The 132,728-nt window shown below is 39.8% G+C and overlaps 2 protein-coding genes across 2 annotated transcripts; both read right to left on the bottom strand.

The window, feature by feature from the left end:
• Nucleotides 1–19,564: 19,564 nt before the first annotated feature.
• On the bottom strand, nt 19,565–31,110 carry LOC128528142 (extracellular calcium-sensing receptor-like). Its single transcript, XM_053500896.1, has 6 exons — nt 30,863–31,110; nt 29,552–29,828; nt 26,904–27,737; nt 25,901–26,110; nt 25,174–25,297; nt 19,565–20,469 (listed from the first exon to the last, which is right to left on the bottom strand). Exons 1-6 carry the CDS (start codon nt 31,108–31,110, stop codon nt 19,565–19,567), a joined length of 2,598 nt encoding a protein of 865 aa, XP_053356871.1.
• A 1,417-nt stretch (nt 31,111–32,527) lies between these two features.
• plch1 (phospholipase C, eta 1) lies at nt 32,528–119,343 on the bottom strand. Its single transcript, XM_053499702.1, is given in 23 exon segments — nt 32,528–35,872; nt 43,014–43,377; nt 44,175–44,234; nt 45,617–45,696; nt 46,867–47,013; nt 47,670–47,754; nt 47,848–47,972; nt 48,774–48,881; nt 51,378–51,557; nt 51,723–51,820; nt 54,954–55,033; nt 57,216–57,278; nt 58,690–58,851; nt 63,933–64,040; nt 66,048–66,219; nt 70,922–71,042; nt 72,306–72,509; nt 74,746–74,839; nt 76,608–76,778; nt 78,806–78,934; nt 83,922–84,190; nt 87,665–87,811; nt 119,280–119,343. Coding segments are annotated over 23 exon segments (5,343 nt in total). The 3' UTR covers nt 32,528–33,560.
• Between the last annotated feature and the right edge of the window lie 13,385 nt (nt 119,344–132,728).

Below are 132,728 nucleotides of genomic sequence, written 5' to 3'. Positions count from 1 at the left end.
TAGGAATTAAACTATATTAAAAAAACAAAAAATTAAAACTGCCTGGTTTTTACACAGGGACTTTCTTTGTTAATAATATAGACCGTAATTCTGCTAAATCTCTTAAAATTTCTCTAGCAGGGACCGGACACTAACCTGCCATACAACTCATGGAAAGAATGGGATGTGATCTGGATGTTAAAAGCAATTTTATTGCCTCGCTCAGAGGAAAATCTAATGACACGTCACCTACAATAAATGCTAATGGTTCAAAGAAACCTGTTAAATGCCACATTATTATTTGCAGAAATTGCAATGGACAAGGACACTGGGAACGTCACTGTAAAGAAACAATCTGCAGATACTGTAATAAATCAGGACATTGGGAACGGGAGTGTAGGAAGAAAAAGAGAGATATAGAAAATGGTTATGTTTCTTCTGCTCACCAGATGCCTCAGGCCATCCCATTACATAATATGTGGCTCTTTATGCTTATGATGTCACACATGATTTTGGAAAGATGTCACATGCTAATCTTGTCTTTAATCTTTTACAGGCTAGTTTACTCCCATTGCAATTGGCTATAGTGAAGGTCAGAGGTCATGCATCTGGTGACTCTGAAGAGGTTTTGGGTAACTGTTTAGCTGATGAAGTTGCCAAATGGGCCGCTAAAGAAGCACCTTTATCCCCACAGGTTTGTAGGGATACAGTATTCTCTCTGACGTCCCATGTCTCCGTCCCAAGTTTGTCACCTGACATTGACATAGCCTTCTTGCAAACCCATTCATCACCAGAAGATCTACATTTTTGGTCCTCCCGTAAGTGTTCACCTGGCAGCGATATGCTAATTCGGGATGAGACTGGCCGTATAGCTCTTCCAGCATCTGTCCTCCCGTTATTAGTGCGACATTTTCATGGTATTTCACATGTTGCAAAACGGGGGGTAATCCGTATGATCGAGGACAGATTCTGCATTCGCAATATCAAACAGGCTACACTTGCTTTCTGTTTGATCTGTGCTCGCGCAAATACACAAGGACAACAGGTTAAACATGATGCCTTGCCAATGCCTATTGCACCATTTCAATGTTTACAAATTGACTTTACACACATGCCACCTGTCAGAAATCTTAAATACCTGCTTGTAATTGTGGACAGATTTTCCAAATGGGTAGAAGCATTTCCATGCTCAAAAGAAAATGCAACAATAGTAGTTAAAATTTTGGCTAAAGAAATCATTCCTAGATATGGTATTCCAACATCTATTGACAGTGATAATGGCACGCCCTTCGTCTCCAAAGTGACACAAAAAATTGTGTAAATTTTTAAGCATTGATTGGAAATTTTACACCCCCTACCATCCCCAAAGTTCTGGTGTGGTAGAAAGGATGAACAGAACAATCAAAGATAGGTTGACCAAAGCCATGATGGATACAGGTAAGAACTGGGTTGACCTGTTACCGTCTGTGCTTTGTGAAATTAGAATGACACCCAACTCTACAACCAAACTTTCACCATTTGAGATTATAATGGGACGACCATTCCCCACCCCCTGGGTAAAAGGTAACCCTGGTGTTTCCCTTACAGGTGATCTGGACGTGATTGTCGGCGATTACACGCAAGCACTCATTGAAAAACTGAACAGTGTTCATGGTAATGTCTGTGCTTCTCTCCCTCTGCCTACAGACAAGCCTACTCATTCTTTCATCCCAGGTGATACAGTGCTGGTGAAAAGTTTGAATCCCAGGAAGGTGGGGGACGCTGCCTACAGTACACCTACAACTGTAATTGCAGAGTCGCACAGCTGTTCTCACAGATTCACAGCCACAGTGGATTCACGCCAGCCGTGTGAAAAAGGCACCGCAGACGACTCTGACTGCTTGAGATAATTGACCACTACTTCACAAGATCTCCTAGCTACGTAACTTTAGAAAGACTTTACAGGGAGGGAGTCCTGGACCTCCGTTGGCTCTCCGGAGGAGCGGTTTTGAAGGGGGGTACTGTAAGGTTTAACCCCTAGAGGGCGCCAAAGCGCCCAAAGACAAAGTTTTTTGTGAAACTTTGGAGCGCCAAAGTTTTAAAAAGGGAAAAAAACACAACAAAAACCACTCTGCCATTTCAAAAACTGAGAGAGAAGGGGGAAAAGAAAGATGAAACAAAACAAAACCAGAGAATACTGGCTTGGAGCCAAAATGAGGAACAGCATGTAACGAACTGGACAGGACACGAAACAGGCAGACTGCTGGCGACATGGAACAACGATCTGACACAGGACAACAGACAGGAGGGAATAAATAGGGTAAATGATTACAACGGAAACGAGGGGAAACAGGTGAATGAAATCATCTTGATAGAATAATAAAGAGGAAGTGGGGGGGATGGTGGTGATGTCAGAGACACGGGCACATGGCGAAGGATCAAAACAAATGCCATGTGCTTAAATAGACATGTAGAGGGGAGAGAGAAAATTAAATGAAAATGAAAATCTTAAAGATCAGACCAGGGGTTTGACACTACCCCCCATGGGGGCTTACTTCGTTGTCGACGGAGGTTCGCGACCAGCGCCTGATCCAGAACGTCCCGGGCCAGAATCCAACTACTCTCTTCTGGACCATAGCCCTCCCAGTCCACTATGTACTGAAAACCCTGACCTCTGCGACGGACATCTGCGACGTTTATGGGCCGATAAACTTGGGAGCCAATTTGCGTGAGGCTACCCTGAGAGGCAAGTCCTTGGTAGAAAGCCATACCCTTTGACCACAAACATATTTAGGGGCAGGAGTCCGGTGGCGATCGGCCGCAGCTTTGGTTCATCTATTAGCCCAGGCCAAGGCCTCCTTAGCTTTTCTTCAGGTGCGCCGGCAGCGTTGAACAAAAGCCAAGGCAGACGGAACCGCCGCTTCGGGTTCCTGTGAAGGGAACAGAGGGGGTTGATAGCCGACAGAGCACTGAAATGGCGACATACCTGTGGCAGAAACTGGTAGAGTATTGAGGGCATACTCTACCCAGGACAGCTGGTGACACTAGGAGGTCGGATTGTGAGATGCCAGGCAGCGGAGAGCCTGTTCCAAATCCTGGTTAGCCCGCTCAGACTGCCCCTTGGTCTGGGGATGGAATCCAGATGACAGACTCGTTGAGGCCCCGATCTGTCTGCAAAATTCCTTCCAAAATCGAGAGACAAACTGTGGGCCCCTATCTGAGACCACGTCAACCGGAAGACCATGAATCCGGAATACTTGGTCAACCACCACCTGAGCAGTCTCTTTGGCCGAGGGGAGCTTGGGAAGAGGGATGAAGTGGGCTGCTTTGGAGAAGCGGTCCACCACCGTGAGAATGACGGTGTTGCCCCTTGACTCGGGGAGGCCAGTGACAAAATCGAGAGCTAGATGTGACCACGGGCGGGCGGGGATGGGTAATGGGCGAAGCAGACCAATGGGAGGCGAAGATGAACCCTTGTTCTGGGCGCACACTGAGCAAGCTGCCACGAACTGCCTGACATCCTTGGTCATGGCGGGCCACCAAAATCGCTGACGGATGGAGGCCAGCGATCTCCGAACTCCTGGGTGACACACTAGTTTGGATGAGTGACCCCACTGGATGACTTTGGAGCGCAGTGTCACCGGGACATACAACTTGCCCGCTGGAACTTCTCTGGGTATACGGCACCTGTGCAGGGCCTCCTGAACCTCTCTCTCGACATCCCATGAAAGAGCAGCCACCACCACGCCTTTGGGCAGGATGGTGTCAATAGAGGCCTCCCTCTTGGGGGTCTCAAACTGGCGAGAAAGGGAATCCGGCTTTGTGTTTTTAGACCCAGGCCTGTAGGAGAGGGTGAAATTAAAGCGGCTAAAGAAAAGGGACCAGCGGGCCTGTCTAGAATTTAGTCTCCTGGCCGAATTGATGTATTCTAAATTCTTGTGGTCAGTCCAGACCACGAACGGTTGGACTGCGCCCTCCAGCCAGTGACGCCACTCACCCAAAGCCAGTCTGACTGCCAACAACTCCCGGTTACCTATGTCATAGTTCCGTTCCGTGGAGTTCAGGCGGTGGGAGAAAAAGGCGCACGGATGCACTTTCCCATCCCGAGAGCGTTGTGACAGAACTGCACCAACTCCGACATCAGAAGCATCCACCTCAACAATAAACTGTCATTCAGGATCTGGAGTAGACAAGACAGGAGCAGAGACAAACCGGGACTTTAATTTATCAAAGGCCTCCTGGGCCTCATTACTCCATTTGTACAGTACCTTTGGAGAGGTGAGCGCTGTTAAGGGTGCAGCCATCTGACTGAAGTTCCGGATGAAGCGCCGATAAAAGTTGGCGAACCCCAAGAACCGCTGCAGAGCCTTCCGAGAGTCAGGAGTTGGCCAATCAGCTACCGCCCTTATTTTAGCAGGGTCGGCTCTGATCTCACCCGCCGAAATCACGAACCCCAAGAACGAAACCGACCTTGCATGGAAGACGCACTTCTCCGCTTTCACGAATAGTTGGTTTTCCAAAAGCCGTTGCAACACCTGGCGGACATGCTGAGTGTGTACCTGTAAAGAGGGAGAGAATATTAGGATGTCATCTAGGTACACAAAGACGAATTGGTTTACCATGTCTCTCAGCACATCATTGACCAGGGCCTGGAAGACAGCAGGAGCATTAGTCAGACCAAACGGAAGGACTCGGTATTCAAAGTGTCCCGTCGGTGTGTTGAAAGCTGTCTTCCACTCATCTCCCTCCCGAATACGGATAAGGTGGTAAGCGTTGCGCAGGTCAAGCTTGGTGAAGACCTTTGCTCCCTGCAGGAGTTCGAAAGCTGAAGACATAAGAGGGAGGGGGTACCTGTTCTTAATGGTAATGTCATTCAACCCACGATAATCAATACATGGACGCAGGGAGCCATCCCTCTTTTTGACAAAGAAGAACCCCGCACCCGCAGGAGAGGAGGAGGGACGGATGAGGCCGGCTCTGAGGGACTCGTTGATATATGTATCCATGGCCTCTCTTTCTGGACCTGAAAGGGAATATAAGTGACCCTTGGGCGGAGAAGTGCCTGGGAGGAGCTCAATGGCACAGTCGTAAGGGCGGTGAGGAGGCAGGGACATGGCTCGGGACTTGCTGAATACCAGTCGCAGGTCGTGGTACTCCGCCGGGACCCCAGACAGATCAGCAACCTCCACCTGCAACACAGGACAAACAGAACCAGAAAAAGGGGCAGGACCAAGACAAGAAGCAAGACAATTTTGGCTCCAAGACAAGACAGAATTTCCGGACCAATCAACGTGAGGGCCATGTTGTACCAACCAGGGGTGCCCCAGCACTATAGGAGCACTAGGGGAGTCCAGAAGGTACAGCGTGGTCTCCTCACGGTGATTGCCTGAGACCACTAGGTTAACCTTGGGTGTCTGATGCGAGACAGTAGTAATTAAAGTCCCATTTAGGGATCAGGCAGGGATAGATTCAGACAAGGGAATGGCTGGAATACCCAATCATGCAGCTATCGAGCAGTCCATGAAATTACCCCCAGCCCCCGAATCGACCAAGGCCGAGCACAATTCTGAAATCTCCCCATACTGGACCAATACAGATAAACGTGTGCGAGAGGAGGGGGATTGTGAAAAAGGAATAAGGCTCACCAGGATCCCCCGCTTTACTGGTGAGCCTTGGCTTTTGCTGGGCAGGCTGCGGCAAAGTGGCCTGGCTTTCCACAATAGAGGCACAGACCCCTGGTCAAACGCAGTAGTTTCTCCTAGGGCGTCAGACGGAGGCGCCCCACCTGCATGGGTTCAGGTTCTGGCAGGTCAACGGTCACCGAGGGGAACTGAGAACCCTCTGCCCTGCTAGAGGGGCGGACCATCTGGCGCTGGTGCCGACAACAGAGACAAGCCTCAATGCAGAGTGCCAGGTCGATGAGGTCTTCAAGGTCGCGGGGCAAGTCATGAGTGGTGGCCAGTTTATCCTGTATATCCTCTTCGAGCCCGGCTCGGAACATTGCCCGACAGGCTGCCTCATTCCAGTCATAGGAGGCCGCTAAGGTCTTAAATTGAATGGCAAACTCAGCGACTGAACGACCTGCTTGACGAAGCTATGCGAACTTGTTTGCTGCCTCCTGTCCTCTGACAGACCGGTCAAAAAGCCTCATCATCTCCTGACGAAGCTCGTTAAATGACTCACAACATAGGGCTCGGGACTCCCAGACCGAAGTTCCCCATTCACTAGCTTTGCCCGTAAGGAGACTCAGGACAAATGCCACCCTTGTCTCTTCTGCCGCGAACGTGCGTGGCTGGAGGGCAAACACTACGGAACATTGTGTCAGGAAGGCTCGACAGGAGTTGGGGTCCCCGTCATAGGGAGGTTGACTGTTGCAGCGGGGTTCATGATCGTGATTGGAGGAGAGGTGGGTAGAACTTGCTTGGGCGCCTTCCCGCTGGAGTTCCTGGATGCGCGCAGTGAGGTCTGCCACTTGGTTGGCGAGGAACTCAACCTCTCTCGTGGTGCTGGTCAGCCGGGTCTCATGCTGGCCTAAGAGCACCCCCTGTTGGGCAACTGCTGATCTGATGGGGTCTGGACCTGCTGCGTCCATGCTGGTCAGATCGTTCTGTCAAGGAATCAGAACGGACACAAATGCAGGTCTACTTCAATGTTCTTTCTTTTATTGCTTCTCGTTAAAGCGGTGTTTTGAATCAGGCAAAAACAGAATAAACAAAAGACCAGAACAAAACAAAAACAAACAAACTGAACTGTTCTCTTTAGGCGAAGACACCGGAGCGCCAAAGTCTCAAAAAGGGAAAAAAACACAACAAAAACCACTCCGAAGAGGAAAAAGGCCTTCAGTGTGAGACGTGGCTGCAATTCCCTCGGCGAACAGCAGAGGGCGGTGGGACCGAAATCCGCTAAACTGCACAGCCGCGAAGAAGAGCGGGACAGGCCGGCCTCGGGACGGGAAACTGCAGAACAGCGCGAACTAAGAAATAACAGGATCCAGTCTGGATGCAAAAAGGAGAAAAAAAATACTGAAAGAGAAGGGGGAAAAGAAAGGTGAAACAAAACAAAACCGGAGAATACTGGCTTGGAGCCAAAACAAGGAACAGGATGTAACGAACTGGACAGGACACGAAACTGGCAGACTGCTGGCGACATGGAACAACGATCTGACACAGGACAACAGACAGGAGGGAATAAATAGGGTGAATGATTACAACGGAAACGAGGGGGAACAGGTGAGTGAAATCATCTTGATAGAATAATAAAGAGGAAGTGGGAGGGATGGTGGTGATGTCAGAGACACGGGCACATGGCGAAGGATCAAAACAAATGCCATGTGCTTAAATAGACATGTAAACAACACAGAATACGAGGGAAGAGAGGAAGTAAATGAAAATCTTAAAGATCAGACCAGGGGTTTGACAGAGGTGGCTCATTAGGCTCATTATTATAAATAGCCTGTTTAAGTTGAGGTTGGTGTGTAGCATTTGTTGTCAAAGTTAAGGTTTTTCCTGTTATGGTTGTTTATGGAGAAGATATATTAAAGTTTCTTGGTGCTCTAAGAAAAGAGGTTTTGTTTTTTGGTGCTGCTTTAAAATATCAATAAAAATAAGATATTGAAGTCCTCGTCTCAGCCTCTGCAGTTATGCCACACCGCAAGGCCCAGCAGCGTCTCTACCGCCTCAGGAGCTTAAGAGACTTCAGACTGCCCTCCAAGGTGCTCAGAAATTTCTACTTCTGCACCATAGAGAGCATCCTGATGGGAAACATCACGACCTGGTTTGGAAACAGCACCATGCAGGACAGACGAGCTCTGCAGAGGGGAGTGGGTTCAGCGGAGCGCATCATTCCCAACAATGCGGACCTTAGCCATCCCAACAATGGACTGTTCTCTCTGTTGCAGTCTGGGAAGCGATTCCGCTCCCTAAAGGCCAACACAGAGAGACTAAGAAGGAGCTTCTTCCCGCAGGCGATAAGGTCTCTCAACCACAACACAACATAGGACTAATACAATCTTTTTAACATCCAACACTGACTGGGCATTCATGGACACTTTGGACACATTCATGCACACTTGCACTACATATTAAAATTTTCATCTATGGACTACTGCACAAATCACTTTAATAAGATACTTTACAAAGTCACTTTATGCATATTTGCACACCCCAGCCATTTCTAAAATCCTAATTTTCTGGTTTTGACAAATTTCTATTTACTTTTCTATATTTGCTATATTGATATTTTGTTCTCATTTGTAAAGTATATTTTACTTTGTACAGTACATTTCACTAGTTAATCTTATTTTCTAATGTATTGTCACGTTCGGGGTGTAAAGGCAGGTGTTGATCGCCATGTGCAGTGAGAGCAGGCACAGAGGCAGAGGGGTTGTGTAATCAAAAAAGTGTCTTTAATGAACAATAAACACAAAAGTATAAATAAAACTCAACAAACAAAAGAAACAATCAAACTCAATAACATTGTGCTAACAGGGGCTCTCTGGCAAGACACAGACTGGAGGACGAACACACATCCTGTGGCGAGACACAGGCAGAGGGACACATAACACGCCCTGTGGCGAGACACAGGCAGAAGGAGGACAAACGCATAACAGGACACCCAAACTATGTGTGGAGCTGAAACTGGACACTAGATGGAGACACTAGGGGAGACGCGTAGAGACTAGGGCTTAAGACATGGCAGTCAGCTAGGCATGGCTTTTAGCTAAACATGGTTAAAATTGCTCTTAACCATGGCAGTCAGCTACACATACACCTAGCTAAACATGTCTTCAGCCCCAACATGCACTAAGCTACACTTACCTAATAGCTCAACACACACTAGGGACTTGGGGCACAGAAACACAGAGACAAGGGATACCCAGTGGCTAGGCTAGGAGACATTCCAAGACCAAGCTCACTGGGACACTAGGGAGACAGGAAACACAGGATAGCTAGAGACACAAAGGGGCTATGACTAGAAGCATGCTAGTTAACTCAATATAGATTTTAGCTAAACACACTCCTAGCCAAACACACACCTGACTCTAGCTAAACACACAAGAACACAGGAGGACAACAACCACAGTACTTACATACATTTAGGACAGGACTGAATCAGCTCCACTAACACAGACACACAAAACATACATAGAAACATTGCCAATAAGAGAGCCAAGTCAACACAACTAAAATAAAAAAAATAAACTAAACAAAGAACAAAAACAAACTAAAACAAAATGCCCACACAAGTGACAGTGGTGATACCAAAAATGCTCGACCCAGTTTCCCAGACTAAACAGCTATTTATAGATGGCTTAATGGCTACCTCGGCTCAGGGTGCCAGTTTCCCAGGAGGCACCCTGAGCCAGCCACCAAAAAACTACAAATAAAAAACAGTGACCTCTGGTATTTCAAATTCAGATCAAATTCAAATTTTATTTGTCACATACACAGTCATACACAGTATGATATGCAGTGAAATGCTTAGACAACTGCTCGTGACCTAAAATAGATGACTATGAATAGTAATAGGAAATAAATATTAAAGAATAAAATAAAATATAAAAACTAAAGTAAAAAAAAAAAAAAAAAACTGCCTCCGAGTGGCGCAGTGGTAAAGTGCTCGCCCTATCATCCAGAGATCGCTGGTTCAAACCCCGGGTGATGCTGTTTTCCTCTCACAGCCGGAGGCACAGAGAGAGCTGATTGGCCGAGCTCTCTCAGGGGGGAGGGATGAGAGGTACTTGCGCTCCCACATTAATCACGGCTCTACAGCCAATCAGGGGCGTCTGTGAGCTCGCGCTTTCCTCCGAGTGTGTTACTCCGCCCCTAACGGTGCGTGAGCAAGCAGTTCGAAAAGATGCGGTCGGCTGACGTCACACGGTTCGGAAATAACACAGGATAGTCTTCGCCCTCCCGGCTGAATGGTAGTAGTAGCCTTAATGTAGGAGCCCCCTAGTGACGGGGATGAATTGGCCACGACTAAATTAGGGGAGAAAATTGGAAAAAAAAAAAAAAAATATAAAAAGAAAAAAATAAATAACTGTACGACAAAAATACACAATATAAAAAATATTTGAAGAATGTATAAAGAAATATAAAACAATAAGAGCAGCTGAATGGGTAGGTATATATTTATGTAATTTTTGTGTGGAATGGTGTTAGAATAAATAATAATGAAAGAATGGTAATGTCCGTTTGTGCAATCCACATATTTAAAGTGCCTAGTGCAGTGCAAGATATGCTTAAAGGTCCTACACATCATATTTTTCATTAAATGTTAATATGATCTTTAGGGTCCTAATGAAAAGTTTGTATTATACGTTAATTAAAAATTCGAAATTATTGTGTAAAAAAAAACACTAATTTTACCTGGTAAAAACGAGCTCTGTTCTCAGCAACCTGTTTCAGTACATGCTAATTTAAATGCTCATGACCTCTGCTGAGCCCCCCCCCCCCCCAGTTCTGTGGGGCGTGTCTTCACAACACGCGTGTAGTCCAGTGCGGGCAATGCTTTGGACTGCATTACCCACAAAGCATTGCCCACAACGCAGTGCTTTGTGGGTAATGCAGTCCAAACTGGAAAACGCTGGATTATAGAGCCCGAGCCTGTTTTCTTCAGTCGTTTTTGGTTTGATTTAAGTACGGAACCTACGCGGAAGTTTGTAATATCGCTTGACAACGCAGAAATTAAAAGAATGGACATGCATCGACTTGATTTGTCCTTCTCATCACTGCATGGGCATGAATTAACGGGCTGTTACGCTGCCGCGAGCAACAACAACAAAAACCGGAGAAGCTTACCAAGAGAGATACGGACGCGATGTGTTTACTGATGTGTTTACATGACTTCTTATTCATCGTTATAAACCATCTAACGTAACAAAGGTAAGCATAATATAGTTTTCCGACTACGTACACAGTTTGCAACTAGGCAATCACCTTAATGCATTGTTTATTATAAACGGGCGATTAGGAATTATATAGAGACGGATGTACATAGAGAAGAAGCCATAACCATGTTCTATGAGAGTATAAGTTAACTTACACTCCGCTCATTCATTGTGATTATTAGAAAAGGCGATCTGCAAAGAGTCATAGTAAAATAAATTACACTCACCGAGCCTGGTGAAGATGTAGCAGGAACACGAAGCGTTAGTACAGATCCATTTTTAGGAGCAGCTTCCTAGTAAAACCAGCTTTATATTGACATGAACAATCAAACATGAACGCATTTAGGTGAATCGGCGGGGACGTTAGCTTTAAAAACTAAATTCAGCCACTGCGTCCTCAGTGGCTCAGATACCTAACACAAGGTAGGTACCCTAGGTCACTAACCCTAGGTAGTGAATGACGACTGCTGTGTTCGCTATTAGACCCAACAACTGTACACAACACTCGCTTAGGCGCCATTTTGCTTCAGCGGCGAAAAACAATGGCCGACAGCTTCTTCTCACTCGGGGCGGGTCTTTGCTAAAACACCAGTGTCAATCAACTTGTGTAGGAACGACCTCTTGTGGTGTGGCGTCCCACGGCAAGGCATTTGAGATTGGCCTGATTTCAGAAGGGGCGTGTTATTGTAATAAATGAAAAGAAAACCACTGAGCGGCTCTTTATCATCGTAGAGTGGTTGTGTACGCATTTTCCTAACACACAGTTCAGTCCAAACAGCTTAAAAAAGTGCATGTAGGCCTGTATGACCCCTTTAAAAAGTGATTTATTTAAAGTGACTTGTGACAGAGTGATATGATGACCACCAGGTGTAGTTGTGCAGTGGCCAGTAGTGTAAATGAATGTCCAGAATGTCCAGTGTGTGTGTAAAAACCATATGTGTGGGTCAGTACTGTGTGGTGGTGTGATTGAGAGACCGTATCGCCTGTGGGAAGAAGCTCCTCCTCAGTCTCTCTGTGTTGGCCTTCAGGGAGCGGAATCGCTTTCCTGACCTCAACAGAGAGAACAGTCCATTGTTGGGATGGCTGAGGTCCTTCACAATCTTCCTGGCCTTGGTCCAGCACTGCCTGCTGTAGATTGAGTGCAGGTCAGGGAGCTCGGTGCGGATGATGCGCTCAGCTGATCGCACCACCCTCTGTAGAGCTCATCTGTCCTGCATGGTGCTGTTCCCGAACCAGGTTAAGATGTTTTCCTGTCAGAATGCTCTCTATGCTGCAGGAGTAAGTTCCTGAGCACCTTCGAGGGCAGTCGAAAGTCTCTCTGTAGTCTGAGGTGGTAGAGACGCTGTCGGGCCTTTTTCACCACGGTGTTGATGTGACAGGACCATGACAGGCCCTGCGTGATGTGAACACCGCACGTCACCACAGCAGCACGTCTCGTTTTTAACCTTCCCAAGTTCTCCCACACCACACCACTGCTCCGCTCCCTGCACTGGCTTCCTGTGGCTGCCCGCATTAAATTAAAAATGCTGATGCTTGCCTACAAAGCTAAAAATCTTTAAACGACAACTCAAGACGCATCTGTTTCTCCAGTACTTGAACCTCTTTCCAGTTATGTTGGACTTATGGCACTTAGTTGTTAACCTAGTTAACCCAGTGTAAGTATGTATCCAATGATGTAAACTTTAAAGCACTTTTTGTAAGTGCTCTGGATAAGAGCGTCTGCCAAATGCCTAAATGTAAATGTAAATGTAAACACTGAGGTATTTGAAGCTGTCCACTCTCTCCACTGGGCTCTCGTTGATGACAGGGGTCTGGTAGTTCCTCTCCTGCTTAGTGCTGAAGTCCACAATCAACTCCTTTGTCTTACTGACGTTTAGAAGGAGGTTGTTCTCCAGATTCCTAATCTCCTGTTTCTAGGCCATCTCATTGTTACCAGAGATCAGGCCCACCACGACGGTGTCATCAGCAAACTTAATGATGGTGGTGGAGCTGGTAGTGGCCACACAGTCATATGTGTACAAAGAGTACAGCAGGGGGCTCAGAACACTATGGGGGCTCCGGTGCTAAGAGTGATGGAGGCTGAGACATGTCCGCCCATCCTTACTGCCTGTGGTCTGCCAGTTAGGAAGTTAGAGATCCACTGACACATAGATGAGCTGAGTCCCAGGTGCTCCAGCTTGGTGGTGAGTGTGGAGGGAATTATGTTATTGAATGCAGAGCTGTAGTCGATGAAGAGCATTTTAACATAATTCCCCCTTCTAGTGTCCACATGAGTAAGTGATGTGTGGAGTAGATGAGAGATGGCATCGTCTATGGAATGATTTGGACGGTAAGCGAACTGTAGTGGGTCCAGTGGGTCCGGTAGTGAAGAAATGATGAAGTTTCTGGCCAGGCATTCAAAGCACTCCATCACTACTGAGGTGAGGGCTACAGGGCGATAGTCAATGAGTGAAGCAGGGTGAGGTTTCTTCGGGACAGGAACAATGATGGACTCTTTGAAGCATGTGGGGATCATTGACTGAAATGAAGAGATGTTGAATATCTCAGTGAACACAGGTGCTAGCTGGTCTGTGCAGGCTCTGAGGATACGACCTGAGATGCCTGATGTCTGGTCCTGCTGCTTTCCTGGTGTTCACTGTCTTGAAGGCTCTCCTTACGTCATGCTCAGTGATGATGAACGTGTTTCCGGTGCTGGCGGTGTCTTCCTGTCTGTAGCCGTTAGTGCCGCTAGCATAAGCATCGCTAGCGTCTTTAGCTGCAGCCTCGAAGCGAGCATAGAAAGTGTTCAGCTCATCTGCCAGAGTCGCGTCCGCGTTCGTCATACCGGATGTTGGTGTTTTATAATCCGTAATTGTCCTTAGTCCCTGCCACAGGCTCCTAGAGTCACTCTGTTGGAGTTGTGACTCTAGTTTTCTCCCGTAGCGCTGCTTCACCTCTTTTACTGCCTTCGGGACATTGTATGATGCAGCCTTGTATGGTTTCATGTCCCCCGACGCGAGTCCTGTGTTGTAGGCAGCGGTGCAAGATCTCAGAGCGTCGCATTTTTTTTTTTTTATCCATACACACTTATACTGCTGTTACTAGATTTAAAACATTAAAATGATTGTAAAAATTACAGCACAAAAATTTTAATGAAAAATGAAATGGAATTAACTGTCTAAAATTGCAAATTAAATTTCGCATTGATTTTAAAATACTACTCTTGACATATAAAGCATTAAATGGTCCCGCGCCGCAGTACCTGAGAGTACTGCTAGTGTCTTACGAACTTCGATCAAAGAATGCAGGCTGCTTGTCAGTACCGCGTATTATGAAAAATACAGCTGGGGGCAGAGCTTTTTCTTACAAAGCCCCAAAATTATGGAATAGTCTTCCAAATAGTGTTCTGGACTCCGGGAAGTCCAGGCTAAAAACCTATTTATTTAGCCAAGCATTTTTATAAATAGATTTGCCTTAGGTAAAGGAGCAGATCTGGGGGACTCATGGACGTAGAGTATTATGGTGAACTGGTATGTTTAGATGCTGTCTTCCTCACTCTCATTGATCACTCAGGTTTGCTGACGGTGAGGTGATTGTTTGCTTTACATCTCAGGAAGCCCTCATGTTTGTGTTTTCTTCTGGCTCTCCCTTTTAGTTATGCTGTCATAGTTAGTCCTGCCGGAGTCTCTGCTTGCAGTCTACAGTTAATATACATTCACATTATACATTTAGTGACTGTGACCATACCTAACTGCCATCTCTCCTCTTCTTCTCTTTCTCCCCCTGTTTCTTTTTCCTCTCTCCCCCTGTCTCCCCCTTTCCCTCTTTCTCTCTCTCTGTTGAGCTACACATGTTGTTCCCGAGCTGCCAGTGATCCAGACTCCCTCTGCCCTCCGGACCTGTCTGACCCATCCTGGTGCCCCACTTCTGGTTGAAGATCTCGTCACATGGATGCGTCTGGTGTCTGGGGATGATTCTCTCTACCTAGAAGATGGTTCTGGCCTTGACTGGTGTTGGCAACTGTTTCTCTGGGGACTTGACAGTTCGATAGTTCAGGACTGGAACTTCCTACAAGTCTACCTGGGTCTTGAATAACTACCTGGACTCCATATTTTTCCTTGCCACTGTCGCCCTCGGCTTACTCACCAGGGACAAACTGACCATTTTGATTCATACAAATTCACATTTCATACAAACTTAAATAATTCTTTTGATTGTGTAAAGCTGCTTTGCGGCAATGAAAATTGCTAAAAGCGCTATACAAATAAAATTGAATTAAGTTAAAGTCATTTATACTAGTAAAGCAGGTATGATGTTCACTGCATACAATGGACAGTGCTCTGTAAAAGCAACTTTCATGCACATTCGCTCCGCGACCGGCACTAGGACCCGGAAGTAGTACAGTCGCGACCCAGGAGACATAAAAGGAGACATGGTGGCACTTCACATCACTCAGTCATTGAGTCTGCCTTTGCGGATTACGCTTACCTCTGTTATGTGGTAAACAGGCATGCCAAGTTGATTGAGCAGCTAAACGGTGAAGTGGCGGCTCTCCGCACTAGCGTCCAAATCGTCGTGGTCTTGCGTCGCGAGGTGGCGGAGCTTCGGCGGGAAAATGAGGCTCTCTTCAGGCTAGCCTGCCCCCTGTTGCAGTGTCTGCCGCACCGCAACCTCCCCTCCTTCTGATATTTTCATAGCATTACTGAATATATAGGATGGCATGAACGGAAAGTGTAGTGTTTTTTGAACCGCACTAAATCGCACTAAAATGGAAGTTTAATTCCACCAAATACTCCACTGATCGTTTGCGATTGCCCTTCTTGTCTTGTTGTTGTCCGGGCAGGCAGCAAAGTGGGCCACGGCGGTTCTCCGTTCTGATTCAGACACAGCACACTCCTATAATAGATTCTCCCGCCAACTAAAACTCACCTTCGAACATCCTGCTTGTGAGGTGGAGACCGACACCAAGCTGTACCACCTGCAGCAGGGAGGGTCATCCATGAGCCGCTATACAGCTGACTTTTGGACCCTCGCTGTTCAGACCACCTGGGAAGACTCTGCCCTCCAGGCAACCTGCTATGAGGGACTGGTCTCTCTCATTAAGGACGAGCTCGCCGGACGAAAGCTTCCTGCTATGCTGGAGGGTTTGATCCAGTTCCCCCCTCGGATAGATCAGCACCTCCTCTCTCATTCAAGGCCAGCCCCACGAACCCTGCTGGCAGCCACGCCATCACCTGTCCCACACCAGGAAAGAAAAAACAACTCACCGGGTCACCTTCAACTCTCCTCCACCAAGACCAACATCTCCCGTCTTACAGTTCAAGTACACCTCCAGTTTGGCCAGAAACGGGTCAGAAGTACTGCGTTCACCAACTCCGGTGCCGCAGGTACCTTCATTGACTCTTCTTATGCCAAAGAACTGGGAGTGGAGATTGAGGTGTTATCCCAGCCAGTTCGGATCACCTCTGTCGACGGTTGGCCCCTTTTCTCCAGCCCCATCACCACTTAGACTCAACTTATCACCCTAAGCATTGACCAACCCAAAGAGCAGATACGATTCCACCTCACCTCCATATTATCTCCACCTCCGGGCACTCCTGGCTTCTTCAACATAACCCTCTCATCTCCTGGACCCAAAATCGGATTTTGCAATGTCCAACCTGCACCAAACTCTGCCTGCGGGCTCCGGCTGGGACATGTTCTAGGAAGTCCAAGGCCCCCGGCGTCGACAGCAACGCCATCCTCGCCGTCTATCGGGACCTGGCTGAAGTGTTCTGCAAGAGACGTGCCACCCATCTTCCTCCTCATTGCCCCTACGACCTAGCGATAGACCTTCAGCCAGGTTCTGTTCCCCCCATGGCCATCTTTACTCAGTATCTGCCACCGAGACGCAGGCGATGGAGGAGTATATATCCAGCGCTCTCCGCCAAGGCACCATTCGGCCCTCCTCCTCACCTGCTGCCGCGGGGTTCTTCTTTGTTAAGAAAAAGGGCAGTGACCTTTGCCCGTGTGTCGACTATCGGGGGCTCAACAATATCACCATTAAAAACCAACATCCACTGCCTCTTACCAACTCAGCCCTGGACGCCCTCTCTGGTGCCACCATTTTCACTAAGTTGGACCTCCGGAGTGCCTACAGCTTGGTGCGTATCAGAGAGGGCGATGAGTGGAAGATGGCCTTCATCACCCCACTGGACATTATAAAAGGCTGGTTATTCCCTTTGGACTGTGCAATGCCCTCGCAGCCTTAAAAACAATTCATCAATGACGTCCTTAGAGACATGTTAGGCCGTTGAGCATTTGTTTATCTCAACGACATCCTCATCTACTCACACATCTGAAGAACACATCCAACATGTCAGGGCGGTCCTCAAGAGATTGCTCGCCCACCAGCTGTATTGTAAGTTGGAGAAATGCACTTTTGACGAGCGCTCCACCATGTTCCTGGGTTTTGTCATCTCATCTCAGGGTGTGGCCATGGACCCGCAGAAGCTGGAAGTTGTGCGTCATTGGCCCCTACCCAAGACCCTCTATCAGCTTTAACGGTTTCTTGGGTTTGGAAACTTCTATTGTTGCTTTATCCAGGACCACAGTACAGTGCAGCACCTCTAACCGCCCTTACACGACCGTTCTTTCACCCCATACAGGCGCGGTGGGCCCTATTTTTCGAACATTACAGTTTCCATCTCTCTTACTGTCCGGGGTGCAAGAACGCCAAGGCAGACTCCGCGCTTGTTCTTCCGTCATTCAAGATTATTGCACCACTCCGCTGGGATTTGGAAACGAGAGTTCACCAACCGCAGAGACCGAGCCGGCAGGTGTGCCGCCTGCACGACTCTACATACCCAACGCCATAAGAGCAGAGATCCTTAAGTGGGGCCACTCATCTCCCCTGTCAGGACAGCCCGGCACTCGCCATACCCTCCTGTTCATCCAGCATGCCTTTTGATGGCCATCCATGGTGAAGGATGTTGACGAGTTCGTCCAGGCGTGCCCAGTGTGCGCCAGGGCCAAGGATACCAACCTGCCGACGCCAGGGGAACTTCAACCACTTCCTATCCCCCGTCGGCCCTGGAAGCGTTGATCGGTTCCTTAAGGCTGTGCACCTGGTGGCTCTCACCAGACTCCCGTCAGCTAAGGAGTTAGCCAAGCTGAGATAGGAACACGTAGTCCAACTGCATTCCCAAAAGACATTGTCTCAGACAGGGGGCCCCAGTTCACCGCCCAGTTCTGAAAAGACTTCTGTGTCCCCATCACAACCATAAACACTACCCATGATAATAAGATATTGCCAGGTGGAACAGGCATGATGAAAGGACTTCTGCAGCCATGGCATCTAGTGTAGCTTCACTGGGCTGCCTTTCTCTGGTTGCATACGGTTTCTGGAGCTATTTCTTATGCCTACAAATTCCTAAGAGATAAAAAAGAAACAATCAAAAAACAACCAAAAAAAACATAAACATAAGTGTTCTGTGGTATTCCAAATCACTCCTCCCTCATCTGAGTGTGATCATGCAGTAAGTGGGATAATGTCATGAGTTGGCAATAAAACAGTTTGGTTTTTAGTAGAAATGTTCAGTATTAAAAGGCTATTTTTCCAAAATATCAAACACTGACCCTTGAGGTGCAAGGCGACTGTGCTTACCACTAAGCCACCGTGCCGCCTTTGATAAAACTAAACATTTATAATTTTTTACAAAGAGCATTCAATTTAAACTGGGACTTTTAAATGTTCAGAATAACAGAACACACTTATCAGAGTAAAAGCTCTTTTTATTTCTCTATTTAATCGCCTGCTACACTAATGCACTTATCTCAGAGTTTGAATACTATCAACGTAGAAAGTTTCTGAGTATACCAGAGCCATAATGGCACTGCCTGTTTTGTGGCACTGAGTTATTGAGTTATTTAGAATAAGATTTATTCCACATTCAGAACTTTATTCAAGATAAGGTCTGTGATTTATTATTATTATCTTTTTTTAGAGTGGGGGCGCTGTAGATCTGGCAGCTCTATACCTGACTTGCTAGCTAAGAAGCTATCGATTCCCGTATTAAATGAGACAGCATACTGTACATGAAAAAGAAGAGCAAAAGAAAAGAACGCTTTAAATAAAATAAAATGTTTTGAACAAAGGAAGCGTTTGTTGCAACAAACAATTATTAAAACATAATAATCACATTTGAAGTAAATCTCACATTACAATAATTATATTATAATAATTATATTATAATAATTCCCACATTATATCTGTTATTATTGGCAGTACAGTGCAGGTTAGGTGTTTGTGCATGTGTGTGTGTGTGTGTGTGTGTGTGTGTGTCTTGCAATGCAAGTCCGAGTCCCTGAATACAGGATATAGCAGTACAGATGAGTGAGTTATTATTATTATTATTATTATTATTATTATTATTATCTTCACCATTTTATTTGACTTTATAAAAGTACTCTGTGCCAAAATTTGAATATCTTTATTAAACAAACAGCAATTATGAACAGTTTACATAGTAGAAATGAAAACACTTTTCATAGAAGTAAATATTAAATTATTTTAAAATTCACCACCATCAATTTAAAATTTGACACTCTGTGGGTATATCTAAAAGTTTTATTAATGATCTTAATTCCACTTAATTGTTGAAAAAAAAACATGTACATGTACTATGACTGTTAAACTGTGTTCCATTATTCATGAAAAAGCATGTAGCGCAGAAACACAGTCGATGCTAAACCTTTTCTCTATTGTGGTTTTCCCATGAGAAATTTCTTGCTGTTGTTTTCTGGTTTTAATAAAATAATGTAACATTTTGGAGCAAATATACAGATAAGGAGACCAAAACTGGAAGCCAGGATGGCAAATATCTCTATAGCGACACTGTATTTTCCTGGTGAGCTGATGTATGCTGGAACGAAGGTGATCCACACAGCACAGAAGATCAGCATGCTGAAAGTGATGAATTTTGCTTCATTAAAATTATCTGGAAGTTTTCGGGCAAAGAATGCTAGTAGGAAGCAAACAGCAGCTAAAAGACCAATGTAGCCTAAAACCAGTGAGAAGCCTGTTACTGACCCCACCATGCACTCTAAGATGATCTTCGACCCTTGAATCCTTAAGTTGCGGTGAGGAAAGGGGGGACTGAGGGACAACCATACAGCACAAATAATCACCTGAATACAGGTAAAGAACAGAACACTTCCTCTTTGTTGCCCTGGGCCAAACCACTTTATAAGGGCTGCAGATCCAGGTCTAGCTGAACGGAATGCCACCAGAACCACAATGGTTTTCACCAGGATGCACGAGATGCAGAGAACAAAACTGATCCCAAACGCTGCTTGCTGTAGTCTGCATGACCATAATGAGGGCTGACCCACAAACACCAGTGAACACAGAAAGCAGAGTTTGAGTGACACCAGGAGCAGGAAGCTCAGCTCTGAGTTATTGGCTTTGACGATAGGAGTCTGCCTGTGGTACACAAAAACCACAACCACAGCTGCTGTCATCATGGCACCGCACACAGCAACAGTCGTCAAGGTGATCCCCATTGTCTCATTAAAGGAGAGGTACTCGACCTCACGCGGTATACATGCAGTCCTGTGACTGTTGGACCAGAATTCTGGAGGGCAATGATGACATTCTAGTGAGCCTGTGAAAGAGATTAGAATTTTTTTTTTTAATCAACAAATTACATTTCCTAGGTATTTTCCAGCATTGAGGTATTCACTGAATATTGTTACATTTTTTTCTGTTTATAGTTCTGTTTATTGTTGTAGATTGTCTGCAAAATAGTTGCAAAATAGGATCTCTTTTTAATAGGACAACCATTACATTGAAAAAACACACATCCTTAATACTGGAGGATACTGGTTAAACAGCTCTTTATGGAAATCTTTACTATATTAATGCATAGTTATATTTGGAAAGTCCTACCTACAAGTCCTTTTTTATTATATAAGGGTGTTAATATATTAACATATTACATTAAGCACATTAATATAAATCAATGATTTGCCCTGCAGCTCAAGCTATTGTCCAAACTACTGTTGTAGAAAAATATGAAGTTAATTATTGGAAGAAGTAGAAGATTTTAACAACACTGTGGATAATGAACAATAACATCATATTTTTTTTGCTGAACATTGTAACCGGCGGAGCAGCGGCGCTGTTGAAATGCTTTAAGAAGCGCAGGCGGGGGAAGAAAGCCAGTTTGCTCATCAAGCTCCGACAGCGTGGCTTTAGAACTGCACTGCCGAGTATACATCTGGCGAATCTCTCTACCCAACAAAATGGACAAACTTTTCCTGCTCTCCGGAAAAAGTTCATTCTTGTTGGTGTGTACTTCCCTCCACAAGCATGTGTGAACGCAGGATTGCAACTGATTGATCTGTTATAATTATACTTGGAGATTTTAACAAAGCAAACCTTAAACGTGAGCTGCCTAAATAAAAACAGCACATTTCATGCCCCACCCGAGACAAAAATACATTGGATCACTGCTACACCACAATAAAGGATGCATATCGCTCCGTCCCCAGAGCAGCTTTAGGACTTTCTGACCACTGCCTGGTTCATCTTCTCCCGACTCATAGGCAAAAACTTAAATCTGCTAAGCCTGTAGTAAGGACAGTAAAAAGATGGACCAGTGAAGCAGAGCAGGAATTACAGACCTGTTTTGACTGCACTGATAGGAGTGTTTTTGAAGCTGCTGCCACCAATCTGGACAAGCTCACAGATTCTGTAACATCCTACATCAGTTTCTGTGAGGACATATGCATCCCTACCAGGTCTTTTTTAACATATAACTATGACAAACCATGGTTTACAGCAAAACTCAGACAGCTTCGTTAGGCCAAAGAGGATGCCTACAGGAGTGGGGATAGGATCTTGTACAACCAGGCCAGGAACACACTAACAAGGGCGGTGAGAGCGGCTAAGAGAAGCTACTCTGAAAAACTGGAAAATCAGTTTTCTGTAAACGACCCTGCTTTCGTGTGGAAAGGCCTGAAAACCATCACTAACTACAAGATGCCATCCCCCAACTCTGTAGGGAATCAACAACTGGTTGATGACCTGAATGAGTTCTATTATAGATTTGAACCTCCCAGGCTCACACAACATCCCTGTCCTGACCCTCTTTCTACACCATCATTATCACCTCTGACAACCACCCTCTCTTCACCCCCTGCACTCCAGGTCTGTGAAAAGGATGTTCGCCAGATCTTTCTGAAACAAAAGAGAAGGAAAGCTCCAGGCCCAGACGGCGTGACACCAGCCAGTCTGAAATCCTGTGCTGACCAGCTGGCAGTGCAGATCACTGGAACAATGAGAAGTGCCTTTGTGCTTTAAACGTTCCACAATCATCCCCATTCCAAAAAAAACCCTAAAATCACAGGACTTAATGACTACAGAGCAATCGCCCTAACATCTGTGGTCATGAAGTCATTTGATTGGATCCAAGATGGCGGCGCAGCAGTAGCACGCAGCGGCTGCTCTGGAGCCAAAATGGTGCTACGTTGTTTACGTTTTCTGTGTAACACGTTTATTTTACTCTGTGTATGGATATCGTCGCGACTGGTGTCCGTACATACTGTACAACAGCCAGACACTTTTTTACCTAAATAACCCGGGTAACGACATCCACGATGAGCTGAAGGAAAAGCTACGCGACCTCGGCTTGAAATGCAGCTCTGTGCGGTAAGACTCACGGTGGCGGCTTGTGTGTTTACATCAACACAAAATGGTGCAAGAACTCTGTGCTAGTTTCTAGTTATTGCTCATCGCTGGTGAAGTTTGTGACTGTTAGATGCAGACCTTTTTATTTACCACGGCAATTCACCACTGTTTTCATTATCGAAATGTACATTCCACCTAGCGCTAATGCTAGGGAAGCGCTATGGGAACTGTATAGAAAGATCAGTGAACTGCAAAATACACACCCGGATGGACTGTTTATTGTTGCGGGAGATTTCAACCATGCAAATCTCAAGTCAGTGCTTCCTAGATTCCATCAGTATGTGGACTTTGCAACGAAAAGGGGAAACACGCTGGATCTTGTTTACCCAAACATCTCCGGCGCATATCGGGCAGAGCCCCGCCCCCACCTCGGCTACTCAGACCACATCTCTGTTATGCTAATTCCAGCATACAGACCACTCGTCATGCGTTCAAAACCGGTTCTAAAGCAGGTGAAAACCTGGCCAGCAGGAGCCATCTCTGTTCTTCAGGACTGTTTCGAGAACACTGACTGGAACATGTTTAGGGAGGCTGCAACTTAAGGCGACTTCACTGACTTGGAGGAGTACACGTCATCAGTGACCAGCTACATCAACAAGTGTATGATGATGTCACTGTCTCCAAGAACATCATCTCATGTCCCAATTAGAAACCGTGGATTACTGCGGAGGTGCGTGCACTTCTGAGGACCCGAGACTTTGCTTTCTACAAAGCGGGAGACAAGGTGGCCCTTAGAAGAGCAAGGGCCAAACTTTCTCGGGCCATCAGAGAGGCGAAGCGCGCACACGCCCAGAGAATCCACAATCACTTCATAGACAGTGGCGACACACGGCGCATGTGGCAGGGCTTACAAGCCATCACTCACTACAGGACATCATCACCTGCCTGTGACGGTGAAGGCTCCCTCCAACTTCTACGCTCGGTTCAACAGGCAGAACGACGTGGCGGCGACCCCTCCTCCAAACGACCAGTTGCTGTGTCTCACTACAGCTGATGTGAGGAAAACTCTACGCAGAGTCAACCCACGTAAAGCTGCTGGACCAGACAACATCCCAGGCAGAGTGTTCAAAGTGTGTGTGTGTGTAGATAGTCTTTCTTAGTTAGTTAGTTTTTGTTGATTTATGTTGTAATTTATGTTAGGACTATCTGTCTTGTCTCTGCTAGCCAGCTAACTAGGCCACTTAGTTAGCTAGTTTAGTTTCCCTGTTAATTTATGTTGTAAATTTATGTTGCATGTAGCACATTGGTCCTGGAGGAACGTTGTTTCGTTTCACTGTGTACTAACTGTATATGGTTGAAGTGACAATAAAGCCTACTTGAACTTGAAAGACGAGTGTTGGCCTATCTAAGGGACATCACAGGACCCTTACTGGACCCCTTGCAGTTTGCTTATAGAGCAAACAGGTCTGCTGATGATGCAGTCAACATCTGGACAAACCAGCGGCTTATGCAAGGGTCTTTTTTATAGACTTTTCATGAGCTTTTAACACGATCATCCCAGCACTACTTCAGACCAAACTAAACCAGCTCTCTGCTCCGAGCTCTATCTGTCACTGGATCACAATCTTTCTGACAGACAGGCAGCAGCTAGTGAGACTGGGGAAATTCATGTCCATCAGCCACACCACTAATACTGGAGCCCTCCAGTACAGGGATGCATTCCTCCCCACTGCTCTTCTCCCTCTACACCAACAACTGCACCTCTACAGACCCCACGGTCAAGCTCCTGAAATTTGCAGATGACAATACAATCATCTGCCTCATCCAGGATGGTGACGAGTCTGCATACAGAAGTCAGGTCGAGCAGCTGGCTGTCTGGTGCAGTCACAACAACCTGGAGCTGAACATGCTCAAAACAGTGAAGATGATCGTGGACTTCAGGAGGAACCCACCTGCACTTTCCCCACTCACCATCATGAACAGCACTGTGACAGCAGTGAAGTCATTCCGGTTCCTGGGCACGATCATCTTTCAGGACCTGAAGTGGGACCATCAGAGGTTATATTTCCTTCGCTAGCTGAAGAAATTCAACCTGCCACAGGAGCTGCTCACAGTTTTACTCAGCCTCATTGAATCCGTCTTGTGCACTTCAATAACTATTTGGTTTGGCTCAGCTCTTAAAGCTGAAAAGACTATCACTTTGGACCCCTCACACCCAAGCCACCTTCTATTAGAACTTTTGCCGTCGAGTCGACGCTATAGAGCACCAAACACTAGGAGTCAGTCAGGCATAAAAACATTTTTTTCCCCAGGCAATCTACCTCATAAACAGTTAAACATCAACTGTTAATAAATATATGTGCAATATTGTGTACAGTACCACAGTGCAATATACTGTATAATACCACAGATTTCAAATATTTATGGAACTTATTTAAAAGTATCTCACACCCTACTCCATTTGATGTCAACCTTTTTTTTGTGTCATGCTGTTTTGTCTTGTCATTTGTTTTTTGTTCTGGAAGCTCTGTCACTAAAACAAATTCCTTGTACGAGCAAGTGTACTTGGCAATAAAACTCTTTCTGATTCTGATTCTGATAATGACAGAAATTGTTTCTTGAATTTTATATGTTGTCCGCTTCTAAACAAATGATTTTAAGCAGGACTTTTAATTACCTGTGTCATTGCTGAATTCGCCCTCAGCGCAGGGGAGGCAGTCAAAGCAGCAGACTGGCACCCCCTGCCTTACAGCTTTGCGTGTCCCTGGGGGGCATTCAACAGTGCACACAGACACAGGCACCTAAAATGATTCAAGAAAAACTCAGTTTAGGATGTATGCACTTGCAAAAATAAGCAGTTATTTTTACTGAAACCCGTACATCCACAACTGGATTTGCAATTTATTTATGATTATATGCTTGCAAATCCAGAGACACTGTATCTGCTCCAGGAAAAGATCAAAGCAAGCTTCTACAGCAAATAATTAGTAAATTATCAAACAATATTTGTCATAGGCCTTCATAGCACCTTCACAAACCAGAGGCATTGCTTGCTGACAGGCAGACAACTGTCAACTGATCCCAGTCCAGTTGGTGGCCGCCATGGGCTGACCAACATATTTATTATTGATTCATTATTGATAAAGGCTAGTTGGAGAGGCCAGGTGATTTTCTTTTTTTTTTTTTTTTGCCTAGGGCTCCAACGGCCTCTAGAATTTCCTTTGGCCAGAAGAGTGCTCTTTGGATTAAACACAAGTCTGTCACAAGACAATTATACTCTCTCTCTCGCTCTCTCTCTCTTTCTCTCACAAACCTCCATGTGCTGGCTTATAATGTATGAATCGTAAGACAGAATCATGAAACAGAAGGTGAGAAGCAGCACAGTGGCAGCCCAGATGATTCACCTTGCTTGAGTTTTCTGTCCAGCTGATTGCAGATTCGTTAATCATGAGGTTAGACCCCTCCAATCGGCCAACGAGGACATATTGCAAGGCTCCTCCAGGATCTCTCTGCCAATTCACTATGTCATAGACAGCTGGAATCTCTCCATCTTGAAAATAAAACTTCTCTCCAAGCTGAGTTGTAAAATTGAGCAGCTTTAGGTTCTCTAAGAGCTAGGAGGACAAGAGGAAGGTGAGCTAAATGTATTGTTGCATCATGGGTGGCATAGATTTATTTACTTTTATCTAGAACTTTTGTATTTGCATTTTTCTTATTTTACTTACTGTGCAAATGCCTTGAGCCCGCTCATTTCTTTATACTAAATAAATTAAATTATGTAGATTAAATGAAAGAAATGGGAAACATTTTTTATTGTGAGAGTAAGAAAATGGGTTTATATAACAATCTCTGCAGGAACCTTGTTTCCCCTCTCTTCTGTTCCAACCACTCAGCATTCAGCATCACCAGTATACTAACCATCGGCCTGATCATCTCTCATCATCTGAACCTGTTTCTCACTGGTTCATTGCTTAGGTTAGATGTTTTTTTTTTATGCTTGAATAATTTATAGTTCACTGCTTAGGCACAGGAAAAACTATTCCTCAAGAGTACATTAAAATACAAGAATGTCTTATTTTAATTTAAAAGCAAAACATGAAGAATTTGGGGGTATTCAAAACTTTTGCACAGTACTATATGTAATAAAGGACTAACATGTAGTTGTTAAACATTAAATACAAGTAAAAAAAAAAGTGTTCTGAAAATATTAAAATTTACATCATACAACTTTGTCATAACAGCAGCTTTGTTTTATTTCTAGATTACCTAACCTACCGATAAGATATCTCTGAGAAATATCACTTCATCCAGTACTTAAATTAAAGTAACACAAAATAAAATGCTAAATTAATTTAAAATGATTTAAAAATTATGATACGAAATGTTTTTCTACATAACTCGTATTACCTGTTGTGCAGTGATGATGTCTGGAGATGAGCAGCCTGGGGCCATGGTGGGGTCAGAACTGTCAGGTGCAGTGCACTGCAGCAGTGAGTGCAGCGCATATGCAGCAGCATAAACAGCCAGATACGCATTGTAAGTGACCCTTAAGTTGGATACATCTGTAAAACTATTCTGAACATCCTTTAGACTCTCCTTCCCACTGCATGGTGGTAAGCCACTCTGGGAGACTACCATGTTGTTCAGCACTGGGCTGCAGCCAAATGTCCTTTCCCATAACACTCTCAGGATTGTGTCTTGAGGATACCGACTGGGATGGAGCTCTTGCAGGTGTTTCTCAAATCCAGGAATCGGTGCACTCCTAATAGCCACTCCTAATGTGCCTTGAGCAATGGTGGTTAGCACAGGGTTGCTCAAGAGAAGGCTACTAGTACTCCAAATCTCACTGGCAAGAAACTGGTGGTCTGTCACATTTCTGCGAACTAGTTCAGTAAGAAACACCTCCACATCCATATACCAAGCAAATACCATGATCACTCGAGCAGATGAGCTCTGCACCATCTTCACTGCATGGTCAACGTCTTTTGCCAGTTTTTCACGGAGAAGAGTGCTAACAAAAGCAAGGCAGATGCCAGTACCTTTTATCTCATCTCGAAATGCCTGCAATGCTTGGAGCCCATAGTCGCTGTCTGCCACCACAGCACCAACCCAGGTCCAGCCAAAACGTTTGGCCATCTGGGCCATGGTCCGCGCCTGATACATGTCACTCGGGATTGTGCGAAAGAAATTAGGATACTCACGTCTGTTACTGAGACACACACATGTAGACAGGTAGCTAATCTAAAAGAGATAAACAGAACATATTCAAAACATACTTGTACTGTATATGATGATCATCAACAAGCTCAGCATATTTAGCTCAGTGACAAAATAAAATAGTTCAACTGCACCATATAATGCTATACCATAATCCACCATATTTAAATGCACCATAAGTCAGACACTTGATCACAGCCAGTGATTTGATCTTTTATTGCTGACAACACTGTTGAGACATGTAGGTATAATTCTTCTACCCTGGCCTTCTATGAATTATTAGTAAAATTACAGGCAAAAAGTAGCATTAAAATACATTAAAATTACAGATATCTACAGGATCCAAGAACTGGCAGATTTTTTTTTTTGGTAAGTGTAGTCAGTAAAGTCTTATGTAGGGCCACCCGCACTAATCTATGGGGTATCCATGAAGGTGATGCTGATAATGGAAGCTCCAGCAAGGGCAGAGAGAGTCAGAAACAGGCACAGACAAAAATAACATCACTTACATAAATAATATAATGTAAATATTGAAAAATGTAAATTCGTATGATAGTAATAAGAATATAATAGTAGTATGAATAATATTAATAATATCGTTCAAATGTGGTCACTTTCTAACTCCATGATCGCTCCTGATTTTTGTTTCTTTCTACATTGTAAAGGAATGCTGAAGGCATCCAAAAAATGCATAAATCTAATTTGAACAGTTGATATTGAGATGTTTCTGCTACTTATGCTCTGTAAAGACTTCATAACACCTCTAATCTAAGGTGCTGTTAATTGGTTGTTTTCAGGCTGAAAACTCTAAATAAACTTCTCGTCTGCGGCAGAGGTAGGTTTTGGTCTCGCCCTCCTAGGACGGCCTTCATGAGAGCCAGTTTCATTATGGTTCTTGACGGATTTTGCAAATGCATTTGACAATACTGTTCTTGCAAGGACTATTACAGAAAGGCCGACCTCTGTGTCTTAAAATAACAACTAACTGTTGTTTTTGTTGTTGTTACATAATTACCTAATTCCATAAGTGTTATTTTATAATTTTGAAATCCCCAGTATTGTTGTGGAATGTAACATGTAGAATTTATATATATATATATATATATATATATATATATATATATATATATATATATATATATATATAAATGAATAAATTATATATATATATATATATATATATATATATATATATATATATATATATATAACTAGTATTCATCGTACTAGTATATTTTATTACTATCATACTAATTTACATTTTTATTATGAATATATTTTTTGCCATATTCAAATTTGTTGATATTATATTACTATCATTACTTATAAACCCTTATAGTGAGCAAACAGTTTGTTTTTAATACACTATAAGCCTGTATACTTATGTACATTTGCAAAATTATAAAGTAGACACTTGCAATATTAGTATTATGATATAAATATATCAGTTTGAATATGATATAAATATATCAATATTATTGCAGTATTAGCATTTACCTGAAAGGCTGTTTGTCTGTTTTAACTTCATTACTTTTTGCCACCAAATCACTTCGGTAAGTACTGAATGACAATATGGCTGAAAACAAAAGGGTAGTCTCTAAGTTTTGCACGGTTGGGTATATGAACTCAATGTTACATATTATAAATTTCATAATGCTGACTAGTAATTTTCCATACTGTTATAATATTCTTACACTCTCTGGCTGTGTTTGATGGACCAGAGAGGAATCATTAAAGCAGAGTCACTTTGTTCTAAAATGCTCTGTGTTCTCTTTATACAGTGGCTTGTTGTCTATTTATTCATTTTGCATTCTTGTTTTGCTCACCATGAAACTCACCAGTGGAAAATGCAGTGGGGTCAGAACTCTCGACATTATAATAGACTGTGTTGAATCTGAGTCTCCAAGGAGAATTTTGGCAGGTCGGGTGGTCTCACATGTGCCGTTCCCTCCACTGATCATGGACATCCCTGCTCTCAGGCTATAAGGATAGCGTGTGCAGGTATCCACGATACGGTAGCCCAGTCGAATCCCCGGCAACAAAAAAGAATTTCTGTTAATCTCCTCCACAGCAAAGACAACGGCCTGAGCCCACTGCACGGGACTTTCCTGAAATCTGAGATGAGAAGCAAACAAAGGTATTAGCTGGATGAGATTTTGAAAAAGTACCTGTAGTGGGCAACATACAGAGCAGAAGCATGCCAATCAAAGTAAAGTAAACAACAGAATAAATAAATAAATAAATAAATAAATGTTGTACAACATTTCGCTTTTTTAACCATTGGAAAAGAGACAAACAAATCACAATACTTATTGAGATCTTATAAAGGTTATCATTTATATTAAAGTGCATTATACAGAAACAGCCAAAAAAATTTATATGCACTTCTGGAAAAGAAATAGATTAATGTATATTATATTATTATAATATTTATAATATCATCATATTATTATAATAATATTATCATATATAATGTATAGCAATACATTTAGTATTAAAATATTTATACAAAGTTTTCTTTTCCTGAAGTGTGTTCACATTATTTTGTACATTTTTTAGTCATGTAGATATAAAATACCGAAAAAGTTCAAGTGTATGGACAACAACTTATGTTCTTATATATCACATTAAATAGGTAGATTGATTGCAGTTTAGATTTTCAGTGTGGTGGCTTTTATTTCTTTCTGAGAAAAGAAACCGTTTTATAAATATATCAGTCCTGTACTTCTCATTTAAACTTTTAAACATAAAACTTTGAAAGATTTTGTTGGTATTATGGAATTACAGATATATGCATATCTGTAGATGTTGGTATCATTAGGCTGCTTGAGCAAATCACACATATGAGTGAGAAAAAATTTCATTTATGGAAGTGCACTAGGAATGATAAATGCACTACAATACAGAGATCTTAAACAACTGTTTTCTGTAAAAGGCAATTAAAGTAAAAAAAAAATAAAGGCAATCAGATGCCAAATGCACTTTAGAATTTAGGTAAAAAAAAATGTTGTTATAGTAATGTCATTTTTTTTTTTTTTTTTAAAGACATTTCCAAGTGCACCTGTGATGAGAAATCATACACAGACAAAAATTACACAGTTCAATTATTTTTCAAATTTGTGAAGAGAAAATTAGAGGGAGCAACTCACTCAGAGCAGGGCGGCAGGTAGGGGTGTTTGGTGAAGCTCAGGTCAAAGGTCGGTGGCAGCACATAGAAACTGATAAGTGCACCAATGACCACATCTCCATCCTGGGAGAGACCCACAGTATCAAGGTGTCGTGCGTGGTCCAGGTACACACATCTTTCCGAGTCAGATGTCCCCACCAAAACCTCACACACTACCCATAATAATAATGGCAGCAGGGTCCGGTAAGGAGGAAGGCCTACAGCAGTCATGGGATATGGTGAAGTTTACCTGCCCTGCCTTTCTCTGGCTGCACATGGTTTTTTGGATCTATTTCTAATACCCACAAAGTCCTAAGAGATGACAAGATTAAAAACATGGACTAAAGTGTTCCAAGAGGTGCTGCAAATCACATCTTATTCTCCTGGGTCCAAGAATTAAAGATAACTGAGTTAACAATAAGCAATTAACACTTTAACACAGCTGAGTGGCGATGCTGAGGGAGATTGGATTGTGTTTTGCCCAAAGAAGGTGATAATAATAGTTGATCTCTTATTATCTCCATGGCATGGTGGGAGATTCAGATTTTCATTAAGTGTAGTAAATAATATGCTTTAAGATTAATGGTATAGTACATCAGGCATTATTTGCTCCAGTGTTTTGTCTGTGGTAGTTACAAGTCTATCATGATTGCTTCACATTTATTGATTTGGTGTCTAATTTATGTTTTTGCCAACATCCTGACCTTTTGCTTGTCTCATATTTAACGGTATTGCCTAGCACTTAGAGTACTGTGCACAACATATTTTGCTTCCAAAGAGCTAAACTTTCTTGTATTTTATTGTTGTCTTGTAGAATAGTTCTTTAGGCTTTTTTAAAGGACTTTATTACCTCTTATATTTGACAAATTTTATTTAATTCATTAAAAAAAATCTAACTTAAAGCATGAACCAGTGAGAAATATTGAGGTGCAGATGATGACAGATGATCAGGATGGTGACTAGTACACTGCTGATGCTGAATGTTGAGTGGTTGAAACAGACGAGAGGGGAAATAAGGCTGCTGCTGATGTTGTTACATAAACAGACGATTTTTTATTATTATTTTAGGCACTTTCCAGCCTTTTGCAGTAAAATGTTCGTTTATTCTATAAAATTTTATTTTATTTAACTTAATATCAAGAAATGAGGCCAGCTCAGGACTTTTGCACAGTACTGTTTGTTTGTCTGCTGCACTGGTTGTTAATAAAACTACAAAACTGAATCTTTCATTATTACTGATTACACATCTCAAAAAAAATTTAAGTTAATAGTCTAACCCTTTAGTGGATAAAATGCCCTAAATGCTGCTGTAAATATAATCAAAACCTTGTACTCTTCCCTAGTCTCATTTACAAACAAAACTCCCTTTCAGCACATTTAGAACTGTTTGCCTTTACTTATGTATTCATTTACTTACCTTTATCCTGTAATAATGTACTCCACAATTTATTAACCAGGGTCACCAATCTTGTTCCTTTCAAGCTTATTTTTATCATGTCTTCTCGGGGACTTTTCCCTTGTGACTCTCACCTCTGGCTTGTTCAATATAAATATGAATCAACATACTAAATGTAAACCTGTTTTTGACAATGTTAATTGATCAAAAAATAAATAAATTTACGAATATTATTGAACTGAAACATGCATATTAATTTAATGACAAACAGTACTTTATTGCATTGGTAAGAAAATGCTCTGAAGCATTTGATGAGCAAAAAAAAAAAAATAATAATAATAATAATGCCCTTTAAGACAAACTTAAAAACACAACATGTTCAGTTAACAACCCCCTCCTGAAACTGTGTCAGGCTAGTTATGCAGATACAGTAAAATGCTTTATAAGGGAAAAAAATATCAGATCAAATGTCCTTTTTTTGCTATCTGTATCAAAACAATTACAAAAATAAAAACTTTAACCCTTTAGTTTTTCAACCTTGAAAATGATGTATTGGTAATGATTATTTAATGCATGCCTAAAAGAAATAGTAAGCAAACCCAGCTGGAAAGTTTTTGTTTTTCTTTGATTATGGAATGAAATGAAAATTTCACGTAAACAGGGCACAGACATGTCTACCTATCATCTGTGCATAGTCATGCTGAACATGTCCACAGTTCACATGCTGTAACACCACATGTCCTTTTAAAATTTAAAACCCATAGGGCCTTAAAAATAGGGCACATTTGACAAATATGTCAACATATACAGTATATACAGTACAAACACCATGGATGAATAACATAAAAAGATCCAAGAAAAGGAACTAAATTATATATTTCAGAATGGAAGCCCCTCTTATAAGTGAATAACCATTGGAAAAGAGACAAACAAGAGACCAAAAGATACACTTTAAAAAAAAAATACAATTGTAACAATCAAACTTGTTATTCTCCAATACATATTGCAAATGACGACATTTAAAAGCTTGACTTGGACTAATTTGGTGGAGTGAATCTATGAAGAGAATTTGCTTCTCCAGGATATAAGACAATATTTACACAATACTGGAAGCTTTGACTTAGATCTTTTTTTATATCTGTACTTAGGCTTTAGAGTGCACTATTTTTCATTAAAGAAGAGCTTGTAGTACAGTATGTATTCTGAAAGCACAAGTACAGCCTTATGGTCTGAAAAATATTTAAAAACTGTGTTAGCAATGTCAGTAAGTTCATATACAGGCAATTTAAAGTCTTAAAAGGAAGTAGACCTCAGGCTCAGAGGGAGTACAGGAATTATGAGGGATCACAGAGTCATCAACATAACCTTGATCATAGTAGCCATAACAAAGTTTTTTGCAGGATCCCTCAGGCAAGCCACGGTCCTCCAGCCCTGCCTGCCCCAAGTACCCAGCAATGTACGAGCCAGTAGAATGCCTATTGATAAGGGGACTTTGAGAACAGACTGTCTTATTGCGAAGAACCACATCAGAAGTCCCCACCGCAGATCGTAATTTGAGTGCTTCCTGCTGCCTTTCTCGGGCACGACTGGCTATGTGACGTACCCGACTCTGACTACGTGATGAAAGCTTTCGTGACAGGAATGGAGGAGGGTCATTTGAGATATCTGTTGAAACAACAGAATTCAACGGCACTGCTGGAAACACTGAAAGAGATTTGGGAGTAGGTTGTAGCTGAGAGGGGATTCTGCTTCTGGGAGGGTCCATCTCATCTAAAGTCACCAGCTTGCGAAGCTGTTCTGTCAGGGTGTCTGAAGCCTGTGACTGATTAAACTGGCCACATATCTTTTTCTGGTCTCGCATAGCTGGAGTGATAAAGCTTCGACTGATGACCTTGTATTTGCTTTGGAAGTTGCACGAGATATCCTCAGATGTTAAGTCACCTAAGCTCTTGGACTTACAAGGACTTGGAGTTGTTGGGACTGGGGATCCGACAAGATAAATCCCTTTGAATATTTCAGGATGGGATGGTTTCAAAGCTTGGTTTTGTTGCAAGGACTTATTATATTGCTGTGGTGGAGCAAAGGTATCTCTGTATTCCACAGAGCTATATATTGTATCACAATCAGACCCAGGCATGTAAGAGCCATTTTGTGTTTGAGAGTAGATGTCTTGAGTCCTTAAAAGACATTCTGAGGAAGAAAACCCATTCTGAAACTGGTTTCCCTTGCAAATCATACTATTTTTTTTTTTAGTCTCAATGTGCCTATTGCTATAAGTGATCTCTTTGTTCATACCAGGATTAAAATGGTCTGATATGGTAGTATTACTTCTGTTGTAATTATCTGTCTGGGGCTGGTTAACTGTGAAGTCAAACTGATGAGTGCTGTCATCGAAGGTCTGATGAGGGAAGTAACTATGAAACAGTGATGTCTCAGGTAGTTTATATACATTTTTGCTTGACGGGAGTAAATTTAGAGAATTCTGTAGTAACTCATGAGGTGATGGTACCAGAGTTGTTTCCAAAGTTGAATCCAAAGGATCTCCATCCACATTGACCTCCACCTCCATCAAGCTGCTGCTGGCAGTGTCATGACACATAAGAAATCGCTCTGAAGCTGTACTGTTTATTGATGTGTCTTTGTAACATCCATATTGCTGGGTTCTTGAAAATGCAGGGGACTGGCACTGGACATTGTAGCTTTTATCTCCATGAGTTCCCCACCCACTGTTCTCTACTATTCGTCTGAAAGGTATCTTGGTTAGATGAGGGCATCCTCTGTCACGTGAGGATGTGCACTCCAATTTCTCTAGGTTATTGCAAATAGGCTGAACATGTATGTCATATGCACAAACAGGAGAAAGCACTTGCTCATCTAGAATTGTGAAGACAGTTGATTCAGTAGTCTCAGGACTGCAAGGGAGGTTTTCAATAGGCTGTTGGGCTTTTAGTGATGAGTTGAGGGTATTTTTTTGTGGGGTGCTGAAAAGTTGGCTATCCATTGGTGGAACAGACAAGTGAGAGAGTTGCGACCCTGAGGACAGATTCAAGTTACTCTGTTCAGCAGTAACTTCAAACTGACCAATAAGAGCTGATATCGACCCACATGTGTCATACTCGTCGCCTAAAGACACAGCATCAATGAGGTGAGAGAGATCACTGTCCTGAAGTGACTTGTGATCCTGGTGTTTAGACAGATGTAATATGGGTGGAAGTGGAGATATGGCATTGGTGCTTGAAGAGGAAGAAGAAGCTGCTTGGCTTGTTTTGTTACTTTTAGGAGATTCCCTTTGATGGATCTCAGTCTGCAAACTAGCATGACTGTCAAGTTGATCCAAGAGTCTCAAATGACCTTCTGTAGGCTTTTGAGAAAGAGCTTTGGTTTGCAGAGTTAATCTATGCCCAACGGGTTCTGTAAGGACATCAGTGCAAGTCTCACCGCGTCCTCCTATAACAAAGTAAGTATTTTCATTTGTTTCTACATTCTGAGTAGCTCTCTGCTGGACCTTTTGTGTAGGGTGGATCGTGTTATTAGGGAGTTCAGAGGTTTCAATGAGGAGATCCACAGAAGCAGACCTTGGCCTTTCCAAAAACTGATCTGTGAAAGAAAAGGAAAAAGTGTGAAAAAGCTGTAACTGAATTTTGCAAAACCAAACTCAACACAATCAACTCAGTTCACAAGGACAAATGAAATGTGCCACCATGTTAGAGGAGGGTTTGAGAATGAGAATGTGTACACAACATCCATTTTTCTGCTTATTTTTATCATGTTTCCAGTGTTGTCAATGGAAACAAGATAATCTGATACACCTTTTATTCCATAAAGCAAACATCACAGTAATCACTCACTCACTCACTCACTCACTCATCTTCTATACCGCTTTATCCTGCATTCAGGGTCACAGGGACCTGGAGCCTATCCCAGGAGGCTTAGGGTACGAGGCAGGGTACACCCTGGACAAGGTGTCAATCCATCACAGGGCACACACACACACATACACACACATACACACTACGGGCAATTTTGGAACGCCAATTACATTGTGAAGATGTAATACAGATGTTTTAGATGAGGCAACCAGAGTAAGTTTTGTAGATTACCTGCTGGGTTTCCTAGTCAGTTTTCTACTATAAAGAGGAACAACAGTAAAGACAGAACAAGATAAAGGCAAAGTTAAAGTATTGAGGAGAAAAATTGTGCCTGTATTTAAAGCATGTGTTAGCACAGAGCAAACAACTGCCTGTGAAAAAAATTATTGCATGTGGTAGAAAGGTTAGATATATGAAACTATCAAACTTAACAAAAATGTTTCAAAGTTGTTTCACTTCTTGTATGTGCAATATAAGCCAAAAGAATTGTATGTTCTACCATTGGTTTGGAACAAATTCTTTAGATCTACAAGTTGTGGTGACCCATACAGAGATAAATGAGCAACCTCAGCTATAAGATTAACACTGCTGCTAGGTGTATTGGATAAAGTTGATTGTTAATTATATACAACCAAAGAATCATCGGCAGCCAAGAATCACCTATCCCAACAGACTGACTGATTAGATCCCACAAATAAACAAAATGTTAGATTTGGCCACAATAGAAAAGCACCAGAGCACCCAGTGACTGGCACAGACTGTTGTGCATGAGGCTCAGCAAATAAAGGCCACCAACCCACCCTCCAAACTCCTCAGATCGTCTCGGGTTACTTTGCTGTAACCCTGTTCCCAGAAATAGCGGGAACGAGATGCTGCGTTAAAATGCTATGGGAACATCTCTTTGTTGTTACCGGTTGTAAAGCATGTGTGTATCAAACACGCTAAATGTTGGCTTATATAACCTCGGTCAGGTGACGTCGTCTGATGAAGTGCACCTGCAGGTTATAAATAGGAGTGAACCGGAAACATCCTCGGGTCAATTTTGTCTGAAAGGACGTCCAGTCATGCAAGCAGTGCGCCATTGGAGTGCAGCATCTTGTTCCCGCTTTTTCAGGGAACAGGGTTACAGCAAAGTGACCCAAGATGTTTCCTTTCAAAAGCTACACTCGATGCTGCTTGAAAATGCTATGGGAACAAGAATACCAAAAGCGCCGCACTGCAAGTGTCTGGGCCCCCAGGGTTGTGTTGCGTGTGCGCACAATAGCCAAGGAGGTCTCAGACCTAGCTCTGGGAGGCTGACTTAAGGACGCGTGAGCCCGGAGTAGCATGAACCTGCTGCATTACACATTTGCTGCAAGGGGACACCTCTTGCCTGTGCAATAGATGAGTCAATCCCCCTGGTCGAATGAGCCCTGATTCCTAGAGGCGAAGTGTGACCATGCACCTTGTAGGCTAGGGCAATAGCATCTCTCACCCATTGTGACAGTGTCTAGTGGAGCCCCCCCTGCTCTGGAGCTGTAAAAGGCAGAGGACAGAATGCTTTGAGAACAACTGAGTGCATGGTTGAGAACGGAACTTTCGAAAGATAGTTCGGGTGAGGATGCAGAATGCCGAATTCTCTTCAAAGAAGTAATGGCCAAAAACATCTTGAGAGACAGAAGCCTGACAGGCACTGACTCTAGTGGTACGAAAGGGTTGTTAATCAGACCTTCAAGCACAATAGATAAGTCCTAAGAAGGGATGGTCGCTCTAGTGGCCGGCCTCAAGCATTTAGCTCCACGAATAAAATGGGCAACTAAAGGGTGCTTTCCCACAGAAAGCCATGCACCAACTTTCAAATACACTCCATTTGAGGGCATAAGTTCTTCTAGTGGAGGAAGCCCTAGCACTTAAAATAGTTTTGATTATGCTGGCTAAAAGACCAGCATCTCTTAATTGGTCCCCCTCAGGGGCCAGACGTGAAGGTTCCAGAGCTCGGGCCATGGATAAAATACTGTCCCCTGAGCCTGAGCCAGAAGATCCCTCCTCACTGGAATCACCCACGGTGAGCTGTCGAGGAGAGATATTAGATCCGAGAACCACACTTTGGTCGGCCAACGAGGTGCTATCAATAAGAGCCGCAAACCCTGTTGATGTAGAAAAAGCATAAAGGCATAATCTGGGCCATTTATGGGCCATCGCGTCCAGACCCAGGGGAGCTGGAGGAGTCAGAGAGTAGTAAAGGGGACATTGTGCTGTTTCATGCAAGGCAAAGAGGTCCACCTCTGCTACATAAAATCCCTCCCAGATTTGACTGACTACTTCGGAGTGGAGTTTCCATTCCCCGTGTGTCACAGCTTGTCTGGACAGCAAGTCTGCTCCCACATTCATGTGCACCGAAATGTAAATTGCCCTGAGGGACAGAAAACTTGTCCTGTGCCCAAAGCAGAACCTGGTGCGCTAGCTTGTTCAAGCGGCTGGAAGAAGTATTTCAGGGCCAGAAATAGAGCCATCATGTTGAGGCAATTGATGTGCTCTCTTGGGCTGGATGGCCATCTAAGACCACACCCCAGCCCGTGAGGGAAGAGTCTGTTGTTAGCATCTTGGGACGACAAGATGGACCTAGAGTGGGACCCAAAGTCAGGAACTGGGGTCTGAACCACATAGAAAGGCTATGAAGCCCCTGGTGCGTAACCCTTATTTGCCTCTGGGGATTGGTTCTTAAGTGAAATCCCCTTCACTCAAGCCTCTTAGCCACAACTTAAATGCTCTCATGTGCAGAAGTTTAACAAATTTAACCATAGGTGCCTTTCTGCGGACACCAGGGAGGCCATGGAACGGCCGATAGCACTGTTTGGTCGAACAAAGAGACAAGTCAATTGCCCGGCGTAATTCTGTGAAGGCTAACTCATTTACAGTGCTGCTTGTGCTCAAATCCTTTAGCAGGTTGGCCTGATACGCCTGCAAGACCGCCATGGTGTGCAAAGAAGCGCCGGCTTGACCTGCTGCTTGAAACGCCTTCCCTACCAGGGTAGAAGAAGTTCTACATGGCTTGGAGGGAAGTGTTGGCTTTTTTAATGAGGATGATGTCCCAGGAGAGAGATAGCCCGTGAGCGTCTCTTCTACCTGAAGCATCATCATGTAACCACGTGATTTTGCATCAACGATATTCACATAAAACGAAGTTGATGGTACAAAAATATGAATAGGGCTTGCTCCATGAATGAGTTAATTCGTTGTGGAGGTTGTCAAAAAAGGGGAGAGAGCGACGTTGTGGCTCTATCTCCTGGCCACCCGACAGAAATCTGTCATCTAATTTTGAGCGTTTGGGGAAGGCTTGCTTCTGTGGCCAATCAATGTGCAGCCACTCGACTGCATGCGTTATGACTTCAAGCAGCTCCTCATACTCTCTATCTTTCTTAGAGAAGCGTTCTGAGGTAGCTACTTCCATTTCCACAGAAGCAAGAGAGCTAAGCTCTTCTACACACTCACGAGAAGCACCGGAGTCCGCTCGTGAAGTGGAAGGAGAGACTTCGCGATCGGAAGAGAGGGCGAGAGAAAGGAGGGGTGACTCCATCTCTCGCGCCTCGGCCAGATCGGCTTGTGATCCCCAGGAATGCAGCGCGGCTCTCTAAAAAACGCGAGGCGCGTGTGAAGCACCTTCATGGGAAGAAGATCACAGTGTTCACAGCCTCCCTCAAGCCCTTGGAGGGCGTGACTTTCCCCCAAATACTCAAAGCAAAAAGTGTGGAGATCGCCCTCCGCGAGAAAATTCTTACACGGAGAGACACATCTAGTTTTAGTCGGTCATGAAGACAAAAGATCTGAGGAATGTTTCCGGTTTACTCCTATTTATAACCTGCAGGTGCGTCTCATCAGACGACGTCACCTGACCGAGGTTATATAAGCCAAAATTTGGCGTGTTTGATACACACATGCTTCACAACCGGGAACACGAAAAGATGTTCCCATAGCGTTTTCACGCAGCATTGAGTGTAGCCTTTCAAAGGTAACACGCCGTTGGAATGCGGAGGGCGATGTGTGAACTGAATCCTGTAGCCTCTCTCTACAGTCCTTAGTACCCAAGGAGACATACCTGGCAGTAGCTTCCATGCTGCCAGTTTTTCCGAAAGGGGCACTACGGCTAGACGGGTGGCTGTTAGATGACATTTAAGACCACACCCCAACCCATGAGGGAAGCGTCTCTTGTTAGTCTCTAGAGTGGGACCCAAAGTCAGGAACCGGGGTCTGAACCACATAGAAAAGCTACGAAGCCCCTGGTGCGTAACCCTTATTTGCCTCTGGGGATTGGTTCTTAAGTGAAATCCCCTTCACTCAAGCCTCTTAGCCACAACTTAAATGCTCTCATGTGCAGAAGGCCCAAAGGTATCACCATGGATGCAGCTGCCATGGAACCTAAGGAACTCTGAAAGTGATGTACAGTCAATTTCTGGTCTAGCTCGATTTCCTTCAGGGTGTTGATAATGTGCCACCCAAATATGTTGTCCTCTAAACAGGAAAGAAAACACTTTTCGTGGCGTTGAGTCTCAATCCTAAAGAACGGAGATGTCCCGAGATGTCCCGAGATGTCCCGATGTCGAAGCACTAGCTCCTGAGACTAAGCCAGAATCAGCCAGTCACTGCCAGTTGACTCTGGCATATGAGCTAAACACCTTCTTATGCTCGCTTCAAGGCTGCTGCTAAAGACGCTAGCGATGCTAATGCTAAAAAAGAAAGTCAACACCAGAAAAGCAGCAGGACCAGACGGCATCTCGGGTTGTATTCTTAGAGCCTGCGGAGACCAGCTAGCACCTGTGTTCACAGAGATATTCAACCTCTCTTCATCTCAGTCGGTGATCCCCACATGCTTCAAAGAGTCCATCATTGTTCCTGTCCCAAAGAAACCTCATCCTGCTTCCCTCAACGATTATCGCCCTGTAGCCCTCACCTCAGTAGTGATGAAGTGCTTTGAGCACCTGGTTCATCATTTTTTCACTATCGGACACACTGGACCCACTACAGTTTGCATACCACCCAAACCGTTCCACAGACGATGCATTTTCTCATCTCCTCCACACATCATGTTGTGGTGGGCCTGATCACAATGATGAGTCGGCCTACTTGGAGGAAATTGGAAATCTGGAGAACTGGTGCCAGAGGAACAATCTCCTCCTGAACATCAGCAAGACAAAGGAGCTGATAGTTGACTTTAGTACAAAGCAGGAGAGGAACTACCAGACCCCCATCATCAATGAGAGCCCAGTGGTGAGAGTGGACAGCTTCCGATACCACGGTGTTCACATCACGCAGGACCTGTCATGGTCCTGTGACATCAACACCTTGGTGAAAAAGGCCCGACAGCATCTCTACCACCTCAGACGCTTGAGCAAAACATCCGCACCGAGCTCCCTGACCTGCACTCGATCTACAGCAAGCGGTGCTGGACCAAAGCCAGGAAGATCGTGAAGGACCTCAGTCATCCCAACAATGGTCTGTTCTCTCTGTTGCGGTCTGGGAAGCGATTCCGCTTCCTGAAGGTCAACACAGAGAGACTGAGGAGGAGCTTCTTCCCGCAGGTGATAAGGTCTCTCAATCACACCACCACACAGGACTAATAACATCTTTTTAAACTCCCAACATTGACTGGACAATCATAGACACTTGCACTACATATGAAATTTTCATTTTGGACCATTGCACAAGACACTTTAATAAGTCACTTTTCATGCATATTTGCACAACCATTGCCACTTTCTAATTTTATATATATACTTTTTTTTCTTCTATATTTCTATATTTTGTAATATTTTCATTATGCCCTTATTTGTACAGTTTATTGTACTAGTTAAATTTATTTTCTTTAGTATTTCTCTTTATCCATATATATTTCTTACGTATACGTTTTTTTTTTAAGGTCACTGGAGGTCGTATAAGAATTTCACTGCATATCGTACTGTGTATGACTGTGTATGTAACAAATAAAATTTTAATTTGATTTATTATTTTCCCCACTGTATGTTAAAAAGATATATTACCAATTTCAGTATTTAAAAATAATATTGTCAATATGTCAAAATCAGATGTATGGAAAATAATTTTGAATTAAATAAAAAACTGGCTGCAAAAAGATACAATTTGGTGAATATGTAACAACCTTAGCAGCAACCTCATTTCCCCTCTCATCTTTCAGCATTCAGTAACAACAGTATACTAATCACCAGCTGTACTAATCACCTTTTTTTTTTTTAACAATTTATAGGTCACTGTGTGGCTTAACAACCCAAAATGCACTACTCAGAAACTGCTCAGGTACAGGCACTGGCATTAAAATGGGAGCAAAAAATTCCTTCAGGAGGCCTGGAGAACTATTCCTACAGACCTTTCCACAGTACAATATGTCAATTATTACCCTAGAATCTTTTGACTTTTTCTCTCTTTATGTGTTACAGTATTTACTGGCTAGTTCACCAATTACTGTTGTTTAATTATGTTGTTAAAAGATATATCTGATAAATATTTTAACAAGCTTAACATGTTAAATAGGGTATTTAATGTAATTATTTATTATTACTTTATAAAAGTGTTGAGCTCTGGTTGAACTGTTTGGGGGCTTTAGTCCATTTTTTTCCCCTGGAAAGCCTTATCAATGTTGACCAGGATAAGGCCATTATTTCAGTTGTGCCTCCTCCTAGACCATACTAAAAACATGCATTCAAGTTTTACCTTTGCAGATACTAATGCACATGATGGACAAAGCCTTACTGTTATATGGATTTAAAGAACTGACAGATATATTCCAATAATAATAATAATAATAATAATAATAATAATAATAATAATTAAGTGATGGAATTGTGAGTCAGTGTCTGGACGTTAGTTATTAAAATTACCTATTATAGTGTCGGCACCAGTGTCAGGTCTATCTTGTTCAGAGGAGGATACAGTAAGCCGGCCCTGCAGAACCCTCTCCAGAGGCATGGAGGCCGGCCGGTGCTGGAGGCCCATCCTGGGACCCTCCCTCTTCCCAACAGCTTGTTGTTTGAGATCTCCATTGCTGTTTTCTTCCTTGTCCTTGCCTGTTGCTGTTTCAGATATTACCATTTTAGTCTTTTTGCGTCCCTTGGCAGGAGCACTAGCCGTCCTGCGCAGCAGGGGGTTTCCTAAAGAGCGTTTATGTGGTAGAACAGTCTGCGTGTCTACGGAGCATTTAGAGCCCTTGCTGAATAGACCTCGGAAACCCCGTAACTGACGGCCCTGAGGGAAGGAAAAAAAGGCCAAAATTATTTATACAAATTAAACAGGCATGTAAGGTGTTTAACATGACATATTTGCAATGTTTTAAACCTACAATATTTGATTCACATTTCTAAATAAGAAATGTATATTGAAGCCTGTCAAGGAAGAACACACCTTGGATAAGACACAAGGTGATACACACACACACACACACACACACACACAGAGCGAGAGAGAGAGAGAGAGAGAGTAACCACCATAAAGGCACTAACATCATACAGGTTTGGAGAATAAAATTTAAACATAATATTATAATAAAATTAATTTTAATAAATAATAATAATTTTAATAATACAATTAAACATTTTCTTTAAATAATTGCCCATTCATTATTCAAATAGTACTAAAATTATATATATATATATATATATATATATATATATATATATATATATATATATATATATACAGTATATAAGGCACCGCAGTTGTGACTGCAGAAATGTTTAACTAGACTAGTTTTAATCTAACCTTCAGTTTGAAATAACTGTTTTTTACATACTCTCCATGACCCACAGATGGCGCCATAATACACTCACAAACAGGCCACTCTGTGACATTGTAACACTTATCAAGCAACAACTAAAACTGAATAGTGTAGTGTATATATAGTGTATTTAGTCTGTTTAAAACAAGCTTAAGTACTACGTAACAGACACAATAACAATTGAGACAGTAGCAACGGAACACACACGGACAATGCAGTGTGTATTATCATGCAGCGTCATGCAGCACACTCAGTATACTTATGGTACCTTGTTAGCTCCTAGAAAGTGCAATATGGTATAGCTGGGATTGAGGACTAGGGGACTCCACTGGAATGTAGAAAGGTAATAACGGCACAAATAAAGCCCAAACCTTATTGATATGTTAACAGTGAATATCACATTACAGTTTTATGTGATTATGCTGAAATACTCATTCAGACTCAGACGAAATTGTACAGCTGTGAGTAAATAGATATTCTGAGGTTAATTATTGTGTATAAGAACACATCCCTAAGCATTCAATTTCATTGACACCAAATTAGTTTCATTATTGAATAATTATTAAAATCCCTTCACACTCTTTAGATATTTATTTGTAACACATTTTGAAAACCATTTATCACATTAGAAGAATAAACCATAGAGGTGGTGGATAGTCCTGAGAAACTTAGAAGATTTACTATATATTTCCACTTATTCCGCTTTAGAACATCAGCTCTGTTAAGTTCTGGGTTCCAGAATGAAATCCCAAATGGCGTTAAAAGAAAAGCTACTGCATTAGTGGGTACAATCCCTTGGCCAACACACCAAGTAGTGCCCTTGATCGGGGATTAGAGAGGACCTTGCTATTTAGTCATGTGTTAGAAACTGGGTTTGTAGTTCACATTAGCCGAAAGACAGATCAAAATTGACGGCTCAGAGATAATTTAGAGTGACTTTATTAATCAGGAAACAACAAAGTGTTGTTTAAGATGACATAATGTTATAAGATGTGCTTCTGTGGATGGTTTTAAATGTGGGTTTTGGCAGACGGCTGCTCTCCCCTCTTTTCTGTACTCCATACAGACCTACGTTCACTCATGCTGGTGACTGACATTTAGTGTAATTAACCACTGTAAGAACACCTGTAACACGGAGTGATACAGTACATACAGTATACTTCAACATCCTAGAGGTTACCATCTACAGTACCATGCCACTTGTCCAAGCAGCTTGCTCAGTGGGAACTAACTGTTGTACAATATTCATTACACAAGATATTGACTAAGATGTAAGACCATGAAAAGGTCTATTTTACATGTGGACAAACATGTGGTCCTTCTACTTCTCAGTTAGCACATAATTCAATTATAATTTATTTTATATACTATGTTAAATTAGTATATACTATGCTTGACCATATAAATTCATGTAATTGTTATTGCTACTTGCGATATATTGCTTTATTGCAGAAATGACAGCTTAGATGATAGTCTGCATAACTAAGCTGTGCGGTAGTCACAGGGCTTTTTAATTAAACATTAAATGATTTAAATCTAAAAGTTCTGGCAAAGACCTCTGGTCACCATTCGGGCACCAATTGATGCAAAGTTAATCCTAGACAGACTTTGTTGAACATGTAGTGATAAAGGTAAAGAATGGCATTTAGTCCAAATCAGAAACCAGTTATCTAGAGGAAAGCAAATTGGTTATATGAGTTTTAAACTCACCTTCCCATAGATATCATGCACTGAGATATGGACAAAGATGGATGCCTCCATCATCCCTTCCAGATAGATGTGTCTATAACCTGTAACATGTTAGAAAGAGCAGAAAAGTGTTTTTTCTAGTCAAATGTTTTGGCTTCTCAAAAACAGTTCATGTCTAACTCATACCCTTGCTTCAAAGAATAATCTGAAAACTTTGCACTTTGTACCTAAGAGCTGTTGCTGTAATTATAAAGACCGATCTGTTCTCATCCCAAGCTTCTTATTTAACATTGATTTGTTTTGAACATCCTTACGTGTGTATACTTTCATGACTGATCATCTTACTATCCAGGGTCACTACAGAGTTTCTGTGTTATTTTCCTTTAACACTGTCACCTTTGGTTTACTTATGAATATAACCAATGCACCCATCATGCATACATGCAACACTGTACAAGTGTTTCTTAGAAGCAGTGGTATGATCTGGGGTTGCTTCAGTTGCTCAGGTAGGGATCAATAAGATAAAATAAAGTCAGCTGATGACCTGAATATACTGAATAAAAGGGTTGTCACATATAGTATATCGAGTTTTTCTTCCCTGATGGCATGGGCATATTTTGAGACAACATTTCCAAGATTATTCAGGCTTAAATTGTAAAAATGTGCTCCTGAAGCATGAGGAAACACTTTTACACATGAATTGGCCACCGGTGAATGTCTTTGGGAGGTGCTGGGTATGACTTTATGTAGTAGTACAACTTTCTCATCACAAATACAAGATTTTATCCAAAACATTTATGCAACTTTGGACAGAATTAAATGTTATGATGTTGCATGAAGTTGTTTAATGTGCACCAGAATTAAAGTGAAAGGAGATCCAAATAAAAAAAGTGTGCCTTTTGGGACCAAAGTGTGCACACTGTGCTGCATCCTACATTAGATTTTGAATAAAGAATACTTAATACCAATAACTAATAATATTGTCTTCATTTCACAACCTAGAAGTCAGGAAGTGAACTTATGATCTGCCAGCCCAGATTTTACCCCAACATCCTGTTTCACAGAAAGCCACCGCATCAATGCAGTCTTTCTTGTTGTGTCTCCACCAGTGGAATTAATTTCATTTAAGTAAAGCGAGGATTCGAAGTCTAGTCTGACCCTCTCTACTCATCCACTTGTCATATCCACAGAAATTCTGTCTAGGTAATTGCACATGTTGGTGTAATTGGTGTAACACTGGTGCAAAAGAAGCTTGAGTTCCCTTCACTCACCTGGCATGAGGCTAGTAAAAGCGACTGTCCTCTGACCCACAAAGTCTCGTCCAATAGGATCATGATCCCACACCAGAAATCGTACCAGTGCAATTTCGGGCATGTGCAGAGTAAACGACAAGGTTTCCTCCCACACCGGGTTAAATCCTGCATTTAGAAGCACACAGAAAGATATATATATATAGCCATAGAAAAAAAGTTAAAGTAATGTATATTCATACGATCACAAAAATGTAATGTAAAATAAGCAGGTGAGTTTAAATAACACTGATTATCAATTAAATACCAATAAACTGGAGACATTGTCATATTCATGCAAGGTCTATCTATGCTTTTGGGGACTAAGCCCACCTGGTCCAATCCTACAGAAATGGTCATGTAGCACAAACTACTAAAAAGGATGGCCATAAAAGAAGTATCCAGACACCTGATGCATCATAGCTTGCTGTGTATGGAGCCTAGCAGACAAAGCTGTTGATCTGCCCTTCAAATTCCCAGACTGAGCACCCATGTAATTTACCAGACAAACACTAGTCTGATCCATGGCGGCCCCACCCTGCAGTCCACAGCATCAAAAGGATCTGCTGGCCATGGATTAGTTTAGTACCAGACACCACAGTACACATCCAGAGGTCCCGTGGAGTCGTGCCCTATGGGGCCAAACACACCTAGGCTGCTCAAGGGGACCCTACCCAACACTGGGCATTTAATGTTAGGGTTGTTCTGTGTATATCTATACATAGTCCAGATTATCTATACATAGTCCATCATTTGCAATTGTGGTCAGAAAAAAAATAATTTACCATTATCATCAACAACCCGGGTTTGTTCTTTACAGCAGTCCACTGGAAGACCAATGATCTCCACCTCAACAAATGGGTCAATAATCTGAGAGGGCAGAGAAATGGAGACCACATCAATTTCAGACATTCCATTTGTGCTAGTGTAAGTTATGGGTAATTGTGATGTTTGTTATCTGACCTCCCCTCGATCACCCAGCATGGAGTCAGGTGGTTTAGGGAGCTGTTGCCCACTGATGATTTTCAGTACCAGCTGTTTTTTAGGATATGCTGGAAGAGGGTCATCGCTGTGTGGATTAAAGGAGCCTGGAATGTATTAAAAGACAAAACAATCTTTTACACCTTCTGCAAAATTCACATTTATACACTGATCCAAATGTCATCAGCCAGGAGATGTTTGATATCTGAAGTTTGCTTCTTTAGTTTTGCACATGGCTAAAGTCACTTGAAAGTAATAGAAATGAGGTGCATTTTATTTCCTTCAACCTACAACCATCGAAAAAGACAAATCTCATTGTCATGGAAAAGAGGTAAATTATTGGCCGGCATTACTTTTAAGAGAAGAAAACAATAAGAAGTTTTTTTGTTGAAATGAGATTGCTGAAATTAATAAACCTGGGTTAAGAGCTGTCTAACACAATATTAAAACCTGAAAGGATGATGCCGAAGCATCAACCTCACATATGAAATTTGGTTGGTAAAAAAATAAGATGACCATGAAGATCACATTAAAATGGGAAGTTGCATCATTAAAAAAAAACAATCAGTGCTATGTTTAATAGGGAAAGTATGTTTACTGTTTCTACACACAGTCTAATAAGAATATTAGATTTTAGATTTTTAATGAGAAAAAGTTTAGATCACAGGATTGGGACTAAACAGGTGTGTCCATAAGAAAACCACTTGTTAGTGGGGGAAAAAGCTTCGGTTTACTGGAGAGCATAAAGGTTAGACGTTGGAGCAATGGAAAAAGGTCATGTGGTCTGTCCAGCGATAGGCGGACTCGGGTAAGTGATGCACCCATCATGCATAGTGTCCACTGTACAAGCGAGTACAAGGAGATCAGTTAGCATGCTTACTGTACCTCTAAAAAAAATGTGTTCATACCTTTGCACATCGGTAGGGGTTTCAATACGTAGCCACTTCCTCCGTTCACCATGAACTTCGCCCTGTTTAGCTGCATCATTCGTCCTTCTGTCTGATAGTTCAGAGCCACTTGGAGAAAAAATAAACACATTGACCCTCAGGTTATTTATTTGTCCGCATGACCTTAAGTCACCTTCAAGAGCAACATGATTTCATTTCCTGTTTTGATAGGTTTGAATTTATATAATTCCCCCCAAAAAAGAAGACATGGAACTAAGCTTTAATTTCTTTTAGTTACACTCATCTGTCTAGATGTCTTCCGTTTTAATTTACAGTCTTCTCTTTTGAGCCCATGAATGATTCAATGCATTTATGTTTACGGCCACAATCAGGGAGGTGTGTATTTCAGAAGCAGCTGAGCTGTGTACATGTAGTGCAAACTGCATATGCTATTATAAATGGAGACAGATGTAAGTAGGATGTCCTTTATGTACAGAGATAGCCAGGGCTAATCAAGTGCATCTGTGCTAAAACAAAAACCCTTTACAGCAGAGTGACTAAGCGCAATGTGCAGTTTGGAGAATAATTATGTCTCTTCATAAACCATAGGGCACATATTTCAGAGAAACCTGTGAGATACGTCTTAAAGCCTGGCCAATGTCCCAAAAGTGATACTATTACTATATTAACATTACTAGGAAGCCTTACTGTAAAAATATATATTAGCCTGCATATACAATCAACAGTCACTTACTACACAGTCACATTATACGCTATTACTGGGTTCAACCTGATTCTTGGAGGCATTGATTCAACAGGGTGCTGAACATTCCTTAGAAAATTCCTTAGAATTTGGTCCATACTGACATGCTGTCATCACAAAGTTGATGCAGATTTGTTGACTGAATTTGCATGATGTGAATCTCCTATTTCACCACATTCCCAATGATGCTCTATTGAATTGATGACTGTGGAGGCCATGCGACTACAGGGAACAGGGAATTAAACCATGCTTAATTGGTCTGAAGGGGCCTAAAGTTTGCCGAGAAAATCTCCCCCATACCATTTGACCACCAGCAGCCTGAACCACTGATACAGTACAAGGCAATATGAATCCAGGCTTTCATGTTGTTTATGCCAAATTCTGACACCACCATCTAAAAGTTGCATTAGAAGTTGAGGCTTATCAGAACGGGCCATTTATCATCAAATTTTGGTGAGCCCATGCAAATTGTGGACTCAGTTTTCTGTTCTTGGGTCAAAAAAGAGGCGCGTCTGAGGGGTCTTCATCTGCTGTAACCCATTTACTTCAAGGTTCAGTGTGTTGTGTGTTCAGAGGTGCTTTTCAGCATACCTCGGTTGTAAGGAGATGTTATTTGTATCCTTTTTAACAGTATTTCTGTAATATTCTGGTACCAGAGAGCCTGACTGGTACCAACAACCGTGCCACATTGAACATCACTGAAATCACATTTTAAACTTCGGGAGATCATCTTGACCATGTCTAAATGCCTAAATGAATTGAGTTGCTTTTTTGTTTGTTTTGACAATCAGATGTTTCTAATGAATTGACCGGTGAGTGTATATAAGCCCTCATATACTGATTTTTTGAACTCCTAGAATTAATTTATTTATTTGTTTGTGATATAATGTTATAATGATTAATGTTTCAGATTAATCATTATTTTCACCACAAAACAAATAAAATTATACTCATTCTGATATAGCAATTAACTCTCAGAGGGATATATTAATTGTTTGCTCTCTGATCCTTATTAATCCCTTAATGGGCATTTTATTAAAGACAGGCGCACTTGGAGAGTAACCTCATTAAGGCTATAGATTAACGTCTTACTCATTCATTCTCTACAACACTTATCCTATTTACGGTCACAAGAGGCCTGGAGCCTATCCCAGGGGACTATGGGCACAAGGCGGGTACACCCTGAACAGAGTGCCAATTAGTCACAGGGCACACTATTCCACCATGCCAAGCTGACTCATAGGCAGTTAGTATTTAAAGTAGTAAAAAATTATTGAACATATGTGTCCTACACAAAAGTATGTGTCTTAAAATCTTACATTTTTCACTCACTCACTCACTCTTTCACTTACTCATCTATACCACTTTATGGGTTGTGACGACCTAGAGCCCAGGAGACTTGTGGTACACCCTGGATGGGATGTCAATCCATTGCACAGACACACATGGACTCATTCACATAGACTCATTCACACATTATGGGAATTTGGAAATCAGTCTGATCTGCGTGCCTTTGGACTGCTGGAGGAAACCAAAGTACCGCCTTTTACTAATTAGCCTTTATTTCTTAACTAAAATGTTTATGTAAATATCTAATATTTATTTAATCAGTTAAAAACTTTATAGTTATATATAATTAAATAAAATGTCATATATTCATATTTTACATAGCCTTATGCTTTCTGTCTGGACGTTGTACAATTGTACTGTATCAGTTTGTTCAATATTAAATTGCATTACACATCATGGTTTAAGCATTTGCATTAAAACAAGCCTAAATCACGTCACACTGAACTTCAGAACCTGCTCCAAAAGCTTCTACACAAGAACAGTGATGTGTAAGTATAAACACTGGCCATTACCCAGCTGGCAGCCCATGTTCCAATATGTCTGGGGGTTAAAGTTGCTGGAGTCGATGCGGTAGGCAGAGGGGTAAATCCGTGAGAGCTGCCGCTGGTTAAAGCTCAGAAAGCGTTCAGCTTGATGATGCACCAGGTGCTGTGCTCGTGTCTCACTGAATGACAGCACATTAACAACCGGGCCTTGAGAAGATGACATAAAAAAAGATTCGAAAAGGAACAACAGGGTTTTAATTAACATATACTGTTAACCAAGACATATGTGACAGTGGTAACCCAAATAGTTTTTACCTTAAAACAAAAAATATATACATAAACTGCAGTGCACGTGTGAGTGTGTGCTCTCACCCTCGTCCAGACACTCCTGAGACACCACAGAATTGGTGAAGACGACCAAATCAGATAGGTCTCGGCTCAGCTTTATTGTTTTTCTCCTCCGTCCACCCCTAAGCAAACACACACACAAACAAAGAAGGAGATGGGAATGCATATGGAGGCACACACTGCCTTTAAAGCACTAGGAGGCAAAGCAAGGTGAGGGCTTCCAAGTGAGAGAAAAAAAGAATGAGAAAGAGAGAAAGAGAGAGAGAGATTTGGTGGAAATTTGTAGTAGAAGAGAACCTGAGTAGGACAGACATGTAGGTGGAAGTGAAGCTTTTACCAACGTTCCTATGTGATTGCCAGCAGAGCCAAAATATTATCCTATTCTTGAGCAATAATTTAAGTAATTTCTTATACAATCTCAAAAAAACATGTTATTAAAAAATTTAAGTGATAAATCCCTACCAGCATTTTTTTAACCTAAATATTTATTCCTATCCCAGTCACTTTGCCAGAATTAATGTTGCTATGTTTTCCTTTTTTGATATACCAATCAGCTATAACTTTACAATCACTACCATTAAAGCCATCTAGGTTTTCCTGTTGGTTCCTCCTAAAGTTCCTCGGTAGACCTGGCCGGCTTGTCAATCTCATCGCGCACCCATGCACCAGACAAGCAAGCCAGATCTGCGGAGGGCCCATCTCACAACCTACAGGACATAAAAGATCCACGTCCAGCACCGGGACATTGGCATCAGATCCTTTATGCTCTGTAGGTTTTGGTGTAGGGCCTCCACAGATCTTGCTTGCTCGTCTGGTGCATCCCATGGGTGTGCTATCCGATTGGCATCTTTGGAATTTACAACCTTGAACTCTTTGCCTAGAACGTGTTATACAAGGCAAGCTGTGGTGCACTGGGTGTTTAAGATATCTTTCTGACCTTTTTGGCAGTTTGTGTTACATTTGCTATTCTGTGAGATTGGACCAGATGGGTTGGCCTTTGGTCCCAATGGTTGTAGAGCCTTGGGTGTTCATGACCCTCTTACCAGTTTACTGGTATATAACTGATAATCAATGCTATTCAGTTTATCTGGTGGTGGTGTTAGAGATATGGCTGAAAACTGATATATTGTAACGTTAACTACAGTAATTTCAGAGCTAGGTAAATAACTTGCATAAAAACTGAAGAAACTTGAAATATTTCTTCATAAAAAAGCTGATTTCAAGTAAATAGATTTTGATATAATTTAATAGGGTAAGTAAGTTAAGTTCACGTAGTTGCACTCCATTCAGTATCATGTAAGTTAAATTGAACATGATGAACCGATAAACATCCATAACTTTCCTAAATAATTCTCAGTTTCCAATACTGTAGTTACTAACATGCAAGTGTAAGTCCACAATAAATTTCTGTATCACAAAACACAACACATCTGTTGAGCGCTACTCTGTTCACATTTTTGGATGGAGTCGTTAGAAACCTTGTTTAACCCATGCTACTAATCCAGCCTGCGATTCATTACCAGCTAAATTGTAGAGATTTTACAGAATGGACTCATAAGGCTGCCAATTGTACAACGTCCAGTTTCCCAACCACAAACAGCTTGCAGTTTTCTTCACAAATGACTTACATCATTTTGTTAATGTGTGTCATTAAGCATGGCCAGAATCACATAGAGCAAAACACATTCTCGTAATACACTAATAGCCTTGGGCTCATGTGGTCCATTGCCCGTACCACTTAACGCCATCCTCAGATACTGCCAGCATGGGGCATTTGAGCTGTTCAGTTCTGATGCAATATGTGCAGTGGTGGGCAAAGTACACAATTCCTGTCCTTGTGTAAAAGTAGAGATATTCCAGGTAAAATATTACTCAAGTAAACGCATGTGTGCACTAAAACATCTTTATTTTGTTTTGTATTTAAGTTCTGAGTTTTGGTTGGTCGCAGTAAAATTGACCAGTGACCGCATAGCAAAGCACAAATACATATTAATGAGTCCATTGAATTACAAGAAGGTTTCTATAGAACCAGAAGGACTCATATGGTGGACACTATATTTAAAGCATTAAGAAATGTATGTGATTGTTGATTAGGTGAAATTTTCTTTAAGATGACGTCATTTTATTCTTATTAGATAATCCAAATTATCTACACTGTAAACGCTTTAGAAAAGTCCGAAAAAGTTTTTCGAATATGGAAAAGAATTTATAATAGAGTTAACGTTAATATACTTGAACATATAACATATAATACTGTATAATAATATTATTATAATTATAGTATATAATTCCAGTGTACATAATTGAAATAATTATATTATATAAATGAAATAATATAAAAAAAATATTTTATAATTACATATAATATACTTTATGTTAACCAGTATATCAAGTATGTTATACTTGGTAACATAAAATCTGAATTCCTTGTCTTTATCTTTTTCTACGAGCAGGAAAATAGGAGATGCAGGTAAAGAAACAAAAGTTCATTACGATCATGTATATTAAATAAAAATACAACTGTGGTATAAGACGAATAAACCACTTTGGGATGTTACTCCACTTCATCACATGACCACGTCTCTGATTAATCTCCTATAAAAGCTTGCTCCCAGATGTTTTATCCTTTGCATTGAATAGTTACGGCCTCCTAAGGACAGGAATCACCAGGGACGTCCTGATACGATATTATCACGGTACGTTAGTGATGATTCGTTTTGTATGCTGATTGTGTACCATGATTTTATAAATATCACAATTCTATAATCTCTTTTTTTTTCAGATTTTGTTACAATTCTAATCAAACCTAGCAAATATTTTCCTCCAATTACATGTGAATACTATAGGAAATGCATGACTTGCCACACAAAAGAATGGAAATATAAAATTGAATCAGGTTTTTCCACCATCACTTCTAGTTACTACAACACAGTGTAAAGCATTGTATGATTTTCAGATTGATCCTCTGTGGGAGACTATGACAATGCTGAGATTCTTCCTGTAATGTCTGACAAGCTTGGAGAAAATAGTTGAGAAACTTGGACCCTCCTTCTTGCAATTTGTTTTATTTATTTATTTATTTATTTATTTAGCTATGATTTGTGCATCTTCTCCAACCACGGATTTTCAATAAGGAGAATGAGAAGGTCATTGCAAAGTATCGATTATGTGTCCAGCTACCATTTTCAGCGATAGCTGGGATTACAGCCAATCAGACAGAAGTGCGAAAGCTCGAAGGAGCTAACGAACGTGCACCTGTTGAATGGACCTCCTGTCTCCTGTCCATCATCGTCTGTGTCCACGCTGTGACATTTCAGTCTTGATTTGGAGTGCCGCTGTAGAAACACACATGAAAACATCTTTCAAAAGTTCATCAGAGATAATCTGTGATAGTGGAGACAGAACTCCTCCGTGTGAGTCTGTGTGTGTGTGTTCTAAGAATCAGCAATACCAGCAATACCCCGTCCCAGAAGCCCATCATTAAGCCAATCATGTCCTCAGTGCTGTGCATTTATGTGCCCGTTATGTGCCAGATTGCTTGTGCTCGTACTGTACATTTGTATGTATCTGTTTTTGCATGTGTGTGTGTGTGTGTGTATGTTATTTTGTTTACCCTGCCTCCCATCACATGCAAGTGACTGTGACTTTAAATGATGGTTCAATTAACTTCTAATTGTATTTTTGTTTATCACGTACAAAACAATACAAATTATAATTTGCAGTGAAATGCTTATATGACTGGTTTTGACCTAAAAGGGAATAAAAATATTAAATAAAAATGTATAAAATCTATAATGCAAATGTTTAATTGTATGGATCATATGCTTAAATAATAACTCTCACCAGAATTGTGAATGAAAGGTAAAAAAAAAATCCACATTGATGGTGTTCGGTGTGGAAACATCTGTTACATTCTGTTCCTTTGATTTATTGAACACAGCTCTAGGCACTTATAAAATAATTGAGAATATTTAGTTCTCCCTGACAGTGTGAATTAACTGCAACTTCTTTTAGCCAAACTTGATTAATGCTCATAAATAAATGCAAATTATCACCTGGCTGTAAGATCAGAGTTAGAGAGAGAGAGAGAGAGAGCATGCAACAAACACACTTATACACACTCAAGTGTTGGCTCGAAATTCAAATATATTTCTATTATATGTAATCTAATATTATTACATTATTTTATTAATTACATGATTTAAACAAACTCTGAATAAACATTCTATTCTTTATATCGAGCTAATCAAGTTGCGGATCATCTCTACCAATTCCACAGGACCATTTTCAGGCTGTGTTATTCAGGGCATTTTCAGTGCTAATTGGGGGTGAATATGCATGCGTTGGGAGGCCTGAGCGCTCCGATCAGCGTGACTGGCACTTCATTAGCAGCTGTTCCACACGTATCAATAGTGATTACTTTCCGAAACGCTCGGCTCTCTCAGCCGTCAGTCGAGCTCCTGATGAGATGCCGCAAAGGTTCTCATTTCAGAATATCCCGAATGCATGTACGTTTGTCAGATATGTCAGAGGAATATTGGAGTGCTGTAGGTGAGGAACATCTTATAGCCTCTAACGCCACCATCAGAGGGGAAGTGCATAACCACAGACTTTTTTTTTTAACAAAGCTATTATTTAGCTATTTTTTTCCTCATCTTTTGTTTATGTCAGATTGTTTCTTCCTTTGTAACAGATCTGCATACTTAAAAATGTTGTATTTTGTATTTAATTTATTATTATTTAGACACTTTGTAGACCAAGTGTGCCTGTCAAAATGCATCCAGGAAACTACCATGGACTGAACTGAATTACATGAAATTCTAAACTTAGAACAACAAAATTACGAGTGTATAAGGGGGAGGATTAAATGGCAACCCAATGACAGGACCAGCCGAAAGACTAACAACAGCTGTATAATTGTTCTCCCTGTTTGCTTAACAGATGATGTAACTAATTAGTCTAAGTTTATCTGGCTAAAGAGTTGGATTGGCTAATTAAAATCAGCTGGGTTAGTTAACGGATGGTAAGAATATGTGGCAGGACTTTGACTTTCTGAAGCCGGGTTGTCCACAAATGCACAAAACTGCCTAAAACTCAGGGATTTTCAAGTGAACTGCAAACTTCTAGGTCAAATTTCTGTACATGATTTTCTGGAAGTGATCGAGTGGACACGGATTGATTAAGTGACACAGGAGAACCGTAGACGTCTTTTGGATTCTACGAACAGCCAGATACAGGAGGTTTTTAAAAAATAAAGATGGTCATACTAAATAGTTGTTGTTGTGTATCAGCATAACAAATTATTATTATTATTCTGATTGTCATTATTAAAAAAAAAACAAAAAAAACATTGAATTTCTCTTTTGTTATCAATACTTTCGGTAGTCACTGTGTGTGTACATAAAATACCACAAAAGGTAAAAGAAGGAGTGAAAGAATAAACTAAAGACATGAGGATCAGCAGTAAATGTGAAAATCAGATAGACTTTAATTACTGTGGTGGGGTTATTTTCTCACCTTCTGCTTGAGGTTGCTTATGAAAGATCGACTCTGAGACTTCTTTAGCCCTTCTTTGGTATTCTGACAAACAGAGACATTCAGATTGAAATTTCCATGCAGGCACCATCAATTTACTCTAGCTCTATCCAAACTGCTTTGAAGTAATGAAGAAGTTTATAGACTAAGCACAAGCACTGTCTCGTTTGATATACAGTATACTATATGAAGATTGCAACTACATTAAAACTTGACTTTGTGACAAAAGTGTGTGTTCAAGCTGCATTTGTGTTGGATTCAGTTTACTATAAAAAAGAGGAATTACTAATATACTGTATATCGTGCATTTAAAATATGTGGGAGTAAATAATGTATCAGTCCAATGAAATTCTTCGCCCAGATTTCTACTGTTGAGTTGTTTCTAATAAAATGCTTCGATTATTCACTATAACCCGTTTTTTTCTAACCCCCTAAAGGCTCAGCAGAGTTTGGAATTATACCAGTACAGCCTGACACTGCTTTCATTATGGAGGAATTGATTTTTTGTATAATATATGATTAGTCAAGTTATACAAGAGAGACATATATATATATATATACACGGACATATTTCCTCCATTTCCATGTGAGCTTTTAGTCACACAGCTGTCACTAGGAAGCACACATGATGATATATGTAGTACAGCCAGATATGAAAGAACCATAAAGCGTACAAATGCACATCCATGTATCTTTATACACAAAAACATATGTCACAGTAAAATGGATACTCTTGGAGTAACAGCTCTGACTGTAAAAAGACATTTTTAACATGTGACACCTTTGAGGAACCTGCTATGTTGTTTCCCAGATCTTTATCTCTCAGAGCAACCATGTAGCTGATCTCCTGTGAGTGTCCAATTACCTTTCCATTTTTTATAATGTACATTTATCAGCGAACATAGCTGTGTCTGCAAAGCAGTGCTTGTCTGCTCACAAGGCGAGAAGAAAAAATATTTAAATCTAAATACAAAAAAATCGATACCACCTCGAATACACACGGAAACGTCATTGTAATCTACCCGGACCCTGAAGCTTCCTTTCATACAGGAGATGTGTGTGGCGTACAGAGAGTACTGTGCAAAAGTCTTGAGCCATCCATATTTCTTCAATCATGTATATTTAAAGAAATTAGTAAAATAAGTAATATTAAAAAAAAAATACTGTGACAAGCTACAAAGTGCCTAAAGGTGCAACTTGAAAACTGGTTGTTTGCCTAAAGACCTCAGCAGCGACCTCATTTCCCCTCCCATCTGTTCCGAACACTCAGCATTCAGCATCAGCATTCAGTATACTAATCACCGGCCTGATCATCTGTTTATCATCCGCACCTGTTTCTCACTGGTTCATGTCTTAAGGTACAAGGTTTTTTTTTTATGCCTAAATGATTCTCAGATTTTCTGCACAGTCTTGTACATGTTGTGTGTCAGTGCACAAATGGAAGGGTGAGTTCTACCTTGCTCAAGTTCTTGTGCAGGCCCTCATGTGTAGCTCGGAGAAGCGCTCGGATAGAGAAGCTGTCTGTGTCTTCCTTATCTACAATCTGAGACTCCTTCAACAACGAGTCGAGCTTTTTCCTGATCTGGGACTCGAACATGTGCTGCGTTGGTCCGTTAGACTGAGTATAGGAGGAAAAAGTGAAAAAACAACAGAAAACCAGTGTCATTTTTAGTGATCAAACAAGACGTTGATATAAAGTATTCTTTTAATTAAGTAATTACACATTAGATAATATTTATCTTACAACAGTAGTAGTCCTAAATTGCTATAGAATACTATTAGAATTACTGCATTACCCTCAGAGTGCACCATGTTAAGTCCAGTTAGAATCCAAGAGCTTGCATGCAGTGGCGGGTGAAGCATACAAATCCTGTACTTAAGTAAAAGTATAAAATCTCTAGGGCAAATATTACTCAAGTAAAAGTAGAACTTCTCTACTCTTTACTCTGCATACCTGAGTAAAAGTACAGAATGTACTTAAGTATCAAGTACACGACTTGGATTTGTCTTTTCCATGGTCACACAACTAAATCTCTCTCTCCATCTTTTTCTCTCTCTCTGCTTCCCGATTGTAAAAATGTTGTTGTTGTCACTGTAAACACCTGTTAAATGATTAGGCAGGTCTCCAATTAAAGACCAGTCATGCAATTCCACATATTAGTCTAATACTGTTAGGTACTGCAACACCATGGAGGAATGTATTGAAGTAAAAGTACAGATGTTCGCTGTGGAGTAAAAAGTATCCTTTAATAAAAACAACTCAAGTAAAATTTGGATAAATAAAAAATATGCGCATAAGTACAGTAAATGTACTCAGTTATTCCCCCCCCCCCACACCCCCCCCCCCCCCAACCACACACACACACGGCTAACCGGTTAAAGATATACTAAGCAATTTAGTGGAAGTTTTTTAAACACTAATTGTTTAAAAAAAAAAATCCAAAGATTAACACCCATGTAGTGACGCTTACTGTGATTTTTTTTGTCGCTCCTTCTGTTATAGACTCTGAACCAGTGCTGCAGAGTTCAGAGTCTCATATCTGAAGTGACATTTCTGTTACACTGATGAAATATGAGGTAAACGCTACAAAAAGTATTCTGCTCAGTGCACTTTTATTATGCGGGTCACGGATTGGTAAAAATGATCAAAAACGACAAGAGTGAGACAGAGAGAGACACTGTGCCAAAAAAGAGAACAAGACAAAAGGTTGTGGTACTAGACAGAGAGGTAGAGATACCACAAAACTAATACTACAGTATAATAAAGAGAGACAGAAGATACCATGCTTGAATGTTGGGGGATGGAAAATCTCATTGGAAGAGGGTGCGGAAGAAGAAGAAAGAAACAGAGAGAGAGAGAGACTATTTTAGAAAAAAATAATAATAAGAGAGATGCAACACAAGCAGGTGAAATATTGGGCAAATATGAATATATTTTTCTGGACAATGACAAATATATGGAACATATCAGAAAAGGACTGAAAGAGAGATAGAGTATCACAGAGTCAGAGAGAGATACGACATAAGAGACGTCAACAGCCACTACTGTGTTAGGCAGATCTGTGTGTGTGCAGAGGTGGGGAGTTTGTGGGGTTGAATTTTAGCACACTAGAGCAACCAAGATATTATTTCGTCTGCTGAGCTCATGACTTCTACTTGTGTTATTTTATTTCAATAAACTCAATAAACCCAATAGGGCTACAGTATATACAGCAATATTATTAAACACCCATGGTCTTCCATTGGACGGTTTATCATCTGTTGATGGCTTTGATACGGACATAATTTTCTGAAGTCCCTCTCTGCGGTACCTCCCGCCGAGTTAATATTCTGCCTCACAGAGTGGAATCTGTGTGTTCTCACCTCAGGAGTTAATTGAACAGTGCTGGTGGTACTGTCTGGTTTCATTTGTGTGGGCCTAGCAAAATGTATCTGGGTATACAGCAGGAGTCTGTTTTATGAAATCAAAGCACATGCGTTAAGCAGTAATGAGACTAAACCTGACCAATAATGGCACTGGAGATAAAGCCTGTGAAGATCTTATTGACGTTCATGAAATTATTCCGCAGAGTGGATCATTAAGCATTAAAAAGCCATGACCAACAAAACATGTATTTAGTAGAATACAAGGAGAGTAAAGAGAATGGAAATGAGATTCAACCTGCTTTTGCTTATATACAGCTTAGGAGTGGCTAGATTTCTTAGACAAGCGGTCTGGCCTAGGGTAAATTGAGTTGGGGGAAAAAATGAATACGCTACCGTTCAAAAGTTTGGGATCACTTTACAACTTCGTGATCGTTCCTGATTTTTATTTCTTTCTACACTGTACACAATACTGAATGTGTTTATCCAAAATACACAATAATCTCCTATAAACAGTTGATATGGAGATGTATCTGGTTGTTAATTGGTGATTTCTGAGGCTGGTGACTCTAAATGAACTTCTCCTCTGCAGCAGAGCTCAGTTTTGGTCTTGCGTTCCTTTCAAGGTCTTCATGAGGGACAGTTTCATCATGGAGCTTGATGGGTTTTGCAAACGCACTCGACACAACACTTTTCTTGCAAGACCTGATCCAGAACAGCTGACCTTCACGTCTTATAATAACAACTGACTGTTATTGTTGTTGTTGTTGTTGTTACATAATTATTTCATTCCATATAAGTTATTTTATAGTTTTTAAATCTCCAGTATTATTGTAGTATGTAGAAAATAAATCATTAAATCACTAAATATTCCATCACACACCTGAAATTAATTTTCCTTTACAAGGCTTGTAACATTGCTAATAAAAGGCCTGCATGTTTCTCCGTTTCTTTAGTCATTTTTATTGCCTGACAGCTCAGGTTTTGAGTTTTATATGAAAATGTGTTTTATACAATAAGATGTGTAATACAATCTAATTTTTATGCTTTTATTTTCTCACGTCCCTGAGTAGTATTTCCTAACTACAACAGTGTCTTAAACAAATTGGTAGGGTGATTTCTAGATATTTGTCAAAAAAGAAATGAGTTGTCATGGAGGACTAAATAAACCAAAAAAAAAAAACATGAACACTGCTGTCAAAAACTGGTAAATGATGACTATTATTCTACATGACTCAACCTGTAAACATTTTACAGTCACTATCGATCCAAAGCAGGAAGGCCGAGATGATTGACTTGTGGCAGTAAGAGACAGGGGTGGATCAGACAGCAATTCTAGACAGATGGGACACCCTTAGAGATGCTATTCTGATCGATAAAGTCTTAAGATTCTTTTGAGTAGTGTTTCACAACCCCTTTTCCTGGCGGACCTGAATTGTGATAGAACACTAACGTCTGAAGGACAGGATGTCCTCTGTGACCACTGCTTTAGAGGGATCCGGCTGCAAGCAAAGACACATCCATAAAATGTCTCAGACTACAGGTAGAAAAAGAAAATCTAAGTGGAGGATAGGAAATGGTAGAAAAAAAAGAAGAAAAAAAAACAATTGATGTTTTCACAGTAAGCCAATTAGTGACAGGTTTTTGAGAGATAAAAAATAAGAGCCCTAAAGAATGTCGCATACAAACTAAGGTTGAAGAATTCACAAAGAAAAACGATTAATCATCAAGTATTATTGGTGAAAAGTAGAGCTGCATAGTTTAATTAAAATAAAGAAATAATTATTTTGACATATATTGTGATTGCAATTTTAACTATTTAACCATTAAATATACCATTTTGTATTCAAACATATTTATCTAAGCTTACAGCAAATAATTGGGAAAATTATCTTGTTAAGAAAATGTTTATTACATATTAATTATATAAATGTGGAATATATTCAAATATATCTAATATATATTAATTTTTTTTTATTAATTTATTAACAAAATAATTTTAAGAAATAAACATACACTAACGCTCTAAAGTTTAGGATCACTGGCAATTTTTTGTTTTTCTTTAGTTATTTATTTTCTACAATCTACAATAATACTGGATCAAAACTATGAAATAACACATATGGAATTAGATAATTATGTAACAACAACAACAACAATAACAGTCAGTTGTTATTTTAAGACACAGAGGTCAGCTTCTCTGGAACAGTTCTTGCAAGAACAGTATCAAGTGCACTTGCAAAACCCATCGAGCTCCATGATGTAGCTGTCTCTCATGAAGACCTTCCCAGGAGGGCGGGACCAAAACGTACCTCTGCTGCAGAGGAGACGTTCATGTACTGTAGAGTCACCAATTAACAAACAGCACCTCAGATTCGAGCCATTATGAAGAATTTACAGAGCAGAAGTAGGAGATGCATCTCAACATCAACTGTTCAAAGAAGATTATTTCACATTCTGGGTGCCTTTACAGTGTGCCTTTATCGCTTTACAGTGTAGAAGGAGATTAAAATCAGGAACGACCATGGAGTTAGAAGGTGTGTCCAAACTTTTGAGCGGTAGTGTATGTTTAAATTGTTGACCAACTCTACATAAGGACTTCTATGTCGGGGGATGTACATACAACATGCGTTGTTATTTAGCAAAGAAAGCTAGAGGACCTTTTTTCAAGGCTGTAAATAGCAGTTATCGCCAGATTCCCACACAATCCTGACCTTGTGCCATTAAAGGAGTTCCTGGGAGGCCAGCATTTCTGACTTAAAGCAGGCAGTCCAAACATTGCCCCAGTGTATTAGGAAAAAATTCTACTTTGATGTTTCCAAGCACTAGTGAACCACTGGGATAAGTGCATTAGTGTAGCAGGGGATTATATAGAGTTAATTTGCACAATAAAAAGTCCCAGTTTAACATCTGGACTAGGGTTGTAAACTTTGCACGTTTTACTTCATCAATATTTGAATATAGTAACAATTAAGAATGTGAATTAATGTTGAAATATTCATGGAAATAAGACACTTTTTTCAAGCACTACAATCCCAACAAATTGGTTATATGACACAAATAAATGAAGTGCAAATAGTTCACAATAAATGAAAACAATACCAATATAGGGACAAAAATACTCTCTATCCGAGGCCCAATATTGAGCATGTGCGCCCTCTTGTGGTGAAGTTAATACATGTGCACTACAGAGAACAATGCTGCAAAACAAATTATTGGTAAACACGTGCCTAATCGATTTTTAATTAAACATTCGATGATAAATAAATTGTTACCATTTCTAATGCAAACATTTGTTTGTATGTGTGTGTGTGTGTGTTTTCCAAAATGCCTTACTGTGCTGTTCTTCAGTTTGAAATCATCCTCAATCTCATCTGCACTGTCATCGTCTGAAACCTCGCCCTCCTCGGCATCTGCAGACAGATACGGGGGCAGACGCTTCCCCTGCGGAGAGCCAGAGAGCAAGAGAGAGAGAGAGAGAAAAAGAAATTCCAGCGCAGCTTTGACACTAATGCAATTCCCAATCACTCTGAATTGAATAACACTGCTCTAAAAGACATTATAAACACAGGGGGTGTTTTTGTAATGCTGTAAGAACTAGACATATTATTTCTGGCATCTAAACTGTAATTAGACTTATGATTAGTTAATCACCAATCAAAACAGAAAGCGAAAATATATATAAATATATATATATATATATATAATCCCTAATCAGAAATGGCAAGTAATCTTGTTATCGATCTTGTTCGAAAACGCCTGAGACACTCAACAAACAAGTAAAGAACACTCGGTAAACAAGTCTGGCAGGGTGTACGTCTGTTCCTCACAGGAGACGTTGCTCATTTTTCACCTGTTGATCATAAGACTCTCCCCAGACACTTCACGCTGATTTCACGCAGTCGTCGGGGAGAGTAAATTAAGTTCACCTCGAGCGCAGAGCACATCCCTAATGATAAACTGCCTCTCTCACAGTCTCAGTAGAGAGGTGGGAGTCGGCGGAGAGAGGCTCTGCATTTTAATAGGGTTTAAAGACCACTAAAGGACAATTCACTTCACAACGAATGCTCATTATTATTCCTCATTGCTCTTTTTTTTTTCTGCGATCTCTAATTATCTATTCTACATTTTAACTTTGCCATCCCACTGTTCACTCTTTATTGCTTGAACAGCACACCCCTGAGCGTTATATGTTTAAAATAATGTGTGTGACTAATAACCAAATTCATCCTGTTTTGTTATAGGATCTTACAGAATGTGTAATCATTTATGAAAACCTTTGCATAATATATATATATATATATACATGCATATATACCAATAGAATAAGACCACTTCACATACACTGTATGATTGTGAAGTTGTATTTTTTCTACCATCCTTGTCATTTTTTTGTGCACCTGATTTCCCATAACACTGTATTTTCACATGGAATGAATTATTATCTATGTCATTAAGTGACTAATTTTCCATTTCTGATTTTCAGAGCTGTTGGAGGTCACGGTGATTGAGTGCTGCTAATGAAGCTGTCTGATTAAAGCCAATGTGGAAAAAGTGTTTCTGTGCCAGAGTAGCTAAAATGAGATCAAGCTTGATGATAGATGTATGAAGTATGCTCCTTCTTTGAATAATAATAATAATAATAATAATAATAATAATATATAAACACTTTTTTATTTTTTATTTGTTTGGCTTCGGGTTGGCAGTACAGAAGCAGTAATACTGATATCATCATCGAGTATCTGTCTAATACCATGCTCATGTACTTGCTCTCACAAAGCTGTTCAGATACAAGAGCATCAATGCCACATTAAAGCAAAGCCAGAAAAATATCTCTGGTTGGATTGAGACCTGGGGATTTGGAGGCCTGGTCAACAACCTTGAACCTTGCCTGCTAAGAACCATATACAGCAGGCAGTGATGCACTGGGTGCCTTTCTGTCACGGCCAGCCTTGACTTTCACTTTAAGTCAGCACTTTTTCTGTGGGATTGGAAGAGATGGGCTGGCTTTGTCCCATAGATGAGCCTAATGGTATAGGTTTATTGGTTATACTCTCACTCACTCACTTATTCTACAGTATATTGCTGTCCAAGGTTATGGGAAACATGGAGCCTATCCCAGAGATCTTGGGGCATAAGGCATGGTATGACCTGTATGGGGTGCCAGTTCATTGCAGGGCACACATGCATACACAAGAGGCATGTGAGTTAGCCTAGTTTACATGTCTTTTAACCCAATGGCAGGACTCAAACCCTCTGCCCTGGTGGATTGGGGCCACAATGCTAATAACTACACCATTGGTATCATTGATAATTAATGTTATTCACTTCAACTGGCTGGTTGTGGCTGATTGATGTATTTTTCATAAAACAGTAACATAATAACATAAGAGTTAGGAACATGCAGCAAGGAAAGAGGATTTGAGTCGATACGTGTATATGTTTTCAAACCTTAATTAAGATCTTGCCCTTCAGATTGTTAGGACTGGGCAGCTGTTTAGAGTCCTTGTTCAACAGGTCTCCCAAGTCCAGCTTCTCCTTAAAGATCTCCTTCAGGTATTGAGCAATCTTCTTTTGCTGCTGGACACTACAGTGGTTCTCGATGGACAGGATGACTGGGTATCTAACAGAGAGAGAGAGAGAGAGATTGTGATTTATAAGATGCCTTCAATGCATCACTTGACGTATGAGCATATTGAAAGTATTTTACGTTACCCCTTCAACCAGAAAAATCTTCCCAAACTGTGTTGTTCATCCCAGAATAACAATCATTATTGTAAACAAGAATGTCTCTAATAACAACCAGAACAATATACATGCAAGTGTCTTTGACAGATTTTAGGTGGAGTCTTTTATGTAACTGTTTTAAACCCAAAAACATTTATTATTTCACTTTGATGTGAGCATGTTTCTTGTAATGTGCTGATTTGGCAAACTTTGCTTTGTCTGTGAAAAATCCTGAAAGTGAGATGTTCCTTAGTGGTTAACTTTTGTTGTCCTGTTGTACTCTGGATGTGATGTGCTCTCCCCCTGTACTGGACTTCAACTTTCTGCCATTATAGCATTCTCTACTTCCCTTCTGGTTTCCTGTCTTGTTTAACTTTTTACTTGTTTCCTCATCTTCTATTGTGCTCTCCATCTTGGTGGATCTTCCCAACCTCAATCATCTCAGCCCCTTTACTGGGTTAGTTACAGCTTCAGTGCAGTGGATTAGACTGGGGTCACTGCTTGTTCTAATGCTAACACCTATTACTGTAGATGCAAGATCAATCACTGGTCCCACTGTCAACGATGTTAATATCAGTGTTATCGGCATCACCAGTGGTCTTCACACTGGTCTTGGGTACTGTGTTAGATCAGCTAACGATGCTGCTGTGTTCAATACTGATATCTTCCAGCTTCAGCTCCAAGTCACTAAGTCATTCCATCAAAGATCTGGTTCTTCAGTTCGTTCCCAACAAGCACAGTGGTAGGGCTCTCCAAAGCCCAACTGCACAAATCTCCACACTTAAAGCATATACTTTCAGTTCTCCAAAAACACAATGCAGCCGCTCTATGTCTTTGCACTTGACACTCATGTCCAGGGTCCTATCTCAATTGTTTAGGAACATAGAAAGCTGTATATAAAAGAGAAAAATACATGTTTCACCATGCAGAAAAGTGTATCCGTCTCACTGGGCTAGTGAACGTTTTCTTTTTCTTTTCTGATTCCATTCTAACAGATGGGTGAATGTGTGAAATGACGACTCACATTGCAGGGGCAGATAGTGAATACAGTACGTGGATCTGGAGGGGTTTTTTTTGTTTTTTTTTAACCATATTCCATTTTTTAGTCAGCATGCCAGCAAATCTTGTTCTTTTTCCAGAATAAACTGAAAGGGGTTGGGGTTGACATTTCTTGTATGAGGTCACATTATAGGGGGGACAAATTGGCTTGTGTAAGCTTGGCCCAATACAATAAAAAATAGAAAAGAGACAAAAAAGAAGGGAATGTTTTGTTCTTTTTTTCCCCATGTTTTGTTTGTACTCGCACACAGGAGACACAGCTGGATTTCTTAAAAAGGTAAAAAAGTGAATTTCTCTTAAGACGATCCCTTTAATGAAAAAAAAAAAAGGAAATGAATAGAATGTTGAATTGAAAAATTGGCAAGACACCAAAGAGCTCTGTGTGTTACCTCTGGCCTCACATAGGCACACACAAAGAAAGAAAGAGAGAGAAAGAGAGAGAGAGAGAGAGAGACATTATTTTTCCATGATTAAATGTGCAGCAGCTGCTTGCATCCTAATTTTACCTCCACTTGGACCTTTAGAGTAATTTCTGTCTTAGTTACTCATTCACCATGACATTCACTCTTTTTTTCTTTTTTTTCCTCCTCTCTCATCCCCAACACTCACTTTAGCACACACATTTCACATTAGCAAATTACTCATCATAAAATATATACCGTATCTAAATATAACTATATCGAAACTACCCATCAGAGTAATATTGCTTTATAGAGTTTTATACTATAAGCTGTGAGCTACATTCATGTACGGGATAAAAACACTAGTTGCGCTGCTGTAGGAAAATAATCAACATTGTTCCAGTACCACCCTGAACCCCTCAGCATGTTTAAACACACAGAGTCTAAAACACTAATTTCACTATTTCAATCTGGAAGTTATTTTCTTACAGCATCTATTCATGTCAGTACCCAGGAGACACACCTGAAATTGCTCACGTTTTAAACAAAAATGATGTTTTGTTTTCCATTTAAAGCAATTTATATTTGCTCATGAGCGAGGGACAAACTTAATGTCAAGCGTAACAGGGAGCCAGAGAAACACCCCGAGGTCTTTGAGCTCTCCATGTGAGCTATTTCCAGCACGCTGGAGAGAGGGGGAAGCTAGACCCAGATGTGCAGGTCATGAGCATGTCTGCATGGTCGCGTGTCTGTGTGTGTGTACAAACTAGCATGCTCATCTATAATTTGCACACCTTGGTCCATATTCAAAAGGCCGTTTTTGAAAAAATTCACAAATATGACAGGAAATGAACAGAAAGATTACTTCAAAGTTGAGCTGCAAGCAGAGAGGGTCAGCGCAATTTAAAGAACTCTTATTTAGACTTATTTAAAAGAATAATTTTATTATGGAACTGCTATGTGGTTAGCACTGTCGCCTTGCACCTCCAGGGTCCGGGTTCGATTCCCGATCAGGCTCTGTGTGCATGGAGTTTTGGAGTGCATGTTCTCCCCGTGCTTGGAGGGTTTCCTCCAGGTTCTTCAGTTTCCTCCCACAGTCCAAAGACATGTAAATGAGGCTTATTGCCGTTCCCAAATTGCCCGTAGTGTGTGAATGAGTGTGTATGTGTGTGCCCTGCGATGGATTGGCACCCTGTCCAGGGTGTACCCTGCCTCGTGCCCTAAGCCTCCTTGGATAGGCTCCAGGTCCCTGCAACCCTTAATACAGGATAAAGCGGTATAGAAGAAGAGTAAGTGAGTAGAAAAGTCACTTTTATGACTATTAAAAGTCATTTAAATAAAGGTTTATCCTTTATTAGTCAGTGAATTTTTTTACTATTTGCAAATTCCAGCTTTTCGTGAGTACGCTGGATTCAGGCCGCAGGATAAGCTATTTTTACAGCACCATGAAGGGTTAAGTGCCTTGCTCAGGGCCCAACAGTGACAACCTGACAGCTCGAACCACTGACCTAAAGAACTGAGCCACCATTGACAGTATTTCATGGACCAAACAGATACTGTTGGTCAATTGATCCTAATTAAGGTTACAAAAACCCTTGGATGCTTGCATTTGTTCTGCTTCTGAATGATTGCAGATTACTGTTGCATCCAGAGCTCATGCGTGGAGCGTGTTTTTAGAGATTGCACAGATGCTGAGCCATTTCAGATTGCCACAAGCACTCTGGAACACATCATTATTAAAACTACTGCTGTAGTTCTTCTTCTTAATACCATTTTTGGTGGCATCTTTCCAATCCTAGCGCCCAAACTGCACACCGCATACAGTAGCATGCTTCGTCTTCATCTTTCGGCTGTTCCCTTTCAGGGGAGCCTCCATCTAACCCTATCCTTTCCATCCTTTTCCCCTTACACCAACTGAACTTCATGTCCTCTCTCACTGCATCCATAAATCTCCTCTTTGGTCCTCCTCTAGACCTCCTGCCTGGTGGTTCCACCCTCAGCATCCTTCTACCGATATATTCACAATCTCTCCTCTGGCCACCCCAATCTGGCCTCTCTGACTTTAACTCCTTTCATTGTAACATTTACAGTAACATGGGTTGTTCCTTCTGAACTCATTCTTGATCCTCTCCATCCAAAGGGAACCTCAACATCTTTATCTCTGCTACCTCCAACTCTGCACATGAGATAGCATGCACCTACACTTATGTCATATTATGTCAGTTTATCCGAAGCACCTCCAAGGTAAGATTAACAGTCTCTTAACTGCAATCTAAGCAAAACTTCAAAGAATGTTGCTACATGAGACCCAATATCTTCCATTTTAGCACTTGTAGTTTGTAAAAAGGATTCAAACACATTGATGGACAGGTCCATCCATTAATAAAACTCCCTCCTCTATCCTGCTTTATATGTGATGCATTTCTATATTAACACAGCTGCAGGGACACATTTGCAAATTTTTATTTGCGATTTTTAATGGTCTATGAATGTGCTTAGCTTTTATATTCTTTCACAATAAAAAGGCATGCTGCACATCCTCACCCACTGAATAACAAGCATTTTTATAAGACACAGTGAAAAAGGCTAGTAATGATTATCTTAGTCTGTGTCATGAGAGTGTACGTCATGGAATCGGCATGTTATATCTTTTTATTTAAAGTCATAAACATATGCAGGTGGTGTCTGATGATAAACTATCATTATGAACCAGGCAAGTAAGCCATTTGGCAGCTGACAGAGTGCTGGCATCGTAGCAACACTCAAATGCATTATGTCATAATTATAACTGCCTTCGCTTTCACAGAATTATACACAACAAGGTTCTCCAGCTAATTCCACTTGTCACCTCCATCTATCTGGGACTCATCATTGCAGCAGTAATGAGTTTTATTTTATTTTTTTCAATGTGGCTGAAATATAACTTCTCACACCACTGTTTAAATCTTAATTCTGTTTAGTGAAAATGTGTCGATTTAACTTCTATAATAACAGCTCTGACAGTAATTCTGTCTCTTACATAAATAGTTATTATATAAATGGTTCCTCCTACAGGATTGATTACTTCATTGTTCATTTGCAAAGTCATTTAATCAAACAATGACTCGTGGAATGTTGTTGCGCATGTTGTGTACGTACTCATTATTGATAAAGGCATATTTGTCGATGGTCTCAATGACAGATTTGAAGGTGATTTTAGAAGTAAGGGTATATCCGTGCTGTACCATGGGTTCACCATCTGGACCATCCCAACAGTCTACTGCTCAGACACGCACACACACAAACACAGAGAGAGAGAGAGTGAGACGCAGACACAAAGAGCAAACATTTTAGTATGCATATAAACAAATACTGTACCTTAATTTATTACACAGACAGATAAATGGATGGTTCCAAACATGGAATGGATAGATGGATGGATGGATGGATGGATGGATGGATGGATGGATGGATGGATGGATGGAAAAGTTAGTAACTAGAAAAATTGGTTACTGGATGGATGGATGGATGGATGGATGGATGGATGGATGGACGAATGAATGGATAGATGGATGGAAAAGTTAGTAACTGGATGGATGGATGGATGGATGGATGGATGGATGGAAAAGTTAGTAACTGGATGGATGGATGGATGGATGGATGGATGGATGGACGAATGGATGGATGGATGGATGGAAAAGTTAGTAACTAGAAAAATTGGTTACTGGATGGATGGATGGATGGATGGATGGATGGATGGATGGATGGATGGAAAAGTTAGTAACTAGAAAAATTGGTTACTGGATGGATGGATGGATGGATGGATGGATGGATGGATGGATGGATGGATTGATGAATGGATAAATGGATGGATGGATGAATGGAAAAGTTGGTAACTAGGTGGATGGATGTATGGATCTATAAGCTGGTAGCTATGTGAAAGGATGAATGGATAAATGCCTAGTGGGATTGGTGGATGAATGATATATGAGGTGGTAGCTAAGTAGAAGGATAGGTGAATAAAGGGATTATAACCTATAAAGGGATAGGTGACTTGGTAGGTTTGTGGAAAGATTGATGGTTTGCTGGCTAGATGGATGGATGGATGGATGGATGGATGGATGGATGGGTAGCTATGTGTAAGGATGGATTGATGAGGAATAGATGGATGATTTGGCCATTATATGGATTGATGGATGGATGGATGGATGGATGGATGGATTGTTAAAAGGAACCTCTAAAACTTTTTGAATTAAAACTATTAGACTGAACAGACAGAAAATAAAGAAGTTAACAGACCCGGTTAAGCCACTAATTACTATATGGATAGATGGATAGATGGAAACAAAAACTCTCAGGAGATCAATGATCTGAAGATTGTATAAAAACATAAACGGTATAGTATGCCTTATTTACTAAAGAAAAAAAATCACTGAACAATTTGAATCAACTAAACTAAACTGGAAAGTAACTCACTAACAAAACTAATATGCTAATTCTGAGTAACTTGAATACATTCAACAAAAACCAGTGATGTGCTAACCTTCCACACAGCGGCAGCCGGCCTGCAGGACCCAGGTGTACATATCTGTCTTGGAGTGTGAGAGGAGCTGGTCTCCAGTCAGATAGGTATTGTGAGAAGAAGCGATGAAGTAATTACACAGCGGCTGGTCCATGTCCTGATTGACTTCATTATGCTGCGGGTTAAAGACGTCGCATGTGGGACTGCGCATGAAATTAGTGAAGCCTGCGGAAGAGACGAGAACGGAAGGGACACCTGCGTCAACTTGACTGTTTGCAGCTTTTGAAAGTCAATTTTTTTTTACGTGTACATACATCATTTGTGAAGAGGATGATGAGCATGCTTGTTTATGCATCCGTTTTTGGGCGCATCCTTGCATGTGTGTGTGTTTAGACTGACAGCAGATGTACCATTATGAATGAATTAGCCCACACAACAAGAAGCTAATGTTCTTTGATTCTGGGAATCACAGTCACCGATGACACTTTCTAAATGACGGTGTGACACAATTGCTTACTCACACACACACACACACACACACACACATATATATATATATATATATATGTGTGTGTGTGTGTGTGTGTGTGTGTGTGTGTGTGTGTGTAAAAAAAGAGTCTTAAAAGGACAGAGACATGCTATTCCAGACAGAGGACAGAGACTATGCTTTCCACTTGTGTGCATGGTCACTGTACCATGACTGGTCCAAGGATTTTAGGTGTATGATTGACTAACACACGGCAGCTACACACCATCAGTTCCAGCGTGTATGCCCTTCCGACCACTCCCCTCTCTATATCTTTCTCGTTCTCTCTATGTTCAGACACTGTATTGGGTCAAAGCTCCACCACCACCACCATAAGGAGAAAATGACTAAACACAGCACTTTATCCATCTATACACTGTATATGGAGCAACAGAACAGCCCCAGACAGAGTCAGATTTCAGGATTAGACTATGGCATGTTAAAATGTCATTGGATACTACTTTTAATTATCGAGCCACCCCCATACACACTGAGAAATTGCTCATTTTAGTGTTTTAATTTGTAGTAACAAAATAAAAATAATAATAATGAATACATTTTATAATAATAATTCTTTCATTCGTTCATTGATCTTCTATACCACTTAGCGTGTGTTCAGGGTCATGGGAGGCCTGGAGCCTATTCCAGATGATTTAGGACACAAGATGGGGGACACCCTGGACACACACACACACTACGGACAAATTGGGAACGGCAATTAGCCTAATCTGCATGTCTTAAGACTGTGGGAGGTAACCAGAATACCTGGAGAAACCCACCAAGCATGGGGCGAACATGCAAACTCTGTGCACACACACCTGAGACAAGAATCGAAGCCGAAATTAGTTTATGTAATGGCCATATTCTAAAAGTGTCCTTCTTCTTCTTCTTCTTCTTCTTCTCATCATCATCATTATCATCATCATCATTATTATTATTTTATTATTATTATTTTTATTATTATTATTATTATTATCAAATAAAAGTTTCTATTATTGATATCATTAATTATAGACGAGGATCAGTTGATTTCCTGTGCATGTCAAGCTATCCACCATGAAAAAAAAAATAATAATTTTTAAAAAATCCTTGCTAATTGATGACAAAATACTATAATATACAATATGTCAGCTATTTTGTGTTTGCAACATTAATATATTAAACTATAGATGTTAATGAGAGTTATCCCATGCAAGAAGAATGTACTACGCAAATAAACAGATTGTTAATCCATCATCATGTGGTTTACTCAAATCATCCGTTATGAAACTGTTACCTACTCCCATCACAACAACTTACTTGGGTACTTGTTTAAAAGATCAAATCTATGGCTGATAATTATTGGATAAAAACATTAATCAGAGAAATATCTACAGTCAACAATATGGTGAAGTTTTATATGAGATTTATTTAACATTTATAGGAGACGTTTCCAGTATCAGCAGTTTATAACATTTGGACATAAAGCAAAGGTAATATTTTTAGGTTAGGGCTTTTTGGTCTTATTTATTTCAACACATAAAATAAATAAATAAAACGATGGCTACTACAACATATGTGATAAATGAACTAACTTGTTTTATGTTTTGCTCCATCGTATTTATTGTCTAGCAACTATAAATGTACAAAAACATGTGCATGTGTCATGTGTCAATTAAAAACAAATTAAAAGTGTGTCACAGTTGGTTAATTGCTGTGATATTAAAGGAATAGAACAAAATAATGGAATAGAAAAAATGATGGAACAAAAATAGAAAAGCATCACATCATTCTGTCATTCCTGTAACAGCGAATACTTATTTAAATAATTTAAGGAGGAGGACATCAGTATGACGTAGCCAACCTTGTTCACACCTAGAACATCATATAAAAACTTCCACAAAAATAAATACTCACACAGATAAACGTAGTTACTGAAATACTACTAGAACCAACCTTCGATACCCAGGATGCCATTCTGCTTGTTTTCGTCAGACACTTCAAACTTATCGATGATGTCCAGGCAGAACTCAGTTGTCACATTAGACATCTGGAGGGCGGGGGGTTTGGGGGTTGGGTACAGAGACAGTCAAAAGTCAACACTTTCAGATGTACAATGTCATAAAGTTCTCACTCTCTCGCTCTCTTTCTGTCAGATGTATCACAACAGACTGTAAACTGTGACATTCGCTTATTTCAGATAATTTTCTTTCCATTTCTCCTGTTTCACTTTCACATAGTGCAACATTCTCTATTTCTTTCTTTCTCTCTCTCTCTCTGCTTATCTCTGTGTCTGTGTGGAAGTGAGAGAGAGAGAGACAGAAAGAGAGAATGTTGCAGAAATGTTGTGTCTGCAGCCAGGTGACCTCTCAAAAAGGGGGATGGTTTGGGGGGACTTTGAAAACCTCTGATGGAACTTAAGAGACAGTCTTGTCTTTAGAAAATTTGGAAGGAGAAAAAAACTATTGATGAAAGATGAAAGAGCATGGATCAATGCATGGAAAAAAAAGTGGTAATGGAATGGATGGATGAATGCACTGATGAATCAAAGTATGAGCTACCTGAATAAAGAAAATAAACATTCTGGATGACAGATGAATGTATGGATAAATGGAATCATAATGATGGATGGATTAGTGGATTAATGGGGCTAATAAATGTAATAAATGTAATAGATGGATGGTGCATGGATAGAAAATGACAACGGGTTTGTGTAATCAACTGAATCATCTGAAAAAAAATATTAATATCAAATATTCTTCATGTATGTTTGGATAGATGATTTAAAAAATATATATTAATTAATAGATAACTAGGTATAAAACCAGGGTGATCAAATGAATCACCCAAAATTAAATATTCTTGATGCATGGATGGATGTCGAATAAATAGATGAATGGATGAGTGAATTATCAAATGAATGGGCAGATTGATATTAAAATACACTGGAATGATGGTGCACGGCTAGACAGATGAACGAAGTATGGGTTATCAACTGAATTACCTGGAAATGCCGTGCAAAATTCTTAGTAAGCTGATATACAGTATGGGTGAACGGATGGATGGCTTATTAATGGTGTTAATGGATAGATAGGTATGGAAAATAAATTTAATAAACAGATGAATAATAGTATTGCTCATCCACTAAACCACCGGAAAAGCCACCAAATATCATAAATACGTAGATTGATAGGTTGATAGATGGATAGATGGATGAGCTGTTAACCCACTAAATCACCATTTACCCTCAAATCAAAGTAAAATAAATCTGCACCTGTAAAGTCTTCAAACCTCTAGACCAATTGAAAATTTTATATTGGAAAAAAATAGTATTTTGAGAAATAAATGTCAGTGATTTTAGGTTAGAACAGAGAGCTGAAAGGACATTACTAAGAATAGCAAATAAATTAAAAATTGATGGGGATGGTAAATAAATGTTAATACTTCTAGGTCTGATGTGGTAAAAATAATCTTAGAAAATTTCTGAAAAGGACATGATTTGAATATTGGGTTGGGCCCTCACGGACTGGCCCAAATAATGGTTTGTAGCATTTCTTTTTTATTAGAAAATTAGTTATTCTATTCATCAAACATGTTTCATTAGAACATAATATCCCTGGTGTACCACAGAGTTCTGTTATTGGCCCAATGTTATTTTCATTGTACATGACAAATCTATATATAATTGCAAATCGAAAAAAATGTGGACCTGAACGTATTTTCTAATAACATATAGTACACAAATCATTCTGTTTAACGTACTTACCAACATATCTAACATATCACAACTACTATATTTTATATGGTTAACCTCTCACCTTTTGCTCCACCTGCAGGAAGTTACCAAGCTCCTCGGCTGTCAGGTGATCTTTTTTCTCACTGAAGCACATGAGGAGCAGAAAGAGGTCTCGTCTTAAAGACATCATTTTATAGAACACGCTGAATTCCTCAAATGTTAGCGTCCCCTGCTGGTCATCTGTATCCGCCTCCTGTAACATCAGACATGAACCGGGATGTAAAACAGAAGTTTGCAATAATGTTTATCTACAGTGTATTTGTTTAATTCATTTCATTTGATTTATTGTAAGTATACCACACAAATTTATCTCTATTTTCCTGTAGGAGATAGTAGGGAAAGATGAGCCAGTGGATAAGTTGATCTATCCACCCATGGTATATAGGCAACTCTGCACATTTTGACATGTGATCAGTCATCAATTCAGGAAATAACCATTATTTTATCGTAGAGACAGCATTAGGGTGTGGTATCGGGTACCAGTTGCTACCGTATCGACCAGTTAACAATGTAAAAATCTAGTTTCCTCTGTCAAATGTAACCTGAATAAATAAATAAATGACGTATTATTTATTGCATTTGTTCATCTATAATAATTGCATTCTTCTAGGCAGGGTCAGAGTCCAAGCATTTATGTGCAACCCAGTCCATCAAAACCCAAGCACTTCCTGATAACTGGGATTAGATTTAGCAGAAAACAGATAAGACTCTGTCTACCTGCATGATTTTGACAAAAGGTCTGCATTTGAAATCCAGTTAAATCCCCACTCTGTCTTTTGATCCCTTATATCCCTTTTCATCTTCTCTGCCTCGTACAAGACCCCCTTTCAATTCACCACTTTACCCATCCTGTGTATTTCCACCCTTTGCCCATTCTCTTATTCTATCCTCTTCTCTCTCCTCCTCAAAGGAACCCAAAAATACAAAATACTACTAAACGAGCGGTGTTATGCTGCATAATAATAATGTTCCCAGTGAGTTGTGATTTACTACACTAGCTCAAATAAAAACTTGAATAATGATCTGAGTTATATTGTTATATTTGTGATGGCAGTTGTTTAAGGACACCTGGAATTACAGGAGCCTTGAAATAACCTGAGAAAACAGACAAGTTTCTCTGTGTGAAAGCAGCTAAAATCATAAAGTCTTTCCCTCTCTGGACATTTTTTTTTTCTCGTTCTTTTTTCTCCTGCCGTTACAAAAGAAATACTGCAAAAAAAAGCAAAGCATAAACTCTTCTGTCCTGAAAACTTTATATAAAAAAAACGTTACATTATACAGTAGGTTGAACATTATAGGCTGTTGAAGTGCTGACACTGGAGAGTCCTTCAATACAGTAAATGTCTCCCAAAAAAATAAAAAGAAATAAATGTATTATTACGTTTCGGCAATTATACATGTCTGTCCACATGTCCACTCATTTTTAATTATTAAATGAAATACAATTTAACAATGTAAATTATATCAAAGTAATTGGAAGATTTTTTTTTTTTTTAACTGTGACAGGCTGCAATGTCCCTAAAGATATCATTTGAAAACTGGTTGTTTATGGAACAATCACAGCAGCAATCTTATTTCCCCTCTCGTCAGTTCCAACCACGCAACATTCAGCATCAGCAGTCCTCAAAACCTGTCAATCACCAACCTGATCATCTGTCAGCATCTGCACCTGTTTCTCACTGGTTCATGCTTTAAGTTTTTTATGCTTGAATGATTTATTTAGGCACAGAGACTGGACTAAAAACAAGAGAGAGAAAAGCCCTTCAGGAAGCATGGAGACCTATTCCTCAAGATTACATTAAAAATACAATAAGTTCTGGAGGTTTGAAAGCAAAATATGAAAAAATATGGGCTGGCTCAAGATGTATATGCACTGTATACAGTATAAGATGTATATATTGCATTGTATTACTAGAAAAAAAATATTAAATATTGCATTAATACAACAATATAATAATAACATAAGTCTTCTATTATAGAAAATCAATCAACATCTTCTGACCAGTCATTTTGCAATAAAGAACTTTCACTATTGTCAAATAGTTATTTATTAGTTTTTTTTATTAGTTTATTAAAACTAATATTTATTATTATTATTTTTTTAACCAAACCAAAAATTGGAAACACCAAACATGAAGTTGTTTGTAAAATATCAAAAAAAGTCATTGATGGTGATCGTGATTCTTCCTTTCCTTTTGAAATACGTTTCCATTGATTTACCTGGAACATCTGCTTCACTTTGCGACGGGGCAGGTTGACGTTCATCTTGTGGAGCAGCTGGTAGATTTCATCGATGTTTAGAAGCCCATCTCCATTCTTGTCAGCCTCCTCGAACGTCTGCTTCATCCACTTTCACATAGAGTTAAGGAAAGTAGTCGATCAAATCATAATGGTTTCTAATGTTCGACTTCAGGGACCGTTAAAAGGAAGGAGGGATCGATAGGATAATTCGAGGTAAATCTGTCTAGAACGTGTTGCTATGACAATGCTGCATTGTCCACGAAGACAAGACATGTTAAGGTTTGGGTGCGAGCATTTGAATGTCCCGCACAGTGCTCTGACCTTATGTCCACTGAATGCCCCGAAGATCAACAGGAACACCAACTGCACCCCAGACCTTCTCAACAAAAAAAATCAGCATCTAATGCTCTTGTAACTAAATGATTACAAAACCACCTGGCCAAAAAGTGGACAGCTAGTGAAATTACTGAATGATATTAATTGATTTGTCATGAAAATGCTTGGCGAAAAAAAAATAAAAAGTGACCTGCTGCTTTTTTAGATTCGCATTTGTGTGATGCATTCTGTGTCATACAGTAAATCCAGTTAGCTTGAGTATAGGATGAGCTCATCTCCCCGCCCTCTTTAGTTTCTAATATAACAGCCTTAATGGATTCAGGGACGACTTTGCACTGCCTGACCCAGAGTGCTGTCTAAATATATTATAGAGATCAGTGCATATGTGTGTGTGTGTGTCTACAAATAACCATCCACACAATACCAGCACATACCTAGTTCTTTCTTAATGCATTATCCCAACTGCTGTGGGCTGTTTGTATGTTTCGTTGCCCTCACATGTAGCTCATGCGCCAGATGATGAACCTTGTTGTCCTGATTTAACATCTTCCTGCCGTCAAAGCTTCACTTCATTCATGTATACTTAATCCATTTGCTGTTCCCATGATTCGGAAGTGTGAAAGACAACCAGAGGAAATGGCGTGGGTGTGTACGCGATGCACAGTGAAAGAGCTGACGTTCAAAATGACAAGGTGGGCGCTGTGAAAATAAATATTTCAGCTCTGGGAGCAGGATTCGAGCAGTGCATGATTTAAGGAAATTAAAGGATTATTCTGTGTTGCTAAAATAGATGCAGTGTCCCATATAAAATAAGAGGGTTGCGTCATGAAGGGCATCCAGCACAAAACCTGTGCCAACCTGTGTGCGGATCGGACGGTCAGCTTTGGGGACTCCTCGACAGAAGCAGCCAAAAGACAACTCAGTGTTGCTAAACCTAATCTCTGTCTACTACATCTGTAAAGTATACAAAAAAGCTATATTACAGAAGACATACATGAAATAAACCTTTCACACGAGGTTTATATGTAATATTCCTTCAACAATGGCATCTATCTCTGAAGTCTGATGTTCATGATACCACAACACCTCAAGAGAAATGGTCACCAGTGCACCTAATGTTTTTCTCCAGACTGGCACCAGTGGTCCTGTTGTGCCAACAAGCAGTTTGAATTGGAAAACAACAGAAAAGACTAATTGAACACTTAATTTGGTAGTTTTCTGATCGGTCTTGAGAATATGCTTTTTCTTGGTAGCTTTTAAAAATTACTTAGTACTGTGCTAATGGCCATGACATAGTTTAGCTGGCTAGCTAACCGAACATTTACGACATTTGGCAGACACCCTTAAATTTATCTCAGTATACAGTGCATCTAAGCAGTTGAGGGTTAAGGGCCTTGCTCAGGGGCCCAACAGCGGCAACTCGGTACTGCTGGGTTCCGAACCAGGGACCTTCCTTTCAGTAGTCTAACACCTTGATCACTGAGCTACTCTTGCCAGACTTAACAAAAGTAATATCAATAACGTACTAACTAAATCATCCAAACCTTTCTTCCTCTACATCAGATGCCATTGATACATCGATCCGTGTCGTCTCAGCTGGACTCATTCAGTATTCCATCATCATTATGAGATAATGCTTTTAAGGCTCCTAAAAGTTTCTTTTTGTCTGGAGTCCCATAATATTTTTCCTGGCCATGTACATCCCTGAGACACTAAGTGAGCTAATGAGGGAAAGAGATGAATAAGTTGGGAATATCCAGCTTAACTGTTATAGACAGGCTTTTACTAACAAACTAGTATAAGTTATGGAAAAGAGTTTGTAGAGATAGATAAAACTTGACCTATTTCTACAAACTATTTCAGCTAACAGTAATCTGCTGATCTTTAATGTAATTATTATTATTATTATTATTATTATTATTATTATTATTATTACTTGAGGTTGAAGCCCACGTACATGTCTGTCTGTCTGTTTTTCGTCGTCAGACAAATACACTCCCTGTTCGGTAATCGGAGAGTGAATCACAGATGAGAAATGGAAAAAGTAGATAAAAGGATAAAGATGAAGTTTTGTCTTAAAACCACTCCAGCGTGTTAAAATTCACTTATACCACTTCAGCGCTGTTATTTCAGCCAAAGTGAAAATATGAACTAATCCCAGTCAAAATATTCACTTTATCTTTTCTAATTAATATCTATTGGTGCAGGTGTGTGTTTACATTGAGACAGCAGCGCATTAGTAGATTATTTTAAAGTGGATCACCGTGGTTTCGGGCCATATGAGACAAACTGGTTTTAACCTTTCCTTAGGAAGAATAAACATACATTAATCTGTCTATTTATCTTTGAAGGTTCAGTTTTTCATGTGATTATACTTTAGTAGTATTGGGTCTATTTTTATGTGTGTTTTGCTGTATGCATACACATACATCTCCTTTCTTCTTGTTTGAGTGGATGTGGGTTATTCTTTGCCTCTTTACCAAAAAAACCTTCCAGCTCTATTAGGTTCCAGCTCTATAACCTTCCAGCTCCATGTCACACTCTATTAACCATCAAAACAGGAGTCAATCCAGGACCCCCTGCTCTGCCGCTTGGAAACAGTTAGGATTCTTCATTTGTGTATATGAGGAAGCAAGTCACAGGACCGCAGAGCTGATCCTTTTTGTAGTTTTGCCAGCTGTGTCAGGACCCATATGGTGTGTGCCTGGTATCGCACACATGTTCAGTTCATGAGTCACAAAAGGAGACATATTTTAGATTCTGTCACAGAAAATCTGCACTCTTGGTCTCTTGAGCTCTTACTAAACACTTCAACAACTGCAAGCTCTTTATGCGTGGTTGATTTCTTATGATGATAGTTTCATATTTTCAACTATATCTCATTTTTAAAACTACAGACTTTCCTGTAGTGCACTTAATATTTCTTCTTTTGCATGCGTTTGAATCACAAGTACAGTAAGGGCCTATCATGTCACGGAAAAGTACAGTGGAACCTCGACATTTAAGAATTGAAATTTTGCAAGAAAGTCGCAGCAGCATACAAAGCTTTTTCGACATACAAATGAATGATTTTTTTTTTTTTTTTGCCTATTGTGTAAGATTTAGTAAAAACATAGCACCATGTGTCCCAAGAAAGTTAGCAAGGATGGCAGCAGGAAGAAAAGAAAGCTATTTTTAGTGGAAATTAAGATGTGAAAAAGAATTATCGCTAAAGAAAGAGGAATCATGAATTAAGTGGAATTAAGAGAGGTTTCATGTCTATGTACAGTATGTCATATTTTACTTCATTTACATGTCTTTTCTAAATGTTTCGTTTTTTTTATGTGTGCAAAAATATGACTAAAGTGTTGTAAATTGCTATCATTGGTCATATTTTTGGGTAGATGGAATGTATTCTCTGCATTTATAGTATTTCCGATGGAAAATTGTGTTTCGCAATATGAGATTTCGCCTTCGGAATGGATTGGATGGAGGTACTGCTGTACCGTGTTTAAATATTATAACCCAACTTTTCTAGTAACAAATATTTGATCAATTGGTAATAATGCCCATCATTGATTCAAGGTTAGTTTGCTTGCTAGCTACATAATATAACATTTCCTAAAGTACCTTATCTTGAGTTAGCACTGTGGCCTTGCACTTCCAGGGTCGTGGATTTTGCAAGTTCTCCCTGTTTTTGGTGGGTTTCCTCCAATTAACCTAATCTGGTTTAAAAACATGCAGAAAAAGTCTTTTATTTTGAAAAATTATCAGATCATCTCCCATTTGCTTCCATCTACACTTCGCAACCTGCTCTGTGGGGCAAAAAATGTTGGAGACCACTGCTGTACAGAATAAGCTGGCTTAGAGACGGTGGGTGAATATAGCTAGCTTAACATTAGCTGTGCTACCGAGTTGATATTATTTCAGCTAAATACCTGACATGGCTAACTTAAAGTTGGTAATTAGTGTAGCTATAGTGCTTGTCATCAGTGCTAGCTTTGGCTTCTTTTGAGTAAGCATGCAAATAATTGCTTTGTGCCCAATGCTCTTTAACCTCTGTCAAATAAATCCATAACATCCATGCAAAATACTGTAGCAACCACCTACCTACCTGTTGCCCAGAGACATGCTCAATAAAGTCAATACTGATTACTTAGATTAGATAATAATCACCAAAGTAAAACTTACTACAAAATTGTCACAGAGACACCCATACATAGTGAGGAAAAACAGTAAGTGCAGTGATGTGTGATGAAAAACAAAGTGTAAGTGCTCATCTATTACATTCCATTTATCAAACTGGCAAATACTGAACATCCAAAGGAAGTTTTAAGTGAACCAGAATACATTTAATTAAAGTTAACCCTGGGAACTTGAGCTCATAGCATTATGGTCATGAATTTTGAATTGTGACTAACAACTGTTCCAATCATAAAAAGCATCTATTATGCAAAATGTATTATTTTTATTATTATTTTTAGAAATTCAAATTTGAGCGAAAAAACACTCTCTGCTTTTTGTCCTTTTTCAATTTTTCTATTGCTGGAGCTTAAGCAAGTCAATTATATTTTCTGCTAATCTGACCTCATATAAGAAGAGCCCCTTCCCCAGTTTGTTGATCAGCTCTGCTTTTGAAATGCTGTTCTGAAAATACACATGTTGAGTAAAACATGGGATGTTTGAGGTATGTAAAAGTGCATTATCTAAGGGCTATTTCGGCAGGAAAATGAACAAACATGTTACAGAAATAGTAAAGTACAAGACCTTAAAATCCGACCTTTTATTGCTGATATAAAGGATATTGGTCGTGTGTTCGTTGTCGTTTGGCCAGTGAGTCCTCATCACTGATGCCTGCCATCAGGTATCTGAGTCCCGTCACCCATGTCCTTGCTTCTTCTGCATTGGATGTCACCAAGTCCAGAGAATCCATGTGGTTGCCATGATAAATGGTAAAACAGCACCCAGGGTCGAAATTCCCATCGGCATGCCGATGGAAGATGTCACTCTGTCGACCTTCGGTGACCTTGTAGAGCGAGTCAATGGTGACTGAGAAAAAGAGCACAGTGACCAGGACAATTTCAAATCAGTACATCAACAAACATCCACACGGTAAAAACTGCCCACAGTGTTGATTTAACACTTTTAGACTCAACAAGTTTTAATTCAACACCGGGGAATTTGCTGCATACATATGCAGCATCTAAAGTACAATGACTTACAAGCTAAAAAGCAAAACAGTAAAGGCATGCATGCATGAGCAGTGAAGGTGATGCAGAAATGCCGTTAATAAATGTATCAGCTTCTATCACGGAGGGTAAAAAAGGATTCAGACAGACACAAACTGGCATTATTTCCTCTCCGCCCCAATTGTTCTCTCCTCTGCTGAAAACGATATCAATGTGTAATAAATCTTATTGAATTTCTTCCTCTCACACTGATGCCTTTCCCCTGTTTCCCTCGTATACAGTTCTGCAGAACGTCTCTATCCAAACATTATTACAAACTTATCCGAAGCACAGTGATTACGTTACTTCCCTTCATAAACATAAACTTGACCAACATCTGAAATATTACACAGCAGCTGATCTGTTTTTTTTTTTTTTTTATAATATAATAGTAATCCTATCTACACACATCATCAGTGAAGCAGAGCATTCCTTCATATCAGAGCTGTCAAAAGGAACCTCCTTCAACAGGCTACAAGAGGGACACAATCTGCTCCTTTTTTTTTAATTATGTAAATGGAGAGTACTAAAGAGGCTTATCTTGCAAAGGCAGACTTTAAAAGACAGGCATGTTAAAAAGAGAGGGAAAGAGATGAAGCATGGATTGAAAAAGACAGAAAGTGAGCTAAAGAATGACAGTAGGTATTTCTCATTGTATTTGGGCTTTAATGCTCCTGATGTGTGCTAGGACACTATCTCACTGTGTAAGAATAGAGAGGAGTGATTATTATTTACCCCATGAACCACCTACTGTGAACAGAGCACTTGCACAGGATAATCCCTGACCCACTCACACCAACTTACTACAGAAAGACTGAAAAGGGACATATCCTGCATGGGACCGGGGAGGTTCTCCGACACCCATCTATTTGATTCTGAGCCAGTACAATCTCGAGGTTATAGCAAATCTTGAGATTGTAATCTAGAGATTATAAAGAGTTTGGTGTGGCTTGTTGCAGTTCATAGCCAACAAGAAAGAAAAAAAAAAAATCCTTACAAATTTGAAATGTAACAGCTGACGAAAAACGTCATAGCAGCTCTTAGCTTAATCAAAGCTGGATTGTAGCATTTTGTAGACATCCTGAGCCTCTTTGAAAGGGATCATTTAGCCAAAATTCGTGTTTAGTGTTGACATGGCCAGCTTTGAGCTATTACATAACTCTTATACAGGGGGTGGAGCAAACCTGCTAAAAAGGGTTGGATTTACGCATTAACTACTAAATCGTATGCTTTACTAAATACTAAATCCACTGCTTAATCCAACCCTGTGGATTGACAAGCCCAGTCGGTTCATAATTAAGCAGCCAGAGTCCTCACTAGACCTAGAATATATGAGCACACTACTTCTATTTTATCCACATTGCATTAGCCCCCTGTGAATTATTGCATTGTTTTAAAATTCTACAGAACTACTGATCTAAAAAATGCTGAATAGTTTCACACCACAGTTCCTGAGTGAACTGCTAGTGTTTTATAAACCATTCTCCAACATCAAACAAAAAGTGCAGGTTATTTGTTGGCACCTCGTATACTTAAAACTACAAGAAGTCCCAAAGCCCAAAGTGGCTTAATAATATTTAGATCTGGTGACTGTGCAGGCCATGAGAGATGTTTAACTTCACTTTCGTGATCATCAAACCACTCTGTCACCAGTTTTGCTGTGTGTATTGGTGCATTATCATCCTGATTCACGGTACCACCTTCAGGATACAATGTTTGAATTATTGGGTGACATGGTCCTCCAGAATGGTTCGCTAGTCCTTGGCAGTGACGCGACCATCTAACACGAGTATTGGACCTAGGGAATGCCATAATATTGCAGCCCAAACCATCACTGATCCACCCCCATGCCTCAATCTGGGCATGCAACAGTTTGGATGGTACGCTTCTTTGGGGCTTCTCCATACCGTAACTCTCCCGGATGTGGGAAGGACATTGAGGGTTGACTCATCAGAGAAAAATAAATGTTTTACATTGTCCACAGCCCAAGACGAACAGTGTTGGTGGAAACACGAGAGTTGAGGTGCACATTTAATTCTGCAGTGAGTTAGGCAGCTGTGGTTTTATGTTTTTTGAATACAATCTGGGTTAGCATGCGGACATCTACGGTGGCCCTGAAGTGCAAAACAAATTAACAAAAACAAAAACAAAACAACAAAACCCAAAACAAAATAACAAATTCAAAACCGAATAAACAATTTCGAAAACAAAACAACAAAACTCAAAACAAATTAACAAAAACAAAAACAAAACAACAAAACCCAAAACAAAATAGCAAATTAGTTTTAGGTTTTGTTATTTTGTTTCCGGATTTGTTTATTCGGTTTTAAATTTGTTATTTTGTTTTGGGTTTTATTGTTTTGTTTTTAAATTAGTTATTTTGTTTTGGGTTTTGTTTTTTTTGTTTTCAGTTTTGTAATTTGTTTTGCACTTCAGGGCCACCGTACTGTGCTATTACTCTGCTAATTAAACCTTCACCCTCTGCTCTTACCGGTGGAATGTGCAATCAATGAAGATTGGTCATATTTAGCCATAAAACCTCCAACACTAAATTGGCCAGTGTTTCAGTTTTATTGTCCAATCGCTGTATATACAGTTCTGTGAAAAAGTATTTGCTCGTGATTTTTTTTTCTTTTACATTCTTTAGCATATTTATCAGACTTAAATGAATTCAGATCATTAAATCACAAAGATATCAGAGTAAATACAAAATGCAGTTTTTAAATTATGATTTCATTTATTAACTGAAAAAAGCTGTCCAAACCTTTTTGGCCCTATGTGAAAAAGTAATTGCCCTCTTTACTAAATCATGAAAAATTGATGTGATTTTTAAAAAGTTGAGCTAAATTTCACTTGCCACACCTGGGCCTGATTACTGCCAGACCTGCTGTATCAAGAACCAGGTTTGAGAAAGTGAAGTATGCTATAAAATCTGACAAATCTATAAATTAATTAATTAAATTCAGCAAACAGTTTTTCATGACACAGTACATGAAGTACAAAGTGTATTGAAGATTCGTATAAACTCTTGGTTTTTAAAAAGGTTTAAACATGAGAAAGTGTATTTTTTAAATAACAGGCTTTGTGTGAATGTCAGTGAGAAGATAAAAACATATTTCTTTATTTAAAGACATTACTTTGTTATTTGTAATATGAATGAGTTTAACTGCAGGTTATTGGACACAATAAAATTTTTAGTAAATTTGAATATTTGTGTGTGTGTGTGTGTGTGTGTGTGTGTGTGTGTGTGTGTGTGTGTGTGTGTGTGTGTGTGTGAGGGTATCTTGGTGCTTACTCTTGGCTTTCTCACTCTTGCGGGAAGGCCTCCAGCGGATACAGGAGCGGTGCTCATCCAGGTAAAAGAGACGAACCAGTCCTTTGGAGCCATTCTTCAGTTTCACCATTTGGGTGCCTGACTGCATCACACTCATACATCGCTCAACTGTGGAGACACACACACACACACACACACACACACACACACACACACCAGTGAGTTGTGAGTTGATGCTGTAGCAAGTAACAACTGAGCTAAAAATAGATGTGGCATTTTCTTTTTCTACCTAAACTAGAATAAAATACCAAAATAGATGACTGCAAAAATACTTCGGTTGGAACAAGGGCATGTTTTCCTTTTTTTAGTCAATAAATCCACAGGCACCTTTAAGATTCTGATATTCCTGGGACAGTAATTGGCCACAATCTGGTGCTGCACTAAAAGTGAGAACTGTGTGTCATGTACAGGATGGAGGTAATTCTGGACGGGCCTGTGGAACGAACACTGAACTGACAGAATAGCACACCGGATTCCAGAAATGGAAAGACGAGGGCAGATATCCATGGAGAACTCCACTGATGCAATGATGCAGAATTTGCCTGCAACCCTAACGGTGCATAATGAGGCATCTACGGGGAGCCGAACACACGGTTAGCTTCACAGGAACTGAAAGTTCTCACAGCTTCAAAAAGTAAATAACCTCTGCTTCTCTGTGAAAAGAGATGGTGGAGGGCAGCACTTGAGAGAGAGAGAGAGAGAGAGAGAGAGTACTAAGTGACTAATGCTGTGTCTGCCCTTTTACAGTCTGACTTCATTCGCATCATGGTTCCTCTGAAGTTTTTTTTTTTTTTTTTGCAGAAAAGCAACAGCGCTGATAAAGAGGACAATTTGAGAAGCTGCTTACTGAGAAATACACCCTTGAATATGAAGCGACACTTTACAGATTCACGTGTGCAGACAATATTATCTCAAAGCATGACACACAGAGATATGATCGTAGTCAGATGCCGGAGAAAGAGATAAGGGCAGACAGGAATTAATATACTCAATCAATCATGTTCACTTTGTGTTCACATACCTTATTCTTCAATTTCCTCTAAACCTCCCAAAAATGTGTGTGTGTGTGTGTGTGTGTGTGTGTGTGTGTGTGTGTGGGTGTGTTCCCTGCCATGCACTCTTCCCCATTCAGGATTTCTGATTCTCAGGATATAAATATTTAAATGCTGTTACTTTATTAAAATTGATTGATGATTTTTATACATGCTCATTATTTAAATTGGTTTAATAGTGTAATGGACAAAACACCAGGAATTCAACAAGAGCTTCTTTTTTTTTTATCTATCATCAGCTGGTTGCCTTGCACAGTGCCTGATCGTGCAGTGCATCACCGTAAATCTGCTGTGGTTGTAACTGCACATAACCAACTGTCTGAACCAACGTTAAAATAGAAATTACAATTAAAGGAGAATGATCTCATGACTGCAGGGTGAATGTAAATGCTTTCTTTGTGCATCTCTGAATCAAAGCGAATAACTCATAGATATTCCATGATATTGGCTGTCATTCAGCAGCTCGGCCGCACATTACAGAGCACATTTTTTTTCAGCACAACCTTAACCTAGGCAATAGGCCTATAATGAACTGTATTTTATTTAATTTTAACCAACTAAATATATATATTTTTTAAATGTCACATAGGCAAAAAAATAACACAGATACACATGATGAAATATTTTTAGTTGTTTTCAGTCGTGTCTATGACCAAAAATATATCATATTTATACTATGCATTATATGAAGGCCAACACAGAGAGACTGAGGAGGAGCTTCTTCCCGCAGGCGATAAGGTCTCTCAACCACAACCACACCACTATGCAGAACTAACAATCTTTTCATCTTTTTCATAATTGATCAAATCTATTAATCTTTTTACATCCATGAACACTATGGACAATTACACGCTCACCTTCCTTCATATATACACTACATGTTGTACATTCACATCCTGGACCAGTGCACAAAGACACTTTAATAACCTCTGCACAAAGACACTTTGTTCTATGCATATTTGCACACACAGCACAGTATATTTCAATTTGTACAGTACATTTCTATTTTTGCACATCATATTTCTATTTTTATTTTTTAGTTCTATTTTTTCCTAGCACATTTCTATTTTTATTTTTAGTTCTATTTTTCCTAGTTTAATTTAATTTTTTATTTAATTTCTATCGTATTTCTTTTATTCATATTTATTTCTTATTTGTAAACTTTAATTCTCTTCTAGGGTCAATGGCAGTCGTAGAATGCATTTCACTACATTTCGTACTGTGTATGTTTGTGTATGTGACAAATAAAATTTGAATTTGAATTTGAATTATATATTAATAATATGCTCATTTTGAAAGTTGGAAATCATTCCCATATTCTGGTAGTGGTAAAATTTTCACCTTACAAAAGTAATAAAAGTAATAACTTTTATTCTACTAGACATACCCGAAAACCCAAAAATACAGGTTGATGTCTGAAGCCTCCATGTTACTACACACCGGAATGCTTCCATATATGCACATATATATAAATTTTTTTAATTATTTTCTTTTTTTTATCCTCATTCACTTCTGTTTTAAGGTTTTTTTTAAGTACTAATAATTTTTAATAATAATAATAATTTTTAATAATAATAATAATCAATCATACAAATCATTCATTAAATCAGATTCTCATACTGTCTCTCCTGTTTTGCTGCAGGATCTTTCCTCCTACTGTGGCGTCAGACTTGTTTTTATGCCCAGTTGTGGTGTGATGATGTCTGATGAGCTGGCATATGATGTATATGTAGATATTTCCCTGCCAGTTCTGACTTGACATACCTGATGCATTAGTGACTAACAGCATCTTAGAAACATATTACATAACATTTACATAACACATAACAATGTCCAAATATAATAATGTGGATTTTTGTCAGATTAAAGGGGGCTGAATACAATGAATGCATGTTACACTTTTCAGGTTTTTATTTAAAAAAAAAATTTAAACCAGTTATCAATTTTCCTTCCACTTTACAATGATGTGCCATGTTGCACCGGTCTATCACATAAAGTCCCTATAAATTACATTTACGTTTGTGGTAGTAACGTGACAAAATGTGGAAAAGTTCAAGGGGGGATGAATACGTTTACAAGAAACTGTTTGTTCTCATTATGTTTTCCTTATTCAGTTTTTGATACTTTTGCACATTTATTCGCATCTGCATTGTGTGTAAACACAAACGACCTATGAGACTGTATCAGTGTAAAAACCTGTGGTGGAACATCCCACATAGATTCTCAACACTTATGATGTCATATGGGATAAAAAGACGCAACTTGAAAGCTAATGACTTGTGACTCTTGTGACACCAAAACAACTCTGAGCCACAAGACCTCCGAAGGTGTGCTGGCGTATCGGGCACCAATGTGTTAGAAGCAGATCCTTTAATTCTTATAACTTGTAAGGTGACATTCATGGATCAGATTTTATGGATCTGATCCCTCGAAAAGTCAAGTCAACAACTTGAACTCTTTGTTATGTTCGTTATACCAGGACCACCCCAGAAGACTTGTCGTTTTGACAATCCAGATTTTTACTCATCATAATGTGGCTCTTGTTAACGTGTCTCAGATGATTATGGTTTTTAGTTTTTCTCCTGCTTTTAGCACATCAATATTGAGAACAGACTGCTGTTGACTTGATGCCTGATATATTACTCCATTTGATTAGTGTTACTCAATATTAACAATATTCACTTTACCTTTCATGTCACCTTTCATGTCACCTTTTAATGTTATGGGTTATCTGTGTATATTAAATTGTTTAATAACTGTATCATCTAATATCTATAAAAACTTTTTCGTTTGCTTTGTTTTTAAGTTTTAGTGAGGAATAAAACAGGCAATTATCTACACATAAACACATGTACATACAGTACCAGTCTGGACAGACCTTCTAATTTAATGTTTTTTTTTCTAGAAATTCTAAAACAATACTATTTTTTTTTTTTTCAAATCTTTGAAATAGCAAATATAGCATTAGGTAATTAAGTAACAACAAAAAGTTGTTATTTTGAGACATACAGGGCAGCTGTTCTGGGACAGTTCTTGCCAGACATGAATTTATGTACTGTATTTTCACTCGTACACAAGACTCATACACACTCATACACAAGAGCAATTACACATTCCTCCAGGCCAGACCTGGAACATCTCGTAGAGTTTTAGCAAGGTTTAATGGCAATGGACAGCTACATTGTCACCCAGTCACTACACATCAGTGTAAACATGCAGGCAAATAAAACAAGTCAAGCGAGAGACAGAGAGAGACATAAAAAGACAAAGAGATACAAGCAAGAAGAGCAAGAAAGCAAGAAGTAGAAAATGGGATGTAGGAGGAAGAACAAGAGAGAAGAAAAAAACTTACATTTATACTTCATTAAGCTCTTACAAAAAAGTACCATGTTATACCAGGTAATCTGTCACAATTCTATATTCTAAGGCAAGTACCATGGACAGTTCCATAGCATACAGAATAAAACAATCTTTCTATGGGGAGATCAATTTCAATTTCAATTTTCTAGTAAAACATGCACTTGATGTTAAGAGAAAAGCACCTTGTGTTAAAGCAGCCTTACTGAAATGTCAGTTAATTAAAAAGAGTAGCCCTCAAAGAGACAAACAAACAGGAGGAGTGGAAACGAGTGTGTTAAGAAGCGCTGTCTTTCACACTCTTGTCTGTGCCAAGTGGATTGTGGACCAGCGCCCAGTCTGAAGAGAACAAATAGTGAACGTGATCAGAGTGTTCTCTTCTTGTATCTCTCCTTCAAAACCTTCATATGGAATCATACCCGTGTCAATCCATAACATGCTCAGGATCTTCAGTGAGGACATTATAGTTCTCAAAATGAAATGTACCTTTTGACCTTTTGAACCTGTTGTCAGTCAAGGTCATGCCCTTTTCTTCATGAAAAAGTGATGTTACTTACTGGATGCCAGTGGTAAAACCAACAATTGAAACGAGTCACAGAAGTACTTTCAGCAAGTAAGCACATTTGATAATGTTATGTCATCCTAAATGACACTTTATCTCTTTAGTGATTGCTTCTAAGTCGTTCTGAATTGCCTCTGAAGTGTCCATATTATATTTTAAGAGACAATATTAACTAGCTTCTAATACAAAGCAGAATCCCAAATCCCTCTCTAACCCCTGATCAAGGTGTGTGTGACAAGTGTAAAATAGTGCACTAGCTTTTCCCTATTTGGGATTCAACCCTGGAAGTTAGTTGGTTTATTTAGAAAGTTTGAAATGTCAGTATTAGTTAACGTTACCTGCACACCATTTTATGAAGCATAAAACGCAGCATATTTAATAGCATTGTCTTATTCACACAATAAGCACTGATTAAGCTAACATTTTCACTAGCAAACGCCACCAAATCCAGGTGGAATCACATATTTGCACACCATCTTTCATAACTGTTAATCATGTTGTATTAATAAATTAAACTTCTGCAAATTAATCTCCTTATTAGCATTTTCATCCAATGAGTTTTGAACTTTTAAATGAGTTACATCAAAACAGAAGCTAGATTACTCTTTCCTCTAGTCCTAACCCAATCAGGTCATAAGGTAATCTTTCAGTTACTTATTTGGCTTCGAAATACACCACAATTGTAATTATCAAAGAAAATACATAGTGACTTATGCTGCTTCTGCCATCCACTGTTGTGATGTTATGGTAGTCACATGACTGCAAAAAGTCTAATTATCTATCTATTGATCTGTCTGTCCATCTGTCTATCTATTAAATGGTAAATTATATATTTAAAAAACATCTCCAAATATACACTACTCACAACAAGTTAGGGATATTGTTATTTACATGAGTGCTTTTCCTATTTGCTCTGAACTTGAAAGAAATAAGTAAAAGTTTCCTTTGATATTACTGATAATGTATGAAAAGAAACACCATTTTCATTAGTTTAATATTTCTTACCCCCGAAATTTTGACAATAACAGGGATAGCCCCAAATAACAAAAATTGACAATGTCAGTAGCCGATGTTTCCACCATTTGCCGCAATTACAGCTTGACAGCGACATCTCATGCTCCTCACTAGCCTTATGGTGTTGTTCAATGCGTTCCATTCTTCCACAAGTTCTACACGCAGTTCTGCCAGTCGAGCTGTGGCAATTTTGCCACGATGTGGTGGAGCATTATTATCCATGAACAGAAAGTTGGGGGTGTGCTGACAGAATTGGGGGATGATGATGTGTTCTATGATGTCTCTGAGGTAAGAATGTGCAGTGACTGAGCCATGTACAATAACCAAATCTGTTTTGCGCTGACTGGTGATGCCTGCCCAGTCTGTTGCACCTCCTCCACCAAAGCAAACCCTGGGGACCATGTTGACCTCAGCGTAACGCTCACCTCGCCTTCTCCAGCAACGCTGATGAAACTCATTAGTGAACAGAACGGTAGACCACTGCTGCATTGTCCAGGTGGTCTTGTGCCCACTGCAAACGTTTACGGCGATGTTTTGGTGTCAGTGGAGTCACCTGCAACGGTAGTCTAGTATTCAAGCCAAAAGAGGTGGAGTCAGTTGCGAATGGTTTGTCTGGAAACCCTAGTACTACCCCTCGCATCTCGTAAATGGGCCTGCAGCTGTGTGGCAGTTGCATAACGATGTCTGAGTGCATAGGTCCTTAGGTACTGGTCATCGTTGCGGTCTGTCACTCGTGGAGCTCCACTCCTGGGTCTGTCATGAACTCTGCCAGTATTTCTGTGTCTTGATGCAAGTCTGCTGATGACACTTTGAGACACACCAAGTTCCAAACAACATCTGACTGCCTGCCACCAACCCGAAGTCTGCCATGGCCAGGTGGCTCTGAGCGTCCGTTAAGTGACATTGTGTGTTCAAGGCTGTTTGATTGATGAACTTAAAATGACTTACTGACAATACCAGCTTTTTATACCCACAGAATGTTGAAATTGATGCCACATTGACAAGGGTTGTCTTTTGGGATTGGCCCAAATATAAGGCACATTTGTACACAATGAGACCAATACATGGAAAACACAAAATGAGGTGTGTCCATCACCCCAATACAATTGCCTCCCTATCCCAAAAATATCTGAAGTGAAACAAACACCGTATGCATGACATCCACTAAGTCTCTCACAATATCCCTAACTTATTGTGAGGAGTGTAGTTGCAAAATACTAAAAAATTGTCAGAGATTCAAACCCTTTATGAGAAAGCTTAAAGAAGCATGAAAGTAGCCTACAGACAGCTTTTGAGATGCACTACATTTCCACATCCCGATTATCCTCTTCTCCTTTTTTCCCCTCCATCCTCTCTATACAGTACTATTCTAAGTGACTCTCCAGTTCATTTAATCCTAATTAGCCTCATGTTGAGGAAACCTTCACGCCCGATTGCTGCTCGGGCCACACCGGGGCTCCACCCTGTACCATGAGGGAGCGAGACAGGAGCGGCACAGCATTAATCCAGCTGCAGAGAGATACAAGACCCCAGGGAAGAGGATTCTGCTGATCCCCATGCTGATTTTCAGGGGCAATGATTGATTTCTCCATTGTTGGGCGATCTCAAGCAAAGTGTAAGAGATAAAAGATGGAAGGTGGTCAGACATGCTGAATTGAGTGTCAATACTTTGACAAACGCTAACATTTTTCAGATCGACAATTATAGAATATAATGTTGCATGGTTATTGTGCAAATAAATAAATAAATAAATAAAGTAAGTAAGTAAGCTGAAATGCCATGTTTTTTTTCAGTTCTGCATGCTGCCAATAATCAACATTGAATATCTGACATTTCTGCCTAAAATGTAGAACATGTAGAATAAAGGGCAGATATTAAATTTGCAAAAGTCCATTTTTGTCCATTTAAACAAAAATATATCATTTTCCATGTCTAAATCTTACTTATTTTGATCCTAAAGCCCAAAGTTTGATTACGTCTCCGTCCCTTTCCCAGGCTGGCCAGTTTTCACATTAGTAATACTGTTCTGTACCCGAGTACACATGCGTATTTACATTCCTCAATCCAGTAGGTGGCAGTATGCAACTTGCTCATTTTTGAGACACCAGTAAACATACAGTACTGTATCGACAAAGTAAAGCACAAAGGGATCAAACTATGTGCTATGTCTGATGTTACTGAGTTTTTTTGTTTTTGTTTCTTTTTATTGCTAAAATGTCAGGGACGACACTCTTGCATGCCTTACTTCATCAGCAATGGCTGTGCAGTTTAGATGAAGAGATCAGCATGTGTGAACCTTGGCATCAAGTGTACTAAGGTACCTGAGTCTCAAGCATATAAGGATCTTAAATCTTATCTATCTATACAAACTAATTAAAAAGATATTTAAAGCTTGCATTAATAAGCTTTAAATATCTAAATACCAAAGATAATAAATACCAAATAATTATTGATTTGGCAGTAATTTAAAATGTTAGTTATTTGATCAAATTTTTACAAGGATCATATCTATTCCTTTCTATTTTATATTTATATTATATTTTGATCAGATCTTTAATAAAAAAAAAACGTTAGTGATACAACTACAACATTCCATCAATTCTACGTACTGGTTTCTATCTTTACTTTGCATGCACTATCAAATTAGTACTCACTATTTGTGAACTTAGTAAATCGGGGCCTCATCATAGATTCCCGTCTCTGTCTGTGGGCCTGGTGGGGTAAAGGTCTTTAAAGGTTATCGTAACCTTCATAATCTCACGGTTTCCTGTACATGCAGTGCTGTCAATCAATCAGACTTTATTAAATTTGCTGCTCTCAGTTCCAGCAGTGCCAAGCCATAACACCTGGGTTCACTATCAGCAGTTTACTACTGGCATTATTATTATTATTATTATTACTATTATTATTATTATTACTATTATTATTATTATTATTATTATTATTATTATTATTATTATTATTATTATTATTAATAATAATAATAATAATAATAATAATAATAATATTTCATTGCTTTATAATAACATAAGCATAATGTATAGAAATATTCATTAAAGGTTACAGGTCATGTGTCCTTTAAAATGAACACTGAGTGATAAATGTATTTCTCCTAAACGAGAGCTTTGTGAACTGTTTAGTTGAATGTAATGGCCGTTTCTACTATGTATATTTTTATGCATGACTTCACTTCAGAAGTCAAATCCTACAGCAGAGGAAAAAAACTAACCCAGAGGATGTAGGAAATGTGGGAATTTCTTTTTTATCATCTTGTCTGACAGAAGAGAAAGAAACAGACAAAACAAGATAGTAAGTGATTTTTTTTTATTCATATTATTTATTCATTCTTTTGGAAAATGAGAGAGTAGTGTAATTGTACCTATCAGAGCTGAATGGCCTTTTAAGACAGTGGGGGGGAAAGAAGAAAATAAAAATAAAAGAATGGTAGAGAGGAGCATCAAAAGAAGACAGAGCCAGAGAGACAAGGGACAATGTCTAAAGAGAGAGACAGAGAGACCAAAGGACAGAAACCTGTCACAGGTGACAAGATAAGTGATGAAGGGGGGGGAAGGGGGGAGACAGAGAGACAGTAAGAGAGAGACAGGGAAAGAGAAACAGGAAAAGAGTGAGACAGAGAGGTAAAAGATCAAAAGAGAAAAGAGATAAAAGGATCTTTAAATCTAATAGAAAAGAGAGGATGATAGAAGAGAAGTGAGAGAGAAGAAAGAGAGAGGGGAGAGAAACATACAGATAGACAGAGAGACAATGGACAAAGTGTAAAGAAAGAGAGACAGACAAAAAAGACAGGTAAAAGGAAGAGTGAAACAGCGAGACAGAAACAAAGTGAGGCAAGGAGAGAGTGTGACCAAGAGACAGGGAGAGAGTGAGACAGAGACAAAAAGGGAGAGGGAGACAGGAAGAAAGTGAGGCAAAGAGACAGTATAAAGTGAGACATGAAGAAAATAAGACAGAGACATGCAGAGAGTGAGAGATGAAGAATGAGAAAAAAGAGAGGGAGAATAAGCATGCGAGAGGGAGACAGAAAAAGAGGGATGAGAGATGAAAGCGTTCTCTAAGGAGTCTTACAGGATGATATCAAACACTGAATAATTGCCTTGTGAAGATTCTCTGTGATGCCCGGATCAACAAAGCACAGAGCCTCAGAAGCATCAGAGCGGAAACGCACAACAGAGCACATGCATTATGCAGACACACACCTGTGCGCAGCCTGTACTGCTCCACAAACACACACACACACACACACACTTACCGATCACACTTAAGAGTACAATCAAATTAAACAATAAAGTATTTCGTCCATTTTTACAAACTTCTAGAAAAAAAATATCCAGCAAACGTGTCATAATGCGTTTGTGTTCTTACTGTGTTTTCATTTCTTTGTAACATCATCATGTTTCTTTGTTATGCTCTACGTACTTCAGAGCACCAGAGCTATTGTACAGCTGCAAAAGTCTAGTTCTGCCAACACCGAATACTTCCGTTCGTGAATATTCATGAACAGACGTCTGACTGACGGGAAGACAGCGACGTGCGAATGACTCGGCTTTTATTATTCATCTGCTTTGATCAAGTAGTTAACTTGAAAAAGACAATACGAGTCATACTTATAAACAGACGTAACAGTAGGTGCATGTACATGGACCCTAATCTTCCACTAGTAATGGGAGTAATGGGTCAACTGGAAATAAAAATGCAAACACCTACGTCAGAACAGTCTAACCTGAATCGATCCGGCCTGATGGGAATGAGGGTGGTAACCTTAGACAATCTGCTCAGTAGGTAAATGTTGGCCGTGTGAACACTTGATCTGGTCATTTCTCTCATGTTGGAATAAATATATGATTTCTGCCCATGTCGGTCCCACGTGCCCAAGGAAATCAGACTTCCATTCCTGACCAGTTAATTCGTCAAGAACCAACTTTATTTTCTTCCACTGTAACTCCGGCTGAGGACGGAGCACTGATTCGTTCACGTTTCACACATCTAACCAATCATACACAAGTCTTGATTCTTGTAACCAATCATAACGCAGAAGGCGGGATTTATCTGTAAAAAGCCAGAAGCCTAACCTCAAAGATGGAGAAACGTACTTCGTCTTCTTCTTCATGTTATATTTTCACAAATTAAACAGTGCACAGTGGAAAAAAAACACTTTGTACACATCATAATGTAAAATTATATTATTATTCAATGATTTGAGCATGGAAACACACTTCCTATAGGATCAGTGTCTATGTAAAGAGATCAATTGGAATCTCTAATGAATTGATTTCAATCAGATTAGGACATATTGTCCATGTAAACATACTGCAGCTAAGTGATTGTTTTTGATTAAGTGCGCACCATTAGCATATTAGCATTAGCATCAGAATTAGCTTCCCCTGAACAGAATGCTAAATGGGCTTTCAACTCCGCCACAATGTTTCGTAGCTAACATATAAATATAAAACTTCCTTTCGGCTGCTCCCATCAAGGGGTCACCACAGAAGATCATCCGATCCGTACACAACTTGGCACTGGTTTTTACACCGGATGCCCTTCCTGACACAACCCTCCCATTTTTCTAACTGGGCTTGGGACCAGCACTGCATGAAATGGCTGGGTAATATGAGGTGTGGCAACCCATCCACGTCAGGGCTCGAACCTGTAGCCTCGAATCCCCAAAATCAACAACCTGGCGCCTTGGTATATTTTTTGTCATTTTTCACTAGCAAACTGGTTTAAAAACAGGACTCAGCATCCTCTGAAGCTTCGTCTCGAACTTCTCTGTTTTCAGAGCTAATTTTAAAAAGGCTGGGTTCGACATTTGGCATGGTTCCAATAGGGTGGCATGCAAAAAGCGTCCAAGATTCGCCAAGCAATCTGGCAGCGTCTGATGAGACAGGAGAGGAGATGAGTATTACAACTCAGAGGATATAAAGGAGGTTTGATGAAGAGTTTGGGCAAACACGTTACGGATATTTATATCACAGTCTGGTGGAGAAATACAAAGTTTATGTAAATATCGGCATTTCTTCATGTCTCTGCTCACACTTAGCTCCTACCTGCGATCAGTCTCCATTTAAGCAGTCGCTACACACCAACCAGAGGCAAAGTGACAATATTAAAGCTTCAGTATGCAACTTTTTTCCATATATTTTTAAAAGAAATATCTCCCACCACCTCTTAATCTTATTGTGGAGCACTGCTGGCAAAGCCTCGTGAATAATCCCGCCAGCAGTGCAGAGCTACAGTATATTCTTCTTTATGTGCAAGGCTCGCCCTTCTAACCTATCATATTGATTGACAGCTGTGTGTGTGTGTGGAGCACACAGCTGTCAATCAATATGAAAACATGCATCAATGTAAGTGGCTCAGTCCAGTGGGTGGCACCTTTAAGCTGGATGGCCAACTGCCAGTAAACAAAAAAAAAAGTGAAAGAAGCACAAAGCTTTAGCTCCGATGTTGCTGGATTGAGCAGTTTTCCAACCAAATGCGCTAATTTTAAGCATCTTGGGATGGAAAAATATGATTTAGTTAAGTAATAAAAATTTAAGCTAAAGTATGTGCATACTTTATTGTGCGTTATTCTTATTGGCAGCACAGTGGCCTAGTGGACAGCACTGGTGCCTTGCAACTCCAGGGTCCAAGTTCGATTCGCTTGACCCAGGGTATGTGTGCATGGAGTTTGCACGTTCTCCCCGTGGTTGGTAGGGTTTCCTCCAGGTATTCTGGTTACCTCCCAAAGACATGCAGTGTATGATAATTGACATTTCCAAATTAACCAAAGTGTCAATACATGCATTGAATTGTCAAAGTCACCACTGGCCTCCATGTTACCTAGTTGAACTACAGAGATTCCCAGATGATTATTGTCTGACTGGGTTGTTTTCAGCCCTGACTTACAGATGGATTTGGCATTGTGATCTGGCAACCCTGTTCAGCTCAATGGCAGGCCCATTGTCTAGAAAGCTCCCAATTCCGGAACAGGAGCAGGTACTCATGCTAGTGCAGATTTGATTCTATAAAAGTGCATATTATACCTTTGTTCAAGTTTGCATGTGTTTATAGTAAACCAGGACCTAGATATCGTGGTATAAAATAGATCTTATATATTGTTTTATGTTTTCTTTTTCAAGAAAATGCATTTGCCCAAGATTTGCCTTTAACTGTAAATATTAACATGTATTTTAACATAATTTTTACTTATGTCATTATTCACAAAAGTAATTATGTAAAACATAACATATGACCAAGTTAAACCCTAATGGCTTCCCATAATCTGCAGTGTGTGATAATGGAAGTTTGGATAAAACTAAAGTTATGCGCTCGAGCTATATTCAAGGGGAACTATTTTCACAAGAATACATAAATGTAAGATGGGGGAGCGGTGGCTCAGATGGCTAAGGATCTAAAACTCTTTTTTCCAGATCTAAGGATTGGGGTTTGATCCCCGCTGTCAGTGCATTGCCACGCCCCCATACTCCCCAGGCACTGCATGTAATGCCGGTCCTATTAGAGAGATTGTAATTAAAAATTCGTTAAATGTTAATGTTCGAGAAACTATAAAACTGCATAATCAGTTTCCTCTAACCAGTTTGTCATGCATTACTTTATTCCAACATCACACATTTATAACACAAGTAAATCTGATATTTTAAAACTGTGATTAATCGTGATTAATCACGGGCTAGGACAGCGATTAAATAGATTTTTTTTTTTTATTAATCAATTGACAGCACTAATTTCAACCTATTTTTGTCTATTCTCTTTTGTGGCAGGGAAACCCAGGGTTGCAGAATCTTTGCAAACAGTACAGTCTATATAGACATATATTATACTCTCACTGTGTTAAACTGAAGCACTGAGCTATTCGCAATACAGGGTCCTCTCTGAATTATTGGCGAGGTACAGAAACGTTTAGTACCACAGCACTTAGGAGTCCCCCCCTCCCCCCTCCCCCCATACACACACAACCACAAATAAACCAGGCCTGAAAAAAGGACAAACCGATCTATAAATAGTCCTAAACAGACTCCTGCTTGCATTGTTCCACCCCAAACAGCGTGTGATAGTGGGCTGTTCCCGCTCTTCCTCTCCTGTCATCTCCTAGACGCAGATTATCTATTTACCATCTTATTACACATCACAGTCCCACTCATTAACCAACCTTCCTAAGTGCTGCTCAATTAAACCCAAAGAAACATCAAGCTCGCAAGCGTGCAAACTGCGTCACACGCATGACAACACGTAATAAGACGTTCCCGCAAGCCTTAGATAGATCTTAAAGGCTCGTGCTTATGGTTTTTGCTAAGCAGCACATGGTTGCAATTAAGACCATCTGTTAAGTACAGCTACAGTGTAAGGCTGTTTGATGGCAACAGTTGGCAAGAAAATCACCCTGGAAGAAATTTATGGAAACGGTTTCCATGAAGACGGTCTTGATTGCAACCGTTTCCCTACGTTGGTCTCATTAGGCTGGGTGACTGCAAACTACGGGTTGTTTATTAAGTATGAAAAGAAAAGAAAAAAGGCAAAAGCAAATACAAAGAAGTTTATATTTGCAATATTTACAGACCTTCTTTGTAATATCTCAGGCAGGCATTTCCTTAAAAACAAAAAAAACAAACAAAAAAACTTCAAGACAATTCCCAAATTACGATAACTACACTCACCCAGATAAGCCAGACGGCACCTTTGTGGCACAGCCACACTTCCCCCAACATGATAAAACCTCCGTGCCAGCAAAGAAGCAACATTGGCCACAGCTGATCGCTCAACCGTCACCGAGAACAGGTCCATGCCCTCAGGACAGGATCCGAACCCCTGCTGCATCCCTGAGCAAACCTAGATGCCAATCTGAACCTCTCACTGCCTGCTCACACCCGCTGTTTTACCCACAATCCCTCAGTCCTCGTCTTTGGTCATCTCCACTTTTGTATCTCTCTCTCTCTCACACACACACACACACACACACACACACACACAAATGCTGTTTATGCAACGCCTTTGAACCTTTTTAGGACGGAGCAAGCAAAGCCAAGCAGGGATCAGAAGATCTAATGCATTGTTTTAGGGTCAAAAGAGGCATAATGGGCCTGCTGGGGAGTGACACAGATGAAGCTGGTGAAGGAGGGGATGAGATTTATACAAAACAAAAAAAGGAAATTGAAAGATGTAAGACGATAAAGGCAGTTCTGCGTCATAAGCATATAAGCATGATGGGATGTGTGTCTTCTCCCTGACCTGACTTTTGTACTTTTTTTCTTTTGGTTTGCCTGATGAGATATAAAAACTTAGAGTTTGTATGCACAGTCAGTAAGCATACACTGTAAAGTATTGCGTAATTGCTTAACAGGTGAAACGTAACTTAATAATGCTAATTATTCAGCCATGGAGACCAGACACAGATGTAATTACACATGGAGTATTTATGCACCAAGTGTACAGTACCACTGATTAAGTTAAAAACAAAAAAAAAACAAAAAAAAAATGATAAAATAAACAAAAAATAACATGCAATAGCGCCTCAGCCCAATATAATGACTATGCAACCAGTGTATGTGGTCATTTTAATATTCTTTAACATTAATTTCAGATAGTAGGACATCATTTTGTAAAGTTCAGAATAAAATTATAATATATAATAATAGCGTTTGTTTACAACAAACAGCAAAACGAGATGAATGCCATTTTTTAGATATTCGTTCATTTTGTCAAATTATTGTCCTAGTGTAACAAAACACTCTTTTTTATTTGCTATATAGTTTTATTTTAGAAGCTTTAAACCCTCACTAACACTTTGCTGCTTTTAAGAGTGATGAGCCACTTCAGTAATATTTAACAGAAAGATAATACTACAGGTTTGTGTCATTTGTGTACCAGAGACATACATGAGATACCCGGGTTATTGCATTTGATATAATCTCTGCTATGCCTTATTCTCTAGTCAGGATCTCTGAACTATTATTATAATCTTATGGGACCACAGACATATATGCAGTGGGTCAATGTCTGATTCCCACACTGTATCTTAGTACTATAATAAAGAAGGGAAACTAGTAGAGGAGACAAATGATAATGATTAATTTTCATATTGCTTTTAAGGTTTCAACATCTTCAGCATCTGGCAGAAGCTCTTATCCAGAGCGACTTGCAGTACCTTTATATCACAGCAGTTAAGGGGCCAGGGCCGTACTCAAGGGCCCAATAGTGGTAACTTGGCAACCTTTCGAATCAACTGTCCAATGGTTTAACCATTGAGTTACTCCTGCCCAATGTTTCTCATGATCTTCAACAATCTTTGTTCTTGAAATGTGTGCAACAAAACTGCCTAACACTTTTTTCCCCCTTTTTTCGAGTTGATGCCAGTGACTAGGAAACTACAATCAAAGCTTGAGTTATTATAATACTAAATTCCCTATTTATACTCTAGGTTATATAGGTTATATAGATCTTTGTGACTTATCAAAATCAACAAAATATTTTTTCCCATCTTTCTTGATTCATTTGTGATGGAATTTTTCAAAATGGCCAAAAAAAAGGTGGGGATTTATCTCATTTTGCTCTGAAACTCATTTTGCTCCATATATCATTTCCATCATATATTGTAAAATATGCAATATGTACATTTTTTTTTTAAAGGTTGTCCAGAAACATGATCAGAGATCATCAGAACCAGAAACCATGACCATCAGCACTCGGTTTCCGCATAAGCTGACAGCCAAACAAACTTCCGTCTAAATTCCACCCCTGTGTGTTGACACACTACCTCATTCGCATCACTTCACGCACACCTGTGCTGTAATGTGGGAGTAATAGTTTCAGAAATCGAATACAACAATTCTGGCATGCTTTCGTTAGAGAGTTAATTTTATTCATCAGTCAAGTTGAGGAGTTTTCATTTCATTGCTGTAGGATGAAGGAGAAGGGGGAAAGACCTTAGTAAGCCTGTAACGGAAATTCATCATTTTAGAAAGAAAACTCCACACTTACAGACCCAAGACGGGAATCAAACCCTTGACCCAGATGCGACAGTGCTAACCTCTACCGAAAATATATCATATACAAGAAAATTCATTGGATCTTAAGAAATAAAATTATAAATGACAACTAAAGTCAAGTTTAATCAGTCACCTCTAACAAGAAATAATGCGACCCAAAACCGATTAGAACTTCCAATGATGTTAATGATTTTTCCCTTTTTCTACAAATCGGTTTTATCCTAATTGGTTAATTAATTAAATTTGTCGTTATATGTAATGGACATTTAAAAACAATAAAAGCTTTTATTATCTTGTACACCGCATAGAAAATAGAGAATTAAATGAGAAAGTAATTAATATCATGACAACAAATCATCAGAATAAATTCCTCCATGAGCTTTAATGTGTATAGCTGAAAGTACAGATTTGTAGATCAGATCATCGCACTATTGCTGATAATAATTAAGTAGCATGATTCATTCCAAACATGACTAAATGAATATGTAATCAGCATATCTAATGCAATTAATCACATGATTTATTTAGCCGCGGCATTAGCCGTTTGGTTGGGAATGACTGGGCCAACTGGACGCATGCCAGATGACTAGGGACCATGGGACGGCACCGTGGTTTAAATCCAATTGTAAAGCCATTTGGAAAAGGACAAAACAAACCGCATGTTTTCATACCCTACTGTTGTCACTGCGGGGGAAAAAATAAGAAGAATAACAACTCAAAGCATAAATGGAATCATGACTGTGTTACTGGGCGCGTTCCCACTGCCGTCTCCCAGGAATGACATGAAAGAGCTGTTGTCAGTGAGCCGGTCTGGTGGGTGGGTGGTTTGCTTCTTCGAAAAGATGGTCGATTTTGCCATTTGTCTTGAAGTGCTAGAGATAGTGATATCTTACAAAGCAGAGACCTTACGCTCCTGGGGACTGCCTAATCTCCTTCATTTCACAAAAAAATGGCCAAGCAGGAAGCTTTGAGGCAGACGTGCCACCAGCTGAGCTTTTAATGATTAACGGTGCATTCCTTTTGGTTTTGACAGAATGGCTTTTGCAGGAGGCAGTGGAAAAATCTACAACAAAAACATAAGCCATCTGTACACCTGCTTATTTCTGCTGTTATCCAACCACGAGGCAGCAGCAATGCAATGCATAAAAGCACACGGGTGAACTGAGAGTTAATCTTCACATCGAACACCACAATAAAGAAAAGGTGTGATCTGTGTGACCTTAACCATGGCATGTCTGTTGATGCCAGATGGATTATAGATTGACTTTTTCAGAATCTGGTGATCTCCTGGGATCTTCACACACATAACAGTCTCTGGAGTTTACACAGAAAGGTCTTAAAAGATCTGAACACCTTGTTAAAAATAAAGTTTAGAAGAGAACACTCTGACTATTTTGAGATGACACAAAGGTTCAAATGATCACTCTTTATAACCGTGATGAACAGAATTGCACCTTAGATTGCAGAATTTGTCAAACCTTATGTCAGGATCTACAGGTGTCACCTGAGAACAAGAATCTGAGGGACAATTTCACCAAAAAATTGTGGTGGACTTTACACACATGTAAAGTCCATCCATCCATCCAGAAACCTTTGTAGTCCAACTAGAGACCTAGACGCCAATGGTGACCATTGTATGCATTCCCATTTTTATGACTGTGGTAGGACCTCCAGTCAACACTCACACAAATTCACACACTACGGGCAATTCGGGAACACCAATTAACCCAATCTGCACGCCTTCGGATTGTGTGAGGTAACCGGAGAACCTGAAGAAAACTCACCAAGCACGGGGAAAATATATACAGTATATGGTTTATTAATCACCCTCCTGATGTACCTCCTGGGATCTGTTGAGTCAGGTGTGTTAGGGCATAATGCCCTCTAAATGTGCAGTGCAGGGAAAATATACAAGCACCTGGCATATGCATTCCTTTGCAGCACCTGTATAGCTATGGGGTGTGTCAGGAAAAAACAAGAAACATAAACACAAGCAATGTCTTACAAGATAAAAAGCATGAGGCTTTTAGACCATGAAATATTGTGATTATTTGTGATTCTTTTTATGATTTTTACATCATATCACATTGTACTGTTTTACATGTTCATGGAAATATGTGGTGTACAGTCGTACAGGGTAATCCCAATAGATGGATTTACTTACTTCGTCATGTCAAAATAATCAGATCCATCAATGATCCAAAATTGCATGGGAACTTTTACAGGGTTTACAGGTTTTTAAAAATAATAGTACAAAAAAAAAAAAAAACAAGATGACACACCAGACACATCAAATACTGTGATCAGATAAGATTCAAACAGAAAACGCATCCACATTCATGACTCACCCCTGTCGAAACTGAGATTTTTCAAAACTTCCCCTTCTGCCATTATGGATGTCGGCAGGCGCGCATCTTTTGCCTTAAACTGAAGATCCTTTTCCAAAGAAAACAGGTGCCACTGTCTTCTCCCATGCCATGTCCTTCGCTCTCCAAAGTGTTTACACAACAATGCGCAGTGTCATTCAATTTTGAACACGCAAGCCAATCCTGGCTCGGTCTAAAAATGGAAACGGGTCTTCAGATCCATTTGGCACCGTTACAATCTGGGAGCGCGGAGATGGGAATGACTGTGCGCGCAAGAGCGCCTGCATGATCCGCGCGCCTGGGGATATGTGTGTGTGAAATCGCGTCTGCGCTCGTGCCTCAGTGTGAGAGTGTGCGTGTGCATGTGAGGAAGGAGTCAAGTGACAGAGGATCTATCATACACACACACACACACTGCAACATTTCCTGCGTTTAAGCTTGTAGCCCATATGGAGCGACTTGGTGAGGTTCTTGGCAACGGAGCTTGTCTCTGTTGCGTTAAACAGTTTCCACTGGATCATTATAGACTTTTATTTCTTGTAGTAACACACCATGTGTGGCTTGAAAACCCATTAAACATTTTGAATGTTTAGTGTTCCAGAGAGAGACTGGGATTTCTTCAGAAATGTATTTATTTATTAGAATCACACAGCCAGATGTGTGGAGAGATATCAAAAGGAAGCACTTGTCATTTTCAAATACGCAACTTCTGCTTTCCACATGAATAATTGTTAGTCTAAAAAAAAGGTGGTTGGTCTATACCTGTCCATTACAGGGCATCTTTCACACCCACTGCCTCGTATATAGGTGGTGGTGGGGAACCAGAGCACCTAAAGGAATCCCAGGAAGTCACATATAGAACAAATTCAACAATCAAACCAGGAGCTGTGAGGCAGCAACCAGACTGAACCCTTTGCACTGCTTCTTAACAAAGACTAGATCTGGACAACTCAGCATAAGCTCCTGGGTATCAATATTTCTGCCTATTTAGGGACTTCGTAGGTGGCAGCTGTCACCTATGAAATCAGCCCTGCCATCCGAATTATCACAAAAGTGTGACTTTAACCTGACATTTTCGAGAGCTCTGGAGCCCGTCTACAGCTCATGCAGAATCACTTCATTGTTTCTAGCTCCTTTTTTTTGTTAGACAAAAAACAATCTGTCACAACCTTACGGTAACTGTATGGATGCCTATTGATTGACCATATATTAACAAAAACCCATTTAACATCACACTTATTTTTGTTTTGTTTTTAAAGTGAAATTTTATCCTGGTACCAAATCATTCATTCATTGATCTCATACATCATAGGGCTGTACAGTGTCATGGGGCACAAGGCAGGGTACAAGGGCCTGGACAAGGTGCCAATTCATCGCAGAGCACACACACTACAGAAACACCAATTAACCTAATCATCACGTCTTTGGACTGTGGGAGGAAACCCACCAAGTGCAGGGAGATCATGCAAACTCAGACCCAAGGCAGGAATCGAACCCTTGATCCTGAAGATGTGAGGCCACAGTGCTAACCACTACACCACTGCACCTCCTGTAACTAAACCATGAAACTTTATCCTGGTTAGGATTGATAGATTTGATGATGATCACCAAATTCAGACATTTGATCACCCTCAAGGGCAATTTAGTGTCATCAGTCCATTGGCATGTTTTTGGAAGGTATCCAGTAAAGCTGGGAAATAATTGGAAATGTGACCACCATGTCATCCAGCTTGGAAATGTAAAAGAGTGTAATTTCTTTTTTTCTTTCCCAATTTTCTTCGTAATACCAGTCAGGGAGGGCCATATATCATGAATATCATGTGTTTGCTCCCAACCATGTGATGTCACATCTTTTCAAACTGTTTGCTTACACATCTTTGGGCGCAGCGTAACACGCTTGGAGGACAGCGGCATGATTGATGTGAGAGCACTAAGTGCCACCCATCCCTCCCCACTAAGTAAGCTCAGCCAATCAGCTCTCTCTAGGCCCTGGCTGCGGGAGGTTACAGCATCACCCGGGAATCACACTAGCAATCTCTGGATAATAGGCCAAGCACTTACCCACTGCGCCACAACGAGTTTAATTTATTCCGTATGTCAGCCATAAGCAATTCCCTCCCTTAAGAGAGGGTTTGCGTGTTGCATGCCAGTTACTAGCCCAGAATGGGTGACGGCTAATGCATGGCCCTTTTTTTTTTTTTTTTTTTTTACAAAGGAAGCTAGCAAAGACATCTTTTCCAACCTGTTATTAAGAGAGTGCTAGTTATCCTATACATAAGTAGAGCTAACAGATGGATCTTATTGGCTAGGATAGCTCGGATTCACAGGGAAAACAGGATCTCCATCAATTCCATGCAAATCTCCTTTACGGATTCTTTTTTTTTCTTTTTCTTTACATTAAATTGCAATTATTGTTTTGCTAAGCTGCAAAAAAAATTTAATACCTAAGCAAATTTAAGCAAACAACCCTAAAAAAGTCACTCTTACCAGAAGCCAAAGGTTTAAAACTGAAGAAAAGAGAAATCAAAGACCTTGAAGATGCTGCACTTAAACTTATTTTGACATTTTCTTTTCAGTGCACTGAGAAGATGAAAGAGAATAGGAAGGAATAAGAAGAGCAGAAAAGGAAGCGCTCGTAAATAGATCAACATGGATTCGTTTTAAAACGGGAACAAGTGCTCGAAACTTGCTGAGCCGGAGATGTGGTGTGCTCAGGGAACACGGTCACACTACGCTTTTAAATAATTATGTGTCAGTAGAAGATTTGAATCTGGCTCAGCCGCGTCAGAAAAGTAAATCAGAGTTTCTTAGCAGTTATGGAAGAGTTTTAATGAGATGAGTCAGGACGATTGGATGGGGGTCACACTGTGTTCCCTTTTAAAGACATGCTGGAAAATAGGAGGGACACTGTGTCCTGAAACACAGGATACAAATACATCTGCTAGTGTTGAACTAATAAATCAAGAGAAATAAATAGCTAGCATTAAATAAAACCTCAGCAAATAAAAGAAAGGTGTCAGTAAGAGCCAGGTGTTGAGCATGGACGCATAGGATATTTCATTTAATTACAACTTGACTCTCGGTTATAAAATAAATGTTGTGAAACATTTACTTTTTAACGAAGCTTTTAAATAGCTTTTTTAAATCTTTAAATTGCAGAAACATCAAGTTATTCTCTCTTTTTCAGAAAGACGTTTGAAAGACGGTTTGAAAAATCTCTGCGATGTCCACAAAATGTCTACAATTAAGCCAACAATCCTGTAAATAGACATTTGTTTAACATTCATGTAAGGAGTCTTCAGTATCAGATCTGATTTGGAACAGTCAGAAGTAAAGCTTGAAGTTTTCTGACCCCTAACCCTAACCCCTAAACCCTAACCCTTTGTTTAAGTGTTAAGAAACATGCTTTTTAGTTTTGTTACTTTTGTACTTAAATGTACATTATACAGCCAAAAGTATGTAGACACCTGTTTATCACAAGCACATTATGCAAATTACGATTTTGATCTCATTATCCTTCTTAAGGGTCTTAAGGGTCTTGCTCAAGGGCCCAAAAGTGACAACTTGGTAGTGCCGAGGATTGAACCTGGAACCTTCTGATCAATTTGTGAGCTCATGTGCTGATGTTGTGATGTCGAGGAGGCTCCAGTTCCAGTTCCCAGTGGGGTTCAGCTGGCTTTGTGCACAGGTGTATTGTCATGCTGGGACAGGTCTGAGCATGTTAGTGTTACTCCAGTGAAGTAGAATTATAATTGTAAAGCCTACAAAGACTGTCTGTACAACTGTGTCCTTCCAATGTAGTGGCAAAAGTTTGGGAAAGAAACACATATAAGTGTGATGATCAGAGGTGCACATACTTTTGGTCATAAGAGGTATATAAATATTATATCGTTATTATAAATGTCATGGTATATTAAATCTATCATTAGAAGGAAATATTTAGTTTTATGATTATATATCATATATACTATACAGTATATTCATGATGCAGCACACAAACAATAGTTTGGGAAGAAGCACATATGGTTGCGATGGGTTGTGAAGTAGTTTTAAATTCTTGTCAGTACTGCGTAGAGAAAAAGGTGAGAACAAATCAACACTGGAGGTGGTAGTCTTAGCTAACTAACAGTTCTGGGGTTAAATCCCAACTAACATAAAATGGAAAGCTAGTGCCCTATGTAGGGTGTTCAATCCCTTGTTCCACACACCAAATAGTGCCCTTGAACAGCGGTTAACAACTGTATAGTTAAACATCCCGGTGCTGTTATGTCAGTATATCAGAACTCATGGAATGCCTTTTGTTTAAAAATAATACTTTGTCAGAATTACCTGTCGTATAACTGAATATATGAAATGCCTATCATCGCTTGGTATGGGTCTTATGCTGCCAATTTTTTAACCATTCCTCCTCAACTACCAAAAATCGGTGTCTAAATCCCAATACGTATTTACTCTAATCCATCCAAACATGTGGCACCTGCAGATCTTCACATAGCCCATGAGGGATTAAGAAGAGAGTGAGGGGATTTCCTGAACTGGATTTAAATGAACAAATAAACACAAAACAATGTAAGGATTAACAATTCTCTCTCTCTCTCTCTCTCTCTCTCTTTCCACTGGTCTAATTTTAGTGCTTATATAAATCCCCAAGCCACTTTTCTTAGAAAGAGGGGAAAAAAAAGGTATTGCTTTGTGCTAAATTCAAGCCATCAATAGAGATTCTGCTTTAGAGCACAGAGCTGGGGAAAGCAGCCTCTGTAGTACACTAGATTTTTTCTGGCTCAGTGTGTATGTGACAGGAGTTTGTTCCCCTGTTAAAATCCAGATCCTAGTCCATCATCCATCCTACACACTTGCAGGAGATGCTGTTACACATACAGTGTGTGTGTGTGTATGCGTGTGTATATATACAGTATATACACACGCATACACACACACTGTATATACTGTATAAATACTATATCTGTCTGTATGTCTGTACTGTATGTCTGTCCTGCCAGAATTGGTCACAGTATCATGCAAAACCTCCTGGACAAAATTGTCCTTCATTAATTAACTTATTTTCTGTAAGTTAAAAATCTGCCAACAACTGATTCAAAACGCTAAGTAGAAGTGAAGTTATGAGCAGTTTTGTGCCAGATTACAAATTACAAGTTTTGACAAGCGTACTGTGGGCGAATCTTAAAATGTGGGCGAATCTTAAATCGACAGCTAGACAGAATTTAATGAAACGTTTGGACTTGCAGATCTGTCTGCACCATAAGTGAAATCGATAAACATTTTATAAACAGTTATGTGTCGGGTTTAATAAAAATAAGCTAGTGCGCTACTTCCTGAATGTAAACAAACACCTGCACCAATCAATATTACAGTGAAACCTCGGATTGCGAGTAACGCGGTTCGCAAGTGTTCCGCAAGACAAGCAAAAACTTTTAATAAATTTTGACTTGTAAAATAAGCAAGTCTTGGTTTACGAGTACCGAGTATCATGTATCTTGCATGCGCTTCTTGTTTTGACATCGAGCGTCACGTGATCACAACTGAGCCAACTCTCTTTTGCACTGCGGAATTGTGGGTAATCGTCTCCCCTGCTGGGTCTTAGTGCGCATCTCTTACTGGTATAATCAACATCCGTGCACGCGTGTACTGTTTATTTTAACACTGTGACCACATATGTGTGTAAAACATACTTTATTCTGTGTCTGTATCTGTGTGTGTACAGCGAGCGTGTTAAGCAAAAGCAAGTCTCATTAGAGAGGTTAAAGATCCATTTTCTCTCTTTGTATCAGCCTGCTCTTTGTGTCTGTGTGCGCGCCGTCATTGGACACCCCACACACACACACACACACACACAGACGCCTCTTACTTTTGCCTTTACAGACACACACAGACATACACACACTCTTCTCTCTGCTCTCCACAGAAACACTGCTCTGTCACGATTCTTTTCAAAGGTAAAATGCAGGTTAATTTGTTTTATTTTTACTTTACAGCAGTGATTTTGTTAGTGTGTCACTCAATCGAGTGTCATTAGAGATATTTTTGTTTATTTTTCCGATAAAACAGTGTTTCCGTTGTGTGCGCGTGTGTGTGAAAAGAGTGAAGGAAGAGTGTGTAAGACGGGAAGGGGGAGAGGGGGAGGGGCTCCTCACTTTAGCTTCACACACACACACACATACACACACACAAACAGCGCCTGCGCTTGCAAACAGAAACACTTATCTGTCGGGATTTATTTTAATTTTTTTAAAGGTAAAGTGCAGATTAATTTGTTATATTTTTACTTTATGTTTCGTGTTAATTATTTTTGTGTATTTATTTTTTAAGGTATGGAACGAATAATTTAAGTTCCCACTATTCGATTTGACTCACGAGTGTTTTGGAATACGAGCCCGCTTCCGGAACGAATTATGCTCGTAATCTAAGGTTCCACTATAAGTTAATTTTAAGGTGCTGGAGTTGTTTTAAGACAAAACTTCATCTTTATCCAATCTACTTTATCGTTTTTTTTTTTTTATCTGTGATTCACTCCAATTTCCGAACGGGGAGTGTATTATATATATTTTATATATTTTATATATTTTTCCGAGAACTGTGTGTTAATTGTTTCTTAAACCTTTAGCTGTTTTTCTGACCACAGTTTTGAAGTTAGCTTTGTAGCATAGTAAGCTAAGCGTTGTTGGCCGGTCTACTGATTATTACTATTATTACATCTAAGAGCATCACATATGAGCCTGTGGGTGTGTGTGAGTGAGCGCATACTGACATATTGGATTAGGCAGATCACTCAGGACATGCCTTTCTCCCCTCTGGCTGAGTATTTGATGATGAAAGAAGGTTCCAGCAAACTGCTGACCAACACTTAACTGGATGGCATCAGTGCCTTATTGATGTTCTCAGGACAGATCGATAAAATCTCAAAGAGAAAAACAACACCATTGATGGTTATTTCTCATTTAATGACCAGAGCTCCTTTTATGGCTAATTTGTGTGTTCAGTGAGTTTGAGTTCAGTGTGTGTGTGTGTGTGTGAGCTGTGAAGAAACTTGGAAGGCAGTCCATTTCTTCTTGTTTGTCAGTTTATGAATAAACTAATACAATACATATTTTTCAACACACACACACACACACACACATACAGTAGGTATATTAATGTCATTTGTTTCAGCCTTCTGGTTTATTTCTCGACTTTTCCTCCCTTACACAAGCACGTATCTTTCTTCCTCCTGTCTCTGTCCATCACTAAATAAACGGGAGGAGAGCATGAGCACCGTCACCGGGGACCACGGAGAGAAAGTCTGAGAGACAGAGCATGGCCAGAAGGAAAAAAAAATGAGAGAGAAAAAAAAAAAAACCTGGCCCCGGGGATGAAATGAAAGGATACCAAAGCAATTAACTGTCACACTCCCTTTGCAACATCCCTTATCCAGACAGGTCAATCTTTCTTTCCTGTGTTCTCTCTGTCTTTCTCTCCCCTCAGGCTGTGAAGTAAAAGCTTTTAGGCCATAAAGACTAAATTAGAGCAAAATTGAGAAGTGTGTGTAAAACACAGGCACACAGAACACCCCGGCGCTATCTACACACACGAGCTGACACTAGCTTTAAACATATATCACACCTGACCCGTCACACTTTACCGCTTTCATTTAAAAAAAAAATAATAAAAATGCTGAATCTGTGCCTGTGCAGAAACCTAAGGGTTAGAGACAAGTACCAGGCCAGGCAAAGTGCTTTTTATTGATTTATACACACGTTGTCTTATGTATTGAAGGTCATCATGACCAGACATGAGATCTCATCATACATGCAGGGTATAATATCAGTATTATAATTATATTATAAGAAGAAAAGACCTATATTATAAATATAATTTGAAAGTTCTTAGGTGATGCATGCACCAATGCAAGTCCTACTGAAAAACATATAATAGAAATTTGACCCTGATTTAAATACATTATGTGATTTACAAATAATGTATTAAAACATTTCAGGCTGAAGTGAAACAGACCTCCGGGAAACTCAGCGATGCTTACTGAGCAAGTTTCCAAATAACAACTGCTTATCCACACCAAACGGTTTGAATTTAGGTTTTTTCCGGATACGTCGGTTCGAACGAAAGTTATAATTTGTTTTAAAATTCTACTGGCACCAGAATATGAAAAGGCAAAAATGTTAAACTCACAAAATGAGTTCGTATTATTTTTGGTCACAGAAGCAGCTGAAAACAACCATAAAATCTTATGATCATATATATATATACAGTATATATCTGTGCCATGTCTTTGCCTGTGGGATATATTTTATATCTTTTGCTTAGTCATGTTTGTATAGTTGATTAGAATGAATTAAAATTCAGTTCATCATATTGTCTAGGTTGTGCTGGAAAAAAGCTGTCATTCTATATTGCACAATCCTGACCCCTATATACAGTACACTATGCTATTATTATTATTATTATTAATAACAATAATAATAATAATAATAATTTTTTTAAAAAAGATGCAAAATAAAAAGCTGAAAAGTCCTGGGTTTTAAGATGTGATTTTATCCATTTATACAATAGTTAAACAGGTTTCTGTTATCTCTCACTACACTGTATAATAAATCAACTTTTTATTGTAACTCTGCTAAATCTGCATAAGTCATTTACTTCCTGAACAGAGCATTAAAGGCACAATCGGGGATTTGGCCAGAAGCTCTGGGTATAAAGGAACCTAGGCAGGATTTTCTGACCTGACAGCGAACATGATGGACAGCCGTGTGGTGTCTATTCATCTTCATGATTTATTGGATGTTGTTGGTCCGCATTATTTATTTTTCTCTCCGTATATTTGTATCTCTTTGTTTTTCTTACATGTATTATTTGTAAATCGTATTGCTATTGTAATGTGTAATATGGCAAGAATTTAAAGACTTTTTTAAAATATATTATTATTTTTTTGTGTGTTTGAACTGACAGCATTTTTTTATTAGTTTTAATCATTTTTTTATCCTCCAGATTTTTCAGATTTTTTCCCCTAATTTAGTTAATAGTCAATTCCTCAATCACTTGTTCCTCCAAGACAAACTGCATTTTTTAAGCTGCTTGCACACGCACCATAGGGAGTGTCACACTCAGAGGGAAGCGCGATCCAATCCTCTGTGTGTGAGTTCACAGATGCCCATGAGCGTGCTAGAGTGCTGGAATATGGCTGAGCTATCTGGGAAGAAAAACTCCCCAGATGTGATACCCTGGTGATTCAGTACGTTCAGGTGGTCAGCTGACTTCATTTTATTGCCCGAGTCTTGACCTGAGCGACTGATCAACCCCAGATCATAACACTGTCTCCAGAGGCTTGTCCAGTGGACACTATGCATGATGTGACATCGCTTCATGTGCTCTTGATTAACATCAATCTGGAAGCATCAGACCACATGACCTTTTCTCCATTGCTCCAAAGGCCATTCTTTATGGTCCCAAACAAATTTAAATGTTTCTATCCTGAAGAGTCTCAGTAACAATTGGTTTTCTTTTGGACACGCAGCTGTTTAATCCCAGTTCTGTGAGTTCTCAGCACATTGTGTGTGTATTAAAATGCTCCTTATTTCAGTTTTAAATATAGCTCTGATTTCTACTGTTGATGTTTTTCCATCCAACTTCACCAAACGTTAAATGATCTCTGATCTCAGTTATTCGGGATGTTTTTCTGACTGTGAGGTTGAGGGGTTTAGTACGATCCTCCCATGTTGGACAGTTTCTGTTGACTTTAATTCCAGCCATTTCGGAAATCTCCTTAGTTTTTTTTTTTTTTTTTTTTGCTTGATGCCCCCATTAGAGTTAAAAGAACTGGTGCCAGCTGAAACAAATGAATCACTGTATTTAATGATGGCACAATTGCTTTGTGGTTAGCACTGTCACCTTGCACCTCCAGGGTCCGGGGTTCAATTCCTGCCTGTCTGTGTGCATTGAGTTTGCATGTTCTCCCACAGGGCAAAGACATGCAGATTAGGCTAATTGCTGTTCGCAAATTGCCAATGTGTGTGAATGTTGACCAGAGGTCCTACCATGATTGTAAAACGGAAATAAATGCAATGGTAATCACCATTGGCCTCCACGGTGCCTAGTTGGTCTACAGCGGTTCCTATATGGATGGATGGAATTATGTAATTAAAGGGTTGGCTTGTTTAAATTCAAATGGCAACTTTTTGACCGGGCATTTTATACAATTAAGTTTGAAATGAGGGGAAAATTGCTTAAAGTGTCCACCGCACCTTGAAAACACATACTCTTTACCCAGCACTCATGAGATGTCGGAATGTTCTCTCTGGTTTAGTCACAGGGTATAGGAAGTATAGCCGCTTTTTGACACTGTCTAGGGGAGACGTTAGAGTGCACTAACAGAGAGGGAGGGAAGGAGGGAAAGGCGGAAATTTTCACAGTCTAGGAGAAGTGTCAGGTGTATCCATATGTGCTATATGTGAAACCATTAGATGGACTTCTTCACTTCTTCATTCAGCACAAGAGAGCGATTTTCTATTGACAGCCAGCATGGCTGATGCACGGTTAGAAATGGATTGTTGTTCAGTATATAACAGTAACAGACATCTTACTGAATTCCCTGTAGATGTGAAAAGAATGCTTCACAAAAACATTACAGTTTGATGAAATAGCTGACTACACATTTAAGCGTCTCAAACATTCCTGTGAAATAAAATGCGAAAAATGTGTCATTTGCTCACTTCGTCACATTTCCTGTTTCTCCAACAGGGACTGGTTTCCGACCCTGCTGTTACACACATTAAACTGTACACGAAGCCTCTTTCACACCCTGTACACAGTATTACAATGACAATCGGACAGATATGAGACCCTGACACTCCCCGCCCCGGCTTCTTTCTCCCTCGCCTCTGGTGCATCATTCGGCTTTAATTCGGGCTATAAACCAACAGCAAACCTGCTGAGATTTTTTTTCTTTCTAAATACATATTTAATGACACTATAATAAAATGTTTTCAACTTAATCTACAATTCCTCCCTTTAGACTGCAGCATGCAGCGCGTTGGAAGAAAAAAAGAATCATACTGCAGTATAACAGTTGATATATATTAGTGGTATAAAAAGAATTGCACAGGTAGATCGTTTTATTTCGGACCACTAGCTCTGAAGCTATTTTCACACCTGAAGAAATGTAATTATGCTCGAGTGTAATGATTTCCCTGTCACTTTGAGTTTGTAGATATGATTGAATCCCTCATTTCATATAGTCACACTCCTAGGGTTAGAATGAGTCATTTGTTGTGTCACAGTGCCCCCTGGTGTCCACTAGTGCAAACTGGCATTTCTGTATATTAAATATTAAATGCATTAAATGAGTTATAAATAATGTAAATAAGCATAGAATGTTATCTTCCTGGAACTGAGCTGAAATTACCTGAATGGTTTCCGTTTATGATGTGGCGTAAATAATTATGTTCATGGAATCATATGTCACTTTGTGAACATCTCAGTCCATTGTGCAACAGCCCTAAACCATTCACCTTTATCGGGTACATTAAGGAATGAATCAAAGACCTTACAGAAAAATTATATGTTTCACATGTGATCATAAGATTTTTAGATTGTATTTATGTAATTAATACAATGCCATAAAAAAGTGTTTGCCCTCTTGCTGATTTATTTATTTATTTATTTATTGCCAGGGTCAAACAACCACTAATTAGGTTTAAGGGGCAATTACTTTTTCACATAGGGCCAGGTAGATTTGGACAGCTTTTTTCCTTTAATAAATGAAAACATTTAAAAACTGAATTTTGTATTCACTCGGGTTATCTTTGAGTTATTTTAAAATGTGTTTCGTGATCACAATAAAAAAAGGCATAAAATGTCTAAATAATGTCATAAAAATGGGGGCAAATACTTTGCCACTGCACTGTATGTGATAGAATGAGGAAAACATTTTGCCCTAAAGAGCACGGGAACTCAAGTAAATATGTGACGTCATGTGAAAAACATGTGGTCATACAGTATGTGTGAAAGAATGATTCTTATCAGAAAAAAAAAAAACACATGAAGAATTTCCACATGTTTAATAATAATTGTAAAAAAAAAAAAAAAAAAAAACTATGACTTGGTGATGGAGAAAAGTTCTCTACTTAAAAAAACCTCAGTTCTATTTTTTTTTTTTTTCCTTGGTAAGCGCCGTCTCCACATGCATCTCAGATTACACTGGAAGATCAAACTAACCGTGAAATGTGCTGTTGTCTGTGAGGAAGTGTCGACAGTACTGTACGCTTCTGCATCCATCCATCCTGCACGAGCTCACCATCAAGTCACGCAGAGGAAGAAATAACCTGAGGGAAAGAAACAAGACATTATAATCTTCACCAAATCAGTGAAATTAAAGACAAGTGTCTCTTGTGGAGACAGTAATGCTACCAGTACAACGGAGTGTAAACATGACATATGATGTATCTGTAGTAATAAGCAGACATCTCATAGCATTAACAGAAAAGTGTTCAATAAGAATAGATTAAGAACAGTTTAGTAAGAGATCAGAGATTTCCTTTTACCCTGTCCAAACAAATGTCCAGTCCCTGTCCAAACAACTGCCTAGTCCCTGTCCAAACAACCGCCCAGTCCCTGTGCTAACAACCGCCCAGTCCCTGTCCTAACAACCGCCCAGTCCCTGTCCAAACAACTGCCCAGTCCCTGTCCAAACAACCGTCCTGACTCTGTCCTAACAACCGCCCAGTCCCTGTCCAAACAACTGTCCTGTCCCTGTCCAAACAACCGCCCAGTCCCTGTCCAAACAACCGTCCTGACTCTGTCCTAACAACCGCCCAGTCCCTGTCCAAACAACTGCCCAGTCCCTGTCCAAACAACCGCCCAGTCCCTGTCCAAACAACCGCCCAGTCCCTGTGCTAACAACCGCCCAGTCCCTGTCCTAACAACCGCCCAGTCCCTGTCCTAACAACCGCCCAGTCCCTGTCCAAACAACCGCCCAGTCCCTGTCCAAACAACTGTCCTGACTCTGTCCAAACAACTGCCCAGTCCCTGCCCTAACAACCGCCCAGTCCCTGTCCTAACAACCGCCCAGTCCCTGTCCTAACAACTGCCCAGTCCCTGTCCAAACTACTGCCCAGTCCCTGTCCAAACGACCGCCCAGTCCCTGTCCAAACGACCGCCCAGTCCCTGTCCAAACAACTGCCCTGTCCCTGTCCTAACAACCGCCCAGTCCCTGTCCTAACAACCGCCCAGTCCCTGTCCAAACAACCGTCCTGACTCTGTCCTAACAACCGCCCAGTCCCTGTCCAAACAACTGCCCAGTCCCTGTCCAAACAACCGCCCAGACCCTGTCCTAAGAACTGCCCAGTCCCTGTCCTAACAACTGCCCAGTCTCTGTCCAAACAACTGCCCAGTCCCTGTCCAAACAACTGCCCAGACCCTGTCCTAAGAACTGGCCAGACCCTGTCCAAATTACTGTCTTGACCCTGCCCTAACCCTGCCGGTCAGGGCAGTTGTTCAGACAGTGTCAGGTCAGTAATTTGGACAGGGACAGAATGATTGTTTGGGCAGGGTTAGGGCAGTTGTTGAGTCAAATTTCCCCGTCCCTGTCCAAACTACTTTCCTGCTCCTGTGGTACAAACGTCCCTGACACTGTCCAATCAACTGCCCTGCCCCTGTGCTAACAACTGCTCTATCCCTGCCCTAACAATCACCCTGTCCCTGTCCAAACTACTGACCTGACCTTGTCCTAACAACTCTTCTGCCCTGTCCTACAAACGTCCCTAAGACTGCCCAAACAATCACCCTGTCCCTGTGCTAACAACTGCCCAGACCCTGTCCAATCAATTGCCCAGTCTCTGTCCTAACAAGGTTTTCTTTTATCCCATCAGTAGGGAAACTGGGTCAAAATTATTGTTAGGCTCACACATACGCTAAAAATACAGTTCTTATATTTATATATAATTTTTTAAGATTGAAGTTAAACTCAGTCTGGCCATTTTGCATTTTCCATATCCGTATTTCTACTTTACACCTTTATTAGAATAAAATTACAAAAAGACTCTCTCTCTCTCTCTGACAAAGAAAATTCATAGGTGGTCCAGAGTCTAGAACGGAAACTATCCACTTTATTTCTCTCTCACTGGAGCCTGACCTGAAAGTCTATGACTCTGACCCCATGACCTCGATCTGAGTTAGCTCACTCAGGCAGAAACTAAACACGACTCCAGAGAACCGTGAGTTCCTGCTTCTTTCCGGTACTTTCTCTCTCATGGGACAGACTCATAAAGCATCAAGAGACAGATACGCAACAGGTGCTGCCTAGTGGAAAAACACTGACTGAGCAACAGGGAGATAATAAAAAAAGACAGAAAAGGTGAGGAGAGGTGAGAGGAGGAAGAGATGAAGAGTGTGAGGGTGAAGGTGGGAGTGATGGGTTCAGGGTTTGTAGAAGTGGTGCAAGGCTGTGTGTGTGTGTGTGTGTGTGTGTGTGTGTGTGTGTGTGTGTTTGATAAAAGACAGGAGTCAGGATGTGTGTGCAAAGTAAGACATAAATCCTAAATGAGTTCGGGGAAAGTCCAGAAAGATGAGCGGAAAGGAGGATTGACAGAGGTGTAGAAGATGAACGGTTCACAAGCAGAGGTTAATTCGAGTGACGCACAATGATGAAAGTGGATAAAAATATTTCCCCTAAGATAAGATAAAGGTCTCAAGTGCCTGCTGGTTAGAAGAACTAAAGCAATGAAAGACATTGTAATGAACACGGTGGTGCGAAGAAGCAGAGTCACTGTTGGCCTTCCAAAGTCAATTACACACAAAGGACAAAAAAAAAGGAATACACCCGAATATGTCTTTAATATTTTAATATTAAACAATAACACATCGTTCTTTTACCCTTAAAAGTTACATATGTTATGGGACGTCCAGGTAACAATGTGGCTCCTTTGATCACTTACATTATTGCAGAGACAAAACAAACAAATCTGTCTCATGTTAGAAAGCATAAAGTTACAACGTTACACTATTTCTTTCTTTCTCTTTCCTATTTTTTCCTGTCTCTCAGGTATTCCTCTTCTTTTTATCTTTTCCATCATTTTTTTCTTTTAAATTTTACATTATTTCTCGGCCTGTTGTTCCTTTATCCTTTTTTTGTTTAATCCTCTCTATTAATATATTTTGTTCTTTTTCTTCCTTCTTTTCTTTTATACTTCTTTTTGATTTAGTTTGTTTGCATTTCTGCTTCCTCATTACTCTTTTCTTTTTTTCTTAGCCATCTTTCTTTCTTTCAATCTCTTATACGTTGTTGTTCTTCTTGCTTTCATCCTTTTCATAATTTTTCTTTTACTTTATTTTATCCATTTCCATTTGTGCTTTTGCTTGTTTGAGTTTTCTCTCTCTTTCTCTCTATCTCTCATTTTTCTTCCTTTTTTCATTTTCCATCTTTCTTTCTTTTTTTTCCAGTCGACCGAGTCCCTATATATATATTATATTTTATATTTTCTACATATTTATATCTTCATCTACGGACCACTGCACAAATCACTTTAAATACGACACTTTACGAAGTCACTTTTTATGCATATTTTCCAGCCATTTCAAACTTCTAAATTTCTGTTTTTCACAAATTTCTATTTCTATTTTCTTTTCTATATTTGTTATATTGATATTCTGTTCTTATTTGTAAAGTATATTTAATTTGTACAGTACATTTCACAAGTTAATCTTATTTTCTAACATATTTCTTTTATTACAGTATATTTTACTAGTTCATTTTATTTTTAACATATTTTTTTATTCATATTTATTTTCTTATGTACAAGCTTTTATTATTTTTTAAGGTCACTGGCGGTCGTATAAGCATTTCACTGCATATCGTACTGTGTATGACTGTGTATGTGACAAATAAAATTTGAATTTGACTTTAAATTTAATAACCCGAGGTATCTGCAGCGCCCTGGTCTCAGTAAACAGCGTAGATCCGCACACATCCTCTGACTGTGACTAAAGCAGTTTAAAGCAGACAAGTTCCCCAGCAGTGTCTTACTCGTAATGACAGTCACTATATCTGAACTGCAGTGTGGAAAATCCACCCCCTTTACAGAAAAGTCGGTTATTCTGCCTTGAAGCAGCCCGTGTCCTCATCTCTGACATTTTATGCGTTTTTTTTCCCTCTCCTTCTCCGTAGTCGTATTGCTTTAGCAAACACTGTAGCAACAGCTGCTCTCTCAGCCACTGCATTCCCTGAAGAGCAGAGCAGCTAAAGAAGACATTTCAATGAGTCAAAGATGATCGATTTCTTTTTCCTTGTTTTTCTTTTTTTTTTCATTTTGCTCAGGCAGCAACAAAGGCTCATAAATGTGTCTCTGTTCTTCCTACCCAGACCACTCGTATCCTTAATATACAACATACAATACAAAAAAAACATCTTCTTGACATAGTGCATGACTTATAGGAAAGACATGGTCCAGAGGTATTATTAGGAACGGGGTTGTTGACTAACTTCAGTAAGTGTGTGAGTAAATGAGTCATTTAATTTTTTTATTGCTCTTTTAGTATTAACATGTTAACGCATGTGATTCATCTAGAAATCATTTTTTCGAAAATTAATTTAGACGTTTGATCCTAACGGCTTCTCATAATGGCAAAGTTTCATTCTAAAAAGCTTCTTGATGGAAGTTTGGATAAAACCGAAGTTGTGTGCTGGAGCGACCTTCAAGGGGAAACTATATTTACAAGAGTACATTAAATGTAAGATGTATGAGTGGTGGCTCGGGTGACTGAGGCTCTTGGTTCTCCAGTTTGGATCTGAGGATCCGTGTTTGAGCCCCGCCGTCAGTGGGTTGCCACGCCCCAATACTACCCAGCCACTGCACGCTAGGCTGGTCCCATTCGAGAGATTTTAATTTAACATTTGTTTGAGATATTATAAAATTGCATAATCTGTTTCCTCCAACCTGTTTCTCATGCATTTCTTTATTCCAACATTGCACATGTATTATATCTGAGTAATTTAAAATTGTGATTAATCATGATTAATCACAGACTATACAATAAATGTGATCAACTGGATTAAATTTTTTTCATCTCTTTAATACATTTACATACAGTGGACTATAATGTGTGTGTGGGATTTATTTTTTCTAGGTCTGTGATAAAACAGAAAATAAAAACGGATAACCGGATGTAAAAGAGAATTAATACACACCTTTACACCACACTGGACCCTCTGTATTCTGACTGGTCTCAGGGTGTTGACTAATTATGTATAAAAAGCCTATTAATATCAAGAGAGACAACAACAACATATAAGTACACCGTACTCTTCAAGAGACCACCTCTTCAAGCGGACAGAGCACGGAAAGATTGTGTTCTCACTGATTATAAAGAACCAGACTTCAGACTTCAGGTCAAGTGTTCACGGAAACTTTCCTAGGGTAGTTGTGAAAACGCCCTAAAAATTTAATATACCTCAAGAGTAAATAGTTGTAGCTTTTAGAATAAATCCAACCTTTCATGATTGAAACACCTTATTTGGTGGGATGCAGAATGATATCAAGTTTTTTTCCAGCATTTTAAATGAGCCTTCATGAAACTATAAACCAAATCAGTGTATTTGGTGAAAACTCTACCGTCACAAAAACTAGCATCCCAACCTCATGCCAAGCATTCCTGGCATTGACTCCAGCTCCACCTCCACCCTGATGAGGATAAAGCCCTTCCTCAAGAGGATTGAATGCTGTGCTGTCTGGCTATGTGTTAATAGTTTAGTGTGCTCCACCTGCTGGATTTTAGAGGAACTGCAACATCATATGACCAAAAATACAAACGTAAATTTGTGATGTGATGATGCATGAAATGCCACTCAAAAGAATCACGAATCACTGAATCAATTGTTTTTTTTAAGTGATAGCATTGAGATATAAGTCCTTGCTTTTCAGTCTACATAGAGAGGGATATATTTGAGCTGTTGCTATAGAAACAATAATGATATGTAAGTGTATAAATATATAATATAATTATGTGATATGCAGCTGTTCAAGATGATTAATCAACATCTTCCGACCAATCGGATTCAAGCATTCGACAGAGCTGTGGTATAAATAAAAGTAACAAATGCTCCTCAGAGACAAGAAATTCCTGCTTAATGTAGTGCCAGAAATTCCTGCTTAATGTAGTGCCAGAGCCGATGATGTAATACACTCAGAGAGGAGGAGAGGCACAGGGATCACTTTCAATCTTTATGATGTTTCTGTGCTGATGTATCGGTCATCAGGTTAAAAATCTCCTGCTGTATTCCTATAAAAGCTTTTATTTTTAAACCACATCTCTACAACAATACTGTATGTTTTCACCAACTTTGGCACAAATGGACAAAAAGTCCTCTGATCCTATCTCCCCCGAACAATAGCCCTGAAACTGAGACGCCTTTCACTAAAGTCTCTCGTGTTTCTGGAAACATGAAACACACCATATTCCCACTCACGCTCATCTCGGATTAAACCTGCAGAATCAGTAACACGAGTCAAAAAAAAAAAAAAAACGACTAACAGGCCCTTGGATCAAGTCTTCAGACCAACACAAAGACGACAATTCAACGGCAGTCCATAAGAAGTAAAGGTTAAATAATTCAGCGAGGGCTCCTCTGCACCTGAACCTCACAGCAAACTGATACACAGAAAACACTGGAGTCATTTTACCTCCCACGTTCCTATACACACACACACACACCAACCTACACACACACACACACACACACACACGCACCAGAGAGATTTGTATCATGATGACAGGGACCAGATTGTCTCATGTGTAGGAGGGGACATTCCCAGAGTGTGTGTGTGTGTGTGTGTATAACAAGAGTATAATTACTCAGCAGTTGGATTGTTACATGCGCTGTTATATACGCCTACTCTGTACTAGTGTTTAACAGGCTGCTTTATCACTTGAACACTCCAGTAGATATTGTAGTCCAATATTGCTTACGGCATTGCTAAGTCTGGTGACTGATTGTCCCTTGTCTTCAGAGTATGCTTCTTTCCTGGCCTGGTTTTGAGTAAAAGGAAATGTTAGCTGCATGTTAGCTTTGGTAAGTTGCAGTGTTGCGGGACGTTACTTTTTAAAGTAGCTAATTACATTACAAAATTACTGATTAAAAAGTAATCAGTTTCATTACAGCGTTACTTTCTGATAAAAGTAACTAGTTCGGAGTGGCGGGGGCGGGGCTTGTAGGACGACTTGGAATGACTGCTGTCTGGCTCGCGGGATAACTGCTGTCTGGCTCGCGGAATAAGTGCTGTCTGGCTCGCGGGATAACTGCTGTCTGGCTCGCGGGATAACTGCTGTCTGGCTCGCGGGATAACTGCTGTCTGGCTCGCGGATTGCATAAATTGTCTAAATAACGGATTACATTTTTGAAAAAAACAATTAAGTAACTGAGTACTTCTGATAGTAACTGCGGATCTAATGCGTTAGATTACTCGTTACATCAAAAAATGTGATCCAAGTACTTTAACACGCTACTTTGTAACGCGTGTGCATGGAACATGCTGTTATACAAATTTATGTTGTTGCTCTTTATGATTATATACGAGGTGGTATCAAAACAGTTTGAGGCTAGTTTTGTAACATGCCAACAGATGGCAGCTCAAGTCACAGGGAGAAACGACCATCATAAGTCAGTGTGCCAAAAGACATCGTCCTGTGTACATCAGGAGCTGTACAACTGGTGCTATTCTGACCACATCTGCCGTCTTTTATCCTGTCGCCGAACTCTCCTCATACGTGAGTTTCACTGGAAACAACATGATCTCACTTCCGCACCCAGCCTACCAGCCAGATTTGGCACCTGCAGACTTCACGCTCTTCCCGAAGATCCTGCGCGAGAGCTACTATTTTCACTTCCAAATCCAAAAAGGTGATTGACAAGCTTGATGATTGACATGTGATTGACATTGTGCAAGGGGGTTTATTTTGAAGGTGATAGTGTGTTTAATTATCAATGTGTATAATTATCAAGTATATACTAGTAAACTGTTGACAAGATCATGAACACCAAAGGGTCACCCAATGCCCATGGAGACCAAAGGCCAGCCTGTACGGTCCAATCATACAGAAAAGCAATGCAGCACAAATCAGTAAAAAAAAGTCAATGTTGGCCAGGATAGAAAGGCACCAGGGACACCATGCAAGACTGCCAATCCCAATTCTGAGGCCTCACCTTACAACCCACAGCATGTGAAGAGCCAGAAACCGTACTGCAGAGCCAAACCAAGAGGGGGCCTAACTGCCCAGATGGCACAAAAGAAACCTACACAACCCTGGGCGTAATATTTTGTATTGTAATGTTATGGATGATGGGACTATAACGTCCATGAAATAAGTTATTTCCTGTTCTCACTTAAACGATAGCAGGTATAAACGGGCACTCCAGCACCAGTCACTCTCTTTCTCTACACTCTCCTGAAGAGAAACCTCAAAGTGTCACCTCCTCTTGTCTGAGGATCAGTCTTTGTTGGAAAACTTCCTGACTATTACAAAGTTCTGACACTGGTGCATTATTATAAAATTGTGATTTGCGGCTGGAAGTACAAACAGACATGTTGTTCTAATGAGTCAGACGGCGAAATCCACAGCACTGTGGTATAACTAAGACTGTAAAAATAAAAGAGAAAGGAGTCATATAACACGGTGTGGGACGAATGCACACACTCGCATTCCAAATCCTACTCTACAGACAATTTGAAAACACCAATCAGCTTATAGTGGATGCATTTGGACTGGGGGAAGGAAAGGACTGGAGGACCCAGAGGGAACCACAGGGTGAACCACAGGCACATAGAGGGGAAATTCGCACCTCCAACCCTGGAAAAAGGGCTCATTTTTAAACAACCATTCCTCCAAAATTCTATTTTTGCTACACATTCTTTACAGTTTTACATTTTGTGAACTCTTTAATCTTTCAAGTAAAGCACTTTTGATGTTTTGACTTAAATCAAAAGAGATACATTTAAAAGTAGAAAGTGGAACTGACATGGCGCTAATAATATCTAGTGATAATCTCTACGTACACTTAATGTGATAGTCTGCACCTTGTTGGTCCAAGCACGGGTGAGGTAAACACTACAGGTAGTTATTAGTGTATACAGGAAGTGTACTGGAGATTAAAAAAAAAGATCAAAGCCTTCAATGTCTCAGTAAAATGCACTGATTAAATTTTTTTTTCAGTTATTGTAAATAAGTCAATCATAACCAGTGTCAGCCTTCGTGAGTTCATCTTGTTAACAGTTAGTATAGTTTTATAGATATACTTAAGGAAGAAAAGAAAGTAAACACCACCCACACACACACACACACACACACACACACACACACACACACACACAAGCACGTGTCCTGGGACTGTTTCTGTGCGGATAAAGAGCACCAACGGTCACTCCTGAGCCTTGAGTCATGTGACTTGATCTAAAAGCACTGATTTGACAAACAAAGCACTGCAGCTGATCCAGTGGACACCCCGAAACCCCTCAGCAGATGGACAGTGATTAGGAAAAGTGATAACATGGACAAGGGGAAATAAGTGTATTACAGCGTGGGTGCAGGGGTGGCGTATGTCCACCAAGTGTCATTAGTCATGTGTCAGACCCCACTAAAGGCAAATCCCCCAGGAGTACAATCTGCAGGATAAGTGCACTGCCAGCATGCGTTTTTTTAAATTAAATTGCTCCTGACTGGGTATAAATAAAAAATAAACACGGGCCAATTTATGCTCTCACACAGATGGGTTCTCATTCATTCGTTATCACTAACAGTCTGTCAGGTTACCATGGAAACAACCCCAAACTTATATCTCAATTAAATTATATATATATATAATATAATATAAATTATAGTCTAAGTATAATATATATATATATATATATATATATATATATATATATGTTATACTAAGACTTAAAGTTCAAGAATTACTTCCATTCATGATAATGATAAGTTAAAAAGAAGTGTGCTGATTATTTTTACCTACTGTTTTATTCCTCTTAGATTATTTATTACAAAGAAGGTATTTCTATTAGTTAGTTCAACTTTCTCTCAGACTCTAGAAAACAAAAACAAAATTCAGATAAACTCCTCCATCTTAAACTTTAAATTAAATGTTACACCTCTATCTTTGACTGCTACAAAGCTCTGGCACTGGAGACTCCTTCTACGAGGGGTGTTCAAGTCAGCGTGGGACATTTGATTGTGTTGAGTAAAAACTCCCTTTATTTCTCTATATAATCTCCAGCTACTCTAATGCACTTATCCCAGTGTTTCACCAGTGCTTAGATAAAATGAAGGTAGAACGTTTTCTCAGTACACCGGAGCCATGATCAAACTGCCTGTCTGAAACACTGGCCTCCCAGGAACTCCTTTAATGGCCCAAACATGTGGAAATGTCTTAGAGCGAGGTCAGGATTGTCTAGTGAATGTGGTTATAACTCGCAGCCGAGTTCCTGCTCTGTGCAAGTGGTGTTGGTGATGGATTGTCGCAAGTTGGCGACAAGTTGTCTATCAATTTTCTGAATGTTCATGGGAACGGCTGCAGAATGTATGGACGTCATTAAAACATTTGCTTTATTTAAGGCTTTGTTTTCATCATCGAACTGTGCTTAAACTTTTCTTAAATGTAAATGTCAATCGCTTTTACTCCTTCATTCACCAGGAAGTCAATAAATATCTCTTTACAAGAACTGTAGACTTTTCTAATTCCTACATTCAACATCAGAATATGTGTGCGGCATCGCTGTGAATTAGCCGTTACCATGGATACAATGACATATAAGAAGTAGCTCTCTGATCCTGTGACTTGCCTTAAAGTTGGAGCTATTCCCAGAGCTTGCTTTATTAGAAAATACATCAACAGCTTCAGCTTTATTTGAAAACTGCACCAACACCAATCAGATTACTCGCTGTCCCGGAGGCCACTCATTGGAAAATAATGTCAGTGGAGAGATGAGCGGTTTCCTGAACAGGTGCACTGTTGAGCTGAACAGGTAGCATACACCAGTCTCATACTCAAACCTTCTCTACAACTTACTCTTCCATCTGAATACAGGTCTATAATAATGTACAAACCTTTCTTTATACACATGGATATTAATACAGACAGTTGTGCACCTGCTGAACAAAGAATCACTTACTTTAATTCTCCTGTGCAGACTTAAACCTAAGCGTGATCCACTTTGTGCAGAATTATTTCCTGGAAAGCATGGTATCCTTAGAAAGAGTTAGACGGAGTAACATGTCCGTAACCAAGTTTCTCAGAGCAGGCCGGTGTATGTGAGTGTGTGTGTAAAACTAGGGTTTAGTGTTCAACTGCCCCTCACCCGCCACAACACCTCCTACCCCTCCATTCATACTCAATGGGCTGGTCACTGAGGGCAGGAACGGCTGCCGGAAAACCAGGACCGGATCACACGCGCGAGTTAGGCCCGAGTTCACTGACTCTGTAAAGAAGATTTAAAGAACTTTATTAATTACAGAGGGAAAATAAAGAAACCAGGAAGTAAAAGGGTCTTATGGAGAGCTAAATATAAGGCTATTTTGTTCACAATCCGTATCATTAACTGTTAATTCTTTAATAACTTTATGTTAACCAAAGTTTTATTAATGCAACTCTTTCTAGTTCAGTTCTCTTTTTTTGTTATAAAATGTAATTAAGTGTCAGTTATTTAATTATTAATCATGAATAACTGCTGGATGTATTATTATAACTCTGTAGTTTAGTTTAGTGTAAAAGTTTAGTTTTACCCCCCCCCCCCATCATACGTTCTCCTCCCAATGTATGAAAGTCGAGAATTCAAATTAAAAAAGGAATATTTTCAACAGATAAAAGTTCTATTGTTATTATTAATATTATTGTTATTATTATATTTTTCTTTATATTTATCATTATTATATGTATTGGCCATTTTTTGTTTTGCTGTTTAATTCTTAATATTAAACACTTAAATAAACTTTTCATACTTAAATTCAAATGTTCCTACTTTTGCCCCCCCCCCCCGAAAAAAAGAAATGATAATAATAATAATAATAATAATAATAATAATAATAATAATAATAATGGAACTTTTATCTGTTTAAAAGTTTACCTCCTAATTGGCGTTATGAAATTGCCCATGGTGTGTGAATGCACATATGAATGTTGACCGGAGGTCCCATCATGTTTGTAAAAAAAAAAAGGGTATAAATACACTGGCTTCGACAAACCCTAGTTCTACAGTATATTAATTATATTTAATTTTTAACTTTTCCCAAATATTAACATTTACATTTTTCTTAGTGCAACTTTTTTTTATTGCAATGAATATGCTTATTCTTTCTTATTTTCCTATTCAAGGTCATGAACACACATATCATGACTGAGTTTATTAACTCATTAATAAACATATTAATTCATAACGTTTTGTTAAGGATTTATTGTAAGTGTTCTGAGACTCTCATCATTTGTATAAAAACTAAAAACCTGTTTTGGCTGATTAACTGATTTTATTTATCATACCACTTTAACATAAATCTTGTGTAAATTTACTTTTATCAACAAGATACTATATATATATATATATATATATATATATATATATATATATATATGAAATAAGCCTGAAATAACACATTTAACCTGTTTTTGTTTTGTTGTTTTTCCTTTAAAAGGAAATGCTTTCGCATTTAACATTACTTGTTTTTCTCAATGGGAAGACAATAACAGGACAATAGAATGCATTCAAACTTCCCAGGATTTATCTGGGATTCATCTCAGTGTTGACTGACGGTGTGTCCATCAATTAACACCACAAACAAAGAGTGCTTTTTTCCCCTCCAGTAGTCTTTTTCACGGGTCCTTGACACAGTTTCCTTCTCACCCCTGCTCATGTCTCGGTTCAAAGTCTGGGACGGTCCGGCTCGCCGATCACACTGTTCTCATACACGCCTTCGAGTTCAAACCCACACAGCCAACCAGAGGCCGGGAAACCTGTCCGAGTCAGTGGTTACATTTACATGACAAAGACTGAGGAGGTCCCTCGCTCAATACAACTTCATCTCATTCCTTAACCTTTCTTCATCACTCCACCTGTAATCATGGGATTTTATAATCCTGGGATTAGGATTACTGATCCAGGATCTGTCTGCTACTGATCTTATTATTATTATAATCATGTGGTATTATAATAAAATGGGTAACGATGTTTTCAAGTAGAGGATTGTTCATCCTTAAGGGAGATTTGAGTCACATGCATGTTTCGGGAATAACTCTAGACTGTTGAAAGTTTTCCAGGAAAATAGGTGTGTGTTGCTTGATGTGTCCCTACACAAGCTTGTTGCTGAAGGATCAGATTTGAAAATGACGTTGCATCATTAACCACATGGCTTCATTATGGAAGTAAAAACGTGGTTAGGTTTAAATCAAAGCGGTCCGTGTGTAAATTGTATTAAAGCTCTTAACCTATGATATACTGCGATCTTAAGCCCTGACATTGCTGAGAGCTGAGTCTGCAGCAACGTCCTCCTCTTCAATTGTCCTCCCGTCAGCTCCACAGTGTCTCCTCGGGTCCCTCACAGCGGGACGACGCTGAGATTAACTCTTGTGTGAGATTAACTCTTTACCCCGCAGCACGGCGAGTCTCAGGCCTGCGTCCCCACCGTGACGAG

This window comes from Clarias gariepinus, chromosome 7 (genome assembly GCF_024256425.1).
Source record: "Clarias gariepinus isolate MV-2021 ecotype Netherlands chromosome 7, CGAR_prim_01v2, whole genome shotgun sequence".
NCBI classification, from domain to species: Eukaryota; Metazoa; Chordata; class Actinopteri; order Siluriformes; family Clariidae; genus Clarias; species Clarias gariepinus.
The sequence above is the reverse complement of the archived record's forward strand: the minus strand, read 5'-3'. Positions and strand labels throughout refer to the sequence as shown.

Bases quoted from the DNA above. Each gene is read 5' to 3' on its own strand.
- LOC128528142 (XM_053500896.1), bottom strand. From the start codon at position 31,110: ATGACTGCTGTAGGCCTTCCTCCTTACCGGACCCTGCTGCCATTATTA. The intron at 26,111-26,903 runs GTAATACGAGTT...TTGTCCTCCTAG, and splicing joins ACATCATCACTGCACAACAG to CTCTTAGAGAACCTAAAGCT. The intron at 25,298-25,900 runs GTGAATCATCTG...GAATCATTTTAG, and splicing joins GGACAGAAAACTCAAGCAAG to GTGCCTGTGTCTGTGTGCAC.